Source organism: Hetaerina americana, unplaced genomic scaffold (assembly GCF_022747635.1).
Source record: "Hetaerina americana unplaced genomic scaffold, ioHetAmer1.1.p SCAF_76, whole genome shotgun sequence".
Lineage (NCBI taxonomy): Eukaryota > Metazoa > Arthropoda > Insecta > Odonata > Calopterygidae > Hetaerina > Hetaerina americana.
The window spans coordinates 1,512,996-1,657,174 of record NW_027287383.1 but is presented as its reverse complement, the minus strand read 5'-3'; the positions used below and the strand labels follow the sequence as shown (position 1 = coordinate 1,657,174).

Here is a 144,179-nt window from a genome sequence, read left to right as displayed (position 1 = left end):
ATCTGTTGCCCGAATTATTTTAATTGGGCATACTTTGGTAAAACCAACTTTAACGTAATTTTGGGTATTATTCCTAAAGGAAGAGTCGTGATTAAGATTTTATAAGTGAAACATCTTTTTTTACGACAAAAACGTGTTTTTCTCCAATGCATCACTGATGTTTTTCGAGTAGCATTTTAGCCTACTAATAATATTGCCCAGAACTCAAAAGTTGGTCCCTTGTACTTCCTCCCGATAACATAATGGATGCATTGAAAAAATAATGCTCGCAACCATTTCACTCAAATATGAACTTGGATACCCGTTTCATCAAAATCGGCTTAGGCGTTTTCTAAATAATTTATGTCAAATTCAGGGTCGCAAATTCCTCCGCCTACATTAGTGGGCCGTAACAATCATCTCCTGATTAAAGCTTCTCGGCAGAGGAGGTTCTAGTATGGAGTTAGAGTGATTATAGGATACCATCCGAAGCACCAGTGGAGACGATTCCCTTGTCCTGGCTCCCAATGTGTCACACAGTTCGTTTGTATCTCAGTGCCGAATGAAGACGATGAAATTTACTCTTGAGTTACAATCCTGAACTCGGGGGTTTTTTAAACTAATTTTATTCTTGGTGGCGACAGTTTTAGCAAATTCGAACGCGGCAACATTGACCGTTTGTTCACCAATTTCACCACAACTCGCGGGACAATCTGTGGCTAAATATGCAAATTAGGATCCTTGCGTATAAAAAAAGTAATTAAGCAGTATTGAACTATGGGGATGTTGGTGCTTTATTTACCACATTTAGTTAATTTGATAGTTCTGGAGGAGGGTGTAGGTGGGTTTCTTATAACGTAAATGTTTCCTTGACCTTGGCGTCTTAGTGCAATTTAATATTTCGTCTGCTGCAGGTGGATATTTTATCATAAAATGTTTTTCGAAAAGAAAAATTCCGAGTAACCTACAGGGAGTATCAGGTCTGACAAGATGAAATGGTATTTCCCCTCTCCCTAAATGAAAGGCGCGGGCGGCTGGATAATCAATGCGACTCGTGGCCCATATCCTTCCCACCCCCGAACAGGTGTACATACAAGTATGTAGCCCTCCGGAAGGTACTGGAAATATTTTTCTAGGTAAAAAATCAACCGGAAAAATCGCCATTTGAGAGGGAGGTAAAGTGCTCTTAAGTCCGATGGGTCTGCCTCCTAGCTCAAAGCCCTAGTTCGGCCGAACCATATCAGGCTAGTGGAAGTTTACGACGTTCTAGTTCTGAATGATTATTTGAATACATGAACTTACTAATGATATTTTGCTGAAATTGAAGGTGCTCCCTACTGAACTTTCCAATGCCATTTCTTTTTGGGAAAAATAATCTTGACACAAACTCTTTCTGAAAATAACATTTTAAAATTAAAAGAATTGGGAATTGGGGGAGCTATGTGAAAAAATTGTTGACCAACTATATTGCTTGCCACCAAATGCCACTTTGCTACAAACTATGCCTCTTATTACGTCCATACTGACAATTTTGTTGTTATTTGTAATTAGGCGTCTAGAATTTCGGTCTTATCCAATGGAAGTGATCTCTTACATCCACATGGTTAGATGCTCAGATAGTGGCTTTCATAAGTAATCCATAGCTTAATGTTACCGGAGGCACATCCAAACAGAGGTCAATCAGCCAGGACGACAGTTTCTTCAGGATAGGCTTCAGATACCAGCAAACAGTGTACCTGTAGTGAGATAAACTGTCCGTCCTACCTTGAATGTGTTATTTTCAAACACATAAGGCTTAGTGTAGAGTGAGCGTTACGTTCCCATGTCGAAACAATCTTCGTGATCTTATTTAATAAATAAGTTAATGTTATGAACATGTTAAATTAATATATTTAAATGCTTATTTACGGTGTGCGATGGTCTTATTAATCATACATATCATCGCCGTACAAGTATATGTAAATACTAAAACATAAAATGTGTTCACCCAAAATGAACTTAATCTTTACTTGTTGGGAAATGAAACCGGATAAACATTCCACGAATAGTTTATTGAAGCTGTTTTCATACGTTCGGGTTAAGATTGTTACCATGGAAAGGGAATGCAACATCATTAGTAGAACATTCAGTAGGAGGAGTGGACAATGCGTCGGTCGCGATTTTAATTACGGTTGCAGCACGGGTTCAATTGCGGTTGATTGCGATGGAAAAATGTCATTCGAAAATTTATTGTTAACGTCAACCAAAGAAATATCAGCGTGTTATGTTATATTTTAGTGGGAATGGGGGGCAATGTCGAAATAATTGTTCGATCGTTTTTCTTAAAAGAGTCGGTCGCGACCCTAAATAAGTTGGCAGCCCCCGTTCTCTGTCTACGGTGATATTTTGGGCACACCTACAACTTTTCCGCGCGTCGAAAATGATTTCGTCTCTTGCACACTAAAGAATCCCGCGCCTCAATTTACCAGCATATGTTGTGTGCGTTGGACAGGCGCCCAGAGCATGATTAGGATATTGATCGGAGATTGCTACGTGGGTTTAGACCCTGGGAGAGGCAGGGGAGCATACCGTTTCAGAGGGAGGATGGGAAATGCTGTCACATTACTGGTGGGACTATTTCGAGGGGTCGCGGAGGTCACCGATCCACGTAGCGACACCCTTTAGAGGTTCACAAACGCGGCAGAGCCCAGTTGGATTTTCTGTGCTCACCAGGGAAGGGGAACAATGAACGAGGAAGTTTGATTAGGTAATCTGGAGCAGTTCCGTTTGAAGCGCTGTTGCAGAAGTCCTTCACCGAAAAATTATTTGAATGCGTTGACTTAATGTGTGTGGATGCACAAGATTCACAGTACTACGTGTGCAACAAATTGTATTTTTTTCCTTTCGCAGATTGATTTTTGAAACACATCCGTGCGCACTTCACTCGGTATTCCCGGAAAGTCCAGTTTCAGAGACATTTTTCTGAGGAACTTACTCGCTCTAATAAAAACAGCAAGGGATAATATAAATCGTTTCTAGCCTGTGTATGTGTGTCACTGGAATATATTCCATCGTCCTTTTCCACACATTTTTTTATTCGTATTATGTCCTAAATACCAAGGATGACATTCAATTATTAAAATAGCGGGTGTTGGATAATAAAAATGTTCGGAAATTGCAATAGTTTTTATTTCAGTACCAATTGGAGGAGGTACTTGAACGTTAAGATTTAACATGACGACGAAAGTTAAAAAAAAAATCATTTTGCGTCTCTGGTGAAACTTGCGATTGATTCGCAGTAACTATGGAATGTTACCGTTCGCCGAGTCGGGCACCTCCTTATTTTTCTGAGTGGGATATTTCCTCGTCCCCTCCTTCCTTTAGTGTTTCCTACTCAAATCTTATCATTCAGTCGTCACACAAGGATTCACCCACGCACGCACCCATTCACACATGCTTGCATACTGTAGGGGCAAAACGGACGCTTTCCAGAGAGACATTTATGTTGATGGAAAAAATGCCTTTCCGCTCGACGATGATAACATTAAGAGTTGTGTAATGGGTGAATTATGATTAGGGAGTAACCGAAATATTTAGCTACCATAATTGATTCATGGAAGACTATATAATATATATATATATATATATATATATATATATATATATATATATATATATATATAGCGTATAAAAATGGAGGCGCACAATTAAGTCATATTTAAGAGAATATGCGATTTTAATAGTTTCATCAATATACTTCCATAAATATATATATATATATATATATATATATATATATATATATATATATATATACATATATATATATTTTTTAAGGTAATCTACCGGTAAAGGTAGGTTTTTGGATGGACACAACTACCAAACAAATATTTTATTACTCCTAACAAAACACAAAATCCATCAACCTACTCTATATCAGGTCCCTCTTCATCTCTGAGTACTTTCTTCCTCCCTTCACCCCGTCCAACATCCCTATCCTGTTCCTTCCCTTTCCTCTTTTGCCCAACATTCTACCCTCTATCACAGTCTTCAACATCCCACTGCCGTTCAACACCCCCTTCATCCACTTTTCCTGCCTCCATAGGATTGCTCCCAACAAACCCCTCTCTTCGCCCACCATACCAAGTACTTCCTCATTTGTTTTCTTCTCTGTCCATTTCACCTTATCCATTCTTCTCCATACCCACATTTCAAAAGCCTCCAATCTACGAGGGTCATCCGGAAAGTAGTACCCGTTCGTGCCGCATGAAGTGCTGACGACGCGAGTAGCCGCTGGACGAGGTCAGATAGCTTCAGTGGCTTGTCTGCCTTCTCTGAGCCAAGTTGCGTGACGCTAGCATTGCCTGTGTTGTTTCTGTGATTGTTTACAATGCTTAAAAAAATTGAGAACGCCGCCAGTTGTGAAGTGAGGGCAGTGATTAAATTCCTCAATGCAAGAAACGTTCGCCCATGTGATATTCATCGCCAATTAAAGGAGGTGTATGGAGACAATGTAATGGACGAGTCGTCTGTTCGGCGGTGGTGTCGCAACTTCAACATGGGGAGGGGGAACACACACGACGATGAGCGTTCGAGGAGACCGTCTGTCATTACAGACCAACTGGTGAGCTCAGTTGACGAATTCGTGAGGAACGATCGGCGCGTCACAATTGATGACATCTGTGAGCATTTTCCCAATGTTTCTCGAACAATTGTTCATGAAATTGTTAAACACCATCTGCATTATGCAAAAATTTGTGCAAGATGGGTCCCTCGCGTATCTCAATGAGCTGGCGGCGAAGGACTATGCAGCAGGAATACAGAAACTTGTCACACGTTATGACAAATGCCTTAATTTGCTTGGAGATTATGTTGAGAAGTAGTTTAAAGTATCCTCTTTCAAATAAAATTTTTTATGTTTGTTAATATTTACTTTTGTGTCTTTATTTCACGAACGGGTACTACTTTCCGGATGACCCTCGTACGTCTATCCTCCTGCTTCAATGACCACGTTTCCGCCCCATATATAGCTACGCTCCATATTAAAGTTTTTACGAGTCTTTTCTTAACATCCTTACTCAAAGTCCCTGTCATCAACTCCCTCCTCCTTGTGAAAGCCTCTTTGCCTAGCGCAATTCTTCTCCTTACGTCCCTACTACTTTGACCGTGTTGGTCCAAAACACTACGAGATACTTAAACTGTTCTACCTGCTCTAGTTTTTGCCCTCCTATTTTAATGTTAAGCTTGGCCTTTTTCTTTCTAGAAAATCGCATAACCTTTGTTTTATTAATGTTGATTCTCATCCCATACCTGTCGCACTGAATTTCCAATTCACTCAGCAATGCTTGCAACCCCTTGGCTGACTGACAAACTAAAGCTTGGTCATCAGCAAACCTAACTGATTTTACGAATTCCCCGCCCACCTTCATTCCTACCTCGAGTTCCTCCCATGCCTCTTTGATCATTTCCTCTGCATACAGGTTGAACAGCAACGGTGATAATGGGCAACCCTGCCTTACACCCCTTCCAAACACTGCCCATCCTGACTCCCCGTTTCCCACCCGCACCTGAGCAGTCTGAGACATGTACAGGTTGCGGATTAGCCTCCTTTCCCTCCAATCTATTCCTTTTTTCTGCAATATACTCATAAGTTTTTCCCAGTTCACTCTATCAAAAGCTTTTTCGAAATCTACGAAACAGGCAAATACCTCCTGGTTGTGTTCTATATTCCTCTCGATTAATAATCTCATTACTGCAATGGCATCACGCGTCCCTCTCCCCTTCCTAAACCCAAACTGATCATCCCCTAAGTAATCATTTGCCCTACTCTCTATCCTTTTGTTTATGATCCTGAGAACAACTTTAGCTGCGTGGGATATCAAACTAATTGTCCTGTAGTCCTCACATGACGTGGCCTTTACCTTTTTCGGAATAGGAACTAAAACTGATCTCACAAAGTCTTCCGGCCAGATTCCCTCCTCATAAATACTACGGATCAGCCCATATAGCCTCTTCCTCCCACACTTTCCTAAGCATTTTAAAAGTTCCACGGGAATGTTATCAACCCCCACGGCCTTATTTAGTTTCATCTCCCTTAATGCCCTTTCTATCTCATTGTCTAGTATGCCTGGACCTAAGCTGTCTTCCTCTACGTCATTTTCTTTTTCAATGTCTAACTTTGTTGGTCTAAGCTCCTTACTATACAGTTCTTCTATATAATCCTTCCATCTCTCTTGGATCTTTCCGGCGTCAACTTTTACCTTACCCACCTTATCTGTAACTGTTAGCATAGCTCTTCCTTTCTTACTTTCCGATAATTATTTAACTTTGCTGTACAGCGCACCGATTTCACCCTTCCTCTGGAGACTCTCCATATCCTCGCACTGCGTCTTCCACCAGGCTTCTTTTGCTTTATTTGTTGCACGCCTCAATTTATTGTTTAATTCTTTGTACTTCATTTTGCCTAACTCTGTATTTACATTCTTCTATTTTTGCCGCTCATCCATCTTTGTAATCATCTCATCCGTGATCCATGGTTTCCTAGTCCTTTTAGCGTTAACGGTTCCAATAGTGTCTTTTGCGGCTTTAGACAACCCTTTCTTGAAACTTTCCCTTTTTTCTTCGATAGTACTTAGCTCTTTACCATCCTCCATGATTTCCTCTACCGCCTGTTTGTAATCCTTCCTTTTCAAACCATTTAATGCTTCTACATTCCATTTTCTAACTCGCCGCCCCTGCCTTATCTTTTTGAAACGGACTCTACATTTCATAACAACTAAATTGTGGTCAGAGTCCGCATTCGCTCCCGGGAAGCTGTGCGAATTTATCACACTGTTCCTAAACCTGTGTCTAACCAGGATATAATCTAGCTGATACCTTTCTGAGTCACCTGGCATTTTCCATGTATACCTGCGTCTTTTTTGGTGTCTAAACCAAAAGTTGGTGATGACTAGCCCCTGTCTCCTGCAGAACTCAACTGCTTTCTCCCCGCGGTCATTCCTCGTGCCTAAACCGTAGTCCCCGACCTCGTCACCATCTCTTCCTTCGCCTACCGTCGCATTCCAATCCCCCATCACTATCAAATGATTCCCTGCAGGAACACTCGCGATCATGTCCTCTAACTGATCGTATATCCTATCGACCTCTTCTTCCTTATGGTTGCTCGGTGGCATGTATACCTGTATAATAACTAAGTTTGTCGGTTCTGCTTTTATCTCCACTAGTAGTATTCTATCCGTTACCTGCTCTATGTTGACTACGCTTCTTCCTACCTCTTCATTTAATACTATGGCAACCCCTCGTTGGCTCTCGTCCCCACCGCTGTATACTATTCTATACTTATCACTCCAGTAATCCCCGCTATCTTTCCAGCTCACCTCGACAGCACGGCTGTCGTCAATCGTCGTCAGTCGTATATATATATATATATATATATATATATATATATATATATATATATATATATATATATATGCCCCTTTTTTATCTCTCATTAAAGCCCCTCGAGTTGTGCACCCGGTGTCTTAATTGCAGTTGTCTGAGTTAAAGTTACCAGAGATGTAAGTTTCCATTTTCCAAACGCAGATGTTTTTTCGTGGGTCTTTGAGGACAAAATATACATGATGCTTTTAACAATAAAATCAATTTTAAATTTAACCTTATTGTTTATGCATATTACATACGCATGTAATTCTGCGTTCATGTGACACATAGATGTAATTCGAACAGAAATAATGAGCAGGAGAGGGCCCGTCTCCCGCGCCCACTGAAGACTTCCAAGAACGTTTGGACACAGGAGGTATGTTCAAAAAGTATCGCGAATTTTTCATTTTCGCGGGCTGCGTATATTTGATTTTCGATTTTTTTGTGGCGTTATGTTGGTACTTACGTCTCTCACTTAAGCCGAAAAGTTTGGCCATTTTGACTGTTCAGTTAATTGTTGACAGCTGTTTAGCTTGGACGTGTTCATGCCATTTTCGACGCTTTATTCAATTCTTGCGTGATCCAAAAAATGGATCAAAGTATCTCTATCAAATTTTGTGTGAAAAACGAAATTAAGTGCGCGAACGCATTCCTAATGTTGGCTATGGCATATGGAGAAGCTACCTTGGACCGAAGCAACGTTTATCAGTGGTACAGAGGGCCGAGAAGATGTGAACGACGTAGAGCGTGCCGGACGCCCGAGCACGTCAACAACAGACGAAAACATTGACGAAGTGAAGAAAATAGTATTGTCCAATCGTCGAAACACCGTTAGAGAAGTCGCTGAGGGCCTACATATATTGATTGACTCGTGCCATTCGATTTTTACCAATTATTTGGGCATGACACGGGTCGGCGCGAAATTCGTACCAAAATTGCTCAATTTCGACCAAAAACAGTGACGCATTAACATTGCTAATGAGGTGTTGGACTCTGTCCGCGACGACCCAAATTTGCTCCAGAGGGTCATAACTGATGACAAATCATGGGTTATGACGATGAAACTCCCAAACTCTCAATCATCCCAATGGAAGGTGCATCACGAGCCAAGACCGAAAAAAGCGCTACAAGTTCGGTCGGATGTGGAAGTTTTGCTTAGAGTTTTCTTCGATTGCAGGGGTGTAGTGCATCATGAGTTCCTGCCACAGGGTAGAACGGTAAATAAGGAATATTGCCTGCAATTATGCGCAATTTGCACGAAGCAATCCGCCACTAACGCACGGATTTGTGGAAGAAAAAAAATTGGCTTTTGCATCATGACAACACCCCTGCTCACACATCGGTACTTGTGCGCGAATATTTGGCCCAAAGCAACACACTAATGATGCCGCAGCCACCGTTTTCCACCAGATCTGGCCCCCGGGACTTTTTCTTCTTCCCGAAATTGAAGTGGCCCATGAAAGGACGACGCTACGCTACGATTGGCGAGATAAAGGCTGCATCGAAATAGGAGCTGAACAAGATCACAAAAAATAATTTTTTGAAGTGCTTCGAGGATTGGAAAAAATGTTGGCACAAGTGTATAATATCATTAGCTATCATACACGTGTGTGTCTATTTTGTTCCCTAGGGGACAAAATAGATATTCATGAATAACTAAATAATTTTTGAAAAATCACAAAACTCGCGATACCTTTTGAACAGACCGCGTACACGCACTGGCCGTTGAACTTGTGGGCACCGTCAAGTGGTGCAATGGGAAATGGAAATGCTGCGGAAACGAGGAAAAGGGAGTAACAGTGTCAAGGTTTCCAGTCTTCCTAAATTGATCGCAAACGGTGAGGATTTACGTTCTTGTCTTCCTGTTACAATGTTTCAGCGATTTATCACCGCACGCACATGACGGAAGTAAATATTTCTTCACCTACACACTTTTTACGATCGACATAATTCATTTGGTACTAAAACTACCTCCGCATCGTTTTGTTCACAGCACGGGCACCAGATATTGTATTTTTCCTTAAAAAATCACCACGTCAGAATTATCAGGACCCTATTTTGGAGATTTTTCTCTAAAAAAAATAAGAAAGCGTGTTTGTTAATGCGCGGGCCTTCACAAAACCAAGATAATGATTTTATACGATTCAGCCCAATCATAGCACACGGGTCTATACTTAATAAATAGACTGATCCCACGGTTCATTCGTCATTTGAACGATTTTACAGTCTATTTGGTAACCGGACATTCTATAGGGCAGTCAATGCATACCTGATTAATTTTTCGTACGCAGCGTCAACAAATGACGTAAATTCACGAAATGATTTGTAATATACTGTAGATAAAGCTTTACGATCTCGACTCGTGAACCAGCCTGGGTCGTTGGCCTACAGGTGGCTAGGAATCCACATAATAGTTCTTAATATAGAACCGGCTTTAGCCTTCGGCTCTAGTTGAGCTTTCGAACCAAATAGCTTCTCATTTATGCTCGCTGGGGGAATCCGAAATCAAATTTGCCATGTCACTTGCGACGACGAGTGAATAGTGTTCCTTTAGCAAAGCATGCACACTATTAATTTCGAAATTTGATGTGGTCAGTGCGTCGCTTTCACCTCATACTTATGTCCATACTTTGCAACGTAGAATGAAATAATAAAGAGTCCATGAAATTAAATGAGCCTATTGTATTATCATTATGAAGAAAACCGCAAATATTAAAAACCTTTTTTCCTAATTTCGTCTCAAATTGGATTAAAGTGGTGCCAGGTACGGTAATCTCAGTCCCTGAATACTAAAAATTTCAAATCACAATGTTTCACATTTAAAAATTTAGCCACGCCCCTGTCCGTTTACGAAACAGCTACCATTGATACCTGGCGAAGAAAAAGTGAACTAGCTGTATTAGTAATATTCATGGGGACGTGATTTTCCAGTAGTTGGATCCTCAGCTTCACCCAGATGTGATTTTCCGGGCACCAGATCCTTCTGGGAAACCACAGGTGGCACAGGGAAGGTAACTGGCTAATTACCCTGTTGGCGTGTGAATTTCACGCAACGTCGAGCTTGATATTAGGTGAGCTCTACCCACATCTATGAAACCAATATTTGGATTGATTGCCTATGGTCAATTATGTCTATATTATGGCAACTGAATGTTTACTCATGTACAGCCCTGACAGGTCAGTCAAATAAATGGCAATGACAAGAAAATTTTGATAAATTACATTTGACTTATGCAGCAAAATAATCGTTGCATTAAGCGAGCAGATATCGATCTTCCCTCTATCTGTAAGAGAAATAAGTATATGTTATAATAATAATAATAAGGATAAGCGCAGATTGTCTTTTATTTTGCTGCACGTCACCATGGCAAACGAAAACTCTATGGAGGGAATAACGCAAAGGAAGTTAGCCAGCAAATAGGTGATATTATTGGTGATCATTCTTCTGAATACTATATACCTACGGAGCATTTTCGGAACCGCGTTAATTGATTGCATCAATTAAGATATGTGAATGCGCATTTACAATGTATGATTAATTGTTGCATCAACTTTTCATGATGGAATTAGGTCATCGTAAGCATGGAGAATTTATTGTCGTGGATGCATAAAATATTTTGTTTAATGGCCAACCTATTACTGAATTTGAGTGATATAGCCGAAGTGAAATCATAGCAATGAGATATTTCAGTAATTATACGCACTTGTTCTAAAAATGCACATAGTCGTTACATCATCGTGAACATAATTCCAAATTGATGATTTAAGGTAGTATTGGAAGAATGTACATGTAAAGGCTGTCTCAAACGAAAGAAATTGTTACAGTAACGTTCTGCGTTGTAACTAGGCATGGCATTGAATTATCGTATGAAAATAACATAGCTATTGGTTTTGGTATACTCTTACATTTTTTAGACACTCAACAGTTTCACATCGCTATTTTGCCGCAGTCCTCGATCTTTAATGGCTACCCTCCGTCATTGTTAAATTGAGGTGTTCAGTTATGATTGAGCAAACATGTAAATGTAGGTGACATGCATTAGATCAATTGCAGAGACTGGAAACAAGTAGACTATCGGGAGTATTTTTTTCCGATGTAAACTTGCATGACTTGCAAGAATTGATCATGGTCCATTTTTCATGGTATAGATGTTGAAATTGTTCGAATGTATTTTTCTTGACCTGTTTGTACTTTATTCAATTAATAATTAAGTTCAATTTACGTTTGGCATGCGGCAATCTATTATCATATTCCCCTTCGCTTCTCTCATAGAAACCCTCGGGGGGGGGCTTCATGCGATCGGTTAATGTGGTCCCGTCCAAAGGGTGAAATTATCGCCGGCCAACCAATGGAGCATTTTTAGAGGCCGACTTATATAAGGCGTCAAAATTTAGAACCGACAGAAGTTCAGATAATTAACGGGCAAACAAACTGGCTAGACTAACTTGAAAGGGTAGGGGAAACACGTGATGGTGTTGCTTGGCAGTGGAGGACCAGGAAAGGGGGCGTAAATTATGCTCTTCCGCCCCAGGCGCCAGAAGACATTAGGACCTTGACGGTATACCCGAACGCCGCGTCGTATCATGCAGGCTACGAATACTTCGTCTTGCATTCAAGGTTCCTAATCATTCGTCGCTGATGACGATTCCCTTGCCTCTCGCGTCTAATGCAAGTGATAATCCCATGTCTTATCGCTTAATCATGCATGAAAACACGCTGGTTGCCAGCGGTAGTCAATTACGCAGCGGTGGTCCAGCTCACCAAGTGTCGCGCACAGCCGCGTCCGAAGGTCGCTCACACATTTAGAGGACGCTATAATCTCCCCCGTTTCTCCTCTTCCCTCTCCCCCGTTCTCTCTCTCTGATTCCCCCCTCCCCCGATATCTCCGTTGGCAAACCATCCTTTTCCTCCCTCGGTCCCCACCCCTTCTTTGCCTTTTCCTGTTCGCGTCCTCTTCCCCACTCCCTCACCCCCATTTTCCCTCTCCTCCACCCTTTCCACCCGGCTCCTCTTCGGTGACCCCCTCCACTGCAACGCACGCTGTCAACGCCACCTCTCCCTCTTCTACGCACCCGCCATCACCATTGCCCACCCGCGCTCAATCCAACCTTCCGGGAGTGTCACCGTTTTATCTTTGGGTTGGTGTGCCCGCCGTCTCCTGCGTCACCAGAGGGTCGGTGGGGACTAATAAACGTCACATTACTCGGTAACGTGGCGCGCATATATCGTGCAGGATGTTTGCGGATCACTTAATAATTGCGACCTCAAGAAGCCCAAGGTCGATTTTCCATAGTATGCGTGTCGCCATGGAGGCGTTTTGCCCGTCACTCGACCACTCTACCACTTCCTCCCGGATTCTGAAAAGAGCATGGACCAGTCCGCCAATTAAATGGGAAAAGTGTTGAATTCTGCATCAATGCTCTCATCGAGCCAGCTTTGGGGTCGTGCTTCAATTACCAAAGTACAGTTTCTTTTTACTCCTCATCTCCTCCCCACTCGTAAGGATATGGAAGAAGTGAATCCCTGCACTTAACGTAATTATCGGCGCTCTCTTATATATATCAACCATGCATCTTTTATGTTTTTTAGAAAAAAAGAAAATAGGGCATTAAGGTTTGACAAAAGAGTTTTTTCACTGCGATTATTTATTGATCACATCAGTTACGTGTTAACTAATTGTAAACATACAAATTTGTATTCAAATTACACTGAAATGAATGGCCACTTTTTTATTATGGTGAAATCAAATTGCAATCCGTGAAGTGATATGGAAATTTCGAAACTCTTTCGACAACCTGATAAGTACAATGCTTCGATAATTATGAATTGACATTTAATCAGTTAGCTTTGGTGATCAAGGATAATGCAGATTCGAAACAATGGCTGAAATTATGCCTTATAATACAGGGAAGCTTTACATAAGATAACCCCTGTATCACGCAATCGTCCCTTCTTAAGGAATTGTAGTAAAATGGTGCGACCTCTTTCCCCCCAAAAGGCCTACTTGATTTAAGGGGGGATTGGGATGGTGCGGTGGCTAACGTTTTAGCTTCCCACCCTGAGGGCCCGGGTTCGAATTCCGGTGGCGGCAGATATTTTTTCGGTGGTATTCCGTTCCATACTTGAGGTGCTTTGTGGAAAGCACTTTGAGCGAGTACGCCGTCCGTCGGATGGGACGTTAAGCTGCGGGCCCCTTGGAGCCTTTCGTTAAGAGAGGCCTAATGCCGACACCGGGTTTCTCTCCACCCTTCATCCTTTCCTGTCCATCCCTAATGGCGCAAATGACCTCAGCTGTCGGTAGTCTCCCCTAAACAACTAAAAAATTAATTTAAAGGAAGCCCCTTTCAGCGTCCCTACGTGGCAAATTGAATAATATTTGCCGTTAAGTTTAAAGGAACATCGTGGAATGCTGGCATCATTTTTTGATTTTACTCTGGGTCACACGACCTTGACATTCAACACATCACGGCTCTATTACCCTCATTCCAAGTGTGTAAAGATTTCCATGGCTCCGTTTTCTGCAGTATTCGCTGATAGATTTTTTTTCTAAATTTGAGGTGAATTCTAATTAAAGGACCTAGCTCTTCGTATTTTTCTGAGCTTCGAGAAGCGCCAATAATTTCCGATCTCTTGTCCGGTGAGATACTCACGAAGTTGGGTGCGCAAGAGTGCGCATGTTTGTCAGATTCCAGTGTTTTAATTTAGATTAGCCCCTAATCCAGCTCCATCCCACATAAGTTTTCTTCGCGTTAATTGTGTCTCTTGATCCCTTGAAAGACAGTTCGCCTGTTTTACTCGTATTTTGACCAGGTAAAATTTTTGGTCAATAACTCCGGACAAATCCGGTTGAAGGAAGACGGATGTAATCCCCCAAACACCAGTTTTCCGCGTGTCGTCGTCCTATAATTTGTGCGAGATGGCTGCAGCCTTCGGAGTTGTGACATACTAAACGGCCATGGAGCCTCCAGACGGCTGCTGCGCCGGTTAAGCCCAGAGCGCATGCCATTCCCTACTCACAGTTACCGTGGTAACGAATTAACTCCAAGCGTTTGAAGTAATTTCGCTAGTGAGACTAAAACCTCTGAAATGGATCAAATTGTGTCGGTTTAAGCAGTGGCTCCCTTTACGTGCCATTGCGTCGCTTCTCATTGGTTAGGCTTCAAATTATGAGGGGGAAGGCGTCGAGAAGTTTTAAATAAAAAAAATCACGCAAAGATGTTATATCTCCGGGGATACTTTTGAAACCCAAACCGTTACAAATTTAACTTTTACTTTCAATTAACTACAGTCATTACTTTCTGGATTATTTTATGCATAGAGGGGATTTTGCTTTGACCAGCCAGAAATCCTATTCCTTTGAGATATGGTTTTCGTTATTACATCTAATAATTACCTTTGTTGTATTGATAAAAAATTGAACATGAAAGAGACTTTCGAATGATCCAACTATCTCTCTGTTGTGCTCATGAATTCGGCATTATTTTAATCGATTTTGCCTACTCCACGCGATCGGATACCTCGAAGAAAACAAAGCCATCATGATACCGTTCTATATTCATTTTTAATAATGTTTTGATTACTGCTATGGCGTCGTGTGTTCCTATCTCCCCTTCCCATTTCCAAATCGATGATCTGGGCTGTTTTCTCTTGTCATGCAATGATTCCCTTCGTGGAGCTATGAACCGTACATTAATGAAAAAATACACTGCGAAATTTTACCTACTTATTTGCTGCGATCGATTTCGACCCAGAAGCGTCAATTTCAAGGAAATACGTTAAAATTGAAAATGAAATCTTGCTCGATCGTAAAGAGTTGGATTGGAGTGTGGAATATTACTTAGTATTTTATTTTGATTAGGTCATCCGTACAATGTGTTGTTAATCATTCTAATTTTTAATTGCCTCTGACATTAGGCTAATCGAATTATATTTAATTGTAGAAGAGCCACATATCAATTAATTTGGTATCCGTTGTTTAGTAATAATAATTACTTATGTTTGATTTGTTTGTCAAAGGCAGCACGTAGAGCGATTCCGTTGTGCATGGGATAAAGACTTGAGTTTCTGACGGTCAAATTTTGGTTGCTTCGAGCAGGTGCGGAAGAGGAATGCTAAAAACTGCGTACGTGCCAAGGACAAGTTACTTGGAATGGAAATACACAAGAGCGACGCTGCTTGGAAATTTTCTCAAGGGCTTTTGACAAGTTTAGCCCAAGAACAGTTTCGCGTGCGAGGATTGCAAAACACTGCATGTACTGTAATAGAATCAGCTTATAGGATATCAGTCACACTCCCGAGAAAAATAGATTATTTTACTTTTTGATTTTTTAAGTATAAAAGAAAATGGGTAAGAAACAATCCACTGCTACGTCTAAAAGTACTGAAAGTCACTGACAAGTGACTTCGCCATGTGTACGTTTCTTTAAGTGAAATAAATTAATGCTTCCGGCCATAAATAAGCACAGAACAGTTTCACAAAATTCATAGGTAACCGCATTTCAATAATTTAACGAAGCATATGCACTCCTCGGCAGCCTATCGTAGGTGTGTGTGGCAGGGTATGTCAAAATTTAGGAAAGGAAATATGTTCTAAATGCGACGGTTAATAAGTGTATTGGGAAAGAGGGATAATTTAGATATAGTAAAAAACAAAGGATGAAGAGAAATTATATCTTAGCCTTAGAATTGGCGTGTTATTCTACGTGCTTAATATTGCCATTACAGCAGAATAACAGTTTCTCTTGGTTACTTTTGATTTCCTGTATTTTGCCGTTGCGAACTCAAACCGCCCGCCACACGCCCCTGCGGCGGCTTGCGGGGTATTAAGTAGATGAAACCTGTACAAGCGTCACCGGTACTTAACGATTCCCCGAATTACGAATTTAATTCATGTAGGAACCCACGACTGATAGTTCTGGAATTGTTACAATAATTGTCAATCTCATCATTCCGGAATAGCTAGTCCCATTCTTTCAAAAAAACTTTTGACTTTTTCTACATGGCTTTTCTTGGACCAAATGGAACTTTCATCTGCCCTTTGCAGTAGAGTGGCAATAGTTACAGTTTGGCAATCCCATAGTGTTTTCCTTGAGCTGACCTATGTTGCCAATTCTCGAAGTAGGATGTTTCAGGTGAAAAACCGTCGCTCCAAAATCCGACGCTTCCAGCATTCATCTGCTAGATAATTCAACTCCAAAGCCGGGATCGATTACACTTTGTTGTGCATCATAAAAGTTGTCACCACCGCTTGTTTACATGATCAGCTCCTTCACGTGTAGTGCGTTGACGTGAGATCGTCATCGAAGTTAGCGGCGAGTTTTTTTTTCGCTGCAACACGTCAAGGTGTTCACAACATCGAGTGACCGACCTCACGTTGGCGTAGGTCACGTCTCCACGGCGGGGTGGAGGCGAAGTTTCCTTCGCCGCCGGTCCCCTCCCCCGCTCTCGAGGGTGCTCCTCTTGCCTTTCCCCACCTCGCTTCAATCGTGAGCACCTCGAGGGACGGAAGGTGCCGTCGTTGCTTCAATGTATCATGAATGGCGAAAGTCTCGCGCATCGGGGCGAGCCCACCTCGAAGGTTGGCGGGTTCCAGGAATGCCTTTTCCTCATTGGTCGTTGCGTAAGCCATGCCTTGCGCTCGCCGCCCCGCCCCTCATCTTCTTCCCGCGCGTTCGGGAGGGAAATGGTAATCCTCGCCAGGAATACTCCGCGAGTATTGCGCACTCCCCCACGTTCGTCACACAGAACCGAGTACTTGGTCTTCCCTCGCGAAGGCGGTTAATGCCAGCCAAAAGAGATCAAGGTGCGGTATCGTTTGGCTTCCGTGGTTCGCCCCTGGCTTCGACTTGGGCGGCCGATTTCGGCGCACACTATTGACCTGTATTTGAAGACTGTTTACGGGGTGTATAAATATACGATTGTGGGAGGTTGTCCATGGGACCGATCGAGGGCTGACTATTTCTGCAAAGTAGGAATTTGAATATTGCCCTTCAACGGATGCAATTTCGAGTACGTTAGAAAACGAATCATTTATTTCTTGAAATTTGAAATATGCGGGGGTTTAAAATTAATGTGTTTGTCTGAAATAAAAATTATATCGAGAGAATGAATGCTGCTTATTCACACGCACACCGGGGATTCGTCCGCAATCTCGTTTCCTTTCATCACGGGTGCATGTGGCGGTGGCATCATCCTGGGTTCATAATAAGTGAGTTTTGGTTTCTTGTCACTTTCCATAGGGGCCAAACCAGCGTATATACTCCTCAATGCACGAGGTGGTTCTTCAGACTGCGATCTTATGGTGTGGAAGTGGTCGTGTTACCCGCAGGTTAAACTTTCTGGTGTAGATTTAAATATTTCTATCTATATAAGCAAAATAAAATGGATGTGTATGCTCACATTGCCTTGCAATATGCTACAACTCTGGTAAAATCAAAGCAAGTCAGTTAAAAAATTATTCTTTCCTTGTCCATCTCTTTCTATCCCATCATTTGCGGTTCAGTTTTTCTGATTGTCTCTGTGTAATTACGGCGTTCAGCGTAGGCAGGGCACCTTGAATGTCTTGTTTTTGAGTGGTGGAGATTACCTAGCTTTTAATTTGCAGCGAGAGGACTATTTCCTTATCTTACTTCATTAGCTGTACTCTTAATAGTGTTTCTTTAATAAATGCTTCTTCTTCTTTGAATGATTTTACCATATCCAATTGAGTTGTATGCCTTTTCTGTACGGCGACAAGTCTCCTGTGCGTCACTCAATCGCGTTTCTCTGTACTAAAATGAATTATTGCTGGCCTAATTTTGTCGTTAACAGCACAAACTCGCGTGTTATCCGGGGAGGCTTCAGTAATCACGTGGGCGGTGTACGTCACTCGTGTGACCTGCTCCATTTGTGTTACTGCGGTCGAAACCCGAGTAAACGGGATGTAAAATATCCGGGCACCATCAGACGGTGTTCGTGGGTATTGAGAAGCCTGGTTTTACACACCCCACCCTTGCACCCGAACGCCGGCTATAGTGAAACACTTCGAGAGCGGGGAAGGACGTGAGATGGAAAATGGCCTCAAAACCCGGGTTTTTGAACCCCTGGAATAGTTTTTAGGAACTTATCTGCCTTCTATTTTCCCGGAAGCGTCACCGAATGACTTCGCGTGCGAAGGTACTAAATGGGGACATATCTGGCGTTCGCTGCCCTTTCCTTGACAATTCCTTAGTAATCATTTGAAAATATTTCCCGACCCCCGTAACGAAGGTGGTGGGACATAAATTGCGATGCCCTATAATTTCAACAAATTAATACTCTCATATCAAATCCAGTTAATCGCTCACGTCTTTACTTTCTTGCCACATGATGGCGTCTTCGGTCGCCCTTCACGTTCTATTTCATTAGACAGCTCTATTGTTTACCTTGACCTGAAAAAAAGGCGCGAGTTTATCTTTCCGAGTGGTTTGATGCTAACACGCGTTTGGCATAATTGCAAAGATCTTACGCTCGGCCTTGAATTTTGAATGCTCGGGCTTCCGTAAACAGTAGTTAATTAACTTAAAGAACCTGAAAAAATATTAGAAAGCAAAGATCTCCTGATGTCGACAATGAAGATTCTTTGAAAGTGGTGAACGTAAGCAGATATGGTGATTTGTACATTGTCAGTTTAATTACATACAGACAATGATTTGAAACATCCTTGAATTAGGCCATATAACAATTGTAAGAACTTGCCTTGATCTAATTCTCATAATCCTCTAGTGAAATAGGCGCCATATCGAAAACTCCTCTCACTAAGAATACTTCATAATCATACACGCTATGAGAAACATAACGCCCATTTTTTGAGACCTTTTAACAGACTATATGAAACCACGTTAAAGGTATTATCCTGTTAAAGTGTTTCTTTCCGCCATGAAATTGCTATAATAAATTAATAAAATCTATTTTTATATCATCTAACAGTAAAAGTAATTTCTCGTTTGTGCTGTTAGTTTAATTTCATTCAGTAAGTGTTCTCCAATTTTATGAATCAAAGTAAGGATACATTAATTGAGTAATGAATGGATATAAATATTTTCAATACTTATCTCTTTACTTTTTCATTGGCTTAAGATTTTTTTTATTAAAGGTTTCTGTCTAATTCGTCGTTCCTTTGCATCAATTTTCGCGATAAAGTAATCTAGCCAGCATTGCTCTTTGAAAATTAACCCTAGTACAGGGCTGGCTTGCTCATTTTTCGCTCAACCTGGACGACGGGACATGACTTATCCGATTAGAGGGATATATTACGAGTTGGTGGTGGTGGTACTTCGTATATAATTTCCAACAATTGCTGAAGTCCAGAGGAATCAGTTGTTATAGCAGTATAAATCATGTGTGTAATTTTCCTTTGATAAATTTCACTTCTACTCGTTTAAACTAGGCATTATTCTTACGAAGCCTGGAATCTAAATATTGTTTAAGTTTGCATCATTAGTTTTCGGTTGGTGTTTGAAATCTTATCAAAGCTGCATATTTTTTCGGCGGCCATGCACTACGATTGCCACGTGATGAATTTTGTATTTCGACAATGAACTTCCGTTGCGTATGGAACTATTTCTATTGCGAACATTAAGAGGTTTTATGTATCTGAGGATATGAAGTACGTTATTATTTGGGAATTAATGAAGCAGCAACTTCAAAGTGTTGTATTGTAAAGCACACTAGCGGGTGACTCCGTTGAATTTATTATTGCGGCATCTCCCTCAGTTTTTTGAATAAGTGAAGCATTTTTCTTCATCAGAACCACGTGCTATGTGCAAAATGCGTTCTAGAGCTTATCGGGTCATGAGCTTATCTCCACAATAAAATTCTGTATGGCCCGGCAGCTGATTCTCATATCTGTAAGTGGGTTTTGGGTATGTTGATATGGATAAACCCATATTTTCGCAGAAGGTTTTTTCAGCATCTTCAACCTGTGAATAGTTTTAATTATTTGCAATGAAATGGTATCTGATGTTTCGCCCCTTGTTTTTTCCCGCTTCCATTCGGGTTTTCCAAACTGTTGTTTAGTTGTTGTGAATGATTGATCAGAGGCGAGGGAATGCGGAAGTTGTTGAAACCATTTAGTCTGGACGGGATGTAAGGTAAGGGAGCCAGAATGATAAAGTGAAGGTTGCGGGGTTCACCGTTTACAATTTTCCTCGACGGGCGATTTGTTTCACATTCATTTCATATACATTCTAGATTCCGTAGCAGTGGCGAGAGTTGGATCAAAAAATTTAATATACCCACACAAACCCTTAATGCCGCTCTCTTTCGGGGTCGGACCAAAACAAAAAGCCTGTTAGATAGTGACAGGAAATGAACCCTATAACTTATCGTGTCCACACTTCTCCGACCGTGATGACTTCTTTCGCCTCTGGTAAGTTCATTCATTATTCTTGGTCTGCTCTGCAGTTCTAGAGACTTCTAATATTCCTTTTCTGGACTCTTCTAAAACGTTACACGAAGCTTTCTCGGTTTAACCCTTCCTCTTAGACCATGGATTCTCCTCTTTCATTCCCCTCGTGATGATTTATCCCCTCTGGTTTGATATCATTGAAAGATTCAGAGCGCACCTCCTCTTGGTGCATACAATCTATATTTTTTCATTACTCAATCACTCATGCTACCTTCCATGTTTTTTTACGACAGTCATTCATATATGCCCCTTACGCAACGCATATAGTCTTTGTTGATGGCCTGGCACCTTCAAGTTTCTATCTCATGCAATAATGTACAATAGGCGCACGATTTTGTACACCCATTCGGGTGTACCGAAGTGTGCGCCTAAGCGTTTGTCCATGGCTCCAGCCTTGGGCAAATAGAAAAATGCACTGGAAGGGAATGCATTCCTTGGTGAGAAACGCGCCAACCTCCAAGCCACCCATCGATTAGAACAACTAATGCGATTGGTGTCCCAATAGCTTATCTAGAAATTGGGGACGGGAAAACGGCTAACGCTGACGCAATCACTCCCCGACGCTTTAATCGTAAGCCTTTGCAGGGAGACAGAAAAAAAAGAATGCTCGGGAGATTTTCCTCTGTAGTGAGCGCCAAACTTTCAAAAGGTTGTCGACCCGCAGTGTTTCGGGTTCTCTCCGAGTCGGCATAACGGCTGAAAACTTTTGGGGGAAATATTTCTGGGCGCCTAACTTTCTTAATGCCTCCAGCTCACTCTCGCTTTCACCGTGCCTGATTCCACCTCCCGTTGAATTCTGTGTAACTGCGCGTTGACCTCTTTCGACGCATTGAAATTCTCTTCCTCAATGCATACATGCAATATTGTGGTTGTGAGAGATCTCATTAAGTATTAGATGAATATTTATGTGAACCACAACAGAGACCTTCGCCATTCACCTCTCTCTTTGGTTCGGATAAGTTTTCCATTTGTGATGTACTTGATCGGTGTTGTTCTTTTGGAATGTGTAGGTAGACAAGAATGAGGTCCCTTCCTTTTCTTGGAAATATTTTGGTAGCACTGCCATCTTCTTCAGCGAAAGAGTGAGGACTACCCATAATTGTGCGGTTGTCTTTTAATGAGTTTTATTTGTGACTTAAAACGTTTTAATATGCGATGTACATATGTGTATACTCGAGCTCGCACCCACTCACTCGTATGTAATCACCAAATAGTGGTTTAAAATGATGGAATAATCGGCTGGTGCGTCGGGATAATCGGCATGGAATAATCGGGAGTTGACCAACGTGATCATTTTAGTCTATCTATCCGGGAATTTTTTGTAGCAATTCTCCATACTGTATCATTTCAATCGTCTCTAAGGCTGGTTTGGTATTCTGTATTAGGGCTCAATGGAGCTCAATACTACATTATACTGTTCGGAAACTTGGTCGCAGTGGCAAGAGGTTGAGAATAAATGGGAGAATTTTGACCTAGGGGTGGGTAAATTGAAATGGACGGAAAGAAAAATAAACGAAATATGAAGAATAAATGAGTAATGTTTTATTTTGGTACAGGTTTTTGAGTATTTATTTGATGCTGTGTTCGGTGGAGCTTGGAAACAGCAGTGCTAAAAGGTCTATCTAGAACGATAGACTACCCTAAATGATAGTTCAAGAGTTCTCCGTGTAATGAGCCCTACTGCGTGTGACGTAAGCTCATCAGGGTATCCATTACCAGCTACTTCCTCTTTGCCGCCTACACTATTCCAGAAAGGTCTGGTACCAAAAAAGACGACCCTGGGTGGATGAAGCGAAATGTGTCCAAGGATCCACCCAGGTTTTAATCCAAGGTCTGCAGGCTCAGTTATTTATCACAATCATAAAAACTGTAACTTAAGGGATTCTGATATATCGTCGAAAGGAAGACATCTGTTCTCAAGATTTCTGGGCACATGTTGATGATTCACTCTTGGTATTGCACCATTTTACTGGCCTTCGTAGCACAGATTGCTTTTCATATTACTTCGATTTGTATGTAGCGATCTAAAACCATCTTATTGGCAGGTTTTACGAGAGATAAACATTTCCGACGCTTATTGTCTGAAATTAGTCATTGGGGACGGAGACTTTCAGTATCTTCTTGCGAACCAAGTTATTCTTGAGTCACCACTCGTCATTTTATTTGATGAATGCTCTCATAATTGGACCCGAGATGCGCGTTTTTCTCTTTTGTTGACATTGTTCACTGTTATAACTAATAATCCATTTGAGGCACATCGTAGCAACATAACGCTCGGTACAACGTACTGGTATCAGTAATCTAATGCAATCGGGGTAGTGGGTAATTTTGTCGGTAGATAAAATTAATAGGGTGCGGAGAAAACACGGCACGACTACAACAAAAGGCTCCGAGGACTCCACATCTTGACACCATCACGAAGTTCGGGAAACGATATCCACATGGCGCCCACTATAGGGATTTAAATACCCCAGCATTTGAGCCTTAGCCCTCGGGTTATCAAACCGGTTCAGTAGGTCACACAGTACCTCTACAACAGCCTTTTCTTCGGTGCAGGTTTTCTCATACCGCAAAAATGTCTGCTGGTAAGTTTTATAAGAAGAAACGAATTTCATGAAATGGGTGTGCTCATGATTTTCTCTCTCGGAGAAAATTATTTCAGCTCATGGAAAATTTTCCGAAAATATTTGTGGTGCTATTTTTTCCGATTAGCAGGCGAAGGAATTGTTGGTGTTTTTTAATGCGCGGATAAGTACGAGATAATGTAGATTGAGTAGGTGTAGATCAAGTGTTGTGGAATTTACTTACGCATATGCTAGCACCGTACTAATTCTGATTGAATGTTTTCCAATGATATGTGCCCTGTATTAAAGTGAGCGTCAGACCAATTGCTGTTGTGCAGTTACTGCTGACCCCAATTCGCGATATAGGACCATGAATAGACGTCCTCCATTCTATTAATAGGCTTAATAAACTTTCAGTTGAAATATATTTATTTAGTATATATATATATAAATGTATTATTAAATAATTATTTATTCATGTTATTTATAAAAATTTTATATGTGGGTCACGGTAGTCCAGGGGTAGTGTTGAACTACTGACCGGAGGACCTGAGCTCGATTCTCGGGCAATATATATTATTTATATATGTGGGTCGCGGCAGTCCATGGGTAGAGCGTTGGACTACTGAGCGGAGGATCCGGGCTCGTATTACCGGGCAAGCCTCTCTGGTCACCTGCATCTCCACCCAAACTATGTGATTTTTCGAGTTCCAGATCTTCCAGGGAAACTATAACCGGCGCAGGGAAAGGAACTGGCCCCCCTACCCTTATGTGTGAATATTACACGCCGTCGGGCTTAGTAGTGGGTGAACTCTACCATCACCTACAAAACTGACCTTCGAGTTGATTACTGTGTTTATGATTTTATTTATTAATTTCGTAGTGTCTAAATATGCCCATGTATTTTTTTAAGAGTCTACTCAGTACCTTCATGCCTGCAATGGTATCAACTCTTTTTTTTTGTCTTAATCCTGTTTTTCACACTACTCTTCCGTAGTTAACGGCGGTCGTGAATGCTACCTATTTCGTGACTCAGGCATTTTGTTGACTCGTGATAAACGCTCTTTTAGTAAGAGACAAGGTGTCCGGAGGGGAAAACGGCGATGATATGCTTTTAACACTTTCGTCTTTCTTCTTCGACGGTCCCGATCCGTGGGATTATGTGATCACTTTTACTCTTGTCGAAAAGTTATAATTTATTCTTGACGATTGTGGTGACATAAGAACGATACACACCCAGAAACCCGAGAAATAAACGGAAAAATCTCGAACCCAGCCAGCATTATGCGAAAGGAGTTTTCTCTATAAATGTGGGAACTAAACATTTTCAAATACCTCTTTTTTCAGTCATAAATTGGAGAGAATTAATAAACCTTTCGACTTAAATCATCCCAAAAATGGCTTGGATGTTATATAGTTTGTCATGCTCTCTTCCAGTTCGGGCCATATTTCAAAATGATTGAATTTAAATATGTATCAAATATGATTTCCGATCAAAGCTATGTTTAAATCAGCTTGTGAATAACTTGGCGTATATACCAAGCCTATACTCGATACATATTGTGTTTATTACACCTGTACCTACTGCTCAGGTTAAAAGGGAGGCACTTTATTTTATGGAATTTCTTTTTTTTCGTATCCTTTATAATGCATTTATCTGAAAATATATCGCTTTGGAGTAATTTTATGGTCTTAAATTTTGATATAGTGTTACCTTCGGAAGTAGCTGACCAAAAATATCATTGTTTATCTGCTGCAGAGAATCATTTTCTTTTTCCATTCGTTCATCTCTCGTCTAACATTCTCATTGTGTTTTGCACATTGCATGCAGTAAGGGTGGCTTTTTTGCGCTATCTTCTTTGCTCCTGCTGATGTATGAATTGGCCATATATACTAAACGCGTGATCCAATTCCTTAAATACATTCCCCCGCCAGTAAAAACCGCATAGGCGTCTCCCGAGCTAAGTTTAATGGACCTTCAGTTTTCTCTCTCTCTCTTTAATCTCTCCCCAGCGGCACTTGTGTGTTCATTGAAACCTTATACGAATCAATGAAAGGGTTGAGTTTTTGCATGTTCTTCTCCTTTGAAGCACGAGAGCGATATTTTTTTATTTGATTCTCCTCACGGATTGCCAAGGAGTGCACCTGAAAGATTGTAGTGCATGTATTTTGATGAAATTTGAGTTTTCCTTTATTGCCATACCCACGCGTCTCCTCCATAAGATCCCCTTATATCTAGCTTAACCTTCGTTCGACCTCGTTGCCTATCCCTGTGCCCTCGTGCACCTGTTGCCTCCAGCCCTTTTTTCATTTTTCATGGTGATACTACCGCCCCTGCTCGACATCGATCCACTACCGCCGGTCCTTCCGTCTACCTGCCGGATACATATACCGTGATGGCAGCGGTATTTCGTATCATGGGTCTCGAACGGCGGAGGTCATTCCGCTTTACGGACCAAATCAATATGAACCTGAACACCACGATAAACAGTGTCCGTAGCTTCGGTGGGAGTCAAACTCTCGAACTGTCAATTACCGTTTCCCTACCATTCATTTCTCGTAGCTTGGATTGGCAGGTGTCAAAGTGGTCGGTCAGAATCCGCCCATATCACGGCCGTTTTCATTCGGCGAATGCACATTGCATTCGGCGCCCTGCCAACTTGGCACGAGCGCAGTTTCTTTTTTGAGATCATCTCGGGGGAATTGACTGATGATTGACTATGCCAAAAACGGGGAAATCTTTCAAGATTTCGACATCATCCCCTATCCTCCAGACTCCACTTCGAGATACGTGACTATTTCTCCTATCCTTGAATTCTCCTTCTCACGTAATATCCAAGGTTGACCCTTTGCCCTAGACATAGGCTTCTTTAATTAAGACTCCTTACTTCAAGAAGGACTCTGAGAGGGCCAGAAGCTCAAATAATCTACAATGTGAGTGTCCCACTGCCATTACTGTGATATCTTACATGACAGAGGTTTTGTCTGTTCTCTATGGTTCCCTAGGTACATAATTCTTCCATTTCTCATATTGCCTCTGGTGAATAATCATACGTTGAAAACTGTTTTTACCCAAGTACCATATAAAAAATGTATTAAAAACAATTTGAGGTCCACACGAGGTAACTCACCTCCATATTAAAGATTAAAGTTAGTGCCTATTAAAATATAAACCTTTTACATGTAATAATTTACAGTTTCAGGCTTCACTTCATGGAATTGTGTGATATCCACATTCAAAGATTTTGCACTTTTCCACAGACTTAATTTTAAGGTAGGACGCATTTCACTTACTTGCAGCATCATCAGGTACAAAAAATGACAATAACCCAATAATAACAGCCAAATAATAACAATATTCAATTGCTGCATGTGAACGAAATTTGTACCTGATGATGACTGCATTCAGATAAATGTGTTGTGCCTCAGAATAAAGTCCGTGGAAAATTACAAAATCTTTTAAAATGGACCTTTAAACATTATAAATCCTTTTGTTCTTATGCACTCACTTTTTTAATGGTGTAGTTTAAGTTATAATTTTAAGTTAGTTAACAAGTGTAATGATATTTCCTTTGTGAATTTCAGGACGCAATGCATCAGAAAGAAGATCATTCACATTTTTGCGCAAAGAACTTCCAGTGAGGTTAGCAAATATAATGAAGGAAATTCATCTACTTCCGGAAAACTTGCTTCGAATGCCCTCAGTTGCACTGGTTAATGACTGGTACATGCAGAGTTTTAGTGAGATACTGCAGTTTGAAAAAGGCAATAGTGAAGACGACAAGACTTTAGAAAGGTATTTTCATATTAATTTCATTGATAGCTGTGATAAATATTTTTGTATTTACTTTCTTATTGTATAGTGGTATTCTTTAAATTTCCTCTGTTAACTTGGTGGATGGTATGTTTTGTTAGTTATTTGGCCCAAATACCATTGGCATGAACCCTCTTTTAAGGTGCTGATGTCAGACTGCTGATGTACACATCACATTTCCTGTGATCTCAAACTATCACCAAACTGTGCATATCAAATTTTTCAGTGAATATGGTGATGATCATAGATAAAAATTTAAGGAAAATTCATTAATGAAGGTTGATTCATTAATTAATGTATACTATTTTTATTGTAAGCTGGAATTTTTTGCTTGTGTTGTTGTCCGGAATGGCATATGCTTTGAATGGCCTTGCAAAATTCAGATTTAAAAAATTATAATGTCATCGTCGTTGTTGATTTTTATATGAAGGAATATCTCTTTTAAAAATACTAAGATTTTTTAAGAAAGCGAAGTGGTGAAGCTAATATAATTCAGGGAATTAACTATGATAATATTGGGTATGTTGGCATAGTGAAACAAGAAAACTTAAGGAATTTTATGTGCACATGATGCACACTAGATGAAAATAGACTGCTAGACATGATTGGAATGCAACCATGAAGTCATCACAGATTCACCAAGGCAATGCAGTAAGGACATGTGCTATAGCGTGGGAGATGGCATTCATTCTAATGATAGAGCACATTCATCCAGGAAGGATGTGGAAATGCAGTTGTTTCCATGACCCAAATGGAAAATTGTAAGGCCAGAAAAAAATGAAAGGATGTGTTTCTAGACTAGTATGTGCAACAAGGGTGTATTTCTTTCACATCAGAAGATTAATGTATTGCCTTGAAGGATTAATTTTCTTAATAATAAAAAAGTACATTGGATGGAAGTAATTCTACACCTTGATCTTTCCTGAATCTGACATTTCCATTGAACTCACAGTTTGTTTGACAATAAAAAAAAACAATTTGCATTCATTATCATCATCATTGAAGGTCAAAAAACTCATCATTAAAAAAAATAATTTTGAGTGATGAATTGTACAGCTACTTTACTTGAGTACTATCCTTGTGATGAGAAAATATTATAAAGTGACATTATCATTAAAAATATAGGTAATCCAAGTTAGTTTTGGGTCTTTCATTGAGAAGGGTTTGCTTTTAGAATCCGGGCAAATGGGCTTCAATTCATAGTGAAGTGGTTGGACCAGCTATTGTTATCAATATTGTCTATAATCTGTGAAGTTACAAAATAACTTATGAATTGAAAAAGTGGCCTCTGATGAACTCAAAGGTAATGGGAAGAGTTCACCCCAGCCGTACTCTTATAAATGGGCAAAGGATGGGTGAGGGAAATTGGAGAAAATACAAGCAGTAAATTGATAAAAATTATAAAATTAAATAATTAACTGAAAATAAGACCAACAATAAATATACTAAAAAACTGAAAATAATTGAAATATTTAAATACCGCAAACAGTTAGAACAATGAAATGGAGGACTGCAAATAAATCACGTACTATCTAGCTTGGATATACTATACAGCATTGATATATGCTAGTCTCAAGCACTCAAACGCACGTAGTAAAATTTAGAATAATATAATACTTTTGTATTATTCTAAATTTTACTACGTGCGTTTGAGTGCTTGAGACTAGCATAGATCAATGCTATATAGTATATCCAAGCTAGATAGTACGTGATTTATTTGCAGTCCTCCATTTCATTGTTCTAACCATTTGTGGTATTTAAATATTTCAATTATTTTCAGTTTTTTACTATATTTATTGTTGCTCTTATTTTCAGTTAATTATTTAATTTTATAATTTTTATCGATTTACTGCTTGTATTTTCTCCAATTTCCCTCACCCATCCTTTGCCCATTTATAAGATTACGGCTGGGGTGAACTCTTCCCATTATATTTATACGGCCGTAGTTACCGTTCGCTTTGTACAACTCAAAGGTGCTCTCTTCTAGTTTTCGCATCCTTTTAGTCTAAACATACAATATTTTTTTTTGATTCTCTGGCACATGCTACCTTCATATATTTGCAATAAACCATTTGTAAAACTCCTGGCTGTCATTTTATCATATGGGCTACTTTTGAGGTGCTTTAATTTGAGTTATACTATTTTTTGTGTTTATTTATTGTCCCTCATGCATCTAAATTTGTCCATATAATTCTTTAAATCTCATCTTATTTTGTGGAAAGTCTTTATGGTAAAAATATGTATTATATACCTATTTATAAATTTAATGTGATATTTTGAAATGTCATTCAGGAATAGTTTGGGATTTATGAGGTGCTGGAAACAATTTTGGCTCCCTCAACTGTTGGCCAGTTGGTTTTCAGGGACCTTGGTTTAATGATGATTATTTATCCTACTCTATAAGCAATCAGTACCCTGATGGTGCATTCTTTTGTTTTATATTGGCTGTATGGATGGAATTATATTTTTGCCTGATTTATGCATTTCCTACTTGCATGGTAATTTAAGGAAGTAGGTAACCCTTCCATTAATCTATCAGTTGCCATATGTTTTTTTCGAAGCATCAGCACGATTAGGCAAGCCTATTTTTTTCATGTTGGAGTGATATTCACTTAATAATATATAAGTATAAGGAAAAAAGTGGTACTAATCTATCAATGATTCAAATTAATTTAAGCCCCAATGTAGGTTGAATAATTAGTTTTTGGATTCAGAAAAAAGTTAAAAAGAAAATTTGGTCATTTCAAGAACTTAGTCCTGAAACTCTGTTTTAAATAACCACAACTCTTTTGCATTGAATAGATTTTGTGAGATGCTGGTGAAGATAAGGAACCGGCACTCAAATGTGGTGCAGACAATGGCTCAGGGTGTCCTTGAGCTCAAGGAGTCACATGAAGTTGATCAACAGACTGAGAACAGCATCCAATATTTCCTGGATCGGTTCTACATGTCTCGCATCAGCATTCGAATGCTCATCAACCAACACAGTGAGTGGTGGTCAGGCAGGGCCACTTCAAGAATCTGAGGGTAGGGTCTGATGCTTTCAAATACATAGAGATGACCTTTAAAAAGCCCAGCAATTTTGAATTACAAAATTGTGTATTTGATTTAAAGCCAATATCTTTATATTTGCTGTGGTTTTAGGGGGATTTTATTTTTGGTGGAAGCAAACACATTGGCTGCCCCTGTTCAAACAGCCTTGACAGGGAAATAGCTGTGAGTGTTTTGTCTACCAGGAGCTTTGGTTTGAAAAGCATCATGGACATCTTGTAATTATATTTTTCGTTTTTTGCCAATCAGACATATGGTTGTAAATATCCTTAGTGTGCTCTGATTGATGGTCATGGTCATTAGAGCTCATTGGTCAAGATTACTCTCAGAAGTACGTCATGTGGAGTTAATTTTATTATATTCTTTGTGCATATGTAATTGTGCTAACAAATGATATAATTAAATAAAATTTTAACCCAAGTAAATGTAATGATAGAAGTAATCATATCATTTATTATAAAGCCATTAAGTGCATAAATAAAATATCATTTTTCTCTGCCTACACTCTTTACCTATACAATATTTCGCTCATAACAGCTAAAAATTTGTGTCGTTGATTACACTTAATAGCTATTTTTATTTCAGTCTGAGAAATGCAAGAATCACATGACTCATTGCCTCATGATTTGACAAAATCTTTGGGTTTTCTCTAAAATTTTAAGTTGAAATTCATTCAAATTTCATCATGTTCATAGGCTAATGTAGGATTTCCATTATTCCTTAAAAGTTAAATTTTTTCTGAAACTATACCTGTAGATACTGAACATCTTACTTATGATGGTAATTTATCATATTAACATATTTACTTGCTTAATTTGGTGTAGTTTCATGGTGATCATGAACGAAAATTCTTTTGGCATACTAGAATTATAAACAAATATAGTATACTAGACTATATGTCATATCTTTATCTAATGTCATTTACCTGATCAAATCCATAATGATTTGCCCTTTACTTTTAGCTCTCCTGTTTGGCTCAGAACTGAATGGACATAACCGACATATTGGCTGTATAGACCCTCACTGTGACCTGAGCTCTGTAGTGCGTGATGCATATGAGAATGCCAGATTTCTTTGTGACCAATACTACCTCGCTTCACCTGAGCTACGGTTGAAAGAACATAATGGTGAGTATATATTGATGGTTTTTTAATTGGAGTTTTAGCTCACAGTTTTTTTTCCAGATTTGTAAAATTATTTTTAAATGGTTGAGGACAGTAATTGTTTTCTCATTTGCATTCCTGAAGACATGTAATTCCTTGAGTGTAGCTAGAAAATAATATAAATCAACTCAAGGTAAACATTTTTCATCTCATACATTCAAGTATTTGCTCACTGCAGTGCTTCATGATTGAGTCAGTCATAGAAGCCGTAGAATATTTAGTCTTTTCCAGTTTGTGATGAAACCCACTTCAGTTTCCTTTGCTTTTGATTTGAAACGTTGTCATGATTTCATCTCCATTTCAAAAAACACTTGAAATAGTTATAGAAAATTTAGATGAAAATTATTAGTCATCAACTGAATACTTTGTTCCCCCAGTTATATTGCTATTCAGGAACCTCAAAGCAGTGTGAATGAATTTCATGCATTTATATTTTCACTGGATTTTTTTTCTGCAAATTGTGTGCAGAAAATGTTTCTTATGTAGCAATTAATTTACCAGTGGTGGAAAAGAAATATTGGAAAAATAACCTAGCTTTAAAAATCAATGAGACATGCATCTTTTGGTTTTAACAGGAAAACTGAGTTTCAATCAGCAGAAGTGAAAGTCCATATGACTTAACTAAGTCTTGTAAACTAAAAACATGAAAATTTTGCCCTTTGGAGGAACAGTTGATAACTAAGGGAAGGGGCAAATGGACTGCATGTTTGTTTCATTCTGATTTCCTTTTTTAATGCAAGAGTTTGAGATTTGTATGAATTTAAGTAATGAAACAGCATCAATTCATGGAAGTAAGATGAATTTTTTCATCCAAATTTCACACAAACATTGAATTCGATTTGTAGTTGAGATATGTGATGATTAAAAAAAGATAAATAATTTGATCTTCTCTAATTTTAACTCCTAGAATATTGATTTTACTATTTTGAGACTCCTTAATAGCAAAAGGATTTATTTATCTGTGTGTGTAATATGGATGATATAGAAATTTTGTTACAAATTATGTAAATTTCTTTTTCTAGGAGTGCGTGACTGCACAGATCCCAGTGAGTTTTTCATATTGTGTTTTATTTGTGCTTTATATCTTACTGAGGTGATGCACCTGACTTTGTTGTACTTAGCTAGAATCTTAGTTTTAGAGCAGTTGTCCTGTTTTTTTCAAGCTTTATTGGTTTCTTCTTATATGTTGCTAACAATTGAATAGTTTTAGTGCCATAAATAAAACAATCGTGAGCTACATTGTGTTAAATGTCTTAAATGCTTTCATTCTGAGAAAATCTTTACTGCAGTTGGACTCAAATGACAAATTTTGGTCCTTGGTTTCAAAGAGGGGTATCTGGAGCTTACAGCTTTTCATGTTCATGTCTCATGCCTAAGTGGTTGGATTCCTGGAAGTTAAGGATTCATTTTGCTGAAGGATTTGTGACTTTCAATTATATATTTGTTGTTGGTAGTTTATTGTTGGAATAAAATAAGTACAGTTGTGATACAATGTTATGGCCTTGGATACTAATATTCATGTATTCTTTCCAAGAAATTCTGTATTGTTCTGAATATAAGTATTCTAAAACACACCATAAGAAGTAACTGCAGGAAGGAATAAACAGTTTCAAGCATGATAATCCTCTTGGGAATATCAATCTGAAATGCCATAATGCATAGTCAAGAATGAGCTACAGTTGAATCTGATGTAATTCATACTGTTTGCATGAATTTCATCAGATTTCATAGTTCTTTTAATGAAGCCGTGAAACACTTCATGGTTCAGTGACATTTGCCTTTAAAATTAAATTTGGTGATAGGAGTTTTTGTTTCTGTTGTTTGTGAAAACTGCTCAATGTAATACCATTGAATCTCATTAGTAGCTAACTGGTAATACCAGGTATTTATAAAATAAAATTGTGTACATTCTGATGCAAAAGAGAGTTTGCTATGCAATGCTGTATCATTCTTTGGATCACAGTGAACCTACCTATGTTAAGTTGATTGGAAAAGAGTTCTTGGTTAATTAGTGCTGTGAAAACTCACTTAACGAGCATAATTTGTTCCAAAATCTTACTTGCAATGATAAATACTAATTAAGCGAAACAATTTCTCCTATAAAAATCAGTGTAAAATACGATAATCAAGAAAAAATACTCAATGAAATTTTTGTATAAAGTTTATTATTAATCCCAGAATCAGTCAACCTGGAAAGCAAATTTAATATGCAGAAAACAAAAAAATCTAAGGAATTAGTTTGTTTTTTTTACGATTCATACCTAATTCTTTTTCCCTTAATGCTTTGAACTTTGGTCAAATGCAACAAAGCATTATCATTAAATAAATTTGTACCATGTCTCATTTGTACCATCCACAGGAATATGAAGTAGAGCATATTCAGAACAATGCAGCAATAGGTTGTTTATCTGTGAGTGGTAATGTAGTCAGTATGGTTAAGTTTATCCTCTAGGCACAATATATAACCTTGACATTTGCACGTGTAAAAATATCAATATCTGTGTTTTCAAGGAGTAGAAATGATAGGTGTTTTCTGTTCACATACCATTTTACAATTTACAAATCTGTCATGCATCCATCACATTATCTCAGATCCATCTTTCATAATGATGTCACTTTCAGCACTTTCAACAGATCACCCTCTTTATTTTGAATTTTGGTGAATGTTGTATTAAAGGTGATCAATAGATTCTATGCAAACTCAATGAATCCCTAAATTAAAACAGTGAACACTAATAATAGTTAGGCTAAATTTAACTACATTTTTCTATCTTGTAATTTCTCATATTATGAGTCTTGGTTACTATATGTGCTAAACTATATGCATCAGTGCATGTTTCCCATATATTGTGTCTGTGGTAATGATGTACTCATGTATTCAAGTGTAATGTACCCTGGACACCAAAATTATTTCTGTTCATGTTTGTCTACTTGTGTCAATAGGTTATGCATGCCCATTTCTGGCATTGAAATGGATGCACTCACACTAAGAAAAGATGTATGCAAAGCAATATTAGTCAATGATGTCATGCCAGAGTATTCTATTTTATTTAAACATGATGCAATGAATACATTCTGCAAATTCATGCTCCTTTGAATGGTGTAAGTTTTCGTTCAGCATCTAATATGCTGCCACATATCTTCATGCATCATCCTATGAAGAATTTCTTTGTTCTAAAAAATGATTGGATTATTTTAGAGGGAGTCATTTAAATAGATCAAACACTATTGGGCCAAACAGAGCTAAAATATATCAAGTAAGATGTGATCTGCTAATGAAATTAAGGTTGGTGAATAGATCATTTACATTTTTGTGGTCTTGATACAAAAATGCCATCTGTATGTTGTTATAACAATTTTTTGTATTAATATATATTTATGATGAATTGAATTCATGATAATAGCATTGTCAGGTAATAGATTTACACTTATCAAGTGATATTTGTATGAAAGTATGTAGATATGAAATTAAACAAGTGCACACATACAGTTGTAAAAATCACACCAACTGACGAGAATTTCTTATGGTTGAAACAATCCACAAGGAATTTTCTTTGCATATTTTACAAATAAGTTGCATGTAACGTACATTTAATTAATCAGCCAATTTTCAGTAATGTTCATTTATGTCACATTCCACCATTTTACACAGGAAATGCATATGCCTGGACAATAGTTGCATACATATATATGCAGGGTGCGATGCTTAAATCCAGATAAGCATGTATTTCCTCTCTGGGTTAGCGAAACCTTCCCTGGACTTCTCTGTAGCTTTATACTTAGCCACGATATTGTAAACAGTTGATCTGAAGTACCAGAAGAATCGAACTATTTCGAAATGTAACACCCAGCGAGAACACTTTCGTAGCGGCTCTTCGATTGTACTCTGCACTTGTACTTAACAGCTCGGCCATTTTGAGGTTATGACTGTTTACTAGATGCCTATATATAGCTTTTAAGAACGCCAATCGCGACCTCCAGTGGAACTACAATATGGCAGGAAATTAAAATTGAAAATTGTCCGGTTTTCAGCATCGTACCCTGTATACATAGAAAACACCATTCTTACCCCGCAAGAAAAGTGCTGGGACACCAGCCTTTAATGATGAAACTATGGTAGGGATGGGATTCTACCAATAGAGGATGTTCAAAATGATAGAGGTAGGTTTCGGAAAATACTAATTAAATTATTCAGTCATTGGGTTGCTTTCATTAGTTTATCTTATTTTTCAATTTCAAGCATGTCAAGATAAAGCGTTATAGAGGGATGGCTTGATCACTGTTGTCACAACAGCTGTTATTACAGTATAATAATTCTATCTATCTGGTTGTCTAGTTTTGTTCTCTTCGAGGGAAAAGGTGTTTTTGAATCAACCAATACTCTTCAACAATGAGTTGGGTATGAATATCAGAAGGGTCCTCTACATGATAATAACGTAAATCATTTTTTCATCTCTTAGTGAACAATGTAAACCTCTCTCTCTTAATTTATACTTTTGACAGGATCTCCCAGAGTTGTGATTCCCAAATAAAAACTTGTTTTGGTTTCCTTGTATGTGTCTACTTTTCCTCACATCCCATAGGCAGTTTTAATTGAGACGTCAGTTAAGTTACTAATCATAATGCCAAATTACCCATGTTTTCCCAATCTGTGATACTGAATATTGGGGGATCATAATTTGCTTTGGTTTGGGGTTATTTATAGTATTGCTACTAGATCATCTCAAGTAACTGGAAGAGGTAATATCCCATGATATATGAATGGTCGGAGTCACTGCCTGAAAATACTTTCCATGGCAATTCTTATGCAAGTGGGACCATTTCATTTTTGTCTCGATAAATTGAGTAGGTACAATTAGAACAGGAATCTGATGAATGGCACAGTGATGGGAATGATGAGGTTCATGAATTACAAAGATGATTAATGAGTACATAAGCACACATGTTATGTTTTCAACTGCATAAAAATTGATGAGGGATATTGCGCATCCAGAATTTTTTGAAGTTCATAATTGTATGAATAAATGAATGAAGAGCAGGTAATTAACCTTATTTTATTCAAGAAAGTACTCTTTTACACTTCAATCCATTTAAAAAATCAGAGCTATTTGTGAATGAGATTATGGAAGAGGAAATTATTGATCAGTATTGATATGTGATGGATATATTCCCAGTCATAAAATTATACATTCCAATATGGCTGAATGTTGTTCCCTTGTTGTTCTTGCACAATTACTTTTAGCGATGTATGCATATAATGCAGCATCCACAATACCATTGAAACCACACAAAGCATTTTGTACAGGCCTGCAATATTTGACATTATGTTTAAGCAAACTTTCAATGCAAATTCTTAAGAAGTAATTATCACTGGGCATGTGATTCAAATTAATATTATGCTTGAAACATTGGAATTTTTTTCACATATTTTATTTTATATATTCAAAGGCACATTTCACTTACAATAAACACTTAAATTACATGCAGAAAGGTCAAATTTAACATTTTGATTTTTTTAAATGCCACAGTATTTATTTAGTTTTGTATGTCAGCAATTTTGATGACCTAATTCCAGCTCAATAGTCTTGAGTATTAAATGTGAACTTACAATTACTAACTCCCTCTGAGTATTTCATGTAGGAGAACACATGTATTGCATAGTAGTACAGTGTATCACCTTGCATTAATATATAGTCATTGCTGTCATTGTGCCACATTTCTGTCTGTAATTTGGGTCTCAGTTGAATTAAATTTTACCATATTATTTTCTGCATGGCATCTCTACATTTGTCCCAACAGTGCTAGAGGCTGGAGTGCCAATACAAACTGTATATGTGCCATCACATCTCTACCACATGCTGTTTGAATTGTTCAAGAATGCAATGCGTGCTGTCTTAGAAAATCACTCGAGTGATGATGAGGATGACATTCCTTCCCCTGACGACCTCCCACCATTAGAAGTGACTGTTGTACGTGGACGAGAGGACATATCATTGAAGGTAGATACAATTTTGTATTTCTTCATTTTAAACGTGTGGGATGATGATGAAAATAACTTGAAAAATTATTGTGAAGGAAGTGATCTAAGTTCACTAAAATTATTCATTTCATAGTGTTCACCAGTTAGTTAACTGTGTTTTCGATTATCTGGCATTTTAAAAGTTCATTTGCTTTTATTTATGAGAGGTGTTCAATAAATTGTGATGATAACATTTTATTAGCCTCCTGTGGCATTGCTTAGACCTCAACTGATGATTTACCTGGCATAAGCAAAATTTATGTGTAACACTATCACCATTGTTGCTTTTAGTGAACTGAACATGTTTCAAAGTGTAATGGTTACTGGTGATACAACTCCATAGTGAAATCAAATAAAATTTGTGTCGCATATAATTTATACATAAAGCCAAAAATATGCATAACATAAAAGTAATTTTTTATGCTATGAGTTATGTGAATAAAAAGATTTTATGAAACCTCTGTATTGAACATCTGCCTATATATATATTACAGTTACCAGTTATACCTTTATGTGTGGAAAAAACATTATTAGATGACTCAACTAATTTTCTATAGTATAGTTATTTCCTTGAAACTGCTTGATTACTAAGACTAGCGTTGTTTTCTAGAGTGAAGAGTATTTTGGTTGTGATAGTCCAATAGACCTTTGTATACTTTTGAAATGTAAGTGTATGCAGTCTTTTGTTGAAGTCATATCTTTAAATGGGTATGTGGAAGAAATATGGATTAAAGTCTTTGTAAACTGTGAAAAATGTACACACATTTGTAGCTACAAAAATATGTGGTAACAGATTGTTTTGAAAATCCATTAATGGTAAGAGGGGAGCAGTAAAAGAATGGTTATTCACTTTTAGTCATGAATTTCAGTAGTTATTTATTTTGCTCTAGGTGTCTGATCTTGGTGGAGGAATTCCTCGCAGTGAAATTGACTTGCTCTTCAATTATATGTATTCAACCGCACCTCAGCCATCTAAGTCTGGATCCCACACAGTGCCACTTGCTGGTAAGAGCATAAAAAAATATTTTCTTTGTAAAATATCACATTTTTCATCCCTCATGAATTGATTCTACCCGGCTCTGTTATAGATGAGATTTGGTCATCATTTTATTTTAACTTTTAATTAGTCTTATTTTAGTGTATGTGATCATATAAAATTGACATCATGAAGCCTATGACAGGAGATATTTGTCTTTTTCCTTCATTTTTTCATGCATGTGAATTAATATCCTAACCTTTCAGGTGATGCTGTGAATTTTACTTGTAATTGAAAAGTAATTGCACTTGATTGTAAGTGACATCTACTTAGACTCTTCATTTTGTACCCTACATTCCATAGGAGTGTGATATTATAGTTGAAGAAAAAAATTATGTGGGGGATCAAAGTAGTTAGAGTGTTTAGGAAGTAGAGACAATAAGTGATAGGAAGTAGAAACAATAAGTGATAGGAAGTAGGCTTTTCATCTTATTTAACTGAGAAGTATATTTAAAAATTTAATCTTATCCAATACTTATATTCTTCATAATGTAAAATGTTCAAGCATTATTTGTGCAAGTGGGTATTCTTTTGAGCCAGTGATTGTTACAGAATCGCAACTAGCTATCATAATTAACAAGAGTGTATCTATGATTAATCACAGGTGAAAACCAGAATTTCATGTATGAGCTAACTACAAGTGGCATTAGGTAGTGGTCTAAAATGATGTTTTCAATCCAGGTCTCCAATGCCCTCAATGTGTGCTCTATAATAGTTATGCTAAATGTTTACATGGTGAAGTGGTATAATTGTGTCTTGAGGCAATTTTTATAACTGATTCAATTTTCAAAATGACCAACTATAGGTTATGGATATGGACTCCCCATCTCTCGTCTGTATGCCAGGTATTTCCATGGGGATTTGATACTTACATCCTGCGAGGGATATGGTACTGATGCGGTCATATACATGAAGGTAAGATCTGGTGTGGGGAGTATTTGTATGTAATAGCACAAATTAAGGTATCCATGTAGAAGACTACGCCCAATATTAATAAGTTTCTCCTGTTTAAATCAGTTCCATACAAAGTGGCCTAAAATGTAACTCTACTCAATGCAGGCCCAAGATTTTCTCCTATACTCTCATTTCCCCTGTTTGAATGAATTTAAAAATGTAAATGCATCACAGCTAGAAGGTTATATTTGGTGATAACCATTTTTCTCATGTGAACATTCTCTTGATCTTTTGGAGACTTTAAATAATTTTCTTCCTCCTTCGTCGCATATTTTGTATAAAAGAATACCAGTTGTAATTTTGGACATTATTTGGAATATTGACACCTATTATACTCACAAAAATGCGTATGTAGATATATACATACAAGATACCTATGATATGTGGATTAGCAGCTTCCTGTTGAAAGGGCTGCTTGTTTTTAGAGCTATAATGTTTGAACCTCTGCTTGGGGTGCTTGATAATTGAAAATATGTTTACAGCATATTAAATTGTGATGCAAATTGACAGCATTGCATTTCACTCAAGGCATATTGCATTTCCTCTCTCATTTTCCTCTCCTCATCACTCATTATGTCAAACATTGCTTGATAAGCAAGTCATTTTTTTACAATATTTTTTGCCCATCATGCACATTACTCTTTTAGCAAGGTGCTTGTTACGCAAGATCCTACTGTACTTTCTGCCCCTTTTAAACTCGTCCAACATGCTGGTTTTTTTCATCTCCCTACCTAGCATTCTCCTCTCTATCACTGACTGCAACTTCCGACACCAATGAAAACGCTATGAATCCATTCTTCTTACCTTCTTTGAATTTCTTGCAACAAACTATTATCCTCCCCCATCAAGCCGTGCACTTCCTTGTTTTTCCTATCCATTTTACTTTTTCTATTCTTATTACTAATCGAAAAATTTCAAGCACTCATAGAAAAAAATATGGTAGTTATTGAATTTACATGTTTCAAGTAATCATTAAAACACTACAATTTCTTATGCTTGTCCATGATTTCATCCAGTTTTTGTTTAAGTATAGCTTATTGCATAAAAGTCACCATACCATGAACTCAAATTTTTTAAGCCGACAGTAATCTCACAGAAGCTAGTACAATAGGGAAAATTAACTCTTGTACCTTGCAGGCCCTATCCAATGAAGCAAATGAATTGCTGCCAGTATTTAATAAGGCCTCTAGTCGTCATTACCGGGCAACAATTCCTACTGGAGACTGGAGTAATCAAAATGCTGGAGGTCTTCATGGAAGGCAGATGCCTGTATCTTCCAACACTGGTCACAGTAAACGACCCCTCCACCAGCAGCCTCTAGGAACTTCTACCTGCCCTGTATCACCAAAACAGAAAGCCTCCACTCAGATATCTCATCAAGTGGGGATGTGATATCCGGATGATGATGTGCTGAGTTCACCCTTTTTGCCAGAAAAGTCACAGTGACTTACAATTACTATCAACCCATCAAAGGGTTTTGAAATCAGGTGGGCACATAACTGCATTTCCTGGCAAATAAAATTTGCTACAAGAATCAGAATCGGTGATTATGGAATTTTTTACCACTTAAAACCATGTGTGATGTTTGTTTTTTGTTGATTTATACCAGCTACTAAAACTCCATCAATGATATTTTTTAATTCAATGATTTAAAGAAAATAAATATCAATCCATGTGTTCACATTGTATTTTAATCAGATGTCCATCAGGAAATTATAAAATTGACATGGGGCACTTAGTATAAGTCATAATGTATGTGTGAATGTTATTTATAGTTTTTATCATATATTTTGTGATCAAATGTCTAATCAGGACCTAATGGAATAGATTCAATTGTAATTTTGGCTCCTGTTGTAAATAGATGATGATTCTTACAGCTGTGAAACTACAAATAGTATGGGAGCATCACAAAAATGTAGACATTAATTTAGTGTAAGAATCTGTTAGTGTGATCTTTTTAAAATGTAATGTTTTATTATAAAATAAGGAAAGTAGATGTGTCTGTGTAAATAGAAACTTGATTGAATGTTGTGTGTTTGTGCATTGGTAGTTGAGGAAATAGTGTTACCCAAAGATTTTGTTTCCAAATTGATCTTCATGTTCTTGTAGCTAACCATAGATTCTGGGCCCTTCGGCTCTAAAAGAATTGTGTAAGTGCATTTTTTAAGCGGGCAATTAATATTCTGGTCTTTAAGATGTTCCTTTTTAAATGTTTTTTTTCCGTGTTGGAAACAGATTAAGAATAATGTCACTCAAAGGCAGTGATGGTTCCATCCAGTGATAAATTACATAAATTTACCAGTTATTCATTGTTCAACAGTGTTGCTACAGTGAAATAATAAAAAAATTATGATTTATAATACTTGCCTAACAAATTCACTCTCAATCATCCTCCCCAACTAAAATGATTCCTACCCTAAGTGGAAGTTTTAGATACACATAAACAACACTTGCATGCCGCAGGTCATTTCAGTACTCCAACTTATCAATACATGCTGATCATAAGTAGCTCATGTTTTGTAGCTGTCTCTATGCGTTGATTTTGCCTTGATAGTTTTTCCCTTTAGACGATTCAGCAGATGAAATGAATCACATCAGATAAATCTTTGTAAATAGATGAAGGAATATGGAGGAGGCAGGGAAGAAAACAGAAGTACCAATGACAAGATGAATGGACACTAAGGAAATCCTGGAGAAAGGGTTCATGTGTCATTGTAGAAGGGCACAGGAAGAAATAGAGCTTGTGATGCCTGTAAAATTACCATTAGGCATAGGACAATGTAATTATATGCATAATGTCATGTAGTCTTATTCACTTAATCATTTCTTTATTTGATGGGCATTCTCTATACCTTGCTTATGACCAAAGGCAATTTAAGTGATTGGATAAAAGGACCTTTTACAAAATTCTTCCACAGAGTTTGCATTCATTCTTCTACCAATTTATTAAAAACATTTTTTGTCATTAGTGCAATGAAATGACTTCTAGTAGGTGACAGTTATTTGATGGAAACACTTATTATCATAATTAAAAATGCTTGAATCAGGGAAAATAGTGGCAGCTGTATGAAGGAGTTTGTAAGGTCACAATTTGAAGCTGATGGAGTAAGATCTTGAGAAGCTAAGGGTTACTGGATGCACTGAATTGATGAGAATCTCAGAAAACCTATAATAAAAAACCATAGACACGGTATTCAACCTGAATGTTGGTTTGGTAGAGTTCACCCAATACTAAGCCCAATGGTATGTGAAATTTACGTATCTGGGGCCCAGATCCTTTCCCTGAGTCACCTTTGGTTTCTGAGGAAGTTCTGGTACGCGAAAAATCACACAGCTAAGGTGGACTTAGCTTAGGGTGCTCAAAGAGAAGTGCCTGGGAATCAAACCAGAGTCCTCCAGTCAGTAGTCCAAAGCTAAACCCCTGGACTACCACATAGCCTATAGAAAACTTACATGGCTCAAATTTTCTGCCAAATGAGGGTTTTGGTGCTATACAACTTGTGATGATATCCTGAACCCATTGAAGAAAAACCTTTTTAGTCAATAATAAAATCACTTATCCTGATGTAAAGATACAACCTGCAACTGGCACAAAATGAGCTCACTATTATATTCCAGCAGAGTATAGCAATCTGAAAACCGCCCATGAAACAGATGCCAGACCAGATCATAAATAGATGAATGAGAAGTTTTCAAGGCCATTAATTCATAATAGTTTTATTGCATGTGTAATTGGTATTATTGCTAGTTTTAGGGGATGAATCAACCTCCCCATTCCAGTTGAATGTCTTTAATTATAATGAATTTGTTATCAGGGACACCATCCATTGTTAGGACAGCCCCATAAGAATATTTTTTAAATATTACAATATCATTTATTTTAATATGGTTATGCTAGTTAAGGTTTGTTAAAGAAACTTGGGAATTTAAACAAAGTCAGCAAGCAAATGGCACCTTGAATAATGAAATTATCAATTAGTCGGCTATCATTCAGAAATAATGTATAGCAAAAGTATGGTATGAATAAGAAGTAATTGTTTATTTGCTCAAAAGTGATTGACGTCTACAAGATCAATGCCATTATATATGGCTTTCATTAAAAAAGTCATTGTCATAACAAAAAGGTAAAACTGGTCACACATGGAGAATCCAGTAATAACATTCAGTGCAAGATGAGCAGCAGCGAAAGAAGCCATTCAAATGCATTAAGCACTTTATATGTTTGCAATTCACGATTATAATTTATAAACCATGTGCTATAAATAACCATTCAAGGTTTCCATGACATACAAGAAAAGTTTTAAACAATCATAAAAAATACATGTACAACTTTCAACATTAAAAATACGAGATTTCAATGGAATTGTTTTTATCATAAGTTATTCACAAGCTAGGAAAGAATGACTAGTACCAACCAATATATAGTAATGTTTAGCGTTAAAATCCCATATATTATGCAATGAACAGTATCAATATTAATGCATATAGACTCAAGTTTCAATGGAATGTACCATCATATACCAAATTGATCAGCTTCAGCGTAAGCAAGGGCAACAAATTCCATCCCACACCCTATATTCATAGTTTTTATATGATTGAGCTTTAAGGCAAGGGATTTCATGGCATGACTCCCAAATAATATATCAACTAGAAAATAACAATTTGGTAATTTTTTACTCTCATTTAAATAGGTATTGAAATGGCTTCATAAATCAAACTTGAATATTCACAACAATAACATAACCCCCATTTTCTTTCCTGCAATTGATTTCAAGACCATACAGTGGTTAAAATGTGTTGAATAATGGCTGTAAACACAGTTTTACTCTCCACATAACATAATATTAATAGGAATGTGGATTGGATTAAGGCAATGAGTTTGGTCTATCGCACTCTGAAAACAGGCTTGTCAGCCTTAAAAAATTTCTCAATTTTACATTTACTTTGGTCGCCTAACTTCATTTTACACAACCCATTCAAAATATATGTACTTTATGCTTGAGGTTTCCTTGGTCATAGATGCATACCAGTCCTAGCAACAGTAATTATGGACTGCAGACAATCAACATGAAGGTAGGTAATTTAAGAAAATGGATATTAGTAACTCTAATAAGTTTATGGAAAGTATTTTGCATAGTGATTATAACAATGTAGGCCTTATGCCACATCAGTTCCTTCACAAAATGATCACTGTTACAAAAGCATTTTCAATGTAAAAAATGACAGATAAAATGATTATAATGTTATTCTGATGAAGTAACAAGGCATTAAAAAAAACTAGGCTTTGTTGACTGAACCAAAATAAACTTCTTCATTATTCTCAACAAAATAAATTATATCCACTTAAGATTACACACACAGCCTTAGAAACAATCTCAAAAAATGGAAGGATAAATTTTCAGGTATTATAATCACCATTTGTCCAAAATTTATAACTAAAGCTAAAAGAATAACTAGTGAAAGCCATTTCCCAATGTAAGCTTCAACATGAAACAAAATGATATTGTTAAAAATGATTTATGGAAGCCAACATTTTTTTTATACATGGGTAATGTGACAGTGATTGACATAACATCAGCAAGTTGAATTGCAAGTAAACACTTGATCGAGATTATTAGAAAAATTATTAAACCAGGGAATCTGGCAGTCTCATTTAATGAATCTTAAGCCAAAGTCCTTTAATGAGAGCCTTCATGCCACAACACAAAATATGAAGTTTTAACGATAGATGAAAGCATTACTAATCAACAACAAGCCTAAATACACCTTTACATATATAATATAATGTGAAATAGGACGGTTAGCTTTTCCTGGATGGCCCTGGTTTGGCAATTAACATCTGCTCTCTTTGCAGTTGCTCCTCTTTCCTTTGCTCGCGCATAAGGGCTTCTTTCTGACAAACCTGCTGTAGCTTCAGTGCCCGTTTCTGGAAATTGTAAAAATAATTGCAGTTAAATTGTTAAACAATCATCCAGTCAGTTCTCATTATTCCTAATTTATTTTCTCCCTCCAGGGAGGTTAGTTGACCAGTAACACTAGAGCTATTAAATATTGGCACTTCCACAACTAGAAAGTGATATTAAAATATCTTAATTAAGTTAGCCGAGGGACATGTTGATAAACTGCAATATAAATGGTATAAGAGAACTGCATTTAAATTCAGCCAACAACTAATTTATAACATGAACATCAAATCTTTGCTGAATGTATTCTTTGGAACAACTTATGATACAGAGTTCATGGCATTGTTCTTACATGACAGAGTCAAAGAAAAAAATGACCCCCATTTCCAGAAGATGGAGGCTCTTCAAATACATTTCAAATTTGCTAAATTTCTAAAATTGGAATTCCAAAAACCAGCATTAAAAACAATTTTCCAAGAAGACAAAATAATCCTCAAATATAAGGTCTGACTGGCTATGACCAATGAAAGTTTTAACCTTGTTACTAGTGCATGTATCATGTGTGTGACTAGGCTTATTCCATAGGTTTAAAAAATGCAATTAATTCACTGTTCTTTTCATACTTAATATTATCTTGCACAGGGTTACAACATATAACTTTATTTCTCAAAACAATAAATAAATGTTATAATCATCATTGCATATGATTAATTATTTTCCTTGGTAATGTCAGCAATGTACCTAAGCCAACAACCCAAAATATAAAATGGAAGAATCTAAACAGACACAATGGGTTATCATTTTCTGGTAAAATTAATGCTTTCATTTGAATGGAGAGCATTGAAGAATTAATAATTTTACTGATAACTATAATAGGATTGGCTTTAAATAACTGATTGGATCAAAAGACCTTTAATGTACTGTTGATTTGGTATCAAATAATAATAACTTCAGATAGGTTTTATTTTATTTGTTTCAATATAAATTAAAATAACAGTTCTTGAAGTTTAAAATTGCCATTAAGTCAATTATTCATCCTAAAATTCTGTGTATTAATGGTAGAAAGAAATAACAGGAAAATTACCAGAGCTTAGAGGGGGAAAAGTAGGATAAAGATTCTAATATATCTATTTCAATCTAAAACCATAAAAGGAAATGGTCATGGACTGATTCATGTAGGGGTGATCAATGATTTTTCTGTTTTGATATTTCATGTGCAAGTTACAGCTAATGTTCATGGGTTTGTGCCAAATATTTGAGCACAATTTTTTTCATGTATCTTAATAGAGCCTGTCTTTGCTACTTTTTGACATGCCTTACTATATACCATGTACATACACCACCCACCAGATATTTTTGTAATGTGATCTCTGGTCAAATAAAAAGCAATAATAATATTATTATTGAAGGAAAACTTCCAGGACATCTTACTCTCCTAGGATGATGAATTTAGAGCTAAACTTCATTGTATTTGTTCCAGTCACACTAATTTTGTTGCTCTTTATTACTATTTACAATCTCACCCTGATTTAAACGGAAGAGATGACATGAGAGGTTATACGCCTCGTAAAAAGTATGCACACATGGACTCACATTTACTTCATTCATTTACTCTCCCCTTCTGCAACCGCTCCCATGTTATTCATGGACCATTAGTACGAAATGTTACAAAATCGCTACTCGAGATTATCAAGAAATAGAAGTTTGAAGTCTTTGATGTGGCTACTATAAACGGACCATGACTAAAACACCTTTAATATTTCCAAAGTATAATTCTGAATGGATGGGTCAGGTAAACTACCACCTTCTCCCCAAGGATAAATATGCGAGCAATTAACAATAATGGAACGTCCTATATAAATATAATAATCGGCAAATATTCACCAATCGAAATAAATGAACTTAAAACGGCCGAATATATATATATACAGTATATATATATACAGTATATATATATATATATATATATATATATATATATATATTTCATTTCTATTAATTGCATTGAAATTAGAAAAAATAACTCTTCATTATATATATATATATATATATATATATATATATATATATATATACAGTATATATATATATATATATATATATATATATATATATATATATACAGTATATATATATATATATATATATATATATATATATACAGTATATATATATATATATATATATATATATATATATATATATATATATATATATATATGTACACACAAATAATTTACTTTACCTTAACTTTTGCAGTTCTTTCATGGATGTGTGACATTTCCTTCTTAATTAGAATCAACTTGTTTTGGTAATGTTTTAATTTGGTGAACTGCAGATTAAGAGAAATTAATTAATGAAGAAAGAAAACAAGTTTAAAATGGCAAGATTAAAAAAATTATAGCACTCACCACTTCCTGTACATTATATTTTTCCTGACATGCCGAGAGCCTGTCATTTTCAACAGCCAATTTTTCAATCAAGCTTACTTGTTTTTTCCTGTAACGAACAAGTTCCATTTATTTCATAAGGCGCGAAAAATATTCAGGGCAAATAAGGGTATTAAGTTCATTGAAATTTCACCCACGTTAACTCGTCTAATTTAGTCTTTACTCTAGATAGATCTGGTTGATAGTGCGAAATCAGTCCAACTGTGAGCTTTTCCACGGTGTGCTCCGAAGTAAACGGGCATTCTGTAGTGTCACTGGAAATAAATAACACATGATTAAATACACTGAAACGGCGGCATAATTTCGCGAATGGCTCCTCCTCACCCGACTAACACTTACCTACTCGTTATATCATCGTTCTCAAAGGACAAAGCATCCGTCATATCAAAGCCTTTGATAGATTCCAAAACCCACCATATGTAATATGCATTTGATTTCTTACGTGCTTCTCGGTTAATCAGCAATCAAAATACATACGAAACTGCATTGGAAAGCATTAATGGATCAAAACAAACACCATAACCAACGTGAAAATACTCTCCAAATCAAACTTAAAACAAAGGACTTTCGAAAAGGTATCACATGGTTCAAAAGAGCGTATCAGAAGAAAACACGCATAAAAGCGCGTTCGTTTTGTCAAGTGGATGCTCTTGTTTCATACAGCGCCTGAAATCCCAGGTTGTCGGTATTCGGGAAAAATGGCGGCGGAAGTGAGGTGGCTAGCGTTCATCGTCCTCGCTTTTCACCAAATATATTTAATTATCGGTGATAGTCCTCATAAAAGATTTGAATACAAGTACAGTTTCAAGCCGCCTTACTTAGCCCAGAGGGATACAACGGTCCCATTCTGGGAATATGGAGGAAGTGAGTAAATGCTGAAACCCAATCGAGCTGCACTGCCAGGTGGCAAATACACACCTAAGGCCTTAGCCGGTTTGGAATAAATTTATTTATGTGATCTGTTGTCCAAGGCTTTGAATGTATAGGTGAAAGTACTTTTTGGTTAATCATATTGATATCATGGTTATCATTTCCTAATTAAATTTTAAAGGTACAAGAGAGGGACTCGTTCTCCCGTACGACAAGTGGTTCCTCATATTTCTTCCTGTCCAGATTATTTATGATGTTTTTGACAACACTTTTCTATTACAGATGCCATCGCCAGTGAGGAGAATGTCAGAATCGCACCATCTTTGAGGAGTCAGAAAGGTAACATATGAACATTAGTAAGTGAATACAGTACGGGTGCCTCGAAGTGCATTTATTTAATACTATTTATTAATTTAAGGTGGTATATGGACGAAGAGTAAGACAGACTTTGATTGGTGGGAAGTTGAACTGGTGTTCAGAGTAACAGGACGAGGAAGGATAGGTGCCGATGGTTTGGTAAGGAATGGAAGTTAATATGATGGTAATGTCTATTATTTAACTCCGAGTCATCAGACTTTTTTCATGGCATGCCATTTTTCTAGAAGCCTCCTTTCATCATCCGTCATTTTCCTGCTACGAAAAATGCATTTGCACGATATTTTATGCGTTTAAAAGTTATAGTGTATCATATACGTTGTACAACTTATAATAGCTAGGAGGTGTAAGTATAATTAAACTTAAAATAGTAGCTCCTATGGTGGAATTGCATCCGTTTTAACTCCACAACATTCATCTTAGGATTGTCTTTAGCCTGTATGTCGTTGAATTGGTATCAATTGATTGTTTTTAGTGCTGTAAATCATTGAATTAATTTTAACTACTGACTATATTTTTAACGAAGTCAATATTTTAACCGTCTCTCAAAAATTTCTTTGCTTTATTTTACCATTTTCACAGGCATTTTGGTATACAGCAGAAAAAGGTAGCTATGAAGGAAAAGTTTTTGGCAGCTCAGACAAGTGGTTGGGCTTGGGAATATTCTTTGACTCGTTTGATAATGACAACAAGCATAACAATCCCTACATCAGTGCAGTTGTGAATGATGGAACAAAGGAATTTGATCATCAAAAGTAAGCCTATGATACCGGAATTATTGTTAATCTTATTTGCAATCTTATCTGATTTGTAATTGTATATTTTCTAATTTGAGGATATTTATTTCTCCTTCTTGTGATTAATTTTTAAGTGATGGATCTACCCAGTTGTTAGCAGGCTGCCTGAGGGACTTCAGGAACAAACCATTCCCTACAAGAGCTAAAATTGAATACTACAAAAATACCTTATTGGTAAGATAATTTCCATAGTTCGAACTTTCATAGTTAACAAAATTTTCACAGTTAAAGTTTTATGGTAAAATTGATATTTGTAACCGTTTTCCTAATATTTGGCATGAAGTCTTGAGAAAAAGCCTTTGTGAAATACATACTTGTTCAACAAACATAAAACTTGGTTGAAATGGAGTTAGTTCTGTGGCTATCATGGAGTGTTTCTTCATGGACCAGCCACAATGCCAGATGGTGGCAGAATCATTCAATTTCCCTGAGGAGTGAATATAATGGTTTAGTGGCTTCCAATTGCTTCATGAAGGAGCCTGCAATCAAACATGCTGTAGCAAAACAATCCCTTTTACTTTGTGACTGCACTGGAGTGATACTAATAATTTAATCTCCTCAGTAAAGTTATAGTGTTCAATGGACCCTTATCGCTCCTCAAAAATGTCAGTGAGTTTATATTTTAAAATTTAAGTGTGACGGAAATTAATTAAATCCAAAAATAAAGCAACTCGCTCATGTCTTTGATACAATGAAGTAAATTTTATTCATCTCTTATCTTCAAGCATGAACAAAGAACTATTTTAAATCAGAAGAGTAGCCACAACTATCAAATACCCCTTCTATTTAATTGGGCTACACCATATTTTATACTCATGTGATGAACTCATAGCAAGGAGGTTGCCTCCATTGATTTTATTAAGGAAGAAGGATCTTTTGTGGAGTTACAGTAGATCCCATGTGAGTTATGATGGTATCAAGTCATAGACCCGTACCGTCAGTTTTATCTACTATAGTAAAGAGCCTTGAAACCACTGTAAATAATAGACCATTATCCCTTATGGATTGACAGGAAATGCAATCCAAGTTTGGGTGATAAGGAACTAATCGAAGAGGGCAGCAACCTTTGACGCTTCATATTTATTTCAGTCCAATTAGCTTCTTTCATTAATGGTTGCATCTATTGAGTTCCGACTTATGTAATGTCTAGACTACAGTATTATATCTCATTCTAGTGCTTTTTTAGTGTTGTGGTGGTTAATATATTGAGATATATGTATGGTTATCTATAATGTATTTTATACACTGAAGAAAATGGGTAAGTATTTATCTAAATATTGGTTTGTCAGGGTTGCATATCTTAAATGTGATAATGTGGGTGCTATATTTTCTCATGATGAGTGAGCTACTGCTTTTAGGTATTTGCTACTTATGCACATGTGCTTCCTGCAGGTAATTAAAATTTAATGAGACTATACCCTCAATATATCATATGACCCAATGCTTTTTCTTTCAGGTTCTTTTCCATAATGGGATGACAAACAATGAACAAGACTTTGAAGTCTGTTTGCGAGTAGAAAATGTCTTTCTTCCCAAAAATGGTTATTTCGGTGTGACAGCTGCAACTGGTGGTTTAGCTGGTAAGTTGTGTAACATTCATTGAACTATAATTACCAACCATAAAGTTTATTGCTTTGATTATCTTCCTAAATATCATCCTTATGTGCTGTCTGAATTAAAACTGCAGTGGAACCTCGTTAAAAGAGTACCTTGGCTAGTGAGTAATTCACATAATGAACAAAAATATTGTGCCCAAGAGTACCTCACTACGTAGGGAGCGACATTTTGCATAACGAGGAGAGGGGTATTCCCGGAGTGATTGCTCCGGCTGATTTTTGTGTTTAGTACAAGTTTCACTAGCATCATAACGTTGCTAGTGATTGCACATTTGCCCAAACTTGTGTTCAGGCATGTTATTTGTGACTTTTCGTGCTCAGTTTCATGTTTTATGATTAGTTAAAAATGTCCCCAAAAAAGCAGTTAGGAGGCAGTCAAACGTAATGATAATGCTATGTTGCATTTTCAAAAAAACTTGATTTGCTAAAAACAATGTCTTTCAACAGGTTTCTCGTAAAAATGAATTATGAATGTATTATAAATTAAATAATAATTTCAAATATATTTTGTTTTCTATGAATTGAATTTGTATTCCTGGTGGTTTTATTCTGTGATAGAAGAAAATATGAATGTGTGCAACGACCCTTAATAACGACTATATAATTTTCTTTGAATAAACCTTGCGCAAAATTTATTTTTTTTGGATGGAGCGCATTATTATTCATATTTTACATGGCTTTATTTGGAAAAAAATGATTCCCTAAACAAATGTTTTGTTTCATGAGAAAGGCAACAGGAGGGATCATGTGGGGTTGTAGGGTTCCGCTGTATTTAATTGGAGATAAGAATAGTTTCTATTAATCCTGATTTTCTTATTTATAGCCATTGTAGCGCATGTGTCCTTTATCATAGCAATGGTGATGTCATCAGATGAGAGATTGTTGTAGCCTTCAAATAATTAGATCGTCCCGTCAAAATTTCTTAGGTGTGCCCTTTAGCAGCAATACCTTCTTTTATATTTTTCATTTGATTGCAGTAAGTAGAATTGATTGTCATCAACTCAGTTTGAAATAATGTTTGCCATTTTTCTCAGATGATCATGATGCATTGAAATTCATGACATTCAGTTTGAGATCTCAAGAAGACGCAGACAAGCAGCCAGCTCTATCAGATGAAGAGCAAAGAAAACTTGCTCAGGAATATCAAGATTATCAAAGAAAATTGGAGCTTCAAAAGGAAGAGTAAGTAACCTTCATAATATTGCACCCCTCTGGTGCAAGGAGAAAGGCAGACTAAGGGCAGTGTCCTCGATAAAATTATTATTATAATAATTTCTTAAATTTAATTATATCATGCCTCGTTAGATTTCTGGCTTTGTGTGTGCATGTTACATTTCATGAGAGGAGTTGAGCCATAATTATTCCAGAAAGTTTCAATATTAGCCATAAAAATATGCTTCAGAGAGCATAAGATAGCATATAATGGGAGGGATGGAGCAGGAGAGCATATAACAATTTCATGTTCAGCAGAAATGTTAAAATTTCCCTTTTTAATGCAGCTAATTAATTTAAACCTAATGTTCTTATCACCAGTCACTACCATATTTCTGACAACACCATTCGGGTTTGGATCCATTCCTCAACTTCAGTATTGTTCTAACTTAAGCTAATATGTCACTTTCCTCGTATACCTTGTCGTTGCTCATTTACATGATATGAAAATGTGGCAGTAAATGGGCTGGCTCATGTCCCTCTTCCTAAACGCGTGCTCCTGTGTTGCCAAATCTCTTCACTGTGCACAAGGTGATTTCTGGCTGCTAGGAGGCATCCCAGCTTCCTTTAGATTTGAGCATCCTTTAGAATTGCACTAGGCAAAGAAGCTTTCACAAGGAGGAGGGAATTGATGACAGGGACATTGGGTAAGGATGTTAAGAAAAAGCACAATAAAACATTGATATGGAGCATAATTATGTACGGCATGGAAACATGCTCATTGAAACAGGATGATAGGTGTTTATTGGAGGCTTTTGAAATATATGTGAAGAAGCTGAAAGGAACACAAATGAGGAAGTGCTGGGTATGATGGGCTAAGAGAGGGGATTGTTGGTAGAAATCATAAGGAGATAGAAAAAATTAATGCAGGCATAATGATTGGCAGTGGGATGTGAACCTTGTGAGCAGAGCATGTAACTAGTTCATGTATAAATCTAACTAATCAGATCCTCATCTTCATTACCAGTTCAAGTCTCTTGTCCCACATTTCATTAGCATGCCCGTTAAAAAGCACTGGCAGGAGTATCATTGCTACCCCAATCCTCCTCATGCTACCTTGACTTGTGCCACACAATTTGTGAGTGACAGTTCTGATTAAGCACCCGTCTCTCTCCTGTCTACTTGTACTTCCTTTAATATGTTGTCCACATCATGGTTTTGAGAAGGTTTGGAATGCCTCCTTAAAACCATAGGTCCTACAAAGAACTCCTGGTTATAGTTTATCTTGCTTTATATCTGTATCTCATTACTGCTCTGATATCAAGTTTTCTCTGCCCCCTTTCTATATGCAGCTCTACTTTGCCTCATTAATTTTGCCCCATTACACAATTAATAGGAATGATTCGAAGTCCTACCTTATCCACATGTAAAATTAAGCATGAAGTTCCAGAGGCAAAAGCAATCACTGGTATGCGCTAAAGACAGTATGGAAGGCTTTGTAGTGCTTTACTTTCATTTATTTGGTTCACTTTACTCCAATTTGGTTTAATAATTCTTGTCTCCACTTGTCTGCTTTATCAGGTACAGAAAAGAGCATCCAGATGATGCTCGTGGGAAGGAGAACCAAGAGTTTGATGAATGGTACGAGACTGATCAGCAGAGAGAATTGCGCCAAATATTTTCAGGCCAAAGTCAAATGTTTGATGTAATGAAGGAATTGAGCAGGAAATTGGATGAAGTAGTGGGGCGCCAGGAGAGGACACTGAGCATGCTTTCTTCTGGCCAAGCAGTTGCACCTGGTAATAACTGATGAATAAGTTCTTAAGCCACACTGGATCCATGTTTTAAATTAATCACAAGTCTATAATGTTGAGTGATAAAATTAAGTGTTTCAAGACATTGTGGAATAGAATCACATGTATCCCATGATTTTTTGCGTGATTATTGTATTCATTAAGTTCCAGGAGGCCATCAGCCACCCCCACCTGGGCAAATGCCAGTGATTGACACCATCAGGCGCCATGAAGTAGATGCCGTTCTTGCCAATCAACGGGAAATGATTGTTACTGTTCGAGATGTGAAGTAAGGCTTGATTTGTGCATTCTTCCTTAATGTTAATTGTGAACATCAGGCTTGTTTTATAATGAAAAAATAATTTTGCATACTCTGAATTCCCATGAGCATATTAGTTTTAGGGAAAATGGTGGAGCTATGATCACCTATTCATTGTAAATACAACCTTAAAAACGTGCCTCAACCTTCATCCTTACAAATAAATTGTTTCAATACCTCTCTAAATAGTAGGCATTCTTTTATTAATAGTAAATTGTAAACTCTGTTTCCCAGTACAAATGTGAGATTGGTACTGCAGCTAAATCAATGTGGTTTTAGGAAATTGCAAACCTAACTAGACTAATTGCATGATTTTTAATATGAAAGTTTAGTTGATTATTCTTAAAAACTAAATTTTGACATTATTGATTCAACGTAAAAGGTAATTCTGAGGAAAGAATGAAACAGTCAAATATGACGTATACATGACAGTGAATATTACATTGAAATAGTAAAATTTCTGTTTTGCTTGTATTCATACTTATTTGGAGATAGTCAATAGGTGTGTGAATTTCAAGGAATGTGAAACACATGAAGATGAATTAATGTTAGTTGATATTTAATTGATTTGTAATGTGTATGTTTCCCTATGAAAAGTTTCAACTTATTTGTCTGTGGGCCACTTTTTCATTTGCATTTATTGTATCCATTTGCATCTATTGATTGCAATTGCAATGTTTATGATATTTATTTTACTATAATCTTGTGATGCACATTGTATTTCGCATTAAAACAGGCTTTTATAGTATATTTCCTCTTGTGATAATACAATATAAGACGAATACAATTGTTAATAAAACTTGTAACGTCTAATTTGCTCTCTGGTCCCCTAGATGAGGGATCACTGTATGTGATAACCAATCTTATCTTTTTCTTTTATTTGTACAAATTTTTGATGTTATACAATGAAATATTTCCAGAGCTTTTATGGGAGAGGTGCATCAGAGGACTGCTTCTATTCTGCAAAATCAAGGGAAGCCAGTAGCCCATGTGCAGCCAGTTGGAGGGGGTGGAGCATATGATTTTCAGCAACTATCAAATGAATTTAGAGACAGTCTAAATTCCTTGAAGCGGGATATGAGTGTAGTTGCCAACTCTCAAAAAGGTGGTTGTCCACCACAGCAGTCCTGTCTCAGCACAACTGTCTTCCTTGTTTTCCTAGGCATTCAACTCATAATTCTCATTGGCTATTACATGTACAGGTAAAGATTTATTTTTCCTTTTATTTATCCATGTAATTATTAGCTTCTGTTACAGAGGCCGAATTATTTTTCTCTGTTGATGGAATTGTCCTTGAATGTCATCTAAATGTTTTTGGCTTTTTTGAAATTATCATACTGCAGTGGGGCCCTACCTTAATGTTATATTAATCTACTCCAATGAGGTTTTATTGCTATAATTTTGTCTGAAGTTTCATTATAGTGAGATGGTTGATATTGGATTGATTTTTCCCTTAGATTTCATCAAGACCCCATGGTACCTGTGCATTCACTACTCATGAAAGTCAATTTATGTTTACCAAAAATTCCTAAAATATTTGTTGGATAAAATTTAAAGATCCACAAACTCCCAAACTATGTTTTCCTGTGATCCACACTATAAGAATGAGAATTTGTCAAATGAGAATTTGTTATACAAAGGAACTCATTGGATTTGGAAATACCACTTAGAATGTAGTGACATAAAAATGAATCCTTTATTCTTGTAATCTGAACTATGTACTTATGTCTATATTAAACCCCCATTAAGCTATTTTCATTTGAGTGGCTTTTCAATAAGTAAAATGGTATGAGACTTAATTGATGAAATCGCTTATAATTGGTCTCCCAGAGCGCATAGTTACTCCACTGCGCAGCAGCTCCTCTCATGAAAGGAGTGAATTAGATTTGGAAATTTTATTTCTTTATCATCTCAATATTTCTACCCAAGATAAATATTTTGCTAAAAAGTATTTTTTTCATTTGCAGAATGCCTGCACTGAATTCTATTTTTTGTGTCACTAAAATAAGATGTGGTTGCTCTAAATAGCCCCAGGAAATAACTATATTTAACAAGTGTTCGGTATATTTTGGTTTTCTGCAGTCATAAGTTGTAACTTAAGACATTCATTTTACTTGTCATTTTTTCAATGTTCACTTCTCACTTGTTTCCATTCGAGGAAATAAAAATTTTCAAATTCAGTGAAAACTGAAGTTGAAGCAACTTAGGCATAAAGGGTGGTAAAGATGTCAGCATCAGGAATGCTCACTATCTTGTGACGGTATCGTTGTGAAAGTCTTTTAATATGTATGAAGTCCAAATCTGGATCAAAAAGGGTTCTACAGTAATGTGAGCCACCCAAAGGGTAGATATGACCTATTGATAAAATAAAATTTGACTTTTTAATTTCCATCAACACCCATCCAGTCTCAACTTTCACCACTATGTTGCTCTCCATTATTTCTCCCTTTTCCTATTCATTCTCCTCTCATTTCTGGTAAAGAAGACCTCTGCAATCCAGTGTGTCAATCAAGAGCATAGTACCTCTGGCTCTTGTGTAAAATGTGATTTAAAAAATTACTGATGGCAGATAACATTTAAAAATATTGTAGAAATGCATCATAAAACTGTTCCACTCTTTAATATTCAGAAATGTTTTGGTATTCAGCTTGCTAATGTTAACTCCAAATAAAGGGTTTACGATGAATAATCAAATCTAAAAAAGGATATTTTTTTTCTTTTGCAGAGACAGCAAAGAAGCACAAGCAAAGAAATTCTTCTGATGTGGATAATTTAACTTTTGTGATGGTTTTTGTGACTTAAAATGGCTTTTACAAGTCGGTCAAAGACTAAAAATTCCACTGATCATCTGTGGAACATCTGTTGAATCTGGTGAATTATGACCTTGATTTTGGAAATTCTCATTCACAGACAACTTGTGACTTTTTCAAGTAGTTACTGATTAAGTGGCTTCATGGTTTAACATCATGAGAATACCATATCAAGTCCATCGTCATTTTGTAAAAAGGTAATTCTTAATAGTGGTTGTGAAATTGGGTGTTGTGGAAATTGAGTGCTTTATCCTGTGAGCCACCTGGATGGGTGGAGGATGTTGTCAACTGTTTTGTTATTCACATGATACTTTAAAGTGAAAGACTTCTGGGTGGGTTTGGTTGTAAAGTGTGATGGTAGTTCATCCTTGTATGCATGGTGAAAACGAAACTGAGATTTAGTTCATAGCTGCATTTTGTTATTGTGGGTCCCCCCAGTGTTTTAAATGTGTTCAAAGTTTAACGAAGGGAAATGATCTTTCAAGATGAAATATTTTTTCTCTGTAATGACAGATGACTTTTCTACAGTAAATTTATTTTATCTACAATTAGTAAGTGTTTCTGGTTGAAGTTGAAACATCTTATGTTTACCAAGAATGTTTTTCTGTTGATCTTGGTCTTGCCCTTCCCCAAGTACTTGCTGTCTTTGTCTCTCTGTGCTAAATTATATCACGACTCTTTTAGAAGTATGTTTTTCATTGTCCAGTGTTCATTCTCTAATAAGTGGAATGAGGGAAGTTGAGGTATACTATGTAAAATTTATTATCAGTAAACATTCCACGCAAATCAAGTATCAGTTGATTAATTAAAAAAAATAATTTTTTGTTATGTTTGGCAAGCTATATGGTTCATTTTTAAGCTTTGTTGCGACATTCTTTGTTATAAAATTGTAAGAACTTGAACATAATTTGTAATGGTTTTCCATTTTCATCAAGCTGAAGACCTTCCCCATGCTAAGCATGAAATCCCATTTCTGGGCAGTACCTTTTTAGTATTTACACTGTCGGTTTTTGTGTTTAGTATGATGAATGATTCAGAAGAAATGGCGTCTTATGCATAATAACCAATTGTTGATGAAATATTTATTGAGTCAGCCACTGTCTGTTATCTATATTTCCTTAGTGTGGCATACACATTAAGGTGTTGCTCATGTGATCCTTAAGAAAAGTTTTTAATTAACCCCCAAACAATTTGGCACGAAAGGAGGAGGGATTGAGATGGTGCGGGGGCTAACGTACTGGCTTCCCACCCAGAGGGTGCGGGTTCAAATCCTGGCGGTGTTGAATATTTTTCAGATGTATCTCGATCCCTACTTAAGGTGCTTTGTGGAGGGCACTTTGAGTGAGTACGCCGTCCGTCGGATGGGACGTTAAAGTGCGGACCCCTTGGCGCCTTTCGTAAAGAGTAGGCTGATGCCGGCGCCGGATTTCTCTCCACCCTTCATCCTTTCCTGTCCATCCCGTATGGCGCAAATGACCTCAGCTGTCGGTCGCCTCCTCTAAAAACTACTACTACTACTACGAAAGGAGGGCTAATGATTAATTTTAATTCTGACAAAATAAATGAAAAAGATATGTAATATTTGAAGGTTGTGCGATGATGTAGGTTAACATTCGAAGTTATTTTTGCAAAAATATCAGGCGTAACTGAGACACATCACATAATACAGTGAAACTTGCTCAACGAGCATCTCCCACAGCAAGTATTTTGCATAACAAGCAAAATATTGGTCCTGAAAACGACTCTCTTAGTGAGCAAACTTTTGCATAATGATTGACAAGCAGAGGGGAATTCCCGGATTCATTGCATGCCTGCTACTGCACTTGTTCTCATAGCAATTAACGATCGCTAGTGATCATGCATTTTTCCAAACATTTTTCAAACATGTTATTGGTGATTTTTTTGTGCAAAGTTTAATAATATTTTGTGTGTGGTTTTAAAATTTACCTCGAAAAAAAATCCATGAGAAGGAAGTCATAAGAGAATAAAAATAAAAAATACCAGTAGAAATTAAAAGTAAAATCATCGAAAATCAGGAACAAGGTATGAGTGTGGTTGATCTGGGATACTCATCAACCATCAGTTGGCATCAGCAATTGGTCTCCGCAAGAACATGGATGAGACTTGGGAGATAAATGCTTCAAATAGAGTGACTAGAGTATCTACTCAATGGTTGTGTATTCTCAATGATGTTGAAAGGTTACTTCTCATATGCATAAATAAAAAGTAATTGCAATGCAACTCCATTAACAAGAATATAATTTGTGAGAAGGGGAAAGTGATTTTTGCTGAACCCAGTAATAAGATGTCAGGATCCGTGGGAGCCGTGTGTGGTTCAGTAATTTAACGAGGAAAACAGTCATCCATGGCATTGAGAGACATGGTGAAGCAGCAAGCTCCCAGTCGAAGTCCGCAGAGAACTTGCTCAGGGACTTCTAAAAGCTCTTATATCTGAGTGTTACCTGCCACAGCATTTATTTAATTGGGACGAGATGGTTCTATTTGGGGAGAAGATACTGATGCAAACTTATATTTGTGCACAAAACATTAGAAAGACTGCACTTCCTGACCGTAAAGCAATGAAAGGCAGCCTCACCCTGCTATTTTGTACAAATGCCAGTGGCGATTTGAAAATCAAACCCTTGCTTGTTTACCATTTAGAAAATCTACTAGTCTTCAAGAAGTGTTAAGTCCATAACATAGGCTAAATGGGATGTGGAGGTCATGGGAAACTATTGCTTCACACTTTTTTGCATATGAAGCATTGCCCCAATAAAGCAGTGGCGTTTCACGCCATAAATTTATTTAACAATCATTCAGTCTTATTCTTACCAAATTTTGAAGTGTCTGCATAAGTAAATGGCTCTGGCAGCTTCCTAGTAAAAAGGAATCTGGTATGTATCATAAATAATTAATTCATTTTTATTCTCTTTTGCTTTTACAAATAGAGTTGGTATTTCCGGTTGTTTCATTCCATGATAGAAGAAAAGGTGAATGTGATCCACAGTCTTAAACAATGTATGCATAATTTTCCTAGATTAAACCTTGCACCTAACTTTTTTTTCAGCATGGAATGCATTATCATATTCAAATTAATGTATATGCAAATAGTTGTTTAACGAAACGAGTAGTTCGGTTTATGAGATAGATCGTGGAATGGATTATGCTGATATTAGAGGTCCCACTGAACATGATTGTCAATTAATGTGATTTAATTAAGAGAACTTCTTGTTGTGATTTTGAGCAAAGCAGTTTAAATTAATGCAGTCTTTTGTTTAAACAAAATGCTCTTCTTTAGCAAGAACCAAATTTCAGTTTGTGACCCATAACATACATATTCCTAGCATAATTGGATTTTCAAAAATGATTTCTTTTTGCAAGTAACTCATAATTTAGCATGTAAATCCAAAAATAGACTTCCTTCAAATACCTACGTGCAATTTTAAGTAGTGTGATAATTTCTGTAGCCTTTGTATGAGTTACTGAGATATTAATTGTAATGATTATATGAATTTCAGAAAACAACGTAATTACACTTAGTGCAGACAACGATAAACTTTGTAAATATCTTTTTAACATATAAAACCCCCTGTGGGGAGCACTGGATGTTAAAGATGAGTGGTAGATCTGGAAGACGGGAGTGGGAGGGAAGCAAAATTTCATTAGTATGTTCATCCTTGCAATAGATGCTTTTTAAAATTTTAATTTCTCCAATGCATTGAGGTTATGGCCTTTATTTTCTAAATTCAGAATTTTTTGTGATAACATTTGATAAGGTGCTTCGTAGAGTGATGGGTTGCACATGGGTTACAGTACTCCATTTTTCGGAAAGAAATTTGTACAGACCAAATAATTAATTCTACTTCAACCTAAAACTTATGGCACTGCATGCAATGATCCACTGATTAGCCTCTATTCCTTTGTCACATTCAAATATAAATAAGGAACTTAGCATTATCCAAATGATGGCTATCCAGAAGAACTAATAAATAAACTTCTCCGGCAGACACTTATTAAAACAGCTGTAAGCAACATACACAACGGTGAATATATAAAAGATCCCTCTGCCAAATGGTGGCGATTTCTCTATCTAGGTAATATTTCTCAAAAAATAAAATCAAAAAGTTAGTAAAGAAAATATTAAATTTACCTTTTGCAGTAATTCATGCCTTAAGAACCTGATCTCGGATGGTAAAGACAAAGTTCTCAAAGGCAAGAGGAATGGAATGTATGAATTAAAGTGCACTGAGTGTTCCATTAAATATATTGGCCAAATGGAATGGAAATTTCAAGAAAGAATAAAGGAGCCCAAAACTTGTGTTAAGAATAGGAACATAACTCCTGCTATGAAGGTATGCATACAAAGCTGTGAGGACTACCTGATGATGATGTCCAACGTCGAAACCTTGGTCGTGTTTTACATCAAGTGTTTGTAAAATTGCATAATTACTTATTTCATTTCAATGTGTTGTGTAAATTACATTAAGTGTGACGTGGACGAGAAATTTTACCAAACTGTTGTATTGATATGATTGGTAGAAAGAGCCTTACAGCCAATATTTTTCCTTACTTCTTGGTATAGTACCAGTTCTTCCCCAATCTCATGTAGCTGTTTATTTTAAAATTGATGTCATTCATTTACTAGATGGTCTCTTTGGCAAGAGGATGAACATAGATTGGTGACTTTTGAGATGTGGGTATGTTAAAGAATAGAGAAAATAATCCTAATTGGAAGAGAAATGTAGTGGATGAAGAGAAGATGTTTCTGTTAGGAAATTGGCAAAAGTCAGAGAGGTAGAAGGGGAAAAAATTGAAAGGTAGTGAGCTGTTGAAGCCCATGATAGAAGAATATGTAGGGTGGAGGAAAATAATAGGCTTTCTCCACTTGAAAAAGAATTATTGAAATTCATTTATGAAAAAGACATGATTTGTGGGGTGAATTTTGGAAAAGCTTCCATTGATCCACAATTCATGTTTTGTTCCAATATTCTTTGATTGTTTCCATGTTATAATTTCCATTTCTCTATTGCCCACAGTAATGCCATCCTCATCAATTTTCAGTCTCTCTAGCTTCCATTGATTTGTTATTGTGCTATTCAGTTTATTTAATGTAAGATGTCACTTCAATAACCCTAAAGCTATGATCCAAAAATTTTTAAGTACACCCAATCCCATTTCTTATGTTTTAATCTTCTCCATTACTACATCTTCATTTCTTATTTTATTGGTGTGTTTCATCTTTAACATCTGCTTCCAGTTTAAGGATTCTATTCCTCTCAGATTTGCTTTTTCAATTATACACATCGCTGATCCTTAGTATGTAATGGTACACATGAATACTTTCAACAATTGCTTCTGCACTCTATTGTTCGGGGCAGTCAGCAAGAGAGTTAATAGTGCTGTAAATGAACTTAAAATCAGATTTTACCATTTTGTTGGAAAGGTCAAAGTTGGAAAAGGAAGACAAAATTATATCTTTGGACACTTTACGGAGATCAGGTACCCAGTATTTTACTATTTTAGTGAAGAAATCAGTAATGCTGCTGGGTGTAGTCTGGTTGGTACAACCAGATGGAGGAGCAATAAGTTAGGAGTGGAAGGAAAATCGTGGAAAAATATAGGTGCAATGCCCGTGGGTCACCTTATTCGGTGAAGCAGTAGAGGGAGCCGAATAGAAACATAGCTTTCTTTCCAACTGGATTCCACTGGCGGTAGATTCAGTCAGCAAATGAATACAATTGTTTTCCATCTAATCCAACCTACAGAGCAGCAGTGATACTGGAATTTTACATTGTACATTAATTCATTTTGCTGCTGCTGTTAAAATTACATCAATGTTTTCTCGTTGTCATGGGCCATATATCTAGGGAATTGTAGCAGCTCCTCAAGGTATCCTGTTATTGCCGATCTTCTCATTCCTATACATCCTTACAGTTACATCCTTCATTTTTTGCTTTTCACACTACATCCATGGCCTTCCTTTCATATTTCCTTCAGTTATGGCTTTCTTAAGTTGTTACATTAGTCTGTGCCTTTCTTAATTTTGCCTTTCCTCAATCCTTGATTTTTCTACTTTCTTCTCCCTTTTATTAAATCCTTTTTTTCTGTCATCCATGACTTCCTTTAGTCAACAGCTTCTTTCAGAGTTTCTATCAATCCATAATTCATTCTGTGCCAATTTTCTTCATTTGTTCCTGTGTTATAATTTTCCATTTCTCTATTGCCCACAGTAATGCTATCCTCATATCAATTTTCAGTCTCTCTTACTTCCATTGATTCATTATTGTGCTATTTATTGAATTAAATGCAAGATATCAATACAATTACCCTGTAGCTACCATCCAAAAGTCTCCTTTTCCATATTGTTTCATTTCACATAAGTATGTACGGTGGGCCTGAATACTTTCACCTATTGTTTCCTTGTTTTTAAAAATATCTTCCTTGAGCATAGTAGATATCCCTTCTTAGTTAGGACTACCTTCATTGATACCCATTACCCAGCTTCTGCCTTTCCATGTAACACTGCTCTTGAGATAATAAAAATATTGATTACACTTTCTGATTTCTTCTAGGTTTAACAACATTTCTGAGAGGTAGCAAACTCGTTGAACTTTTAAATTTATGCTTCTCTTGTCTTCCAACATTAATTTATTATGGTAACTCGGTTCTTGTACCATTAGCAGATTATTTTTGTCATTGTAATCTATACCGTGTTTCTAAGAACTGTTCTTCTTGTACATCTTGTTGCTCTTGATATTGCCAAACGTCTTCTCCAAGTCTATGAATTCCGCATACAATGGTAGGTTGACCGGCTAATTTGGTATGTGGTTTTTGGGATAAATTTCAATAAAATTCTTTTCTATCTTATTCACAATTTGTCACTTGGTTCAATGAGAGATTCAAAATTCCATTTCAATGTATGACATAAGTGCACAAAGAATTTGTAATAATGAAATAAAAACACTGAATGAAAAGCACGAATTTCATGAAAATATCTATTCAACCAGTTTGTTCGCTTAGGTGACATTTTTGGGTATTTGACGAAACTGGTTGTACCATAAGTAAATATTTTTGTAAAATCCACTGTTCATTTAATTTGAAGATGGAATTTCAGTGTTAACCCTGCAACTATTGATAATAAACAATTTTTCTCTTGGAACAATGGAGGTAATGCGGGCATACAGAAATGAAGTCATGCACATTGATAAATTCTTGGGGGTATTCACTTTAATGTGCGACTATTAAGGTTAATAAAGAGTGCTTAATGCATCATTTTTATGATACAGAAGCTTTAAATGCAACTGAATGCCAATTTTCCCTTCATTCTTATATATTAATATAAGAATGTGAGCATATGCAAGATGATACTTTCCCTGTATAATGTAGTGGGGTCATCAAAGACTTATGATAAATTAAGTGACATGCTAGTTACTGGCACAATTTAGGACACTTCAAACTGCTATAATAATAGGCATACCTTGCCACCACAAACAGTGGTGCAGACTGCACTTAGGTAACATACCAAGCCAGGAAAGAAACGCATGGTACTATAATTAGTCAACATGCCATGGAACCCAAATGGTAGTCAACCATAAAAATCCATGTTTTTTTCTGCTAGTGAAGGATTTCAATGTGCTTCCCATGACATACAAAACTTTTCTTTGGGCATTGAAATGAAAAAGTAACTTTGTAAAGCCACACACACTTGTAAATAAGTTCACACTTTGTAATTCCACCCCACACAGTGTGTGTGGAATTACAAAGTTACTAATTTCATTTCAATATGTTGTGTAAAGTCCATTAAGTTATGCTGGAGAGAATAAACTTTTATTTGGCTTAAAATTTTCATTTTGAAATTCTTTGATAAATAAGTTATTACTCCAGTGTTTTTACTTTAATTTATCATTACTTCTTTAATCCTTCAAAGGATATATTTTGGGCTTTAAAAACAGCTAAATTTAAAGAATTTTACTCTACCACGTTAAGTATAACATATTTTTATATTGGAGTAGTTTGAAAATTTTCCTATTTTTCTCATTCTTAAGGAAAATTTTTCAATGCTGTTCCATCAAGATTCATGCTTTCCGTGGAAATTTGTCAGATTTCACATAATCATCATTTTTCACAATCATAAAATGAGCAGATGGTTACTTACTTTATTAAGTGACTGATAAGCAGTTAAGTGGTGAAGGAGAGAAATGTGGGATGGGGTAGCCCCCAAAAGTACTTGGGCAATATTCTTTCAATAGAAAATAATCTTGTTTTAAATTTCATTTTATTAAAGTATATGGGCTTTCGGAATTGAAACAGATATTTTGTTTCCTCAATAGATTGAAATGCCACCACTTTTAGGGAAAGGAATGTACAGTTAAAATGTATAAGAAAAGGCAAGCTTTAGTGATCAACCAATGATTACTTTGGTTTCTTCTCATCTATCAAAAGATCTTTACACTTGACTTAAAACTTTAAGTCCTTGATAGCTTGGGGCAGATCAGGAAGTTTCATATCTTTAATTTGCTGTGGGATGTTCATATTCTTCACAGCAGAAACTGCCCTGGCTGGAGCAGCAGCAAGTCCAGCCTAATAGGAAAAGGAAAGAAATGTCAGAGTTTTAATTCAAGGATAATAGTAGCATCACCTGATTTAAAAACAATCTCACAAAGAAATTTCCTCTAGTCAGAAAGGCATAAATACAGCACTGCTAAATGCATGCACTCATAATAAAGTTGACTGAAACATGGGATGCATGCAAACATCCTCACAAGTTCTATTTCATTCTACAGCCTTATTGTACAAGTTTTGCCTTTCATTTTAATTTCCTCTGGATGAGCATCAAGATATCCAAAATACTTTGAGAAGGTAGCTCACATGCTCTAATCAATTATGGTCAAAAACTGATAGAGAAGAAATGTAGTCCACATTAGGAAATAATAGAAAAATCCTGATGAAATACTGTTCCCTAACATTCAATTATTACATGAGAAGTCCTTTACAACACTGACTCTTCAACTTGTAACTCTTTATCCGATGGCAATAAGTTTCCATAGGTTTTGGGTGCATTTTATCTTAAGTAAATTATGGCTGCTAGACTATTTGACAAGACCTTATGTAGAAGAACTGCAATGATCATTAAATAAATCAACAATTAGTGATTTAATTTCAGTTTTATGGCAACAGTTTTTAAAATAACACTGACAGGGTGGCCGCTGAGTCTGACAAAAAATTCTCTGACTTCCCAAGGGACTTTACAGACCTACACAGTTAATTTCCAATTCCTTATATTTTTCAAGTTTTCCTCAGATAATGACACATTTTTAAACAAGATTTCCCAGGAAATTAAACTGCTTCCAGAAAAAGGGTTATATATGATAGGAATATATGTTACTTTGACCTACTATATCTACCTCCATACATTAGAATGTGCTTGATTTTTGGAGACTGGATCATTTGGTCTAGAGAGGCCTGATCTACATGTATCATAGCTGAAGCCTAAGGCATGGGAGTTGATTTGTTTGACATTTACCCTGATGCTGTTGGTGCAATTAGCTTGTCAAACACTTTACACAAAGAAAGTGGTCACAAAGAGAGACTTGTTATCATTTTTGGATTAAAAATGTACAAAAAAATTATTATTTGGCAGAAAGTTCATTATATACGTTGAATATCAACAACTTACTCGGAATTTTCCAGTAATTAAGAGTTTATAAATATCTACACACACACACCCAAAAGTGAGATGGAGAAATGTCAGAGGGAAATAATATAATGACTTATACGGATATTATCAAGGCACAACCAGACCATACAAGTAACATCCAAAACATTTGATTTTGCCCATGAAGTGGACACTGAACATAAATTCATGCATAAAAGTAGAGAATTTCGTCATGAGTCACTGATCCACAGAACATCGCAAATCCTTCTAATTTGATAAAAATTATTTAAACATGAAGATGACATAAAATGTCAAAACCCAGGTCATGTGCATAAAATAGTATAGTGGAAATCATAGGCGTAAAATATATTCCTCTTCAATATGGTAAAATTTGCTACACGGCCAGAAATACTTTTTAATTTAGTGCAAGAGGTAGTTATGAGATGTATTTAATACCTACTTCAATTAAATAATTAGACCCCTTTTTGAATAAGCCTTTTGGGTACATATTAGTGAAATTAATGTTGATTGGATTGATGAAAACATACTACTTCATAAAACATTGGCAAACACATACCATGCTTTAAAATTTCATTAGTATTTGTATTAATTTTTTTAGCGATCGATGAAATAGGCATTGACCACCAACTCCGGCTTGGTGATAAATCGATTGCATAGGCTTTGATTAATCAGTGGGATTGATTATGGGCTTTAAAAATTATAATTTATTATTGACAGTTGATTTTTTAGTTCAACATTGGTATCCTAAATTTCCTTTTTATGCTCTGCTAAACCTGCTGCAGGCTAAAACTTTTGAGTTGCCTACCACACTACTGTGGTGGCTGCTGACCAGCAAGGGATCCTGAACACTATGCTATCTCTGTACTGCAAGCTGGCTACCAGTAGGAAATGGACCACAAGGGGCAAGATTACAGCTTGCCTCCTATCCTAACCTTTTGGCCATTCAATTATTAGATTCCCATTTCAGACTTTTTCCAGATTTTACTCACTAAAATACTACCTGTATTCATTTTACCAAGTTTTCCTGAATTATGAAGGAACTGAGTAATACCAGACTTTTTTCTAAATTTCCTGACCTGATTATTCACCCTGAATCTGTGACCAGATGGTAATATTGGTCAAGCAATTAAATTATACACTTGCCCCCCAAGTTAAATCTTAAATGCATATTTTTCTAAACCTATATAGTGTCAATTCCTGGCAAAGTCTAAATCTTCCTAAAATATTTCCTGTCTTTTCCAGGGTTTCCCAAGTCAGCGACCACCCTGATTGATCACACTTATCTTTAAAAATACCCTCATTAATCAACCACCACACAGTAGAACTTTCATCTATCTCCAAATAGTTAGAATATGGCACAGAAAATTTCACAAATGTGTGCAGCAATAAATTGAGGTATACGCTAAAATTTCTTATTCATCGTATTGCATGCCTTATTAAGTGTCATTCCCATCTTGTTCCAAATATGCACCTAACTTTTCCATGAATTACAGATTCACAAAACATTAAAAATATAAATGTATGCATAACCATGTAAAGTATGTCACACCAATCATAATTACTAAATTAAACAAAATGCATACAAAAAAACTCCTCCTTTTGTCAAAGCCAATGATCTGATGTAGATAACAAACACCATAACTATTGCAGCGAAAAATATGGCATACAAGGAAATAAATCACTCCTCAAGTAAAAGGACACTGATGGAATGTCCACATTTATCTAGCTTCAATTTCAGGTTCTAATTGAAAATTCATTGGGACAATAACAAATCTTGCCCCACATAGAGTATGCATTCCTTGCTACCTGTAACTTAAGTCATTAAAGAACTTGGATCAGTAAATATGCCTTCATGTACAATTGTAAAATGCAAGTGTTACTTTAATTTGACTGCAATAAACGTGAAATCAACCAGTCTCTTAGGCAAAATATATCCTTAAACTCATATATGGTGTAAAAATAATGCGTTAAAGGAAGCTGATAGATAGATAGAGGTCTTTATTTGGGCGAAATTGTGACCTAATGGTCCCTTCTTCCATTTAACCCCTAGGAGAAAACTGATAGGAGAAAAGTAGTGAGAGTTAGTTTTAAAAAAATACCTGCAAAAACAAGATAATTTTAAGAAGTTAACACCCTTCCTGAAAAGATCAAATGAAACTAAAAAAAGACAATGGATACAGAAGGATCATTTCACAGTTAAGGGTACTGAATGTGTTCCAAGAATGTTAGAAAACTATGGCTGAAAATATATACAATTCTACACATGAGCTATACATGATAAAAGACCAGGCTTTACAAGATAAATAAGAGATGAAACTGCAACATATTTATATGCTTATATTCATGAAAAGTTAAGCAAATAAACTCATAACACTTCACCTACTAAACATGACAATGAATGCTACCACATTTCATAGCAATGCCGATCCTTTTCAGCATATAATGAGTATAATTACTCATTAAAGATTGCATATTCCTTGGCAAAACCAAGGATCGCCAATAGCTAGACTGTTTTAATACTTCACTCCTCATGACCTATCTCACTCAATAAGGCTAGATGTCCACATGCACATTCTACAACGCTACTGCTTTCAATGATCCAGCAAGGATTATGAATTTCAATTAGTGTTGGCTGATCAACCTAGGCTCAACATTAGCGGTCAAATTAGGAAATATATAATTAATTTTGCAATATGATGTTCTCCTTATAACAGAATAAGCTTAATTGCTAGAAAGAAGTCCCTGTTTGAGATAATTAGGTTGCCATTTACATAAGGTGATGAGAAAGCAAGTATACTCCGAAGTGAATTTATCACATATAGGTTCAATATGCTAATATCCGAAAAGAATAACCACTAGGTCTATATGTCAATTGATTAGTAAAAGGTTGAGGCATCTCACATCCACTGTATATATATTCTTTGAAGAAAAAAAACCATCAAACAGATATTCCAAAGATACACTCACGCATGGAATGTTTAAAATATTTTATTCTCCATGTCACCTCCCCAACACTTTGTTGATGTCTTGCTGAAGCCAATATTTGTACATATAAAACTGGTGCCCTAAAAACTTTGCAATTTACCCTCATGGTGGCTAGTGGGGTGTTGTTTAGATGTCTCTGATGTAGCAGCAATCATATATAGGCTTACCATTGTCCCAGTTTGGCCAGGAGATTCCTGGTGTCCCATCCTGCTAATAAATTACTGCCAGCTGATAGTGAAATATCCTGGATTGTACCGGTTATGGATCAAAGACTTAATGTTAAGAAGGAAAAACTAACAATGTTAGAATGGCAATACATCTTAACCCTGTTAACATAACTCAGATACAAACTAACCAACATAATAAGGTTACAGCTCAGTCTAAGCTTGGCAATCTGCCATTACCAAAGGTCTAATGAATGTATTTCCTTAATTGTATAGCCAGCTATACCTGATTTCAGCAATGATTCGCCTGATCTACATAGTAATTGTTTAAAACCCAAAGAATTCTAGTAAGGTGCATTACACCACTGGCTGGAAGCTTAGATACCTTTCAATCAAGCAACCACCTTTTAGTCGCTTTCTAATTATGCTTGCCAACATTATGAATAAGAACCTCACATTAGGTTTACAAGCAATTATTGAAACGACTGCGGGTGAGAGTAAAAAAATAATACTATGTGCTGTGTGATACTAATACAGTTAATCGATGCATGTTTAAACATGGAAAGACAATTTAGTTCATAATACAGATCAGTAAGGTATAAAAAGTGAAATATGTACCAGATTTCATAATACCATGCCATTAACTGTGCCTTTGGTTGAAATGTTTTAGATGAAATAAGGTAACACTAACCGATTCACATTCAATGTTTAAATCACAACATAAAGATGAACAGACGGAATGCTTGAATAAGAAACATCTTGGTGGATAAGGTTTTCCTTCACCAAGCTATTAATTATATTTGATAATATTTAATGCCTACCTTATTAATTTTTAATGTTCAAGCCTTCAGTGATGGAGCAGATGCCATAGCGGCAAAGGCTAACTCCATTTATTTCATTAAAAAAGTGTGAAAACATTAAATGTTAATTGTTTTCATACACAGCATTGATACATCATCTAGGTATTTAAGTAATAGTAGTTTTTAGGGGAGGCGACCGACAGCTAAGGTCATTTTCGCCATAGGGGAGGGATAGGAAAGGATGAAGGGTGGAGAAAAACCCGGCGGCTTTACGAAAGGCGCCAAGGGGTCCGCTGTTTAACGTCCCATTCGACGGACGGTGTACTCACTCCAAGTGCTCTCCACAAAGCACCTCAAATAGGGATCGAGATACCTCTAAAAAATATTCAACACCACCGGGATTTGAACCCAGGCCTTCTGGGTGGGAAGCCAGTACGTTAGCCCCCACACCATCTCGATCCCCCCTCTAGGTATTTAAATTAACATAATTATACAAACTTAGATGCTTTCAACCATTTTCAACAAATGATGCATTTCTTTGTGTTATTTCTTAAATCTTTTTACATGCAGGTCTTGTTGATCATATTGTGAAGTTGATGTTGAAGCTGAAAGCAGATATGGTGAAAAACTGAATTGCATATGCAAAGCATACAAATAATGCAACCTTTTGTAACTTGTAACACTATACAAGAATGTAAGAGATTTCTTAAAATTATATCCTGTAAAATGAGTTCAGCTGGTGGATGAAATTGCGATGTTACTTAAATTACTATAATAAAGTTTTTTATGGTTCCTGTGAGTCAATGAAGTCAAGATCGAAAAAACATAATTTGACAAGTTTTATGAAGTTCCCAGTTGTTCAGTGAGTATTATTCAGTGTATTAGATTTTGATTGGCTAATTCTGTGGATTTCCTTTAAGATTTTGTTTAAGATTAAGGTCAAAAAGGAAAGCAAACACTGCAATTCCTTAATGAAACTTACTTCTTATGACCATAGTTTGATGCTTGGTATCATCATTAGGTGACCAGAAGTTTTTCAACTTTATTGGTGGGTGTGAGTGGAGGATGATGAAGGGGTGGTTTTGGATTAGAGCTTGTTGGTTAACTATGCATAGATGCCTTAGCTACATTCAATAATATATAACTTAATATGCCTAACTATTGATGAACTGCATAGTTTCAGGCATGACTTAGAGGAATTGGAACATATTAATGATGAAATAATGGCAATTTTCCGCTAGTTAGCAAATTTATTTCTGACCTGGTTTTGATATGCTGAATATTCTTTTACACCTCCTCTCCTCTCCAACAGTGATCTCAACCCCCCAGGTAGGGTGGTTCTACAACCTCCAAGATGATTTAGTACATTGAAACTTGGTCAGAAATGGATGTGTTGATTAATGGGGAGCTAAAATTATTTGGTCATTGACATAAAACACTGTCCTGGGCTTAACAACTTGGACTTACTTCACGATGAGAGTTGAACTCGAAAGTTAAGCTTCATTTAAGTTTATTTGTTATGAACATGGTTTCAATGCTACGCATCATCAGGTGAAAAGTACATTAACAACCTTCAAAATATTGACAAAATTTAACTGAAACAATTCAAAGATATGATGATTACACCCATCGTTGCTCTTTCCCACTACTCGGTCTTTAGTAGATGTGGTGCTTCAACTAATGGACCTGCAAAGTTCCTTAAACCTCCTTGCCATGGGGAATTCAACTGTGGAAGTTACCACAAGTTTGAACATATGGCAATCTAAAAAAATTATTTTTTCAAAAAGTACACCAAGGACTCCATTATTCTGTGACTCTGAAGTAGAAAATACAATTTTTTTTCATTCAGCGTTTATTGCTGGCTGTCCACAGCTTGCATCTTCTTTCCTTAAATATGGGGAACAAACACTAAATGACATCATTAACTGCATCTACAAGCGGCCATAAAAATATCACTGTAACCCTAAAAGCCTTTTGTTACTAAGCTAATGCAAAGCAACAGCTAGTAAAAATTCACATCTAACTCAGCTGAGCTTTTAGTAGCAGAGTACAGATGGTGTAGGTTATATGGCCATCCATTAGGTTCTATGTTGCCCATACCCAAGTCAGTAACTTGGGAACTTACACCCAGAGGGACAAAAAGTATGCGCTGACCCATTCACACCTGGAATGATGCTACGCTATGCATACACGAATTTTGAAAATTTCACAGAGAGTATCTTTAACTCTTTTCTTTTCGTCATACAAAAGACAAAAGAAGTAATAAAACACACATTCCTTCATAAAAGAGGGAATTATACATTTTAGTTTAATTTTATAATTTCAGCCGCCATTGGTGATTACGGGTGTTCATTTAAAGAACCAAATTACGTGGATAATATGATTATGGTGAAAAATAAAAGTATTGTGGTGTCAGGTGCTAAATACATGCTGGATGGAATTAATGAAATTTAGCCCCACAACATATAAGCCAGACAACTGTATCTCGTGCACATTGTGATTTCAGGAGTACAGGCACACATAGTGGGCAAACATATATTCACACGCATAACACAGATGTGAATTAATAGACGATTGACAACGAACCCCAAAGCAACAGCTAGGCAGCGAAGAAAGCACCCGTTACAATGATGCTGTGATGACCCGGCTACTGAATGAAAGAAAGAGGACAAATAGTTTTGAAGAAGGACAGCCCCACTGTAAAGTGATTTCCAGATTACAACACACACATTACTGTGTAGAGAGTGACTACAAGCAAATCTATGTCCCACAACACATTCTAATGGCTACAAAAATGATAAGTGGGTAATAAATGAGGCTCTTGAATATCTTGATATTGCATAATAGATGGAGAGAATATCTTCATATACATAAGAATTATAGTTTTTAAATCTAATATCAACATAATTAGTTATTTAGTTTTGATGAGGTGGTAATATAAACTAGTTATAATTCAGAGACCTATTCTCAACAAATATATTTTCTGAAAAAATGTATGGAGACAACTTATTCAAATGGTAGTAGTAACCATTCAAGCAATATAAAAGTCACAGTGACCAGTACAGCATAAATACCTTTCCATTATAATAAAGATACTCTTTCAGATTAAATTATCTATCACAAGTGCAAATGAAAGTGAATTTAATGAGAGAAAGTTAGGAAAGTGCTGGAATGACCATTATTGCCATGTAAAACCTCTTCTCCTGGGCTGCCCTGGAAAGTCATTTGAAGATGATCACCAATGAATTAGGTATGCACAATAGAACAGTAAAAATGAAGTGCTGAAGAAATTGTATTACAAGGGTTAGTAAAAGTGGCTCGCACCATGGAAATAATAGCAATGATTAGTAAAACTGAAATGTCCAATTAGTAGTCTTTCAGGAAAATGAAGCTGTCTTGAGTAAATAGTGTTGATGTATTAAAATAAATTTCAAAGTGTCTATTTTTTGGCCTATTAATTACCTTCACCCAAGAGATTATTTTAAGTGATGGCTACTTTTGATTTTTTAGAATATAATACACATAAGTCAGCTGCAGCCACAAAAAATCCACTGCTGTTCTAAATAAGCATGACTGATGATTAAAAAAATAATAATTGCCATGAGTAAAAGAAGAAACTACCTTCCTAGCGATGAGCAATGAAAACATATTACAGTTTATCAGTCTGTAATATGATTTAGATAAGGAAGATTAATTTCACATTGAAATACTTCAAGTCAATGACGATTGGAATCAATTCTTTAGGGTAAATACCAAACATACACAGTATTGATCATTATAAACAATCCGAAAAACGGTATTCGACAGATAAAAGAATGCTATAGTTATTACTGTAACTGCAAGCAATTCTTGAAGAGCATTGAAACTTGACTAATTCTCTCCACCACAAGTTAAGAATGACTATCAAGATTGAGATTTAAAAGTTGAATCGATAATTTTACTGGAAATAGAAAGACCAGTTTCAACCAATAAAATAAGGAGACTTAGAGAAGATTAGAAAATAGCTATACATGAGAAAAAAATCAAAAGAGAAAATTAACGAAGACAGGAAACATAGAATATAGCAATAACAACACAAGATACATAACATCAGTGCGAAAATCCACAGTAATTGAAAGTGAAAACTTTCTATGACAAAATAAAAGTGATTCGATGTTCATGTAATACCAGCACCATAGAATCAATTTCACATTGGGCTATTTTAACTCATAAATCGATATTTGCCATTAAAAAACAAGCTTAGTGTAGAATTAACGTTGAATGGATTCATATATTGCATTAATCAAGGCTTTATGCCCTCTGTATTTGAGAAAAGCAGTACCTAAACCACAGCTTGAAAAACTAGTGCATCTTGACCACCCATTAATTCTAAAAATACAGATACCTGTGATATACCACCTTAATTTTTGTTTGTCGCCTACGCCTTTCACTACATCCACCAAAGACAAACCTTGGCGATGCACTCCGCAGATTTCCCGATAAAAAAATCAACATAATAGACCAGGACCCATTGCAAGAGTTAATGTTTAACTTGACTGAGGAAGCACCCAGATATTGTAAATACTAAAATATTGCGAAAGGACATATATTTAATATGATATAACATTACTTTTCCACGAATTACCTGTTACAAGGGAAAACAGTGAAAACTACAGCATATAAGTTACTAAACAAGGCAAAAGTGAAAAATTATGGAAATGCACCGGCATAGACTTTACCTCTTGCTTTTCGAGCTTATTTTGCTCCTCTATTCGGGTCAGTATCTCAGTCATATTGGTCTCCAAAACCATTCCTCCCATGACGAGTTCATTAAGAATATAATGAACCTAAAAAATATCAACAGGTTAATACAGGGCAAACAATAAGAGAAAATCAAAAGTAAAATAGACGGACTCACCTTATCTACATGAAAAATAAGATCAAGTTCGCAGACATTTTCAAAGCATTTATCTAAAGTTTCAACAAACACTTGTATTAAATCAAGTATTCCTAGTTCGGACTCTGAAGAATCGACACAGAAAACGAAGTATAAAGTAGCGTAGTGGCGGTATATAAGTTTATAATCCGAACCACCTATTAAGCTGAAAGCAAAATATATCCAATTTTAATTGCATTCAATTAGACGTACTATGCATATTGATAAAGTTCACCAAAACAGTTAGACGTACTATGCATATTGATAAAGTTCACCAAAACAGTTCACAAAAGAACAAACCTTCCACCCTCAAGAAAATTACACACATTATCGTCTCTTTTGGAAACAAGTTGAAATGTCTCCTTTATTATCTGCTGCTGCATATCTTCCGTCTAAGAAGAACAGCAAGAAATTATATCAGTAGGAACCACCACTTGGCGAAGACAATATAGCATATGAAACAGTCTGTCTCTTATTTACTTACAAAGTACTGGTAGAACTTTGATAAGCGAGGTTTCCCATGGTTATTGAATACTAGAATTGCTTTAATCATCTTGTATTCGTGCGGGAATTAGTCACGAACCAAGTGTTGACATCCATGAATATTCACAGTGTTCCGCGACGATAACATTGACATTTACGTAAACGATGATCTCTAACATGAAGTTGCTGTCGAAAATCGCGAACTAATCATTCCAAACGATTCGCATAATCGATAGTGCCAACAGCAACTGATGAATTACCTGCAGCACTAAGAGTTTGTATAACGCCAAAATAGGTAAATATATTTGAAGTGACTTTTATGGTAAAAGAGCCTTTATTTTCCTCAACTATCACGACGATTGAAATTTTTATAGGATTAACTCTGCAATGATGTGTCTTCCTTTATTCGATAGACTCCCCGGGGTGATCGAAACATGCAATAGTTTATCTCTTTGGCAGTACCGAAGGGCGGGTTGTGCAAAATTTGTGAGCTTCACCCCAAATGAGAATGGCTGATGTTTGAAGTGAATAAATGCACTTGATATCACATATACTTTACTACAAACCATGTATGAGTCTTTGTAATGTCTGTGGATGAATGAGGTTGAAAAGCACTGGAAAATGAATGCAGAAAAAGGTGCCAGCGTTGTATCCCGTGTTGTGGTGGATAGTAATTTTCTTTGAAGTATGAGTTCCGAGAGACCAGCTCCGTTCTAATAGTCAGCACGAATCGACTGCCGTATTTAAGGTTTGCACTATTATGCTCCCATTTTCGCACCTTTTGTGTGGCTTCAGCTATAGACTGAAGACCCATAATATCGAATCGAAGTTTTTTCTGCTTTAGTGTCATGAACGAAGTGAAATGTCTTTTATATCGCTTTGCATCTAATCCACCCGTATATTCATTAAGATTATTAGTTTTCTAAAATAGGAAGATTTGGAAGTAATGGAGAGGAATATTGGAAGTGATGGACTTACAGTACAATTTAAATTAAACGACGGAGGTTACTTCAAATGGAGAAGTTCGGCAAAGAGAAATATGCCAAAAATTCGGAAGAAAAGTTAAACATTTTTTACCATTGTTTATGTCACAAGAATGGAAATAATAATGAAAGGGAAAATTGATTGAAAGGATCACATGGATGGATTGATGAAGTAAGGGGAGATATAAATTTTAGAAGTAGCGAATACCTCAAGTGGGAGGAGAATGCAGGCAACATGCAGCAAACCAGTCATTCCTGATGATGATAAGACAAATGATTCTACTTGGCGGTTCTCCGGTTGGGCATTACCCCATGAACCTTGTTGTGTTGCTGAATCACTGGATTTTGCGCTAGGTACTCCGGACTATGAGTTAATTTACTATGGAAAAGATTTTATCAACTTGCGTTATGAGTTCTTTCATGAATTGATATTTCTGTTTTTCTAACTTTACCCCAATGAAGAGAATCCCGCCGGGCCTTTTTGCAATTTTTCTCAGTTAAATGACAGGGACATTGCCCATCAGATAACCTGGCTGAATGAAAATAGCATTAATTTGAAGATTATTATGAAAATTGATTTGTAAGATTCGGAGTCAACGTAGCCCGCCATGATTGGAGTTCCCACTCGAGTGAAGTTCATTTTTGTGTTCAAGCTGGCAAATTCATCATGCAGGTATGAAATCATTTATTTAAATGTGAGAATTGAACTTTACTTTCAAAGATGCAGCTGGATGAGTTATTAAAATTAGTGCACAGTATAACGTATGTCAAATGCAGGCTCGCTTGTTTGGAAAATTTTATTTTAGGTCATCTCACATATACACCTTATTTAGATAACAATAACCAATGAAGACTGCTCTTATCTTTAATTAGATTATCTTTTCAGTCGTTTTCTTGACTTATTTAACATCGTTACATTGCACTTGTCAATAATTGTTGCATACATATAAGTTATTTTAGAATAGGAGCATATCTCAAGCTAGAGGACTTAGCTGATGTTATGTACTACCAAATGCATGTGGTCGTAATCAATTGTCCCTCATTACTATGTCCTCTGTTTTACTCTTCAAGAGTATACCGAAGTCCAACATGAAGACTTTATCTACGCAAATGGTGATATTATGCCAATCAAGGTCGCTATTAAACCAGTGCAATCATTTGTTTGAGTAGCTTGATTTCCCCTTCGTGGTCTTTAACATAACACACCAGTAGGAGGAGTTATTCGCTCTGATTAATCAACCGTTTTATCAGACATCACTGGGAAAGGGCAAAACAGCAATATTTTATTCAAATTTTGTTTATTTATTGTTTCACCAGCAATGCCTCTCATTTAATTTTGAATCACATTACTGTGTTAATTAACATTTTCCGGAGCGTTTTTTGTGTGGTTGTTCAGAAGTGCATCTTTATCATGTTCTTTAAAAAATATTACTTCTTTAGATATTCACAGATATTGTAATATTATTTATTGGTCATGAAGTGTACAAAATATAATGCATTTCAGCAAGATAATAAAGCTGATACAAACAACGCAAGTATATGATAGGTGCTTGTTTAGACAAGATCATTAGCAGCATGTAAGAATCTCCATCTACTGGATCTAGCTTTTGATGATAGTGACAAATGTATCGCTAATTTGAATTTGACAAAGCTAGTTATTTTTTCAGTTGCTGGTAGATCATTAGGTAAATAAAACAGTTTCTGGTATCACTTGGCGGAAATTTTTCGTACTGAACTTAAAATTAAATTTGGCTTTTCCACATAGAAACTTCTATGTGGAAATTTGTAAAATTTCCTTGTAGAAATTTTGTAAATTTCTACGTGGAAAAGCCAAGTGGTTTAATTTTAAGTTCAAGATCATTAGGTAATGTATTTACTATATTTGAACAGGATAATTGAGATTTAGTTAACCTACATTGATTTACAAGATTTTTTCTTGTTTCGTTATCATGAGTTTCACATCTTGTAGGCATTCCATGAATGTTATTTTTTTCATGCAAGAGAATTTTGTAAATATACATGCTATGAAAAGTCAAAATTGTACATCTCATGAAAAGTGACCCACGGTGTACCAACAATAATGAGTGGTTCGTTATTCAGATAGCCTTCTCCTTCAGGATGAGTAATGATTTTATGCATTGAGCATACCCTGAGATTTCCAGGCCATAATCAAGGTGACTATTGAAAAAAGCTAAGCATATGGATTTAAAATATTCAGATGGAATCAACATGCTTAGCTTTCAAATAATATGTATAGAGAGAGAGAGCATTAGATAAATTCTTGTTGACTAGCATGGGAGCTCCAGGTCCTATGATTACAGATGTAAATGCATACTTCATTCAGCAAGCCACCAATGTATGTGGCATCCTAAGAACTGTGGGAAATGCCAAATTAGTTCAATTGCATCATCTACTGATGTGTACCCAAATGCTGAACTTTCACCACAAAAAAACGTTTGTTGTGACAGTAGTCCTCATTAAGGTGAATAATATTTTTGCTATAAAATTCCTGTGCAAGTGGCTAGGATATTTGTCAAAGATGAAACCAGGCAATAAATGTGAAAATCTGTCTATTTCTTTTAACTGTGCTAATGCCAATGGGACTTTGAATATCTGCAGCTATACAATAGAAACCTTTGGCAAGTTTCAGTGCAATTAAACAAATTAGAGTGTACATTTAGACTTACTTTCTGAATACTCAACTATTTTCTTTGTTCAATTCTGTATTTGGTTTGATATGTATTTGTTTGGGTTCCAGCATTAGTTTTTAAGAGGTATTATTTTTTATTATTCTGATTATCTTAGGTAGTATTTTTTGCCAATGATTTGTGAGGTGCAAGCCATACCGCCGAGTGAAGACTAGTTGGACACGAAAGTTAAATTGACAATTTGCATCTCATAAAATTACATGTGTGTAAATTTTGGAGGCATGAAATGGCATGTATAGGAAGGTCTTGTGGAGAGAGAGAGGAACAGATGGCAAGTGAGAGAGGGGGAGAATTAGGCAAGGGTTTATGACTGCAAATGAATACATAAAGAGGCTGGTGGAGTGTAGGACAGGAGACAAGGGCATTAGAGCTTTTAGGTTGAGAAGAAAATTTTGCGGCAACAGATACTTGGCCCTAAATTGTCTCACCTTACACCTTTGGTGGGTTATGTATGACAGTAAGATTGGAGAGATTGTAATCATCTTAGAAACTAACTAGCCCTAGACATTTTATTTCGTCCCACTTCAAATAAATGCTGAAGGCAGCATTTCTTGTTTATATTTGTATTATCAAACTTAGGAATTTGAGGGTACCATTACCACCCCTTGCCTCCTAATGGAAACAGGGTTATGGGTGGTATTCTAATTTCATTAAACTGTATCAGAAAGTCAAGTTTCAAATGTTAAATAGTGAAATAGCTTATTTTAGTTCCAAGGTACACTTTAACTGGAAGTTGCTTGATCCAGCATTATAGATAACAAGTTTCTACGCTCATGGCTTTTGTAAGAATTTGTGATTGCTTTTTTCTTCATTTTTGACAATATCATGATCTGGATGCACTAGCTGAGCAAATATCCTTATATAGTCAATTTTAAGTGCTTAAACCACTAAGCATTGGATTTGGTTCTTAAACCTTGGATAAAAACAAGGAATGCTTAAAATTCTTTTCTGCACACATTAGAATTTGGAAGTCATTATTTTTTTTGGGAGATGGTAGCTTCGTTGGTAGAGCAACGGGCTACTGACCAAAGGTTCTGGGTTCAATATAGGGTGCCACCTCTGGGCACTTTCATCTTCATCTAGGTTGTGTGATTTTTTTGTGTACCAGATCTTCCTGAAAAACCATAGCCGCACAGGGAAAGGAATTGGCCCCCCTTACCCTGATGCTCTCATGCCTTAGTGCTCTGTACTAGGTGAGCTCTACCCTTACCTTAGCAAATTAACCTTGGACTCATAACTGTAGTAGTTATTTAGGCATTGAAATTAGGCATATTGCTCGTATCTTTTATCACTTTATTTAAACATTTTCGATTCAATATTCATGGAAAGCCCATTTAACCCTCTTAGTGCGGTGGGGATTCCAGGGGTACTAGTGAGAAGTGCGAAGGGTAATTTAAGAAAATGTATCACCTTTGGAAAAAAAACATGAAGTTATTTGTTTAGATATCCATATGCAGTTTTTTTATTTTAAAATAAAATATTGTAGTTAATAATGATGGTTTACATCATCAGAAAAATAAATGTAATTATTACAGTATTATAAATTTGAAGAATATTTTTTTAGCAATAATATTTCGATTTTTAGACACAATACTAATACTTTTTAAAAACATTTTTCAATAAAACCACCATATTTAAAAATAAGAAAGAATCAATAAGACATGTAGAAAAAATTATAAATAAATAAAGAAAAACCAGTGAATTGCAAATTTTTTTGTCAGCCTCTGCATAGTTCGATTTTGTTGAAAAGGCAGATCTCACTGAGTCAAATTGGGACTTTTCCCCTTTCCTTGAGACTGCGGCAATGTGCTTACAATCTAAAGGCAGAAAAAAACGAAATTCTAACTCACAGAGAACTACTGACAATGTATTCCAATACACAGGGCGCAAATGATTAGATAGGATGGATGGCAAAAGAAACCAAAATGATTACAAAGCAGTGCTCTCATTTCCATCATATCAACAAGTCTGAATAAGCGGTTATATATCAACACCAGGACACCATAACACATTCAAGAGATTACAGATGAACACAGATTAGTAGCCTTTCAGAGGATTTTCATAGTGGAAAGACCACTCAGAAAAAAAACAAGCAGACAATTAGGCTGAGCTTCCTGACATGTACAAAACTGAAACAAAAATTATAGTAAGAATTATACTTTTTGAAAAGCAATTAAATTTACTAATAAAAAATTGAAAAATGTGTTATATAATTGTATGGAGTTCACCCTATCGATAGCACAAAAACCATAAATTATTAAAGAAAAAACCATAAATTACAGCGATTTAATCAATAGCCTACACAAGAGCCGATACATCGGCCCGCTGCACTAAGAGGGTTAATTGAATTACAAGGTGAAGCATTTAAATCTACATCATTTTAAATATTGGTGAGAACCTTTCAGGATTAATCTAATTTAAAAAAAAAGTGGGTTGGCAAATGGGGATATGATATCTATTACTTGGCAATATTAAAAATTCCATTAATAAAAAATTAATGTCCCATGACAAATTAATAATCTGAAATATGGAAATTAGTAAAAAATGCAAGTTCACTTAATTGCAAATTTTTTTGTAGATTTATCACAATTAGTGTCATTATCTTACGACTAGTTTTATTAATGGTGACATTGTCATATTGTGTTAACTATGTGACACGCATGATAAATGATACTGTTGGATATGAATCATTATTATGTGAGGAAAAGTCTGTTTTCCAATTATGAAATATTAATTTGAAACCTAGAGTTGTTTAATCTTATCAGCCTAACATTATGGTAACATGTGTTGACCTTGAAATTAGCATTTAACTGCGAACCTGATTTTCAATTGTCCATATCCTGATAGTATCTCAGGATGTAGTTGGGTAGAACTAGATGATGGTATTTTCCGGGGTGACCAGACAGGAGATAAAAGAATGAGGAAAGATTCTATAGAGATTTCCATAATCCTGAGCTACTCTACATACAACTTCTAAGTAGTCTCAGTTTCATTACAGCCTCCACTTTGTCATCTAGCTTTGTGTTGTTAATGATGACTTGGAAAAATTTTAAATGAATGGTTTCATAAAATTCTTGTTGTGCTTCATTAAAATTTATTCTTTGTACATACAATGAATTACAGCAATGGTCATTGTACAAAAATACAAAAGATTTGGCAAAATGGTTTTTTTTTTTACTTTAACACATGTACAACAGCTTACTTCAACATGAAGATGTCATTTTTAATATAAGAGTTTAGAAATCGGCAGGATAAAGATTTTTGTAACAACAGTTGTGATCAATTATGCATGCAGTGATGAAACATTTTTATGTTATGAAACTTTTTCTTTCAAGCTCCAAATTGTCATTTTTGGATCTTGATAAAGTGCTTTAATGTACTCACTTTTTTCATGCATGATAATTTTCACTTTTTCGGCAAGCATTTCTTTGGTATCAAGAGTGTGCTCTATCACTAATATAAAAATGTCTATAAAATTTGCACCACTGTGCTAAAATAGTTTATCTATTTCAATGAACTCAGTCACAACACTTTGTGTTCAATTCTCAATCTTGTAGAAATAAGTCTCAACACACAATCACTTCAGTCACATCTTAATTGTCTTCAGGCTGGCTGGCTGCAACTTTTTCCTGTTAAAGTGAAAGAAAAAATATTTCGGTTGCATTTGGTATGCATATTTTAATTGGATCGGTAACATAAAATGGGGTAACTTAGGCAAGTTTGAGATTAGCCTAGAGGATATTTGATTTTTAAGAGAGATTTGGTGAATTGTTTTCTTCATCAAATTTCGGTATACTTTGATAATAATGCAGCTTGATGTTTCCCATGGGCTGAGAATGAAGGTTGATCTTTCAAAAATTAATCTAAAAACCCTTTGTTACAATTAGGATTGATGAATGTGGATCTTCTTTTAAACATTTTTTAAAAATAGAGCTGTACAAAATATTAGCCTTAAGGTACACAGCTGAACTTCATATGCTATGAGCATATTATTAGAGTAAATAAAATAAAAGATGGATTTAATCAAGTTGTAAAAGCTACTTTGAGAATAAATAATCATTGTGGGCAGTGATTGAGATGTCTGGGTAGTCCATTACATACCTCTCCACTGGTTTTTTCACCATACTTTGACCAGAATGTCACTTTTGCTACTGACTTGCGACCAGTTTGTTGATTGAAAACACTGCATGCATCAAAGGGTGGACAATATAGGTGAAGGCTGACAGCAGCCTCTGTATGGCTTGGATTCTCAACACGATGAAGGCCCAATGAATCTTTAACAAAAAATAAGTTACACATTTAATGATCTTTGCATTCAATTTGAATTTTCATTCGAGTAAAATGACTGCAGATAACCATGACTTTTTACTTGAATGATTGAAGCATTCAAAGAAGAGTAAATTTTACGAAAATTTTAACTATTAGAAAATTTCAAAATGGGATGTCGGTACTAGCCATAATAATAAATAATACATGCTCTATTGAAATGCTGAAAACATCAATAATAGGTGAAGTCTTTACATACATAGTTGTACTCCTGCAGTAGTACTAAAAATTATTGAAAAAATAAACAACGGTCATCGATAACCATTGATGATTGATTAATTGCTAACCATTTATGTAGCATACATCATTCAGCTTAAGCTGGCTTCGTCCAGTTTCTTTCAGTCCTTCTCCATCAGTAGGGCCATGACCAGTAATATCACCAGCGTTGTGTTCCTCATCACTTTCTTGCTCAGGCCAAGCAAACCTTATTTCACTTAATGTTCCTTGCAGCATCTGAAGAGGCAAAGAAAAATGAAGATTGGTGGGAAAACTTTTAAGCTAGTGAAAGAAAAAAATACAAATTTAGAGTCTTTAAAGATTTTTTAAAACTTCCATAAATACAGCTTTGCTTGTTGAAATTTGACCTTCACAAAATGAATTGTGTTGCGGTCTAAATAATAAAATAATACATAAACTCCCTTGATGGTTTGACCCCTGGAAAATGCAATTAAACAAAAAAATGCAATGTTTGGATATCAATCAGCAAATGGTCAACTATAGTTAATAACAGAGAAAATATGGGCCATTCCTTACAATTTTTGGATTGATTCTAGCGAAACTTACTATTATTTTTGTTACTAACAAAAGAAATATTATAAAACATCTTTTATGTTATAAACTTGGCCTAGGCTACATCAAATATTCTCCCTATAATATAATGTGTAACATTATATTTTTATTTTTGGTTTGAACATTGTGAACCGGTTTCTCAATGCCTGGAGGGCTATTTTGGAACTTCTTTTCTCAGTTTGACCATTAATAGCCTTAACAGCTCAAATGGCTGATCCATGTTTTAGCTTGGCTGTGTGTACTTTCAAGATTAGGGATATCCCTCTTAGGCCTTGACCGAACACTGAAGCCACTGGAATCCACTTCAAATGACCCAACCTATTTTCTGTGTGGTATCCTGCTCTGTTGTTGGGTATGCAGTTTTTCTGTAGGACCAATCAGATAAATGTATCCTCTTGATGTCCTTCTCCTTGGCTTGTTTAGGTATTTGCTCCTTCACAGTCCTGCCAATCCTCTCATTCTCCTGTTAGTGTTGTTGCCAGTCTACCGGGCCTAGAAGAATTCCTCAATAAGTGTTCCATCATCAGCTCTGGAGAGTTTCTTCTCCTAGAATAGTTCTGCAAGTGAGTGGACTATGATGTCTTGTTTCACTGGTATAGAGTCAAGAGTACCTCGGTTGGTTGTTTGTCCCAGATTTTGTGCTCCATATCTGCAAGATGGCCTCTTAGCATTTCTTCAGCTATTGGTTGCCAATTTGGTAGATTGTATCAGTGGTGGATTTTCCCTAGTCATTGAAGAACCAGTGCCCCATGTTGCCAGTGTTTGCTTTCACAGATGAAATGTTAACTGGCAGACTTTTTCAGATAGCAGGGTTTTCAGACATCATGGATATCCATGGTGACTGAAAACCTTCACTTCTGATGGCTTGTGTGGTTTCTAAACTTGAATGTGGTGCTGGCCTTGTGGTTACTCAGTTGTATGCAAATGCAATATGCCTGAATGTAGAGTGTGATATCTAGCTGGAATAAATACAGAAGAATAAGAACATTATCTACTGCTATGTTTCCACTGGCCTTAGATATCCTGCCTCTGTACTGTCATAGAGCCTTAAAGGATTTGACTGAATCATGACCTAGAAATAACAAGACCTGGGGGAGGGCTGGAAAGGTGAGAATAGTATATCAGCCTGCCGTCCTTCACTCAAAAACCCTTGTAACACATCTTAAATTACTATGGTAACCCTTGGCAGTAGGTAGTTTCCTTCAAAATTCAGGCTTCATTTTCTTAAATGCTAAGATTCTTCCTGCCACCTCATAGTTTTTGATGGGATGGGCTAATTTCCTGGTAACACCCCCACTCTTTGCTGATTGTTGAAGTTCTACTCTTTCAACTGATTGCTTTTATCCAGTTTGCAACCCATCTTCCCATACTTGTAAGCATTTTCTTGAAGAAGCATCCTTAGAGATTAGAGATTGCCTTTGTTTTAGAGTTGGTTATCTCCTTCTGGCTACATCATGATTTCTCTTAATTATTTAAACGTCATTTTTTTATTATGCAAGTCTCTTGGCTGTAACGACAAGACTCACCCCTTTAGAAGATGATGATAATATTTAAATCTTTGTGGATAACCTACATTCTCACTCACTTAGCTCACCAATTTCCTTATTGTTGCAAATTCATAATCATTCAAAAATTGAAGAAATGAAATTATCAGTTTTTGACCGTTCTTGAATATTTACAATTTTTTAATAATGACGGTTCCAGATCTCATGCCAGTTGGTGGGCTTCCTGCCAAAAACCTTGTGTACATGGATGCCTTTTCTGCAAAAAAAAAAAACCAGCCTTTGATAATAATTTTTCTCAATTCAAAATAAGGCCTCCAGTATTTTGCCTTCAAGTGGCATTACAGCATTTCATTGATATGGAATAGTTTGAATGTAAATTTCCTATTGTACTGTTGTCACATTAATCCATGAGCTTCAACTGAAACTACAACATGTCATCATCATGCATTGCAGTAGTGCCAGTATAGGACGTATGAAGCTACATACATCATAGTTCTGCAGTAAACGTAGAACCAATGGGTGATATGGACTAAGTAGTGAAGGGAAAATCAGCATTAGGAGCCCATCCGTGGTGAAAGCCAAAGAAGAGATTCATAAATCATTATCCCATCTCTTTGGATGGCCCATTGATGATACCTCAGCATGAAAATCGAGATCCATGCAGAATGCTAGGGAATAATCCAGCCACTTTTGCTAATCAAGACTGATTCACAAAATATGAATTCAGTATATCACAATCTAAGCTCATTTAAATTTATACAGCAATAATAACTTTATTGGTCGTTATGTAGGTATACAATAGACCTCATCAAACCGAACACATCGGACAAATGATGCATATCAGAACTTCAGACATTTAACACATCACAAAATCATAAGTTTTTTAATAATAACTCATTCACTGAGTGCAGAGCTTTAGAGGTTAGCCAATATTTCTTTTAATTAATATAGCCATGATTTATTTTAATTCTATTGAAGAGGATATGATGAAATTATGAAAACTCACTTTCATGAAGCAGTGTGCATCTGCGTGATCATGTATTGCTGATCCATGTCCTTCTCCCCAGCACAGAATCATCAAGTTAAACTTTCCATTTCCAGCATCAACGAGATTGCGTGTATACCTAAGAAAGGAAAAGAGAAGTTAGAATAAAATTTTGCTGGATATGAACACATTTCGTAATAGGTAGGAAAGGCTTATGACCTGAAAAAGTCAAGATGTAAAATATATATCATGCTAGAGTGGAGAAGATGTTTTCACTGTGCCTATCAGATGTCCATAGTCTTGTGTTGTTCCTTTTTTTGCAACTACTCAACATCTTAGTACAAAAAGTCATTTGCTGAGCTCAACCCCAAAACAGAGCTGCCACTATTTGAAGTTTTTATAGAGTTTTGAATTTCATTCTCGAAAATTCCCAAATATTTCATAAGATAAATTCTAATCACCACGACGAGATTTATTCCTACTTCAAGTAAAGAGATTTGTAAACATTAGATCTCGTTAGGTTACAGTGAATTATTAGCAATAACTCTCAAAGTAATTCGTTCGAAGGCAACTTTGAAAATTAACATTTAATTTTTCATATATTTTAATGAATCATGAATATCATCTATAAAACTTGGGTGATGTTTTTATACGCATCAATTTCATCCTCGAGTTTGTGGGGATAATATTTTGAAGAGCGTATCTATTAGGGTCCCCTAGGGCATCCCTGAGTTCTCTGTACTGAGGGTCGGAGTAATTTTCACGCGTTGGAGTCTTTATTTAACACAAAAATAATATTTTTTGCAAGCGGTTTTGTAATCTTATCTTTTAAGTGTTATCTTATTATCTCTCCCTTTGCGCCTGGCCATTACCCAGGCGCGTGGTACAGAACTCGAGAATAGTGGTGCACAGATAGATTTTAATCAGGGTATGAGCGCGGGTTGAGGAAAAAAGACCGACATAAATGCTCCTGGAACTCCCGGTACTACTAGTACCGGTCATCAGATCCTCGCTCATTCATTCTCGCTCACTCGCCATTATTTTTAATTTTAAAAATATTTGCTGAGCCAGAAACTTTTACTAAGTGTTGTTTGAATTTCCACCTTCTCGTGGGTGCCGCATCGTGGCTGCTTGCACTGAAAGTTTTCTTTTAATAAAAAGTTATAGAAACTCCGAAATGTTTACTCTTTCAGTTTATCGCAAGCCCGAAATCCTTCCCTAAATGCAAAATGTATTGGGATTTTTGGGTGGCATCTTCTGCCGACCTCATCAAAGCTTCGTAAACATTATTCAAGGAAATGCCTCCAGGGGCCAGTTTCTCTGAGCTATAGGTAAATTTAAAGTATATTTAATTTAGTCATTTGATCTGCCGATGAGCTAGGAATGCGATACCTTTTATTAACAGTTGTCTACCGTGTAAGTGAAGATTTTTGATGGACCATGGCACTACACGCTACTGCTATAGTAAGTCCTAACACACGTGGCGCAAAATAATCCTTAAACCCCACACTACATATTACAATAACTTATTAATTAGCAATGCATACATTCTACCGCTGTTAACCATCCAAATTGGCTATTCCTTCCCCCCCTCAGCTACGCTTTCCCATTACTCTCTCTCTATTAACGTCTTCAGCGCCCCGTTGCCTCTCAGTATCTTTTGTCTGTTCTGTCTTCTTCGAAAGCCCTCTACCATGGCTAGAACTTATCTTGTTTTCCTTTCCGTCCATTTCATTTTCTCTTTTTCTCCAAACCCTCGTCTCAAAAGCTTCGCATATCATCTTGCTTACGCTTATCCTCTAGCCTCAACGAACAAGTAGACGACTCATAAAAACTATGCTCCATATAAAAGATTTCACTAGTTTTTTCTGTAAATATTTAAGGCCTATTATCAACTTCTGCCTCTTTTTAAACACTTCTTACCTAACGCAACTCTTTTAATGCCCTCTACATACTATCTTAGACTGATTGTTTACCTTTTATATAATGTCTTTATTGTATGACTAACATTATATCAGTTGTCATCCCATGCAACCATGCAAAAAATGTGAATACTGAATTATGTATATCGCTTGCACGCTTACCAAATAGGCATCATTTTTTCTTGCCCAAAACTGAATTTTGTTTAGCAAAAAGTTCCAGTCTCGGAGGTCGCATTTTTTCAGTCTGACCCCTACCGAAGATGCCATGTGGAGGGAAGTTACCAAGCCGTCCGTCGGATAGGACGTTGAACTGCTGACCCCTTGGCACCTTTCCCTAAGAGTAGGCTAATGCCGACGCCGGGTTTCTCTCCACCCTTCTCTCCAGTCCCAAGTCCTACTCCTACTGAATTACCCACCTATCCCCAATGGTGCAAATCACCTCAGCTGTCGGTCACCTTCCCCGAAAAACTGCTACTATGTTTATTTTCATGACTTGTCGCATTCACATAAAACAATGCACAATTATTTCCTATCTCGGTGACATATTTGATGGGTTGAGGCTATACTTCGTGAAAATTCATAATCACTGAATAAATAAACTTATTTTTTCACACAGAAAAACTTATAATACTATCGGTTTCGTCGCATAGGCGACATCATGAGATGTCATCATGCATCAAACCTGATGACGTTGCCTATGCGTGGGAACCAGTAGCATTATAAAGTTTTTTGTGTGATTAAATACCAAGTTTATTTATTCATTGATAGATGATACCTTTTTCGATATGTTCAAGAAATACTACTTTTATCAACGCATTGGGCTATGAAAAACCGGGTCTAAGTTTATAATAAAATGGAATCATATAATAACTTCATTTTTCCGCTATATAAATTTTACTAGTGTGTAAAAGAAATAGTCTAAAAATAGGTAAATGTTACTAGCTTAGGTATTTCAATCTTCAGAGCATGCTCGAGTCCCTTCTACGAACCAAATGGGAAGTTTCGGATTATAATATTTCACACATTTTAAGTGATAAAATTTTTACGTACCTGCATTGTTTATTTAATTGTCGAGAAAAAATATTGAATCCCTGGACTTGGCTAATGGGGGACCGTTTTCCAGAGCTACAAACCTTCTATGAAGTCAAATATAATATAAAACTTCAAAATTCGCACGCCGTTTGAAGTAGGCAAAAGGCCTGTGCCATTAACTACCACTAGAAGAGACTTTTACATGCTAATTTAAAGGGCTTGTATATTGACTTCTAGCTCTGAGAAACTCATATCGAAAAATTGATCACGGGATTTGATGAGGTTGCAATCCGGTATCAATTCGGGGGACAGGATTTCTAGGCGGTTTCAGGCCCTGATTTTATGCCTTCAACGACAGAAAATTTATTAACTTTGACGAAAGTAAAGAAGACGTACGCACATCCAATTGCAATATCCATATGTCAGAGTCTGGGTTCAACTTTCGGCCTTCGAGTTGTTTTGAGTCTATATACCAAGCGATTTGTAATTCGCCCTCTAATTAAAATCAGGGAAACTGGATGGGTGTCATAGATTTCATGCCTCACATTTGCGTGTGCGTATCATTATCAAATGCCTGTACATCGTACTAACTGGGCAACGACATTCGCTTACCATGTTACTCGAATCAGCTTTCAACACGTTTAACTACTATGGACGATGACGGTTGTCCACGCTTGAATGTGTCACCTACATACGTCAGATACTTGTGTTTTGTCAGTTAGGGCAGTCCTCATCATTCAAAATATTTACAGAAGGCCCATGATCCCTTCCGATTTCTCTACCCACGTTACTTTGAGAAAGTAGTTGTTACACAAAATGGGTGTATAATATCGGTGGACTCACCTAGCATTGCATAGAATTTCATCTTTGACTCCTATATATTTTATTGCCTATCCCAACTCAATTGTTTAAAAATGTCAAGCTAAGAAAGGATTACCATTAGAACACTTGAGTATTTATGGGAAGGTAAGAGGAACCCGCTAATTTCTATGACCAATTGCAACTAATTTTTCTGGCTCGTCGGCGGCTAAATATTCAGTCATCCTATTCATCACATGTTGATTTTTAAAGGAAAAAGAGATAAACTTTCTTCAGTGTGTCAACATTCGTCAGCTAGCCCACTTCAGTTGCTCCTTACCGGCGGTCATTACGTCATTTAAATTTCCATGGGAGTCTAATCGTGGCGCAGACCAGCTTTTGTTGTGCGTCTGAAATCACCAACTTGTTTGTAACTTCTGTTTGTCTCGCATCATGCGAATAGTGCCGCTCTGTTTTCCAGGGAAGGGCAATGGCTTGTCAATGGCGACCTTCGAGCATCCAAGAGAGCATTTATTAGAAGTTCGAAGTAGGGGCCTTGGGCGTAATTATTATTGGATGAAAAACATGGCACGTATGTGAGAGCAGCGTTAGAACCGAAGTCCCTCATACCCGTGTTTGTTGGCTGTTTACGTTCCTTCCCGATAGTGGCAACATTTCCTCTCAAGCATTGATCTTTTGACGCAACACCGTTCCGCTTTTAATGAATGTAAAATAGATTTCAAAAACGGCTTGCTTGGGGGCGAGAAGAAAAAGTCTTAATTTTTTAAGCCACTGGCCTTTTTGTAGGCCACTGAATAACTTTGTCAGCTTATAATATCAACCGTCGGTTGTTTGACCGAAAGAAAATATGTAACATTATTTGTGCGGATGTCTATTCACTTATAGCGGTTATATTGAACTATGGGATGGTAATTAATCAAAAAAACCTAAGGTTACGAGAATCAAGAAATACGAAGGATAAGGTAAATATTAAATTTAGGTGACACCAACTAGAATAGATATAGCAGTTCGCCTGTTTAGGAAGTGTTTTAGAAGGTGGACGAAGCAGTCAAGACGTTGAAAGAAGAATTGTGTTAGGTAACGAGCGGATTTGATGTCAGGCACCTAAAGTAAAGAAATGAACTGTGGAAACTTAAAAAAAGAGAGGAATTTAATATGGCTCGGAAACTTCACCGTTGAGGCAAAAGGAAATCTGCATATATTGGAGGCTTTTGAGAAGTGGGTAGGGTGAAAGATGGCTGCGGGGGAAATTCAAAGAAGAATTAATAAAAAGCGAGTGCAGTAGATACTGAAAGATAGTGGGATGGTGAAGGCGGTTATAGAAAATGGGAGAATGCTTGGAAAACGAAGTGGAGGGAGGAAAAGAACAGGCGTTTTGGATAGAATTAACGGTGGTAGAAAGTATAATGAATCCGAGCTAAAGAATGAAATATTGTTCTATCAAGTTGGAGGTTTACGTAAGGGTATTTTGTGCCATATTAGTTAGTTAGGGCATAGGAGTGTCGTGCCATGGCCCATCAAAAACTTTCCCCAACCTGGAAGACAGCTGTTAATAATAATAGTAATTCAATTTTTGAGCCCGTTTCTCCAGACCAAAAATACGCGGCCTGAAAGCACCCGAAGAAAATTTGTCTCCCTCATTTATGGCACAATAATTGAGTGTGACAGAGGCGAAGTATTCATGGATGGGTTAACTTGGAACAAAATTTCAACAGATGGGTGTTAGTTATCTGGACTTGAGTAAAATCAGGCATGTTGCCCCTGATTACCCTGGAAGGTGACAGCGTGAAGTGTATGTATGAATAAAAGCACATCAACCGCTGAGAATCAGGACCATATTGTTAGTATTTTTTAATCAGAATAAACCTTTGGAAAAAACTGTGAAGCCTACCATCTCTATACAGGAATACTCGGTACAGTAATAAGAGGAATGACTCATTATATGCTGATGCATGCTTTTAGCATCTTATCTAATGCACTTCATAGAACCTTTCGTTGATCACAACACCTTCAAACCTTAATCCCACACCGCAGCACATAAAATACGCGGCATAACAATCGGGGCAATGGCCCTTACCTATACTCGGTCGCGATACTTTAATTTGATGCTGGTACAAGATGTTTTCATCTGAATAAACGGAATATGCGATACGAATCGGGTTAAACGTACGACATATTTTCACGCAAGAACTGACTCAAAACCATAGGTTGTCTCCAATGTTTTCATTCACGCGTCCCCTGATTTGAAATTTTTTCATGCGTAATTCCCGACTGATATTTTGGAAATGAACTTTGAGAAATGAGGACGGAAATGTGACTCCACGTTCGAACTGATATGTCGGAAGTTTAGGACCAAAACACGAGGGTCGCCGACTCTTTCGAAAATTAGCAGTAAGTTACTCGTAGAAATGAAATAAAGCAATAACGCGATTTGAATTAGCCGATTAACATAAATTAATTGTTTTGATTCCATTACATTTGGTGGAAGACGGAATTTAAAAGTATTGCAAAATATCTCCCACCTGTTATACAGATGGGTAAAACAAAGGTCGCGGATTGGAATAGCCCCATGCCCGCCTTCGGCAGGAGTCTTGTGCCACCTGTTGCATATTAGTCCATTGGAAGCCTAACGACAAGCCAATGATCTTATCAAAATACTGCATGGTGTCCCAGGTGCACAGGAACCACCTTACTGGGTGTCCCGGAGAGAAACGAGATATTGAAAAAATAAAATGTTCAGGATTTGTCGACCTGGACAACAATATTTACCTTGTCTTTATTCCCGTGAGATGATTGTAAAGAAATGCTTGATAGAATTCCTCTAGTTCGTATCATTGCGGAGGGAACAGTGGGCTTTTTTCACCTCTCCTAGTCGTGGTGCAAGTTTAGGCCTCGGCCTCAACCGCTCATTCAAACTTCGCCAAATTTCGAAAAGAAGTGTTATGTGCAAGGATGCGTAATTTTTATAACATTAATGGGTCCACAGAAAACAGTTACCATGCAAAACGTGAAAATTTTTCTCGCCTTCGGGTGGTCGGGGAAAATAAATCTTTTTCCTTAGTAGCATCTCGATAATTGTAGCAAATAAAAAGCTTTTACCGAGACGTCTGACCATGAGGTAATTTTGCAGCAACGTTTGTTTCGTTTTAGAAAGGCAGGGATTGTGGCTGCAGCTACGGGAAGCCTTAGTCCTTTCCAATCATCACCGCGCGCACACATCTTCCATCACCGTTTCAAGGGCTTCGAAGCTCCGACGGCAGGTTCAATTTTTTCCTGTCACATTTTTGATCCCTTTATAAGGATTGATATCCAATTATTTCAATTTTTTTTTAAATACACGAAGTTCGTTATATTAATTCTCCACCATTCACTGCTCGAAAAATTGCCGTTATCAGTTTACTCCTACGATTCTGATCCCGAATCAATGTTTATTATCATCCGTTCAACATATAGGACGTCCTTAGTATGATGTTCCTTCACCTGGTAATGTTTCTTATTTTTACAGCGTGCCGGATGCATTTATTCCACAATTAAGGAGAAATTGAGTTCAGTGCTTCTTTGCACAGATTGTTCACGACATACGTACATCCCTCTTTCTTTCTCTTCATCGTTTGTCATGCTGAATTCAGCTTCTTGACCCTTGACGTGAAGTCTAATCGAGTTAAATTGTGTGGAGCTTACGGTTCGCCTCGGATTACCTCAGCAGCTCTACATTAGGACGAAACTTTGAAGTGAAAACGTCGAGTTAATTCAGAAGTATTCTGAAGTGAGGTGCAGTGTTTGGATGAGTCCAGCTTTCGTGAGATGTCCATAATCCTCGATATCGATTGGCGGAGATATATCTTGAATGTGGCCGTACAATGACATCTGCTTTTTTCTGGATAAATTTGGATTTTTAGAGGGGGGATCCAACGTCTTAGACCTACCACAAATAAAGGTTTAAGGATATTTTTATACCATGTTAGTTATGACTTAGGAGTGTAATCGTGTGTAATGCCATGGTAAATCAATAACCTACTTCGACAGAATACTAAAATCTATCAATTCCGTTGACTCTCAGAATGGCTCTTTCCTAATAGTATAAACCATTGATGAAGTTCATTTTTATGCGAATATCGTTATGACGAGGATACTCCCCCATGGTGAAATGTGTTGTTTTTCCGGCATTTATGATGGACAGTTCATCTCGGAATATCAATCTGGTCAGGAGCACTATCGTTCACCTACACAACGTCTATTATCCTATATATGCGATGTCGTTATTTATCGTTATGCACGCGATGAATTACGAATATTCTGCCAATATTCTTCAAGTTTCACCGAACAAAACTCAAATCCTGACGCTACCAGGAAACATTCCGTGATGGATCGCCATGATCCGCGATCAGAATGATATGGGAGGAAAATCGTGAAATGGACAACGCGAAAGACAGAATCCACGGTTACGACCCCTGGCTTCAGGCGACGTTTCGATGATCAATCGTCCCAAGGGCACCTCGAATGAGGCGTCTCGATTGATGTTTAAATATCGTATTCAGAGAGAATTTCTAACTGACAAGGAATATTTTAATTTCCTGGGTTGTTTTGACTTATTTTGTGTAACCTCAATTTTAAAAACTTTCAGTATCAATTTTCAGTCAACCAAAAGATTGTAGTTATTGTAGTGCATATCTGAATCCAAGATATACGGCGTGAAGATAAACCACAATAAAATGACAATGAAGGTTGTCATGTTTTAAAATAGGCAATATACATGGGAAGGCTCGTACATACGAGAGTAGGATGACGTAATTGAGTTCCAATGTGGTAGTGTACTAATTTGGGTAGGCGTTTTGACTAAACTGCGAAACGCAGAAATTATTACAAGAAATTGGATTGGTTAAGAAGAAGAGGTGACTTAAAAAACGAAGACCTATATATGGCAGAATGCAATTAGAATCTCGGTTTGATAAAAAGAATTTTGATTAAGACTTTTGGGCGGAGCTGCAACAAAAAAGAACTTTTCTTGCTACTTATTTTTCTCACACCTTTCTCATAGCTTTTCTTCCTGTAACTTATAAAGAATCTTGATTTGATTTCAAAGTTACTTATCCATTCCCTACTTACGATATAATAAATAGGCATAGTAACTATTTGTATCAAACCACCTTAGCAGTTAATGCAGAGATGGTGCAACTGCGTTAGTAAAAGATGTAGCTGACATTTCTTTTCAGGGCATACCTCATCAAAGAACCTTGTGTACTTTAAATCACCATTTAAAAATCCGCATCTCGTAATATGCCTCGTACAAACTCAAGTACCTTGAAGTTAGAAAAATTCAGTGACTTGAAAGTATTAAAGTTATATCAGGATGCTGGAGGATCATTGTAACGAAAAAACAGAATAATTTTTTTCAATGCGGATGCAAATATCGAGCAGACGGTTGCCGTTTTACGAAGTCCAAGCGGAAAGATAGCGTTTTCCTTTTTTTCCTAGCGATCCTTTTATTCTTAGGACCCAGGAATTTAAAAAGTTTTATAGCATCTCTTTTCATTCGTCATGTCGCGATAACCGCAGGTTCAGAACCCTATCATGTTCGTCCGAGTGACGCAAATGGTTGCGATCCTTGAAAAGACGCCATACTTTCCAAGGGCCTGGGGAAATGAAATCAAGAGACACTCGAGAGGAGCTTAACGGCTGTCGACATGACCTTACTGTTTGCTCAACGATAGCCTTCACCGCTGCCTCGTAAAATTATTGGGTCACCCTGGGCGTATTTCGTTTATCTCCTCTGGACTCACAAGAAACGCTTTGCACTCACATTCCTCACAGGCCGTGCGTGATTAAACGTTTCTTCCTCTTCGCAGCTCCCTTTCTAACCCACTCGGGGATCACTTTGTCCTGCCCTTCTAGACGCATATCCCAGAAGGACGCTCCATTAAAGATAGTCTGTTTTCCGTGGTGACTCTCAGGTCTTCATTCACGACCGCCTTAAATCCTCCCGATGAGCTGCGACGGATGAAGAAGACCCAAGGCCTAAAATCTCCAATATCAGGGGGAAAGTTAAGCCGCTCAAAAAGCAAGAGTATAGTGCAAAACTTATTGATATTTCACGTACACTGAAAGAAGTTCGAAGTAAAATGATTATCATTTCAAATTATGGAAAGTTATCAGATGAATCCAATGATTAAAAGAGCACATTAATTCTTTGTGCACGATGACATAATTTACCAATGATAGTTACATTTTAATAAAGCCTAATTTTCATGCATAAAATTTTTATTGGAGTGGTATTTTTTATCAGTCATATTTTTTATAAGTTACATATACATACGAGCATTAATTCTTTGCAATTTATTTAGTCAGAAAATAATGACAGATTTCAACGAAGATAAAAATTTTGATACCCCTCGAACACCATTATCAGGATAATATGTCTGGTTTCAGAACTGGATTGGCACAGTTGTAGCGTTCAAGCCGATTAATTTGTAATAAAAGAAGAGCTAATTACGAGATTTGGCTGAAAACGGTGGGCAGGTAGTGGCGCTTAAGTGTCGATACTTTCTTTTCGTTTACCAACTTTCTCGATTATTACTTCATTTCGGTCATCAAATTCAATTTAATAATTTTAGATGTTTTCTCAACCTTATATTTTAATATTTTTCAATAACAGGAATATGTTATGCGTAATGATTTCAAAACAATTTCTTCCTTTAACTACATTTTTTCAGACGTTTAAATAGCTCTTGTTCGTATGACTGTAAACAAGGAAGACGTAAAGATTCGGAATTCGAAGATGTTCCTAATGCATAATTAATACCAAGAATTATTGTGAATTATCGGACACTTGGTTTTTCTCAAAGGCTTTTCAAAAATGCAACACCCTTTATTAACAGTTGACTATTCCTATGCAGCTACGACAAAATGTGCCAAAGTTGCACAATCATCACTATAGAGTATTCTAAGAAAATTTTATTTTAAATTCCGAATTAAAAATTAATTTAGCTTTGTTGTTCTTTTTGCATTATTTATCACTCATTGTGGAAATGGAATGTAGAAGCATTAACTGGATCGACAAGGAATTCGTATCAGCAGGCTGTAGAGAAAATCATGGATGAGGGTAAAAAGCTGAGTACAATCGAAAAAAATTGGAACACATCAAAAAAAGGATGTCGAAGGCCGCGAAAGAAACAATAGGAACCGTTAATGAAATAAGGACAAGGAAACCATGGAACACGGATGAGATGTTTGAGAAGATAAGGGAAGAATCTACACCCAGAGCTAGGCAGAAGGAAGTACAAAGAGTTAAATAATAAATTGAGACAGGCAACAAATAAAATAAAAGAAGCATGGTGGCAGACTCAGTGCGAGGTTATGGAAAGTTTGCAGAAGAAGGGTGAAATTGGTGCGCTATATAGCAAGATTAAATCACTACCTGGAAGTAAGAAGGGAAGATCTATGCTAACAGTTAGAGATAGGGCGGGTAAGATAATAGTTGACACAAAATATCCAAGAGAGATGGAAGAGATATATAGAAGAACTGTATGTAAAGAACTTAGGCCAGCAAGGTAAGGCATAGAAAGAGAAAATGACGTAAAGGAAGAAACCTTAGGTCCAGGCATGCTCGACGATGATATAGAAAGGGCATTTAGGGAGATGAAATCAAATAAGGCCGTGGGGATAGACATCATTCCTGGGGAACTACTAAAAGGTTTGGGAAATGGGAGGAAGAGCCTATATTCGTAGCATCAATGAGGAAGGAATCTGGCCGAAAGACTTTGTGAGATCAGTTCCTATTTCGAAAAAATAAAGGCTACATCGTGTGAGGACTACAGAACAGTAAGTTTGATATCTCACGCAGCTAAAGTGGTTCTCAGGATCATCAACAAAATGATAGAGGGTTGGGCAAATGATTACTTAAGCGATGATCAGTTTGAGTTTAGGAAGAGGAGAGGTACGCGTGATGCCATTACAGTAATCAAATCACCAATCGAGAGGAATATAGAATACATTACGGACGAATTTGCCTGTTCCGTAGATTTCGAAAAGGCGTTTGATAGAGTGAATTTGGAATAACTAATGAGTATATTGCGGAAAATAGGACTAGATGGGATGAACAGGAGGCTAATCCGCAACATGTACATGTGTCAGACTGCTCAGGTGCGAGTGGGTAACCGGATGGGCAGAGTTGGGAAGAGTTGTAAGGCAGGGTTGTCCGTGATCACCGGTGCTGTGCAACGTACATGAGGAGAAAATGATTAAAGAGGCATGGGAAGAACGGGAGGTAGGAATGAAAGTAGGAGGGGAATTCGTAAAATCAGTTAGGTTTCCTGATGACCAAGCTTTAGTTTGTCATTCAGCCAAGGGGTTACAAGCATTGCTGAGTGAATTAGAAATTCAGAGCGATAGATATGAGATGAGAATCAATATTAGTAAAACAAAGGTTATGCGATTTTCTTGAAAGAGAAAGGCTAAGGTTAACATTAAAATAGGAAGGCAAAAAACAGAGCAGGTGGAACAGTTTACGTGTCTCGTAAGTGTTTTGGATCAAATGGTCAAAGTAGTAGGGACGTAAGGAGAAGAATTGCGCTTGGCAAGAGGCTTTCACAAGGAGGGAGTAGATGACAGGGACGTTGAGTATGGATGTTAAGAAAAAACTCGCCAAAACTTTAACATGAAGCGTAGTAATGTACTGCGCGGAGACGTGGTCACTGAAGCAGGATGATAGAAATAGATTAGAGGCTTTAGAAATGTGGGTTTGGAGAAGAATGGAGAAGGTGGCATGGACCGAAAAGAAAACAAATAAGGAAGTGCTAGGTATTGTGGGCGAGGAGAGGGCATTGTTGGGAGAAATCCTATGGAGGCAGGAAAAGTGGATGCAGGGCGTATTGATCGGAAGTGGGATGTTGAAGACTGTGAAGGAGGGGAGAATATTGGGCAAACGAGGAAGGGGCAGAAATAGGACAAGGGATGTTGAACGAAATGAAGGAAGGAAGGAAGTTCTCAGAGATGAAGAGGGACTTGATGTAGAGTAGGTTGCTGGATTGTGTTTTCTTAGGAGTCACAAAATATTTATTTGGCAGTTCTGTCCATCCAAAACCTACCATAATCGGTAGATTACTTAATAATAATTACTCATATTAATCTTGGCATAAACTCTGGTTTCTGTGCTTATTATATTCGAATAGCCCGTCCATCTCAAAAATCACAAATAACTCATTATGGTAACTTACTAGTGTACAATACACATCATTTCCGAACGCAGCTATATCTTAGGAGTCTGTCCTATTGGGCTAAATATGTAATATTATAGTTTTAAAAAGTTAAATTTTTACCATAGGGTGTGTAAGTGTAGAGCATGACCCTCCCTCTTCCGATCTCCTGCCCACTCCTCCTCCGCCTAATGGAAATTCTAACTCTAATACGCATAGCGTCAATCATCTTAAGAATTTGATCAGCACCGAAGTTACTTTTGTGATGTTCCGTTTTTTTAAATCAATAAAAAAGCCAATTAGATCCCGTTCTGAAATACATGGATCCTCTTTCGTTCACATCCTTTCATCAACTTCACCGGACCTCTGGTAGAGATGCGCACCTTCTCATTTACCTGAATTATTTGGAACTGAATACTAAGTTAAACTGAATAAACTGATAGGGTGAATGACATGTATTATGATTTTAAAAGTGGTGACTACTTTGGTTTTTTGTCAGCTAAAAACTTTTGGGGTGTTCTTACCGAATAATTTTCATCGCCAGCGAATTTGTCCTTGTCGAAGAAGATCCTATTGAAGCGTACCGGGAGAAACGCCCTTGGCCTACTTGCCGCTCTTCTTTCTAAGGTAAATCGATCCGAGTCGGGTGGGCACCGAGGATGCTGCACTGAACAATTGAACCTCATTACATATGTGAGGTCACGTACAGTGCATATAAGTTTGCTGACGAATTTCCAAATAAATTTTGATAGTGAATTTATTTTTGCTTTTTATACTAATGAAAAGTCATGACCTTGATTAAATATAATGTGTGAGATTTGAAATTAGTTCAAGCGAGGGCTTCAATTTGAATTTACGCACAATTTTTTTAGCACGAATTATTTAAAGCATGAGATAAATTTTTGCGAGAAGTTTCAACAGTACGGACTCAACTGAATTGTCAAAAATAATCATATTATATCTTCATCTAGAGCTGATGCTCTAACATCGCCGCTAATATTTACACCAACGGTGCTTACCACCCTAATTAATCTTGGTACCTGTACATGTCTAAAAATTATTGGCTATATTTTGGGCACCTATCTAGTCTCCTACCTCTCACAGCGGACGATGAGGCGACTCTGCACGTATAACGTGGCAACGCGGCATTCAAGACATTTAGACAGTTGTCTATTTTCTGACTTTTCTTAATCCCGTTAATAATAAACCGTGGAAAGGTATAAACAACTATGTTAAATCCATGAATGTGCTCGCGGGAATAGGTGGGGGGGAGTTCAGGGAGCACTAGCGTATAATTACCCATTGAGGATCCTCCCGATCGCCCATACGATGACACAAGCAAGGTGGATGAAACGAACTGTCGCAGTTTACGTTATTGCGCCGAGTTTCACCTTGAATTACGACGCAGGAACTGAACTTCAATGCGGTCGACTTGTTTCTGTGCTGGCCCTCAGATTTCCCTGATCCGCAGTAATAAGCCGGCGGGACTCAACTAGACCCTAGACTGGGTCTCATCCCTTTCCTCGGCCAGCACCCAACCATTGGTTGAAGAAGTCGGGAGCTATCTGGAGCAAATGATCAACATTCGCTCGGAAGCCAGGAGTAGGTGTTTAGACCAGGGGTTTCTTTCACCCCCATCGGTTTGATTTATGACAGCCTACTTACTTTTTAATTGCAAATTATGAGAACTGATTTTTTCAAAATGTGTTGAACTGAATACTTTCCGTATGCTCTGCGCCTTGCATATATGCGTAATTAAACAGTTGCTACATTTCAACCTCGTGGTCCGTTCATATTACGTTTACTCTGCTAGCAAATCGCCGCAAAATAGCGTAATCAGTACTCACTTGTGCAATGATGGAGTTCAGTATCAGTGATAAATCTGGGTAGCAATTCAAATGAAAATTTCAACAACTCCCAAGACCTAATGTCGATCTACTGCTGGTTGAAGAACCGTAGGACGGATCAAGGCAAACTTCTAAACCTGTACAAGGGTACATTGGTAGGTGAACGAGGGTACGTCGATGTTATTTCGCAAGACGCCTCAGGCCGCTGCGGAAGTTTTGGGGATAAGTTATTACGCACTAAGGAGGCGATCTCTCATCCCGACGTGTGTACTCTTTCAGTCGCGTAAACAGCTGCTGACGACGGAGAATGAATGGATGGAAGGTTGAGGCGGGAACAGGAGGCCGATCTCCGCTCTCGATTGCTGTTTTTGTCCCAGCCTTATCCACTGCCTCGAAGAATGACTCAAAAGTTTCCCATTGGCCGTCGGAGTGCATCGTCAATCCCTCACTAGAACTGTCAACTTGAAACGCAGAATCGTGGCCAACGCTCACATCCCGTTTGTCTTTAATAACGTCGCATTTTCCGCGAAAAATTTCCTTCATACGAAGTAATGGGTCTGACCCGGAGTGTGGGTAGCCGCTCGGCTGCCCAGACCCCGATCACCCCCCTTTTTTCGTTATCGCGTGGCGAGAGAGAGAAGCTCCTTAGTAACACGGGTCGTGTAATACCAGCAAGGATTCGCCCTAATCGCAGGGTCAACTGGCTTATCTCAAGAGTTCGCGTCCCCGTTGGATGTAAGAGTTCATTGATATTCATTTCCGTAATAATCTCTCTGCCGGATTCAAAATTAGCTCGAGACTTCTGACCTCTCACGCCACTGAGTTGATAATCGGAAAATTACTGAGTAGCTTGGGGTATGAAACGGGAATCCCGTGCTTGCATAACCTTTCCGTAATTTTTTGCTTCGTGCATGTTTTCGAGATCTCCGCTGATTGACTAGACTGAGCGACACTGCGCGTGTAGCAAGGATGTGTGAAACAAGACACCCGTATTTCCGATCCGCCGATCGTTTGCAATAGTACGCGCTTCCACTGTTTTCTGCGGGAAACCGTCCTTACTGTACAGTGTATGCATGTAATAAGCCTTACGAGTATCCACACCCTGCAAGACAAAGAAAGGGCGTGTGGTTCAGTCAGTATATCACTATTTTAATATTAGTGATAAACAGATAAATTATATTTTTAAAACTCTGGACAATTTTTTGAAGCACATTCAACATACATGTACATTATTTTATCAAAGTTTAAAAGACCTATTGAATAAATAGATGTGAAAAAATATGCTGATAATATCAATGGATTCAGTACAAAAATATATTTTCCACTTTTGTGCATCAGGTAAAAATTACACTTTTATCATCAACGCTATTTAGCGCCTCTTAATTCACATATGATTCCCCCTCTTAACTCTTGGAACTTACCAGTAGACATTGCGGTGAATGAAAAAAAGGGCGGAATAGATGAAAATTAATTCACCTCTATTTAAAACATCAAAAGTGATAGAATTAAACAAACTAATCGAGAAAATGTGAAATGTCGTAAAATAATATCCAGTTACGTAATTCTCCGGCAATTGTTTGCCCCGAAAAACGATGGGGATTAAGATTGAAATAATTGGAATTGAATACCAACACCTCTCTTGAGAGAAGTGAAATTTCCTGGAACGCATTCAAGTGCGTAGTCGGAGATCAATCGAAAGGGGTGTCGGTGTTGATGGACCGCCTACTATTTTAAGGAGAAAAAACATTTCGTACCAGCGAAAGTGTTGTCATCTGTTTCATGGTTAGAGAAATAATTTGGTTACGAAGCGTTAGAATCTATTCTCAAACTTATTCCTTTTATTGTACGAGGCGTCGCGTGGAGGTAAGAAAATATGCTGTTCCACGGAACGGAATATTTTTATGTCGAAAATTTTTGAAAACTATTTTTTTTCAATTTATTCGCAGAATATTTCTTGGTTTTGAAGTAGTATGTCGATCGTTCTCTGCCATAAAACAATACTCCGTATCGAATCGATTACAAAAACTATTGAATACCGTCGAACGGCTACGTTTCCCTATTTACAGCATCTAAACCTCTGATGCCATGAAATGATACCCTTTATCTAAAGCGGCCAAAAACAAACATTCTCAGATGTGGAACAGTAACTATTTCTTCTTTTCACACCTTATATAAAAAACTAATATTTGGTTTTGAAACAGCGCAATCTAATCAGATGTCACGGATCCGGGGTCAGAGCGAGAGCGATCACTCCCGTTCTCCCATCCACCAACTTAAGCGCCTACATTAATCAATCATTTTCTTTTGTTGCTCGACTGCGAACTTAACAGAACGCCGACGTGATAAAATTTCAGTCTTATCTTCCCCAAAGTCGACCATCAAATGCCCTTCTTGAGGATTCCAGCGTAAACATGATTTCCTCCGTATCCTTAACTGTCCCATTCTTTCTTCGTGCGCTACTACGGACGGATGAGTTAGGTGTGAGCCCGCCATTCGAATGATTGGTGAAGGCGCGAAGAACTTCAGGCAATTAACGGCAATTGCGGGCGTAAGGAATGGATGGCATTCACCCGCCTTCACACACGATAATGCGATATGAAACGCCTGGCATGGAGATATATTCATCCCCAAGAGGGTAAGGTTATTATATGGATATGAGAGAGAAGATATTGGGACACGAATAAAGGAAAACGGGGTTAGTGTTGAGCGAAGAATGACGGAATCCGATTTTGACGTGGAATACCTTTGCCGATAATCGAAACGGTCGAATCTTCACACTCAAACAGGGATCTTCATCAAGAGGGACAGGTGCGTTTTCCAACCGCTAATGGCTCTTAGTTGAATTCCAGAAGTCTTGGTGGTTCTTAATGGATGTAAGTGCGGCACCCTTTACGTCTAAAAATGTTCAAATTCACTGCACAGAAAATATACACTAGCAGAAATACAGATGTACTTGTAGACGAATAAAATGGAAAGTGCTAAAACATCGTGCAGAAACGAGGAAAACAATTTTCCCTCGCCTAATTCGTAAACTAATGAACATTTACTCAACTGACCTGACATATGTCACTGATTTCCGAATTAAATGAGAATGTTTTAAAATCTGATGCTAATTCAAGAGCCGAAGTAATAAAATATTAGTGAACATTTTGTTGAAATATTATAGTGTGTATATATATATTATATTTACTTAAATTTTTATATATAATGTTTATATATATACATATACACATTAGAGAGGACACTCACATGTGTAGTTTTGACATTTCGACAGCACGGAGAGGACGTGTGGGGGGGTGAGGGGGGGAGAGATAAGGGACGAATAGGATACGGACAAGGGAGTGGAAGGGGATGGGTAGGCGGCTATTGAATGGATTCAGTGTGATGAGTTCAACCCGGGAGATTAAAAGGACTGGAGCACCCAGATATGCGTCTTCTCGCGAGTTCTCTCCTCTATACTACTTGCGGATATGTGAAGGGTAGCAATCACCGAAACAGAGAAGCAGTTATCCAAAGATGGCCGTGGTAAGCAGTGTGAGTAGGGATGGGATAATTGAGGAAGATGGGAGATTTAGGGGAGTAGCGGTGGTTATTCATGCGGAGGAAAAGGGTAGTGGTGCATTCACCCACATAGAAGGTAGGGCAAAAGATACAGGAGAGGCGGTATATAATGTTTTTTGAGGTGCAGTGGGCGACGGGCTAACTCATGGTTTGAGAATTGATAGTGAGGGAGGTGGCGGGTCTTAGAAGATGGCAGCATTTTCAGTGTGGGCGGTTGCATGATGCGGCGAGGGGTGGAGAAGAGACATGTGGGCCCACAGGTGGTCAAGCGGACTTGATTATGTCTCGCAAGTTCGACGGGCGTTTAAACGAAACGGTGGGATAATCCACGCGGAAGAGATCCCGAAAAATTTGGAGCTTCAATTTGAATTTCAGTACACAATTTTTCAGCCGCACATACCTTCCACATTTTTTATCTTTCAGCCACACAAACTGCCCATTGTTTTCCTCCGCCCACTTCTCCTCCCAGAATTTCATTAATATCACGGTATTCAACATCCTATTGACTATCAATATCTCTTCTGCGTTTTTTTCCTGCCTTCTTCAATTTTCCTTCCGGCGCATCACCTATTCCCCAACCATCCCACTTTCTCTTCGCCTTCCTCTGGGCAAATACAATAAAACTACTGCTATATGAAAAATAATATCAAATTAAGCAACAATATTACCACATTCACCTTAATTAATACTTTCTTGTTTATAACTGTCCCCCATAATTACGCCCTCAACCCAGATTTATTCTAATTTAAGCTCGCTTAGACGTTTAGACAAGCTTGCTCATTTTAGTTGATAATGAGGTAGCCGCCAGTTATCTTCGGATAGGCATTAGAATTCTATTCCATGTGGAAATGTGATGTGAAAATACCTTTAATCGTTCCCATTTGGAGGAATCTCAAATGTTTTCACCGTTCAGTTGGGTGTCCCAATGATCAATACAACGATTTATTTTCGGGATAATTTTATTGGTCTCTTGGTATTTTCTAAACCGACCCTCGAAAATTATTTCCATCATTTTCCGGGCAATGTGCGTCACTGGACCAGACCTGTAATGGCTGAATCATATTATAAAGAAAACCGGTTCTACGAGCCAGTTCCAGCCGGGCAGGCGATGTTTCTCAATTATGAGGCATTGAGTAAAACTCAAACCCTGATAAATAAATGCCAATGCCAAACTCCGCTTTGCATTCATTAATGATGAGTTAGATGATGAGCCCAAAGGGATGAAAATTGGCCTTTTTCAATATTTTTTTCCATCCCACCGTAGTCTTCACTTTCCCCTGAAACTTAAATTTTAAAAATTAAACTTAAATATAATAAAATTAAACACAAGTAAGATACTTGGTAAGATGCATGGGTTGTAGCTCGATGATAGTGACGCAGGAAAAAATTAAACCGCCCAAAATCCCCAAAAAATATGAAATTTCGCTGGAATGTCGGTCGAAGTTGGTGCCTATAAATAGTAAGTAATTAGTAACAATGGTATACCTATGATATTGTTTTCCTTTCTGTTGGCTCTTAGTCGAAACTCTATTACTAGTATCCCCCTAATGACAAACGTTTCTGTGCCGCTGGTCGACTGTCTGAGAAAACTAAAGTTGGGTAACTGCGCGCCTATTTGAATCGATTTTAATCTGTGACCGTGGGGACTGAACCAACCTCACACCCTTGGAATTAATGAAAAACTCTCCATTCTCCGCGATTTCCATATTCAGTCAACGGCTTTCGCTTAAACCCTTGGGAGCAAGGAGGATGAATTATCGGCCTGTTCGAGTCGATTACGTGGTCATTCCAACGACGAAGATTGCAAAAGCGAAAACAAGCACTTTTCTTGCACACCACGAGTATCATCGCGTGCATCGTGTTCTTGTTTTTGTTATAATCGTGGTTTTTTCTCCCCTAACAACATTTCGCAACCCACGGGCTGCGGAATTTCCTCTCGTTTCCTTCTTAAACCGAGAGCTGTCAGTTAGGAGTCACGCTCTGCTTAACAAATGCGAACTATAAGTCTTAAAAAACCACAATGGGCAATAATAGCAAGGTAAGGCGGACAACAGCGGAGCTAACCGAGAAAAATAATTACCTCAGTGAGTGAAACAAGGCCTTCGTTTCAGGTTCGAACCGCTGCATTTGCCATTCCTCTTGCTGTCACATCTTGAATTATATGTAAGGAAATGAAATATGCTGCATTTAGTACAACAGAATACATGCTTTGCGTCAATAGTCACTCCCTTTCAGCGCTATCGGTGACTCCCGCACTACCCGCGTGCCATTGGCACACTGCTTAGCGACCATCGTATTTAGCCATACATTATACGAGGGTCATCCGGAAAGTAGTACCCGTTCGTGCCGCATGAAGTGCTGACGACGCGAGTAGCCGCTGGACGAGGTCAGATAGCTTCAGTGGCTTGTCTGCCTTCTCTGAGCCAAGTTGCGTGACGCTAGCATTGCCTGTGTTGTTTCTGTGATTGTTTACAATGTTTAAAAAAATTGAGAACGCCGCCAGTTGTGAAGTGAGGGCAGTGATTAAATTCCTCAATGCAAGAAACGTTCGCCCATGTGATATTCATCGCCAATTAAAGGAGGTGTATGGAGACAATGTAATGGACGAGTCGTCTGTTCGGCGGTGGTGTCGCAACTTCAACATGGGGAGGGGGAACACACACGACGATGAGCGTTCGGAGAGACCGTCTGTCATTACAGACCAACTGGTGAGCTCAGTTGACAAATTCGTGAGGAACGATCGGCGCGTCACAATTGATGACATCTGTGAGCATTTTCCCAATGTTTCTCGAACAATTGTTCATGAAATTGTTAAACACCATCTGCATTATGCAAAAATTTGTGCAAGATGGGTCCCTCGCGTATCTCAATGAGCTGGCGGCGAAGGACTATGCAGCAGGAATACAGAAACTTGTCACACGTTATGACAAATGCCTTAATTTGCTTGGAGATTATGTTGAGAAGTAGTTTAAAGTATCCTCTTTCAAATAAAATTTTTTGTTTGTTAATATTTACTTTTGTCTTTTTATTTCACGAACGGGTACTACTTTCCGGATGACCCTCGTACATACTCAGGTCGTTATCTATACGGTTTCATTCGGAAAATATTAATGGAATAATTCAGCAAGTGGCTAAGAATTATCTGATACCTGAAGGCACACGAGGAGAAGATGACTTGCGATAGAGCGAATCGCTTTAGAGGTATTTCGAACTTTCCTAGAAATGCGAACTAAATAAAGGAATTCCCGAATTTTTCGGTGCTGGTTTCATCATATTGTACTAAATATGAAATTGAGAATCCTAGTTCAATTACAGTCAGTCAACGTATCAATTAGCTTTTCGGAATGGATAACTATGGTCCGTGAATGAAAAGGTGATTTCTAATCACTAGCTCAGGTACTTTGAAGTAGACCTACAATTGCAAAAATGCTATTATTGGTGGTGATCTAAACTGCTATTAATCGGTGACTATGAGATCCATAATAAACAATTTTTGAAATTATCAGAATAAAATTTCTATGTTTCAGTTGTTGACTAATTTTATTTGAAACCAACTCGTACGAAGTTCAAGAGTGATTAATACTTATCATTTTCACCGTCGGAGTTGAGTATTACAATCTGCATATACTAGCTCACCATCTTTTCATCTTTTTGACACTCAAGAATCAATGATATACCCAAATTAATTAGGTACGTAATAGCCGTCGTCAAGGGCGGTAAAGAAACATTTAAATTTGAGCGTAGTTCTGTACGGCTCTGAAACTTGGTTGTCGAGAGGATAAGCGAATGTTGGAGAATTTTGATACGTAGGTATGGAGATGAATGGAAAATAATATGGACGAATAGAAAACCAAAAGATTAAGTTATAGTTACGGTAAGGGAAGAGAGATGGCTGTTGGGAGACATTCGAAGAAGGCAGGATAAATGGATGCAGGAGATACTGAGAAGCAATGGGATGCTGACGACAGTAAGACAATAAAGGGGAAGAAAGATGGGTAAGCGAGGCATAGGGAGGAGAGGAGTAGGCGTTTTTGGTGGGGTTAAGGGTCTCCAGAAGGCTAAGCTAAATAATAAGTTATTTTACTCGTAAAATGTAGAAAGAGATTTAAGGATATTTTGTGTCATGTTAGCCAGGGCTTAGGAGTACAGTAATGTTTAGTACCGGGATCCATCGAAAATATACCCCAATGCGGTAGACAACTGCCAGTAAATACTTATCATACACAGTAGGGAATCTTCGGGAACATGGGTCGCGCGCTCTCGCCTCGTAAACCTTTCTATCTACAAGATGCAGATCTCTTTTTTATTTAGCCACCACGCTCCAAGGGTGTGCTCCGATTCTCTCTTTCGCTTCGAAGTGACGGCTCATCGGATTCCGCTCCTTCATCGAAGCGTTTGGCATACGAATCAACAGCTTCGTCACTAGGACTTGCTTCTGCCAGGTGCGAGTGATGCAGGGATACATATCCGTTTCGGGGAGTTGAAGAAGTCTTATCCTCTCTTTCATAATGCCCTCTTCACGCAAACAACTCCTCCCACATCGCGCAATTTTGACAAACACATGGTATTTTTGATCCACCTCTTTCAAAAGCGTTAGCGATTCAACCGGGACAAAAGGTGTCATGGCCACTCCTGAGACGCCTTCCATATATGACATGCTATTTATTTTATTCGGTTACAATAAATCGTTTAAAACAATCAAGCAAACAAAAACTGAATAAATTTGATGTTGACAAAGCATAAATTTCAGTCAATACCAGCTGATTTCAGTGTTCCCTTCAACTGTCCATTCCCTCATCATTAAACTCTTTGAAAGGTACACATCATTCGAGTTTAGCGCTGATACGGAAGGAATAATACTGTTGTCGCATCACATTAGTTGACGGAGAGATATGGAAAATTGACTGCAGAACCGATCGATGTAAGTAAAGATTTTTCTTTCGAACAATCTAAGACTACATAGGTAGGAAAGATACGAGGGTGGTACAATAAGTCCATAGAAAATCCAAGAGATGGCGCTCGTAGTATCGAAAATAATTTTTTTCCATTCAATAACACTCCTAACTAATCAGCTGTTAAAGTTTCAGCGGTATCCGTCGTATAGTTTCATTGTTGTCATCGGTTGAAGTAAACATCTTTACTTTGTCTATAAAAATGGATAAAAATGAGTTTCGAGCCGTGATTAAACACTTGTATTAGAAAGGGTTGACGCCGAAAGAAATCAAAGCTGAGTTGGACGAAGGTCATGGCACATCTGTTCCTGTGTGTGTTTTCATCTGTTTACAATTGGGTGGATGAGTTTAAACGTGGTCGCACATCCACAAAAGATGAATGCAGATCCGAACACCCAGTGGAAGTGTCTACCCCCGAAATGATTGACGAAATCCACGATATGATTTTAAGTGATCGACGACTCAAAGTGCGCGAAATAGTAGAAGCCATAGGCCTATCACAAGGTACACTAGCTTCAATTTTGCACGAAAAATTGAGCGTGCAAACAATCTTGGCTAGATGGGTGCCGCGGTTACTCACAGCGGAGAATAAACGTAATCGTGTGGTCGAATCTGAGGTTGCTTTGGCGCTTTTCCGTCGCAATCCTGATGAGTTTCTGCGTCGATGCTAACTGTTGTATAAAACTGTTGATGAAACATGGATACACCACTACACTCCAGAGACAAGGCACCAGTCAAAAAAGTGAATTTTTCAGGACGAACAGCATCCGAAGAAGGCGAAGACGGTCAAGTCGGCCGGTAAGGTTATGGCCACGGTCTTTTGAGATGCTCGCGGAATCATCTGCATTTATTACTTGATTAAGGGAACAACGATAACAGGAGAGTATTATGCGTCATTATTGAAACGGCTGAGCAAAGAAATCAAGGTAAAGCGTCCTCATCTGAAAACGAAAAAGATTCTCTTTCATCAAGACAATGCACGGGTGCACACCTGCGCAGTTGCGATGGCCAAAATTATGGAATTTAAGTTCCACTTATCACAAAATCCACCGTATTCACCAGATTTTACCCCCAGTGACTATTTCTTATTTCCAGACTTGAAAAGATGGCTTGGTGGACGAAGGTTTACGTCTAACGAGGAAGTAATCGATCAAATAAATGCCTATTATGAGGAGCTTCCAAAATCCTACTTTTAAGACGGCTTAAAAAAATTGGAAAAACGCTTAGACAAATGTGTAGAGTTCAAAGGAGATTATGTTGAAAAATAAAAAAAAAATCCCCCAAAAAATGTTTTTTTTCTACTTCTTTTTACGGACTTATTTTACCACCCTCGTAATTTACGACAAATCATTCAATAATACATAATAATAATGTAGGTGAACACTGTGGGTCAGGATCAAACGCCAAGCCAAAACAAAAACCAAAACCCAAATCACCCACAGGTGAAAAGACATCGTGAGCATCCTTCACCGGTTATTCACGCAGAGCCGTCGGAGTCATAATATCGTTCTATATAAGTGTATTTCACGTGCGTTCCCGCGAGACTCGGAACGGTGACAATGCTCTTCGCTTTGCTTCATACAAGAATCGGATCACGCCCCAAAGTGACGATTACACGCATGAGTTGAGTCGTCTCCTTGAAAGGCCGACTATTACAAGTGTCACACTCACTCCCTTATGAGGTCACCATTGCTCACAGCCAGGTGTAGCCTCCGTTCTAGTCTATATCCGAATGAATCTGATTACTTCGAACGGATCGGTCCAGTAGAGTGCTCGTTTGACTTCTTATTTTCTTCTAGAATTGAATAAATTTTATTGTTTCATCAATGTTAATTTATTTCATTATCGAGGATTGATTGAGGTGGTTTCTAGGTTGCCACCATAGCAACAATGTCGACAGTAGTTTTGAATGTGTTGACTCCATTTGCCTTCCAACTGGTTTGTTAACTTGAATTAGAAGTTATCTTCTTCAGCCGCTAGCGGCGTCCAAGTGTCGTCGGCGTAAGAGACGTCGGAGTTAAAAGTGTCGTCGGAGTTAAAAGATAATCATCTCCAATCGGAACGATTGGGTCCCTCATACGCCACTCAAATCTGGGAATTCAGTTCTTTCGCCCGACTGTGCCATTGCCCGCAGGACCGGCAGAATCCGTAATTCTCTTCCGACTCGAACTCCCAAGCATATTCGGACCAATATTACCTGTGCCTTGACTCCCGTAAGTGGCGCGAGTAAAATTTAACTGTGTTCCCCTATGTGACCCATTCCGTACACGGAGAATTGACCACCAAGAATTAGTTCTATTTAATCGAAATATTAATATTTAGCCAATGCATAAGTTAGTTATTTTGATTCGGAGACGCCTTGGCCCATTGCAAGAACAAGAGATCTACGGTATTCCCTGTGGCTTAAGCCCCCTTTCCCACCCGCCTAGCCTCCCAGCCTTCCGCTCATCTTCCCCTTATCTCCTTCCCCCTCCTCTAGTGTTCGTTTGCGCAGAATTTTCCAAACTAGGGATTTAACAGGTAAACAAAACTTGTAAAACTCATCACTGCCGTCTTTTATTTCTTTAATTAATACGTTTTGATTATATGTAGGCATGAGTTCTCATTCTGTTATTTTCAGAGCTATCAAAATAATTTCCTCCAAAAGGAAAAGGAAGAATTATGGTTCTGGTAGGACATTTTCCCGATAACTGGAAAAAACTTGATCTTTTATGGAGTTCTTTCGGGATATAATGTTTGTATAAAAAGTATTGGTAAAAATGTTTTGCTGGCGTGTGCGTGAAGTGCTGAATTCAGACCGTCGGTTAAGTGTGCGCATGATCGCAGATCGTATTGGCATTGATAAGATGAAAGAGCACCCCATTATCACTGAAAATTTGGCGTTGCGAAAGATCTGCGCTGAACTCGTCCCGAAGGTCTTGACGGACGACCAAGAGCAGAGTCGAGTGCTTGCCTGCAACGACATCGCGACGACTCCCCAACCCCCTTACAGTCACGACTTGGCACCAGCAAACTATTTCCTATTCCCAGAAGTGAAATCCTCCCTCAAAGGACACCACCATATGATCCTAAGTGACCTCAAAGAAGCTTGCACGCGTACCCTTCAGGATCTTCCGGTATCCGCCTACCAGGGAGCCTCCGGGTCGTGGAAAAGCCGCTGGCAAATTTGTGCCAAACCTCAAGGGATGTATTTTGAAGAATTTTGAGGCGTTTTAGCATTATCTGAAATAAATCTATTCGGCCGAAACTTTTCCCGATACTTTTTATACCATACATGCATATGGGAGTCCAGGATACATCCTTCTTTGGGGGTAATATTCCCATAAATTATCGTAAAACGATTCTTTTAGTGAAATGCCTTCATGTAAATAATATTTAGTGTTTAAAAATTATCAAATAAATTCTAGCCATGGTGTATAAATGAACAGTGACTGATTGGAATTTTTTCGAATGGCGGTAACCGTTTAATCCATCGCTCTGTGAAGCATGACTACCTACCTGTATGTCTGAAGATCTAGTTTCGAACATTTCATTCTCTCATGTCTGGCTTTGAAGTACACGTCGGGTTTAGGGGGCATCACTAAATATTTATCGCCAGAAAAGGTTTTCCCAAGCAAGGATTAGAAAAACTTCCTGGTAATAAATCTTTAGCTATGACATGCCACAAAGATTACCCAGAGAGAGTTTCACTTAGAGTTATTTAAGTTATTTATTTGAAGTTAATAAATAATTGAAAGTTATTTTGAATTAGTGGTCATCTAGAAAATCATGTTCTGTAATACTTAAAGTGAAATGCAATCACGATTAAAATATGTAAACCGCATCTTTGAAAGTCTGATTATTTTATGAGCTCTGTACTTGTTGGTATAAACACAAAAGTGATATTTCGAAGAAAGCTTGTTAGTCCATTGGGGGAAAGGATCAGTTCATGTGTCTCTAAACTTTCTATTCATCATAGGGATTTTAACTGTGATTTCAAACACACACACACATTCTCTAAGTTATGTACACAGCTGATGTCCTAACATAATCAAATTTACCAAAATTTCGCAAATCAACCTACCACTGAAATAGCTAAGATTAATACGTACTTGGAAACAGAAATACCAGCCGGAGTGCGTCGTAATTGAGAGGGAATCGCTCACTCTCTTCAACAGAGGTGGCTGACTACTACGAAGTACTCCAGCGTGAGAATATAATAAACTTAACGCTCTCCCCCTTCAAGCCCTTGAAAAGAATACTCTATTACTGATATGACTGGGCAACAGAAAGCTTAACAAAGAGTAGGTATTTTCAGTTCAAGAAGTTCTAAATCGACGTTAATTGGCCAATTAGGGGCCGTAACAGAATATGATCAGTTAGAGCGTCGGTTTTTCGTAGTAGCAGGACTTCAATGGTTTTTTCCCTAAATTAATCATTAAATCTCTTTATTTAGTGAGCGCCTCCCTCCGATTAATTTTATGCCTTTTTTTTGTATTAGCACATTTCCGCCTCTTCCAATCGTCTCGAAACCGTTCACGCGGTTAAACTTCTTCGTGTGTGCTTCACTGCCTTGGAAAATCAGACTCAATATCTCAAGTGGTATTCCTCCCTCCTGGTCAGTCGAATTTTTCCATTTTCCTACACTTCGATGGCCAATTTTTACATTTGGCTTCATCATCACGAATTATAAATGCGAAGATGACTTTGTAACAGTTCTCCCAACTATCATTTTCCCTTGCGATCTCTAAATTCCCTAACAACTCCTTGCATTGGTATTTTCCATTGCGTGCTTCTCTTCTTTAGCCTTCGTCTGTAGTTTCCTCCCTCTTGTGTTTCTTTCAATTATGGCCTTCAGTAAGCTATCGTGCCTCAGAATAAGCCCAATCATTTTCCATATTCTTCTTGTAATTACCCTTCTTAGGCTTCTCTCTTCACCCTCTCCTCGAAGTGCTTCATTTGTTACTCTTGTCTCTCTAATTTAACGTCATCATGCTCCTGTAGCACCAAACTCAACATTCAACCTTCTTTTCTCTGTTAAACCATGTCTCATTTCCGTATAGTAGACTTCATATATTTTTTATTTATTTTTTTATCGGATTCAGGGGTCGCGGTAGTCCAGGAGTTGTATCGTCAGATAGAAAGTCTGTTGACCTTACTGCCTAAAAACCAAAACTCTTTCTCTTGTCCCCAGGCGTCTTTTCCTTGTCTTACTTGGAGATTTTTCTTCCCTTCTTATACTGCAGACTTTAGTTTTAATCTATTGACAAGCTGTACTTCCCTTAATAGTTATCACATAACCCAACACCCTCTTTAAATATTCTGCCTTCGCTGACAATATTGGCATTAAAACATAACTTAAGTTATGGGCACTAGCAGCAAAACTTTCCCAAATTTTATCTGTAATTCTTTCGTTCATTTTACCGCTTTTTCAGTGTATTTACTAAAGACGACGGGGTAGTCCTTCAGCACTACAGTGGAATTGACTACTCGCATATCTTCCTTCAAGTTCGATCCGTGGACCTTTCGTTTGTCACTGTTAAATACCCTTATTTATATCAGTTAACGTGAATATAATCAAAGACTTCAAACATATTTTTAATTTCAAAAACTGAACTTCAGCGTCCATGGAACACATCCATAAATGCATGATGTAAAAAGAAATGCATGATTATGCATATTTACATACATGTGCTCATGTATATTTGCCAATATATATTTAAGCATAAGCGCGTATTTATACAAAAGGCTGATGCTCTAAAATCCCACGCCAAATGCCCTTGTGGTAACTTAGTGGTATTGTTTAGGCATAGACAACTTTACATATATCTCTAGGAATAGTACGCGAAGATTCCGTTTCCTGTTACCACAAACGTATACAACAATAACCTGTTTTATTTTAATTTATTTTCGATGGTTGTTTGATCAGAATGCGCGAGAAATGATGCATATTATGAGTAGAAACATGATCAATAAAGAATCCGGACATTCTTAATATGAAGCCTTCATAAGTTACTAACATATTATTTTGATTAATTTTCAAGAAATTTCAAATACCTATACCTGATTGTGCCGAGTGGTTGCTGAAGATATTTATGCTGTTTGAAGTCGTTGAAGGAACTCATTGTGTACTAAGGTGGTTTTCGAGTGTGACTGGCCATGGAGCATGTTGTGGCTCCCTCGCGTAGCAACTAGCACGTTCAGGGTAAGCCGGTAAGTCGTCGAATCGCTGCGAAAGCCCAACTTTCAAGGAACTCATTAGGCGTGGACGTTTAAGTGGGTTCGTTTCCTAAGATATTAGCTGAGAGTCTGTGTCTCTAGCATGGAGGTAAAGAAAACATTCCGCCGCCGTCATTCACATATGTACCGTGCGGTACATGCGCGTAAGCGGAGCACCAGGCATCACACCAATCGAATATTGGTGTTTATCTCCAGATATTGGATTAGTCGATTGATACATTCGTCAAGCAGCGTGGCGACCGCCTCCTCAGTGACCCAAGGTTACCAGGTCATGGTCCTTGGGGGAGTTTTTGAGGTTTCTGCGAAAAGTTGGGAAAATCCCGTCGAAGAGGAGGAAAAAAACAGTAGCTCACATTTGGCACATACAGTCTCTGTATTGCTTATACAGCTGTTTTTTCCCCAGAAGTTTTTACGCGATGCACATGTGTGTTACACCCAAAGATCAATATGAAAACATACGATCTTCCTTCAAGTCTGAACGGATGACATATAATGTTCGCGGAAATTCTATTGCGTTACCTACCATTAAATGACACTCAGTGGCTCAGCGAGGCACAAAATGCTCTCAAAGCACTCGTATGTTACTCTACTTTATCCTTTAGAGACTCAATACTTAAGATTACGGTTGTCTCAATCTAAAGTAATCTGGTTTATAGTAAAACCTGTACACGGTTCGGTTACTTAAAATGACTCATAGGTGAACACACTTTTTGCCTCGTGAATATATGACGTATTTTTTAATGGTCGTTGTGGGAATTTATAGCGTGGCTAGAGATTAATTCGACCGTCAGTCACGGATATCACATTGATAACCTGCTAAGTACTGTTACTGAATAATGTTATATGTTATAGATATGATGAAAAAAACGTCTCTTCGGCAACGAGATTCGAAGGGTCTTAGCTTAACTGGCCCTGAAATCGAGAGTCGGTTTAGAACTCCGGTCTTGGCGAATGATTTTCAACCGTGAAATTCTCCCCTTCGTGTACATATCAGCGGAAAGCTCAAGCTGGAGTAACTGCTAAGTCATTTCCCCCAATCTTCTTGAATTGACTGAGTGGTAATTATTGACAGACAATTATAAGTATGGAACAGAAGAAAAAAAGTGTCGCTCCGTATAGCATCTCTATTTTGGCATTGAGTCATTTTTCTCGCTTCAATTGGGCAAAAATAGTGCCACCAGAATCCTTTATATAAGCTTAGAAGTCATAGTTAAATGTTTCCTCATATGATTTATCCTCATTTTTCCTTCCTTAAGGTTTGAAAGGGATTGGTTATGAGGGAGTGGAAACTTACATGTCTTCCTTGAATCGCCAAAACAATACAGGAATCGAGAACCACGCGAAGTACCCATAGGTGAAAAAGTTACCGAAGTGTTAGTTTTGTGGTCGCATGAAAGACTTTAAAGGCTAATCATTAAATTAAGCGTATTTTGTCACTTCAACTTTGAATTACAAGTGCTAACCCCAAAGTGACGAAAATGAGTGCCATTTTATAACTATTCGTGTTTTCCCGTCACTCTGTTATGTTATACTCATTTTTATACATACTTCACTTGACTTATGGCTGTATTGTCCCATTAATCACTGTCTAATCCCCGTTTTTTTTAAGTTTGGAGTCAATATTATTGGGGATTCCTTTCAATGGCTTGCAAAGGCTGGCCAATCAAAAAATAATCAAATTTCATGGTCACACACACCGTTCACTTAAAGACAGAAGTTATGTGAAAATCGTTGAAATACTGAGTATGAAGCCATTTTGAGGCCTATGTTTCTAAGTGTTACCAAAGATAAGAAATGTTCGTAGTTACGTATACACAGAAAATCTCACCTGCTATTAAGAGGATTCACATCAATGCGGAATGGTAGACAGCGAACTGACATGAAATTTATTGGCAAGAACGTTAGATACCATTGGTGACAGGGAAAGACAACGTATCACAAGGAATACTTGATGTAAATCGTTCATTGGATGGTACATATTCAAAGTAATTTTGCTCACGACAACAAGCCTGTGGAGAGACAGTATAAATTATCATCCCCATCCCGTTGCACTTGTGAACGGGCAATAAATAACTCAACGGTCTCGTGACTGATGCTGCCCCTGCTACCCACTAGGATAAGTTGCCGGAAATAGACAAGAAGTGTTTTAATGATTGCTGACAATATATTGCGGAGGTGCTTTCCTTTACAATGCGATATCAACATTATTCAAAGATAGATTTCATATAAGACACTAAATGACCTCTTCAACAACTGGGCTGTTTAAAAATTTTCCAACGGCAGTCGTGGATACGAGATCATCTTACGCACGTAAATTTAGCTAGACCGCAGAATTTTAAATAGAAATTCCACGCTCTTTAAAGCTTCAAGAACATTCTCCTAGTCACCTTCAGAGAATCGTTCTCCTAACAATCTCAATCCCAGACACGGATGTAGAGTGGTGTATTTCATCTTTGTACCGCTAGTAATTTTTGCAGTTTGCACGTGAATTACAAGCGGTATTCAATCAAACGACTCAGAATTGCAGGATGAGATGCGTATCCATAATGAAAAATCCTTAAGAGCAATTAATCAAAACGATATATCGGCTAAAGATTATAAATCTTCTTACTATAATAGCTTTCATGAACTTCTTTCTTTCTCAGTTAAAATACCTGTAATACCATAAATCAGAGCTCATATTTTTAAGTAAAAATCTTACTGTGATTTTGCAATAACTATTTTGCTGCAAACGCTGTTTTGGCTCACAATTTTTTCATGCTGTCATATTAGATACCTCGGAACAATATTACGATACATTGTGAAAATAAAAATTAGCTTAAAAAAATAATCCTGATCGATTTTTTTCAATTATTCTTATGCTGTTCTGTGGAGTAATTTAGTTGCTCAACTTAGAAGCATTGAAATAAAAAATTCAACAGTTAAACTCATCATCGATGGCTCTTTCAACATCAAATTTTAGTTAGACCTCATTTGGAATATGCCGCAAGTATTTGGGATCCGTGGGAGAAAATTTGGCAAAAAGAATTAGATAAAGTCCAGAGAAAATCCGCTAGATTTGTTAAAAATTGTTATGATAAAAACACAAGTGTGACAGGTCTCTTAGGGGATTTAGGCTGGGAACCACTTGAAGTGCGGAGAGAACAAGCGAGGCTTAGACTTTTAGAAAGGTTCAGAACAAACGAGTTTAAATATGACACTGAAGGAATTATAATGGCCCCACACTACTTAGGTAGATCAGACCACAAAGATAAACTAAGGGAGATAGATTCCAAGACAGATAGGTACAAATACTCATTCTTTCCCCGAACAATCAGTAATCATAATAGCAAGAAACCGAAGTCACTTTAGAAATATTAAAAACTTTGAATTTACAAGTCGGAACAAAATTAAACACTATAGAGATGTTAGGTATACTTTCAGGTGCATGTGTATGTTAGTTGGTAGTTTGAGTGTTTGCATGTGTGTGGGGTGTAAGTGTTCATGCATGAATGTATGCCATGTTTTTTTTTTATATATGATTTTGTCGTTATTGCATGCGATTTTTTTTTTAATTATTTTTCTTTTCTAAATTATGGGTGGTGTCCTAGCACCCCCCGCCACACGCCCTTGCGGCGGCTTGCGGGGTATTGAGTAGATGTAGAGTAGATGAATGTTAAACCTATGAAAAATATTTTCAACCTCAATAGTGCCGATTAAATGACTGGAAAATGGTCAAAATTCATTTCAAAATCAACTGCTCATAAGAAACTCCTAAATTTAAACGTAAATTATTAAGTGACTCAACCAGGAAGATAATTAATTGAATGCGCTGTAAATGAAATGTGTACGAGCATCTCGAAATGCTCTGCTAAGCGGCCTTTCCTCTTTAATAGCTGCGCAGGTAGCAGCAATCAACTTAAGCCTTCAACTAACTCATCCTTCTCAGGTGATATGACTCCGAACAATCAATTCGAAGAATCAGTCAGCGGAGGAGACTATTTCGGACTATTTTGCAGATTAGGCGTATAATCACATGGGATATACGGCGCAATCCTAAAACTATTCAAATCGAGTGGACCTTGCTATGAAGTCACGAAATTATCTCCTCTATACATATTTTAACATTCTGCATCTGTATGTATATGCATTTATTTCCGGGGGTTGTTTGTGCGGAGTGTGTTGTAGGGAGTAGCAATATCTTTCAGATAAGAATCATTTCGTATGATATAAATTAAAAATTATTCCGATTAATGATATGGGTAATTGCAAGCATAAAAGATTTCATGAATCTGCGAGAAGAACCAAAAACTTGAAGAAGTTTAAAGGGGGCTGCTAAGACGTAGTAATACGCGTAAGTAGTTTAGTGGGTTATTTTCCCAGAATAACGACAAATGTTGTTTCCTAAGCCATTCGCCTGGAATTTGTAGCCTTTGCTTGGGGATATGGAATGCTGAAACGGATATTATGGTTTCCGTAATCTCCGCAGGCTAGAGCTTTTCTCGTCTATATATGATGCCATGCGGGAATGAGAAAATCCCAGATGCCATGAAAAGCGCTAATGGTAAGGCGATTTCCAAAATCGCATTACCATTAGCGATTGAATACATTAAATGAATGCATGATTGGTTGTAACAAGAGTTTAGTTTGACATCATATTGATTAAGTATTTTTTTTAATAAATGGCCATGACCAATTTCAAAGTGCCGAAAATATAAAGGAGGAACCAACTAGTTCTAAGAGTGTTTGCATCAGTTATTGATTAAAAATATAGGCATGGGGAGTACTTTGTTTTAGTAAAAGCGTAGTTAACCAGAATAATGTTGAAAACTCCCTCTCTAGGCGGTAATATAACGTTATTGGTTTACATTTTCATGATGAACTCAAGCTGACACGGGTCCATTTAGCTTGGAGAAATATAAAATATAGTATACCTTGTGCAAAAAGATCGACACGGGCAGCCTACTCGTCACCGTGATTACGGTTTACGTATGAATATGTTAAAATATGAGAGTAAAAGATTATAATGTTGACAGATAATACGAATATAAAAGAGGTAAAAGGAGGATAATTAGGACTCATCTACATTCAGTGGTGAACATTACGTTTTAGAAATGTAACTTGTGAAAGCACATGGAAAGTAATTTGAAGATCGAGGTTTGACACGAGTCGAATGATTTAAAAAAATTGAATTTACATGTAACCAAAGTGTATTTCTTTTATCATTAATCAATTAAGTATCGATTTATCTGAAACTGAAGATATAAGGATAACGCAGAGCTAAGTTAAAGAGAAAGATCTATTTTGAGGTCAAAAGTGAAACTTATGCAATAATAGTATATAGTATACTGTTGTTAACCAGACAGCATTTTTCACACTCAAAGAGATCATTTTTAGATATATCATTATTGTAACTAACTTGCTTGATTATGCTTGATTAATCATTGACGTCAGTGTGGTAGTACCTCAGATAATATTCCATTGTGAATGTACCAAAAATATTTAAAATAAGGACCTTGCCTTGATAATGGATAAGGAAAATTTCCAACTTTAATCTTTTTCTGGATGAGTAATGTTCAGGTTTCAATATACAGCTAGGAAAACGGAAGATCTATTTTGAGGTCAAAAGTGAAAATTATGCAATAATAGTATATACTGTTGTTAACCAGACAGCATTTTTCACACTCAAAGAGAGCATTTTTAGATATATCATTATTGTAACTAACTTGCTTAATTATGCCTGATTAATCATTGACGTCAGTGTGGTAGTACCTCAGATAATATTCCATTGTGAATGTACCAAAAATATTTAAAATAAGGACCTTGCCTTGATAATGGATAAGGAAAATTTCCAACTTTAATCTTTTTCTGGATGAGTAATGTTCAGGTTTTAATATACAGCTAGGAAAACGGAAGTTTCACTGAACCTTATTGTTTAAGAGCCGATTATAGCAATTTTGGAAGTGTGAGTACATAGCTTAGTTGATGGACAATGCTTATCTTCATTTTCTACGTAACTTTCTCTCCGAACGTGGAAGTAGAATTCCACTAAACGTGGAAGTGTCAGTGATTTACACGAAAATCAGGCATGTTTCTCAATTATGAGTCAACACTTTTTTACTTCTGAAGCGCTTCATTAATTCCAGCCTCAGGATTACGCGGTGGTTTTCACTCATACAAGCTTTTACTCGCCAACACGAAAGTGTTCCCTGCTAACGTTATGTTTTTTCTTTTCTATGAAAGCAAAGTAAGATGTCTCATCCTATATTTAGTATTAATTATATGCAGCGCATCCTTGAACTTTACCCAATTCATAGATACGATCTGAAATGAACGATCGAAAAAATGTTGATTCATTTACATTTATTTCCATACCTTGTATCTGTTTGGTTCTCTTTCCTTTTACGTTCATATTTCGATTCTTTTTTTTACATGCGTTCAGAAAAGTGTACTTCCAAGCATTCTCATCGCCAAATGTCATTCTTTCTTACCAGAACTAAGGATCTTCCGCTAGAGTTGTATCGATGATTGTTGTGAAAATCATTCATTGCCCTTGCAGGTCTACTTTCAAGTACCCTAAGACACTTCAATGAATTGAAAATTCATCTTTTAGAGAGAGAACATTTTTGTGACCAATTTCGAAAAAAACTCTTTTGAGTTAATGTTTTAATTTCCCTGGGTAAAGACACCTCGACGAATTCACGACATAATAAATAAGAATTATTGACTTTGGTCCATACGAGGCCCTAGAGGTTTAATGTTCGTTGATATTTCTGAAGAGAATGTGCTTTCTCCATTGCCACTGCAAAATAAGATTTAGTTCGATGTTTTTTATGTTCCGTAATTGCTTTGACTATAATTTACAAAAGTGGAAGAGTTTTGCTATTCAGGCTACGATAATATAAACACATGGGGGTATTTAGTTAGAATAGCACCAGCCAGACGACTACTAACTTTAAATAGAACTTATAAGGAAAAATAAAGCAGCGGTTTGTAAAAACTTACACACGGAGTTTACTAAAAAGACTGGAGCGAGACTTAGTTAGGATAAAGGAAACAACGTGGAAAGAACAGTGCGAGGAAATATGAGTTTACAGAGACGACAAAATGGACGCGGTAAGCAGAAAGGTGAAGGAACTGTCATGATGAAATAATATAAATTCCGTTTACACTATGAAAGATGTAACAGATAAAATGTTAATCACAGAAGGAGAAATTCTGACAAGATGGAAAGAATATTTAGAGGAATTTTATGATAAAGATAATAGACAGGGGATTTTGGATAAGGAAGCAAATATGGTGATGATAAGAATAGCTTAGGACCAGGAATGGTTGATTGGAAGATAAGAGAAGATTAAAGGAAATGTAATTGATAAGGCTGTGGGAATACTTAAAATCCCCGCATAAATTCTTTAAAATTTAGGAAAACGAGGAAGGAAAAATTTTTATGGGCTCATTCGAGCATTCGGGAGGGAGGAATTTGGCCGGAAGAATTGGCAAGAACAATATTGATGCTATCCCAAAAATGGGAAAATCAGCATTATCTGACGGCAATAGGAGTGTAAATTTGATTTCACTCGCTGCAAAGGTATTACTTATGATTATCTAAAAAGGACGGAGAAGATGGCAGATGAGTACTTAGGAGATCAATTTGGGTTTGAAATGGCACGGGGTAGGCGTGATGCGACAGCAGTAATGAGGCTACTAATATGAATTAGCTCAGTGCAAAAACAAGATGCTTCGTGGATTTTGAGAAGGCGTTCAACAGAGTAAAGTGCGAACAATTAATGAACATTTTGCAGAAGATAGGAGTGGACTGGAGAGATAGGCAACTTATCCGAAACCTGTATAAAAGTACCTATACGAGTTTGAGACTGCACAGATGCGGATAGCGAATGGTGAGATGGGCAGTGCTACGCAGAGGTATCTATTATCACTTGCTCGTTCAATTTATATGCGGAGGAAATAGTACGTAAAGCATGGTAGAGGCTGTAGGCGGGAGTGAAATTAGGTGGGGCACTCTTCAAATTAGTTAGATCCGCGGAAGATAAAACATTAGTAAGGCAGTCAGCCAAAGGGTTACTACTATTACTTGGATATTACAGAATCAGTGTGATAGGTATGGGATAGGATTAAACATAAGGAAAAGAATGAAAGAACATTCTCAAGAAATGGGAAGGCTACGATAAAAATTGAAATTGGGGAGGTAAACTAGAGCAGGTAAAACAGTTATTTGGGAAGTATTTTGTGAGGGTGGGCAGAGTTGTGGGGACATTGAAAGAAGAAATGATTTACGTAAAGAAACGTTTACAAAGAGGTGGAAGTTGATGAAAACACCAGACGTAACGAACAGATTAGTGAAAACCTAAATACGTCACTTAGTTTTGTGGCTTGGAAACTTGGTCTTTGAAGAAAGTGGATGTGTAGGTTGGAGGCTCTTGAGATGTGGGTAAGGAGAAGAATGGCGAAAATAAAATGGACGGAGAGGAAAACAAAACATGAAGTTCAAGGAATGTTGGGGAAGTGGGACAGCTCTTGAGAGAAATTCGAAGAAGGCAGGACAGGTGGATGAAAGAGATGCTGACAATGGGGTGCTGAAGACGACTCTATACTCGTAAAGTAGAATGCTGAGAAAGCGAGGTAGAGGGAGGACAGGGGAATAGGCAATTTGGATTGAATCAAAGGAAGTAGAATAAATACAGAGCCAAAGAATAAGTCATTGTATGTAGCATGGGGTTTGACGATTTTTTTGCGTCACATTAGTTTGGGGCTAAGAGAAGAAATTTATGAAACAAAGAGGTTTTTGGCTGCTTTCCCGACAAATTAGTTAACATAATACGAACAAAAACAGGTAGGTGATGATATGTTAACACCATTAAAACTGTTGCATAATTGCGCGCATTATATCCGTTTTCGTGGGAACGACATGCATCTCTGTGCCATCAATTCATAATTCCTCTGGTGGTCGTCCATCGCTGCCATGAGAGCATGAATGACATCTTTGATATTTGATCCCAAATTTTATGAAAGCCAACATGGATTGATTCCATGTTATCATCGTCATTTGTCAGAGTGCAATTATGACTACGAATTGAGTACATGCTATCAAAATTACATACACTTGACATCTCGATGCAACCTCCTACAGACGCCCTTACAATAGAGGTCTCGCGTGTAATGAAATGCGCGCGAAAATGTCGCCCTCACAGAGCTTTTCCAACACATTGCGTCTGATTACGCACCTCTTGTATACAATATCGACTGTCTTCGGAGGAAATGTTCATCGTCTTCGACCCTTGCGATGCATCGAGTGTGTCAAGGAACTGGCTCACCTTGAATGGCTTTTTTACGTATGCCGAAACCCAAAGAGGAATGGTCTCTACACGTCAATGTCAAAGGAGCTGATTAAAATATCCCAGTGCGACTTGACATATCCACTTCCAACGGGCGAGTATACTGGCTTCCAATCCATGTGTACATACTTACATAGGAGGAATCCTTGTAAACCCTGAACGAGTGAGTGTGATTCACAAAGGTCTAACTCACCCGAGTGATATCAGTAATTGCGTGTTTACCTAAGTCCTTCCTGTTTCTGCCGTAAGGCCTGCGAAAACGTAGCCTTCTCCGTGTAAAACACACTATGAATGTGATCCTAAGGGATAGACCGAGGAAAAGAAATAAAACAAAGGGAAAAGGCCAGCTAAATTCCGAATAGAGATGGAATGCGATGGAAATCGAAGGGGGCAAACACGTGGAAGGGTGTAATTTCTCTCCTAGGATAGCGATCCATGCAGGAAATCTCTGTAGGAAGATTGGCAACAAATTTTTATGCACACGCAACAAATCATAGTAGAAAATTTAACCTTTCCCTGAAATGGGAGGAATTTCATAGTGATATACGTACATGATGGTAGAAAGACTTTCAATCAAAAAATTATTCATTACTATGAAATTCATACTTGGCTCTCCATTTCAATGGGTAAAATAAAAAAAAAGTACGAGAGATTCACGCGAGTTTCGTTTAATACGAATATTTTCAGTCAGCATTTACTTTTCTCAAGATTTCTTCATTCATAAATGCGGGAGTCACCTGCTTCATTTCTCCTTTACCATTTTCTCCTGATGTGTATATTTCTCGTATCTGCTCATTATCGTTTATTGTTTATCCCCGAGGATATGTCCAAGAAAAGAATACACTAAATACATTAACGGAAAATGGTCGAATGCGACGGCACCGTATTTTCCAAAGGCAAAACTCATCACGTAATAAAAGCAAACAGGATAAACCACCAAAAAATGAACAGTACACAACTTATACGGTATGTTAAACATATATCCTGGACGAACGATCAGAGAATTTCCCTTGCTCATCATACAACATAATAGAAGCCGTTAGATCCTCGAAAAATATAAGCAAGAATGGATTAGTGGAAATATTACGATTTTAACACGGCTATAATGTAAAACACTATATTAAGTTGATTTGGGAGAATCCAATGAGATATTAGTGCAACTAAGCAGAATAAATGAAAAAAGGAAGCCTATTATCCTCGCGAAATATAGGGTGTCGACAGAAGAAAGGTTTTGTCAAACATCGCTAAAAGAAGTCCATTATCTAATTCCTATGAAGAGATAAGGCACGAGGGGAAAAGGCAAAGGAAATCACTGTTACTCTTCGGATATGAAGAATAATCGAGGAGACCAATGAAGGAAGATTGGGATGAAGCACTGATGGTGGTTTGGTAATTAAGAGACGGTTTTCATCCGCCTTTCAAGAGTGTTCTTCTGCAAGTTTATTTAAGTATTACTTATATTTACTTCGAAATGTTGCGCAGTGGTAAGATATCATTCTTTTTAGAGAGATTATGAAGGGAGAGAAAATTCAGAGAAAGATATTGCCAAATTAATCGCAAAATGGTAAATAGATTTTTACCATTTAAAGCTACATTTACACTTCTTAATCCATTTGCCTTAAAAGACCCTGAGGACAGCCATCAAAATGAAGTCACGAGTGAAAAAAAATGTTTAAACTGAAATCACAGTAGCCAAACGGAAGATTAAGTCGGGTGGTATTTAGTTTTTCCATAAATCTAAAGTCATTTTCCAAGTGCCTGATTTGGGAAACACTCAAAAGAAATGAAAGGAACCACTGCATATTGTTTATTGTATTTCATAATTTTTAACATCTGATGACGGCTTCATCGATAATATGTGATGCCGTTAACTTTTTCGTTGCATCACTAACCTTTACACTATGGCCTCATTAAAGATATTTACCGTTGGAAGGTTGCGTAAATAGGTATGTTTACAAATGTAAGAGGGGAAGTAATTCCAATTTTTTTCGAGTTTTGGAAGCTAATGATCCCATTGGCGCCAACTCAGAAAATGTTCTGAATTTGGGATGACTGGAGCAAGATGGCTGGCGCTCAGTTTTAGTGGCAACGATGAGCTGGGCTTCCTGTTTTTCTGATATAGTGGCCGAATTCTTAGTGATCCAGAAGATTTATTAGGGTCACTGGTTTTCAGAAGGCATTTTATTATGCTACGTGAACTTTCCATTTCAGGGATCAATTGGAGGATCTGATAAAGTAGACTATCGGACATATTGGGTGTGAATTTGTTGAAAACGCTTTGAAAAACAGAGGCTAATGTATTTAAATTTTTCTAAGCTGCTGGTGATATTTTTTATCTTCATCGTTTTCAAGTAAGTTAACTGCTGACTTATTTACCTGCACCTTCCTGAATTTTATGACTCAGCGCAGCGCAATGTATTTAGATTTGTAAAATGATGCAAGGTAACCTTGGTAGCGCAATTATAGATTATTAGAGGAACTAGATTTAGGATCGCTCCCTGATGGTAGGTTACATTAGACGTTTAATCATATGTAAACAGGTATCATTTTTTTATATTTAAATAATAGATCATAATACTAATCCTGCTTTATACCGGTGGAGTGATCAGTTAAATGACATAAAGAGATCAAGTTTAAGAAAATTAAAACTCAATAGGTTTAAAATTTCATCTTCCCACGATATGTCAGGGATCAACATAAATACCAATGACGGCGCTCTGTCGTTTTATTGTGGAAGACAAGGAAACGAGTATTTACGACTAGAGTGGGATTGATTGCAAACGGATAGGTTGAAGAGGTTTTTTTACGAGAGAAATACGAAAAAAAATAAGCTGCGACCCACATCACTCTAACAGAATCATTAGGTATTATAAACTGCGTAGATCTCTTTAGTAACAATTTAGGTAGCAACATATAATTAACCTATCCTAACCCCCATTACCTATTTTTAAGGTGTCATGGTTACATTTTCTCTGTTTCTTACGTATTCGGCACTAATTTTTTCCTTGTTTAAAATACTAGATTTGTGTAGGGGTAGCTGGCATATTTATTGTTTTCAAGATTTATCTACCAATGTACATGGCGGTCCAGTGGATAGAGCTTTGAACTGATTACCAGAGGGTCCGGGTTCAATCGATTCTCGGGCACGCGTCTGGGCACCCTCAGCTTCACCCAAGCTGTACGTACCTTATCTTCCTGAGAAACCATAGGCGGCTCAGGAAAAGGAACTGGCTCTATCCAATTGTGCGAATAGGCGAGGGTAGTGGTAATTGTTTCTTCTCCACGAATTCCACACGCGTAATGTTTCTTTGCCTAATATAATAGAACTACTTTGTAAATCATTCAATTATTTATTAGAAACGTAGGAAATTTTCGGTGAAAGACTTGTAGTGCCCGACATTGAGGAAAGACTGTCTGATACGTTGGTGCCAATCCATGGTTGGAGTCTACCACTTTTAAGTGCTGCTGAGTAGGGTACATTGATTAGTATAACAGTTGACTTGCTGAACTCACTCGAACGTTCGAGCATACGCATTCCGAGGCGATTCGTTGGTATTATTACTACAATTAATTTACTTGGTTGAAAATTAGATTCTGAAAATAAGTAACATGGCTGACAATTTTACATCAACTACAGGTACAAGTAATGGAACCTTCTTGGCGACGACTAAACAAATGTAAAAAAAATGTTATAATGTGCCTAGGTTCTAAAACTCCACTGATGCAATGGGGTATGGAATATCAAAATTCTAGCATTAAAGAGTCTTGGTGATAGAGCCTAACCAACATTTTTATTATAACCCTCCTTCCAGTCATCCTTGTTTATCATGTTGGTACTGTGCTCTCCCAATAACCTTAGAGTTGAAGGTTTTGGGTCCTGCCTGATGCAGACTCCGCTGGTTCATTTTGCGAAGGCAGAAGAAGAGGACCACGAGTAGGAATAAAATTATTCGAATCAAATGGAGTTGAAAGCATTGCAGCAGAATAGTTGAGCACACTTTATTTTGTTGTTTGGAGTCATCTACGTGATAAGAAATGTTGTTGATAATCATCCGATTGGATACACTTCGATAACTTGGCTGAAGGATGACTGAGTAAGCATCGTTGAGAGCAACAGAGTCAATTTTGACACAGACAAGGCACGGATTTTTTATCTCGAAATCAGTAGTAGTCTTTCTCAGAAGTGTTACGCCCTGGGATTTTCATATGTTCACGCCTTAATCTTCCATTCCTTTTTATCGTGTCATGGCATCTGCTTTCCATTCGTGGCTGAATCTGCACCGAACTTCATAGCTTCTCACTTCCTTACACTTTCATGAAGCCGAAGCCTTCGTATTTTTTATACACATTTATCACACATTGAGACCGTTTTCACCGGGGAAAGGCATCATCTTCTACCACTTTCATCTTAATAAGCCATTAAAGAGAAACCGGCGGCAGTGTCTACAAATAAAATTGTCGACAACTATGAAGCACCCATTTTACAACGAAAATCCGATAGTAACCCCAGATTTACACCTGAAACCAAGAAAGATATTCTTTCCACATCATTTAAAGCGCTTAAAACTTCCAACGCTCTGGTGAAAGCGCTTCCTTTGTTTCTGATGTTAAATTTTGCGCCTCAAGCGGAAGACGTTAATTAAAAACTATATACGGAAGAGCCAATTGGACGCTCGACTCTCGTTTTATTCCGTGCCCAGAGGGAATTCAGAAGTTAGTTTTTCTAGCGGGAAAAACGGTTTCGTAAAGCCCTTTCACTTAAGTCCATCGCTAGTCTTACTATAAATACCTCTTCCAGTGTATTGAGACGGATTTCTAACGGTAAATCTCCAAATAAAAGAATATTTTTAGTTTCCACCATCCGAAATGTCCTAATGATTCTAACTTAATGTTGCTTATGCTGCCATTTGAAATAAGTAAATGTTCATAATTGCTTTTTAGAATACTGCTTATGTCATCATAGTTGAAAACTAAAAACCAGAGAGACATATAAATTATCCTTCCTCGTGAATATTTAATATAAATTCGTTTAATGCATAAAATTTTATCAATCTCTCCTAATTTTCACTTTAAATGATGCTCGCCCAGGAATAAACTCCGAAAGTTTCCCTTTTGCAGCAAGATGTGCCTTATAATTTCATTTCTTGAACCGTATTAAATCGCCAGAGTAATGAATATTCATTAGTAATGAATAGGCGGTGGAAATTTAGCGCGAGTACTTCGATAAACGAAATGCTACACACCTAACAGTTAGTAAATTCATATAATGCCTGTACTGTTTCTCTACGTTTGGCTTGACGAAGTCGTTGATAAAAAAGAGAGCATTTTGTATGCCCTTGCCAAATAATTTTCAAAAATGGATTGTTATCCGTTATTTTTTACTCTTTATTCCAATAAATACGAAAATTATTTCGGCTCAGTCTCTAGAGACAAGCATGAGTTAGCCTCGTGTGTCACCGTCTTTTCGGCTGGAGAAGTATTAATACGGACTTTTGGCTCGTCAGCCACAAATCTTAAGTGCAAAAACAGAACTGCATACCTCCAGAAACACCCCAAACGAAACTACAACATCTGGAGCTGCAGGACGATAAGAACAACGAAAGGAGCAGTCTTGATTGTTAGCGTCGAAGGCGTCTATCTAATCACTAGAACTGTACCGGTGAGATAAATAGATTAATTTATTATTTCTAAACTTAATGAAGCGAATCCGGCAAGGGATGAAAGGACTTTTATTTGGAGATTGCTTTGACAGCAATCGCAAATTAAGGGTTTCTCTTTTGGGATCTACAGGTGATTTCTTTACCGTTGTGTTATTGGTATGAAATGGAATATAAGCAATCTTCGCCCCGATTATTCCCGTGGTAATACACATTTCATATGTTCACGATCATCACAACTTCTGTTGGCGTCGTGCAGAAAGGGATATTCATGCGAGACGTAATGGACAGCAAAAGATGTATGAATGTAACGTATGGGATGTAATAAACGAATGAGTGACCACTACTAAAAGTCACTCTCGCATAGTAGGGCTTAAAACGTAGTATATCCCGATGGCATGATCATGAGCAACCGCTGACAAGAGCGACGCGAGGAGCCGGCAAAGAAAGATTCCCGCCCTCCCTCACTCCATTCGAGGTTGCGCGCGACGTGAGCATTCTAGTATATATAAATGATGTACCTGTATCGATCGAACTTGGCGAAGCGCCTCCAATCCGCTGGGCGGCTGCGATACGATTCCATGAGCCGGCGCACTTGGTCCACGTCGACGCGATCCGCGGAGAAGACATCGTGGAGGGCGGAGATGAGACCTTCTAACGACAGGCCGCCGACGCCGTCCTCGACCTTCCCCAGGGGCGCGGACGACGAGGCCGCCGCCGGTTGGTGATCGACCCTCAACATGCCTCTTCTTCCTCGAAGCCGGATGGCACTGCTCCTATACCCTCTTCCGCCGCCTGGAGTACTCACACCCACGTCCACGTGGCGGACGTCAGCCGTCGAGCTCAGATGGCAGACGGGTCACCTTCGATACCTTCCCTACTGGCCGGGCGTTCGCTCTCGTATGAGCGTGTATTGTGTTTGGCGCGTCTGCCTGTTTTTTTCGTCGCTGGGAGCGACTTGAACGGCTGGGCTGTGTGTGGTTGACGAGGAACGAGCGAATCGATATCTCGAACGGGAGTAGGGCTGGCGGAATGCAGCTGGGATAGGTCCGGAGGGTGGGGGAGAGGAGCGAGAGAGCGGGCTCCCGGTGGCGGTGGTGATGGGTAGGGGCCCTTTTCGAGTCGGGACTCGGCGGGCGAGTGGAATGGTGGGGAAAAGAGGGTGGACGGGTGAATAGTTTTCGGGGGACGAGAGATAATAGAGAGCTCGAGAAGGTCGTTGCTTCGTCCGACGTTCGCCGTAGCTCACAAAACCTCTTCGAAAAACAACAATCACTACACACCACCGAGGCTCTTAGGACAGTCTTCACTAACTAACAGGAGCACCACGCGTCCTGATGCTTATATATATGAGTGTGCGTGTGCGGTTGTGTGGTGGGGAGGATGGTGGGTGGGAGGAGGGCCGGCACGGCGGGTGTGCGCGCGCTGTGGGAATCGCGGATTTTTCCCTCCGAAACGTCAGCTGAGACGTCTCGGCCAAAGAGTTCTCCGGGGAGGTCGGGGCGGGAAGATGGGCGGAGGGGTTAAGTAGGGGTTTTTGTGTTGGTAGGGGTGGATGAATAATATAGGGTGGAGGAATGAGTGAGAGAGAGAGGATACCGAGGGAGTAAGCGGGTGGGGTTCGGGCGCGCGGGGAGGGGAGGAGAGGCAAGAGGTGATAGCAAAATGAGTGGGCTGGGCGTGGAAGGGGAGGGGCTGGGACGTGCAGTGTGACTAACGACACTCGGTAAAGGGGGTGGGGGATTCAGGAGGAGGGGTGCAAGGGAGTGATGGAAGTTACAGCGAGGGGAGTGAGAGGGTCGTGGGTTTGTGCCTGGGGTATAGGGGTTGGTGAGAGGAGAAGGGATCCAGGGAGGAAGAGCGGGAGGAGGAGGATGAGAGAGATTTGAGATGTCGGAAGTGGGGGATTCCTTGGGATAGGATGGTTGTAGCTATGCTGACGTATTCGGGACAGTCCCGCCGAAGCTTACCACGCTTCCGCAGCGGTTGAATTCTTTGGCGCCGAATCCTACCAAAATGCAGTCACCCATTAACCACGATGTTACTGCCTTAGCTGCTTGCACTGATAAATTATTTTTCTGGGATTGGCTATTAAATGCTCCTGCGTTATGTGACAGCTTCCCAGGTTAAATAAATCGGAAACTGCAGTCAGTACACACAACACATATGGCCCAGGAAGACTTCGATTAGATGAACTCAAGTAGTCAGCAGGTGCATGATATAGCATATCGACACGATATTGCAAATGATATTTTTTGGCACTTAGGAGGTTGTGGCCATATCCCAATACTTCTTTCTGCAGCGGAAAACATAGCATAGAGACAGAAATCGATGTCCAAAATTCGACCTATTCAAAAGTCTCTTCGTGGATGAGTCCGGCCTTTCGTGATGATTTAGGATGGATGAGGACAATGAAGCTCCGTGGCATAATGCCCATGAAAAATTCATTCATCCACGATCCTCGTTGTACCATGCGGGTACCATACCATAAAATATGCAGTTATTTGTTACTATTGCTGGCGTCCTGTGAAATGATGTCCGAACGATTCAAGTTGAAGCTCATAATACACATCTCACGTTCCATCATAATCTGCCCACGGTATTAACCCAACTCATCGATATTTGGCTCGTTAGACCGACGCGAATATAGTTCAGAACTAATATTTTACGACGCATACGACATTTGTCGTGGGTGACCTCCAACGGGCTCCTTTAATAATGGCAAACGAGAGACCTTTGACTATCCTTTTTAAAATGATCATGGAAAATATCGCCTCTATAATATTCTTTGGACTAGAAAGCTTTTTGTTTGTTTGCTTGCATAATCTATCTATTAATGCTGATTATCCTTTTCTCCACGAATTTGACACATGTAATATTGTTTCAATCCCTAATTTGCAAGGTTTATGCATCCCAACAGTATTTCATGTACGGTATGCGTGCGCAATTCTTCTATTTACATCAGATGATGTTCACCTATGTTCATCTACCGCGATATAAGCAGCAAATGAGACTGGGAGGCTTAGTCTAGCTATCTCAACAATATCAGTACTTGCTGTCAGGAGTCGAGTCTCCAGTTGAATCAAAAAAATATATGCAGCAATGAAGTTCTGGGAAAAGAATCTTCATCTTTGCAGACTCGGAGGGGCAGAAATAAAGTTGGCGGAGTAAGTAAAATACCAGAGAATCACTCTATCATAAGACATAATATGGGAAAACAGGCCAGGAACATACTTGGAGCAGCAGCAAATAATTAAGGTTAATAGAACTAACATTGGGGAAATATTTGAATGACAATGTTTAAGAGAGGTGCCATTTCGCGTTGGTTGAACCGCACCGTGAAAAACATCGAGTGTTTTGCGACCATCCCCGAAGGAGTAAATTACGTAGTCAAATAAGAATCTTTAAGAATATACAGAGAGTCAGATTATAATTGGAAGGCCTTGATTGAGATATATGGAAACAATTAGGATTACAGGCGTAAATGAAACTTTTAGAAAATTACAAATCATTCCAGTTTACCACTAACACCGAAGTAGCAATCCTAGCGCCACATTCTTTTGGTAGGCTGAACCACAGTGTTAAAGGAAATAAAATGTCTGCAAGACCGATCGCTGTAAGGTATCCTTTTTCCTTCGCAAAAATTCGAGGCCACAACAGTAGGAAGTACTTTATGGCATATTAATCAACAGGTACTGTAATTACTAGTGAGCTAGCACCCTATGCCAAACACCCTCACGGCGGCTTGTAGGTTACGATTGCAAGGTAAAGTGTCACCAGCAGTCCGTCGGGCATGCGCAGAGAAGTATTTTCACTTAGATACCATAGTGGATGCTGCTGTAGTTAACATAATCTTCATGATAGGGAGCATATTGCATTTTAATCGGTAACTAATATTTAAGTAAAACTGATGATGTCGGATACCTAGAGTGGAATCTCCACCTACCACACACCCAGGTGTAGCTTGCAGGGCATCACATAGATGTAGAAGATGCTTGATGTGGATACACCCTCTGACACACACCATACCGGTGGCTTCCAGTCTGTCATTTAGACGGATGTTATGTGTCCAAAAACACGACCTACGCCACATTTTTATCTTGCTGAAACGTTCAGACTCCACCTCAGGAAACAATCAGTAGTAGAAGTGGGTGGCGTGCCAAGGAAAAGAGGGGCGTGGACTGCGGGATCGGAGATGTGGAGGGGGTGCAGGAGGAGACCAGTTAACAGGTTGTTCGGAAAGTTGGATGTAGGGAGTGAAGGGAAGACTGACGGTATTTGGCCAGGGAGAGAGAGAGAGAAGGGGCCTCGGAAACGGCCGAGAGCTTAAGTTGGTGCCCGGGGCCCGCATGCCACACCACTGACCACTTTCCTCACGATGTTCGGACTTGCGTTTTCCGGTAATTGAATCCCGGGCGACGGCAGAATCCATGCGCCTGCTCGTCAAAATTCTGTACGAATGCGAAGGTCGATACATTTGCTCGAAACTCACTTGAGAATCACACTTTGCGTTAGTTGTGAACTGTATTTCTTTCTATGTATTTCTTCCCTCATCCATCTTAAGAGCAAACGCTTCCACATCTATAAGCTTATTTAGAAGAAGTTTGTCTAACATTTCTGTTCTCTCTGAAGTCTCGCTCCACCAATGAATTCCCAAAATGAACCAAAACGATAATATTATTATTAGGTAATATACCGATTAAGGTAGGTTTTTGGATTGACACAGCTACTAAATAAATATTTTGTGACTCCTAACAAAACACAAAATCCCTTATTCTACTCTACAACAAATCCCTCATCTCTGAGTGCTTCCTTCCGCCCTTCATCCCGTCCAACATTCCAATCCTGTTTCTGCCCTTTCCCCGCTTGTCTAACATTCTCCCCTTTATGACAGTCTTCAACTTCCTACTGCCGAACAATACGCCCTTCAGCCATTTTTCCGTGCCTCCATAGGATTTCTCCCAACAAACCCCTCTCTTGGCCCACCATACCAAGCACTTCCTCATTTGTTTTCCTTTCGGTCCATTTCCAAAACGATAATACGAGGCATGCTCATAAAGTAAGGGCCGTTTGGTCACGGGAAAAAACATACTCATATGAAATACATTTTATTGGCACTTATTGTTAGCTACAAACCTACTTCACTACTCTACATAATCGCCTTTCACTTCTAAACATTTTTCGTACCGCTGCACCAGCTTTTTTTTACCTCTCTGAATAGAAGCTCGCCGCCTGAGAGTTGAACCAATTGACAACGTCTTTCTTGAGTTCCTCTTCGGTTCCGAAACGTTGTCTACCGAGCCACTGTTTCAAGTGCAAGAAGAGGAAGTTGTCGTTAGGTGCAAGGTCAGGACTGTACGGTGGGTGGTCAAAGAAGTCCCAACGAGAATCTTGAATTTTCTTAGTGGTTTTGGCATTCTTTGCTCTTTATGGTGGTCGGTGAGCATTTTCGGTACCCACCTTGTATTGACAATATTGTAGACAGTAGTGCGTCCAAGTTGAGGATATTGTTCAGCCAGGCCATTAATCGTCAATCGACGATCACATCGCAGTTTTTGTTCAACTCGAGAAACAACTCCACCAGTCAGAATACTGGGCCTGCCACTTTGCTCTTCGTCATGGACATTTGTTCGTCCATTTTTAAAATCACGGCACCATTGTCTAAGCTTTCCTTCACTCATAACTGTAGGCTCATAAACTAGGTATAACTGCCAGTGAATTTCAGCAGCCGACAATCCTTTTGCATACGAGAATCGTATGGCAGAACGCACTTCACAGCTGGTGGGATCAACGATCGTCGCCGACATTGTTGTTTGCATGAACGGACAAACAAACGACTTCTGAAACAAAACAAATGCTTCTATAGCCTCTCAATGAATCAGTAGATGGCGCTGCAGGAGTAAAACTGTGTTCTGAAGCGCCACTATTTAAATATAAGCAAACGACCCTTATTTAATTAATATGCCTCGTACATTATTTGAATTCAGGCTTTCGTTTACACTTCTGTGGCTGGAGTTGAGTAAATATTCAACGCTCTAAAATGGTGGTAGGTTAAAGATCATACGTATCTCTACATTTACCATCTTAACAATCTCATGCCGCCGCAAGGGCATGCGGCGGGGGTCGTCCGCAGTAGTCTAATTAGTAGTGTATATACAGTGTACGGAGTAAATTTAGGTGTGGTATGACGCCTTTTTATTGAATGAACTCCACGAGCCCTTTGCCATTTGACTATGCCGCGTGGATAATAAATGTCCACGCCCACTCTTTTGGCCCAGAATTCAATTCACGAGCACATTAGTCATCTTCACTGTACGTACGAATGTCGGATTTGGGTTAAAACACTCAAAAATCAACGGCGACCCTCACATATCTAACTAGAGCCCGGTCACATCCACTTTTTCAGGCCTAAAAGGAGAAATGTCGCAACAGGGTTAAAGAGATGTCGTAATGTTGATTTGTAATTCTCAACGAAATCGTAGCAAAATGAGCGACTCTTATGTTTCCATCCGTCTTTGTGAAAGGTTTTAGGCCCATTTAAATTAATTTTTTAGTTTTTAAATTCGAGATTGATAGCTCAGGACTGTGACTCAATTTCGGGCCAAGGGCATGGGAAGTATTTCAAACATAGAATGCATGGATAGATGGATGAAATATGTATTAGAACATGACTGCGTCAAAAATATTTTTTCTCTTGACCCGCACTGATCTCAGGAAAGGGTGATGGAAAATAGTTATTAAGGGCAAGGAGACAACAAATTATGAGGTTCTAAAATTTAAAAAACCATTACAGAAGTGTCGGCACCCATTAAATATATACAATACCCGCCAGGTCGAGTAGTGAAGGGTGTTAGGACAAATATTTTATGCATAAATATTGGAATGTTGACCTAATTAGTATTTGGGAACGCATGAGAATATTATAGGTGTAACTTAATTTCTTTTAAAGATTTCGTCCTGAAAGTTCGCTAAGAAAATAGGGCGATACAAATAAATACCGTGGATCTCATTATTTAATTGGATTAGATTCATAGGGGATATAAAGGGGATAGATTTTTGGAATTAGTCGGTTTTAAAATGTTGCCTCCAGTGATATTCTGTATTGGAAGTGAGAACAATTTTGTTAGAGTGATAAAACATAAGCTACAGGTATGAGTGATAGACATGTGCTTCTAAATATTAATGAAAAATGTCAAAAGTGAATGTATAACTATAGGGCGAATGCCATCCCACAAAATATTCATGGTTGGTGACCTAACAATCTCCGCCACACGTCTTTGCGGCGACTTGCGGGGTATCGTGTACCACAAAAGCCAAATCAGTAGTTCGAAAGGTTATCTAAGAAATTCAATGCTACTGAATCAATAAAAATTTGGCATCGCCAGTGTTATTGACTGCCCGCATATTCCCAGAATACTGCGGATATTGTTGAAAGGAGCAACTATTTATGCCACATTATCTTCTTTGGATTGAAATGAAGTCGCGCAAGCAATGGCCGTTTCTTTCTAACAAATAATAAAAAATCGAACAGAGTCAAGTTCTGGGGGCGAGGTGGTCAGCTGGCAAATCCCATCGAATGATTCTTCGGGCACTGTATGTTTGAAAAGGGTACTCATCGCTCAGCATAAGCAAGAAGTACGTAACCCACACAAGGGTCAACAACCCAAAGGTGTTACAATAAGACTACCGCTAAGTTGCATGGTAATTTAGCAGAACAGAATAATTAGAAAAATTTAGCAGAAAAAATGGACAAAATTAGAGGTGATGGTGGTATAGTTGTCCTTTTATTCTGTTGGGCTTATTATTTAATGCCCTCTATAATGTGACTAATATTCTTTTGCTTCTAGGCTACTCAGTTTGGAGTTTATTTTACGTTTACAAGCTCATGAAATTGACTTTTTCAATACGTGGCATTACTGTTAGCAATTAGGTTTATGAAGGCGGGTCCTGAGTAATTTGCTCGCGTGCTTGGCCATTCTTTAAGATTATAAGCTAGCTCCATTTAACACGGGAATGCTAATTTGGATGGCAGAGAACTAATGCATAGCAGGAGATAATTTGCCCTTGACTCCCCACAAACCTGACGCAGTCAAACGGCGCGGGATCTCCATCATGAAAAGACGGGTATCTAATAATTCAGATGTCCGGTTGTGGTGTCGCCTCTCTTGGTTTTGCATTCCAGGCGGATGCGTTGTTGATCGCCTTGAGGTCATGTTCTCAGCCTCCCCACCGCGGAGTGTAACATCAATGTTTACATATGTATTTTGCCTGCCACCCGTGGAGACACACACACGTGGGGGCGGCAAGCCACGCGCCTCCCGGTACCGAGGAGGAATCTCGAAAGCTGAGTCATGATTGGCGGACGAAACATTTACTTCAGGAGACACACAGTTTTTTGCCGCGGGCGATAATCAAGCCACTTACTTATTGGGAACGCAAACACCCGGTTTTTTTGCAATAAATATGTAAAAAGAAAAGTGCCTGGTACCGTAATTTAAAAAATATGAAATCGCAAGTCCATTCCTATTAAAGACCGCTTCAAGCGTAGGCTACACGAACTTCTAAGCTAAAAAAATACAGCCAGTCGTTAAAGCAGTTTTTTCTTCCGGCTTAAAGAGAGAGAGAAACTCTAGCCTACGGCGAACAAGCGAGCGCAGATCTGTTTTTCTCTGTCTTTACTTCACGCTTGACACCAGAGGACCACGAACCAATGTATATGTATATATTATATATGCGTGTATGTGTATTAATGTATGTATGTATATATATATATATATATATATATATATATATATATATATATTTATATATATATATATATATATATATATATGTGTGTGTGTGTGCGTATAAATATATATATATATGCACACACACACATTCAAACACGTAATCCCGCAATATGGCGAACAAATATTCATTCACATGGAAATAGATATAAGGAAAAGCGATAGGAACACATAAATAGGACAAACACAGGAGAGGTGGGGAAGGCGGAATCGAGCAGATCACAAGCGCAAAAATATTTCCTTGTCCGGGCCTTGAACACCAGATCTTTCGACTTGCCGGGCCGATGCTCTACCCCGGTAAATTGTCGACGGAAGGCGATATACGAACCCGTTACAATTCGCCGGTAGTATTCATAGGGTTTGACCTTGACCCGAAGTCGTATGTCCTATAGTGTGTACCTAAAGACGAAGTCTGACTCATATGTACTGGTGATAGATAACAGTGAGTGAGGAAATCCCGAGCCTTTTCCGACCTAGGCTGGGTGAAGTTGGGAAACGGATCAGAGAGAGGGTGGAGGAGTAGGTGAAAATCGATGACCGTTTCAAAATGTTACTTCACTCGGGTGCAAACTCCTCCGGTTCGAACTTGGAGAGGATTGCTTCTGTAGGTTATAATAATTTTATGAATTGATGGTCTTTGAGACGAGGTACGTCTTAATCGGTCCAATTCATCCCCACCACCGGTGGGTGACTGGAAATGGCGGTCGGTGAGGGAAGGTGCGTGACACGATGGGTTGGGGCTGATGATTGATACCGAAGGAGAGGTCGGAGAAACTACGTGTACGTAGGGAGGAGTTGCTTGGCAGCAGAAGAGGACTCAGGACTCCTATGCCTGGCGATAGTTCGACCGGCAATCGTGTGACGTCTGTTGCGGAACCCTGATCGATACGTTTCGAGAGAAAGGGCGTCCATGGCTCTCGTATTTCTCCTTCTGGACTGATGTGCTAATCGAGTCAAAAAGGTCGTGAGGCTCGAAAATTGATAACGAAAGCATCTTTTCGCAGGAAACGCGCAGATCATTTAGTTCCGCAACATACGACCAGGTGGCACACCTGTGCGAGTTGAGGGCGGGACTTTCGGGAGTGGGGATAGCGGGGCGACCGCCCGCCTCCTGCGTCATTGCTCGACTTTCCCCCGCTCCTCCTCCCTGCACCCCCCTCACTTCGCACTCCATCATCGGAGATCTTTCGCGAAGCCTTCTCCTCCTCTGAAAACCCCACCCACTATACACCCACAATACCCCTCCAATCATCCCCATCCCTCTCCTCCCCACACACCTTGCTTTCCGGTTTTAAAAAGCATAAAAATTACTTAAAGACTCAAGTCGGGGAGAGTTCATAATAAATCGCACAAGCGGCCGGTGCAAGTAATGACAATGTTATCAATGCGAATGCATGGCTCGTCCAGACTGTTCGTATGGGACAGTTTCACCCTTTTGGAAGACTGCGAGGGATACGAGTGCACTTTTCAATTATAGAGAGAAGAGTGCTCGTCGAGTGTTCCCTATCCGCGGGGGTTCTCACAAATCCTCTTAAAGCCCATCTTTGAAGGGCGCGAAATACTATATAACAGGAGGTCTTGAGGCTCTCGAGCCACAGTCTGATTAACGCTCAAATTCGGAGATTGCAAGAATTTCCCCTGGGTTAACTGATCGGTACATGCGAACTACGAGGGTCATCCGGAAAGTAGTACCCGTTCGTGCCGCATGAAGTGCTGACGACGCGAGTAGCCGCTGGACGAGGTCAGATAGCTTCAGTGGCTTGTCTGCCTTCTCTGAGCCAAGTTGCGTGACGCTAGCATTGCCTGTGTTGTTTCTGTGATTGTTTACAATGTTTAAAAAAATTGAGAACGCCGCCAGTTGTGAAGTGAGGGCAGTGATTAAATTCCTCAATGCAAGAAACGTTCGCCCATGTGATATTCATCGCCAATTAAAGGAGGTGTATGGAGACAATGTAATGGACGAGTCGTCTGTTCGGCGGTGGTGTCGCAACTTCAACATGGGGAGGGGGAACACACACGACGATGAGCGTTCGGAGAGACCGTCTGTCATTACAGACCAACTGGTGAGCTCAGTTGACGAATTCGTGAGGAACGATCGGCGCGTCACAATTGATGACATCTGTGAGCATTTTCCCAATGTTTCTCGAACAATTGTTCATGAAATTGTTAAACACCATCTGCATTATGCAAAAATTTGTGCAAGATGGGTCCCTCGCGTATCTCAATGAGCTGGCGGCGAAGGACTATGCAGCAGGAATACAGAAACTTGTCACACGTTATGACAAATGCCTTAATTTGCTTGGAGATTATGTTGAGAAGTAGTTTAAAGTATCCTCTTTCAAATAAAATTTTTTATGTTTGTTAATATTTACTTTTGTGTCTTTATTTCACGAACGGGTACTACTTTCCGGATGACCCTCGTATATTCACAATTCCAACTGTTGGAATATAACCTTAAAATGAGGTATATTGTCTTGAGGATTTGTGGTCCTTCCTATTAAGAGGATGATGCATCGAAATGCAACAGTGGGAGTTCTTAATCCCTCGAGTCAATTGAGGGCGCATACATGTATACATATTTTTCATTGACGGAAAGATACCCATCACCGCGTCGGTAATTCTTTTTGGTAAGTTCCAAACAATCGTAAAAACATGTCCGCCATGCCTTTAAACATGGAATACGAAGCAATCTCTAATATTTACAAGGACCTTGCAATCGCCCTGATGGCAAGTCTAGGGAGAATCGGAAACAGCGGAAACTGACGAAAGTAATTAAGATATCGTCCTGAAGTATAGGAAGGCGAGAAACCAGCATTATGTACGCATTACTTTGTCATATAACCTTTGAAATGTTTTGATGAAATTTAAGTTTTCATAAGTTGCATTATGAACCTAATTCTTGTTTCTTACGAATACCGAACGAATCACATCCGCATTCATGAATAAGACTGAATTCTTCGGCCAAATCATCATTGCCATAAATTCCAGAAAATCAGGATTAGCGTATCCGTGACTGTCAAGATAGAAAGCTTTATTAAGGAGCGTG

General features: G+C 37.8%; 5 protein-coding genes across 8 annotated transcripts in view; 2 read left to right on the top strand and 3 right to left on the bottom strand.

Annotated features, from left to right (window-relative positions):
* Pdk (pyruvate dehydrogenase kinase) overlaps positions 1-41,768 on the top strand; it is a 59,474-nt gene extending 17,706 nt beyond the window's left edge. Inside the window, exons 2-9 of one of the 2 annotated variants that reach the window (XM_071596158.1) lie at positions 26,957-27,167; positions 29,988-30,172; positions 31,199-31,363; positions 32,422-32,445; positions 37,199-37,398; positions 38,309-38,423; positions 39,260-39,369; positions 40,546-41,768. In XM_071596158.1, the coding sequence (XP_071452259.1) occupies positions 26,957-27,167; positions 29,988-30,172; positions 31,199-31,363; positions 32,422-32,445; positions 37,199-37,398; positions 38,309-38,423; positions 39,260-39,369; positions 40,546-40,800 (1,265 nt within the window). In that variant the 3' untranslated portion in view covers positions 40,801-41,768. The remainder of the gene's footprint in view (positions 1-26,956; positions 27,168-29,987; positions 30,173-31,198; positions 31,364-32,421; positions 32,446-37,198; positions 37,399-38,308; positions 38,424-39,259; positions 39,370-40,545) is intronic. The other variant, XM_071596159.1, reaches the window with a different exon arrangement.
* Positions 41,769-43,428: 1,660 nt separating this feature from the next.
* On the bottom strand, positions 43,429-48,320 carry Pldn (biogenesis of lysosomal organelles complex 1 subunit pallidin). The gene is made up of 5 exons (XM_071596129.1): positions 48,101-48,320; positions 47,899-48,015; positions 47,723-47,810; positions 47,557-47,643; positions 43,429-45,334 (listed from the first exon to the last, which is right to left on the bottom strand). Exons 1-5 carry the CDS (start codon positions 48,142-48,144, stop codon positions 45,209-45,211), a joined length of 462 nt encoding a protein of 153 aa, XP_071452230.1. The 5' UTR covers positions 48,145-48,320; the 3' UTR covers positions 43,429-45,208.
* A 109-nt stretch (positions 48,321-48,429) lies between these two features.
* ergic53 (protein ERGIC-53) lies at positions 48,430-58,279 on the top strand. Of its 2 annotated transcripts, none has more exons than XM_071596114.1 (11): positions 48,430-48,625; positions 48,914-48,970; positions 49,050-49,147; positions 49,589-49,761; positions 49,878-49,977; positions 51,260-51,383; positions 52,454-52,601; positions 54,153-54,370; positions 54,536-54,653; positions 55,604-55,885; positions 57,409-58,279. In XM_071596114.1, the coding sequence occupies exons 1-11, from the start codon at positions 48,460-48,462 to the stop codon at positions 57,443-57,445; spliced, it is 1,521 nt and encodes a 506-aa protein (XP_071452215.1). In that variant the 5' UTR covers positions 48,430-48,459; the 3' UTR covers positions 57,446-58,279. The 2 variants fall into 2 exon arrangements, with proteins under 2 accessions (XP_071452215.1, XP_071452214.1); XM_071596113.1 differs by having other exon boundaries at positions 48,431-48,625; positions 54,530-54,653.
* Positions 58,280-65,477: 7,198 nt separating this feature from the next.
* or (AP-3 complex subunit sigma-2 or) lies at positions 65,478-76,772 on the bottom strand. Its single transcript, XM_071596093.1, has 5 exons — positions 76,518-76,772; positions 76,334-76,425; positions 76,016-76,199; positions 75,837-75,944; positions 65,478-66,073 (listed from the first exon to the last, which is right to left on the bottom strand). Exons 1-5 carry the CDS (start codon positions 76,584-76,586, stop codon positions 65,951-65,953), a joined length of 576 nt encoding a protein of 191 aa, XP_071452194.1. The 5' UTR covers positions 76,587-76,772; the 3' UTR covers positions 65,478-65,950.
* A 6,515-nt stretch (positions 76,773-83,287) lies between these two features.
* LOC139697410 (cysteine dioxygenase type 1) lies at positions 83,288-133,670 on the bottom strand. Of its 2 annotated transcripts, none has more exons than XM_071596095.1 (5): positions 132,866-133,670; positions 87,834-87,951; positions 84,821-84,986; positions 84,309-84,481; positions 83,288-83,836 (listed from the first exon to the last, which is right to left on the bottom strand). In XM_071596095.1, the coding sequence occupies exons 1-5, from the start codon at positions 133,084-133,086 to the stop codon at positions 83,801-83,803; spliced, it is 714 nt and encodes a 237-aa protein (XP_071452196.1). In that variant the 5' UTR covers positions 133,087-133,670; the 3' UTR covers positions 83,288-83,800. The 2 variants fall into 2 exon arrangements, with proteins under 2 accessions (XP_071452196.1, XP_071452197.1); XM_071596096.1 differs by lacking the exon at positions 132,866-133,670 and adding an exon at positions 108,265-108,323.
* Between the last annotated feature and the right edge of the window lie 10,509 nt (positions 133,671-144,179).

Bases quoted from the DNA above. Each gene is read 5' to 3' on its own strand.
- Pldn (XM_071596129.1), bottom strand. From the start codon at position 48,144: ATGACGGATGCTTTGTCCTTTGAGAACGATGATATAACGAGTAG. The intron at 47,811-47,898 runs GTGGGTGAAATT...TGTTCGTTACAG, and splicing joins ACTAAATTAGACGAGTTAAC to GAAAAAACAAGTAAGCTTGA. The intron at 47,644-47,722 runs GTGAGTGCTATA...CTTAATCTGCAG, and splicing joins AATATAATGTACAGGAAGTG to TTCACCAAATTAAAACATTA.
- ergic53 (XM_071596113.1), top strand. From the start codon at position 48,460: ATGGCGGCGGAAGTGAGGTGGCTAGCGTTCATCGTCCTCGCTTTTCAC. The intron at 49,762-49,877 runs GTAAGCCTATGA...TTAATTTTTAAG, and splicing joins AAGGAATTTGATCATCAAAA to TGATGGATCTACCCAGTTGT. The intron at 54,654-55,603 runs GTAAGGCTTGAT...AAATATTTCCAG, and splicing joins GTTACTGTTCGAGATGTGAA to AGCTTTTATGGGAGAGGTGC.
- or (XM_071596093.1), bottom strand. From the start codon at position 76,586: ATGATTAAAGCAATTCTAGTATTCAATAACCATGGGAAACCTCGCTTA. The intron at 75,945-76,015 runs GTGAGTCCGTCT...GATATTTTTTAG, and splicing joins TTATTTTTCATGTAGATAAG to GTTCATTATATTCTTAATGA. The intron at 66,074-75,836 runs GTAAAGTCTATG...TTTTCCTATTAG, and splicing joins ATAAGCTCGAAAAGCAAGAG to GCTGGACTTGCTGCTGCTCC.
- LOC139697410 (XM_071596095.1), bottom strand. From the start codon at position 133,086: ATGTTGAGGGTCGATCACCAACCGGCGGCGGCCTCGTCGTCCGCGCCC. The intron at 87,952-132,865 runs GTACATCATTTA...TTCCTTTCTTAG, and splicing joins GCCAAGTTCGATCGATACAG to GTATACACGCAATCTCGTTG. The intron at 84,482-84,820 runs GTTAGCAATTAA...TTTTTGTTAAAG, and splicing joins TGATGTATGCTACATAAATG to ATTCATTGGGCCTTCATCGT.